The 113,081-nt window shown below is 36.1% G+C and overlaps 15 protein-coding genes, 1 long non-coding RNA gene, 1 other non-coding gene and 3 pseudogenes across 20 annotated transcripts; 10 read left to right on the forward strand and 10 right to left on the reverse strand.

Moving 5' to 3' along the window:
• Positions 1–4,016: 4,016 nt before the first annotated feature.
• Positions 4,017–7,191, reverse strand: LOC106408730 (putative F-box protein At3g19560). Its single transcript, XM_048774789.1, has 2 exons — positions 5,059–7,191; positions 4,017–5,014 (listed from the first exon to the last, which is right to left on the reverse strand). The coding sequence occupies exons 1-2, from the start codon at positions 5,490–5,492 to the stop codon at positions 4,354–4,356; spliced, it is 1,095 nt and encodes a 364-aa protein (XP_048630746.1). The 5' UTR covers positions 5,493–7,191; the 3' UTR covers positions 4,017–4,353.
• A 7,433-nt stretch (positions 7,192–14,624) lies between these two features.
• On the reverse strand, positions 14,625–14,731 carry LOC125604383. Its single transcript, XR_007336157.1, has one exon. It is a non-coding gene; the product is annotated as a small nucleolar RNA R71 (small nucleolar RNA).
• Positions 14,732–30,029: 15,298 nt separating this feature from the next.
• LOC125604372 (agamous-like MADS-box protein AGL62) lies at positions 30,030–32,249 on the forward strand. Its single transcript, XM_048774788.1, has 2 exons — positions 30,030–30,825; positions 31,300–32,249. The coding sequence occupies exons 1-2, from the start codon at positions 30,337–30,339 to the stop codon at positions 31,825–31,827; spliced, it is 1,017 nt and encodes a 338-aa protein (XP_048630745.1). The 5' UTR covers positions 30,030–30,336; the 3' UTR covers positions 31,828–32,249.
• A 619-nt stretch (positions 32,250–32,868) lies between these two features.
• LOC106428328 (probable polyamine transporter At3g19553) lies at positions 32,869–35,457 on the forward strand. Its single transcript, XM_013869074.3, has 3 exons — positions 32,869–33,152; positions 33,283–34,305; positions 34,796–35,457. The coding sequence occupies exons 2-3, from the start codon at positions 33,329–33,331 to the stop codon at positions 35,256–35,258; spliced, it is 1,440 nt and encodes a 479-aa protein (XP_013724528.2). The 5' UTR covers positions 32,869–33,152; positions 33,283–33,328; the 3' UTR covers positions 35,259–35,457.
• A 2,233-nt stretch (positions 35,458–37,690) lies between these two features.
• Positions 37,691–39,185, forward strand: LOC125574801. 2 transcript variants are annotated; one of them, XM_048774776.1, is made up of 3 exons: positions 37,691–37,777; positions 37,852–37,920; positions 38,738–39,185. In XM_048774776.1, exons 2-3 carry the CDS (start codon positions 37,877–37,879, stop codon positions 39,024–39,026), a joined length of 333 nt encoding a protein of 110 aa, XP_048630733.1. In that variant the 5' UTR covers positions 37,691–37,777; positions 37,852–37,876; the 3' UTR covers positions 39,027–39,185. The 2 variants fall into 2 exon arrangements, with proteins under 2 accessions (XP_048630733.1, XP_048630734.1); XM_048774777.1 differs by having other exon boundaries at positions 37,711–37,920.
• An 8,884-nt stretch (positions 39,186–48,069) lies between these two features.
• On the reverse strand, positions 48,070–49,782 carry LOC125604373. Its single transcript, XM_048774791.1, has one exon. It carries the CDS (start codon positions 49,780–49,782, stop codon positions 48,070–48,072), a length of 1,713 nt encoding a protein of 570 aa, XP_048630748.1.
• Positions 49,783–50,670: 888 nt separating this feature from the next.
• Positions 50,671–52,801, reverse strand: LOC106428379. Its single transcript, XM_013869126.3, has 3 exons — positions 52,215–52,801; positions 51,784–52,128; positions 50,671–51,693 (listed from the first exon to the last, which is right to left on the reverse strand). The coding sequence occupies exons 1-3, from the start codon at positions 52,677–52,679 to the stop codon at positions 51,094–51,096; spliced, it is 1,410 nt and encodes a 469-aa protein (XP_013724580.2). The 5' UTR covers positions 52,680–52,801; the 3' UTR covers positions 50,671–51,093.
• A 1,820-nt stretch (positions 52,802–54,621) lies between these two features.
• LOC125604364 lies at positions 54,622–56,390 on the forward strand. 3 transcript variants are annotated; one of them, XR_007336155.1, is made up of 5 exons: positions 54,622–55,117; positions 55,271–55,351; positions 55,442–55,570; positions 55,669–55,794; positions 55,957–56,390. It is a non-coding gene; the product is annotated as an uncharacterized LOC125604364 (long non-coding RNA). The 3 variants fall into 3 exon arrangements; XR_007336154.1 differs by having other exon boundaries at positions 54,751–55,117; positions 55,263–55,351; positions 55,960–56,390; XR_007336153.1 differs by having other exon boundaries at positions 54,752–55,117; positions 55,960–56,390.
• A 6,007-nt stretch (positions 56,391–62,397) lies between these two features.
• Positions 62,398–65,864, forward strand: LOC106428382 (homeobox protein HAT3.1). Its single transcript, XM_013869129.3, has 10 exons — positions 62,398–62,527; positions 62,624–62,785; positions 62,890–63,529; positions 63,607–63,772; positions 63,855–63,978; positions 64,066–64,178; positions 64,255–64,791; positions 64,875–65,132; positions 65,209–65,298; positions 65,394–65,864. The coding sequence occupies exons 3-10, from the start codon at positions 62,961–62,963 to the stop codon at positions 65,598–65,600; spliced, it is 2,064 nt and encodes a 687-aa protein (XP_013724583.2). The 5' UTR covers positions 62,398–62,527; positions 62,624–62,785; positions 62,890–62,960; the 3' UTR covers positions 65,601–65,864.
• LOC125604371 (LYR motif-containing protein At3g19508) lies at positions 65,394–68,214 on the forward strand. Its single transcript, XM_048774787.1, has 4 exons — positions 65,394–65,596; positions 65,969–66,173; positions 66,260–67,190; positions 67,773–68,214. The coding sequence occupies exons 2-3, from the start codon at positions 65,982–65,984 to the stop codon at positions 66,311–66,313; spliced, it is 246 nt and encodes an 81-aa protein (XP_048630744.1). The 5' UTR covers positions 65,394–65,596; positions 65,969–65,981; the 3' UTR covers positions 66,314–67,190; positions 67,773–68,214.
• Positions 68,215–69,271: 1,057 nt separating this feature from the next.
• Positions 69,272–71,257, forward strand: LOC106428369 (transcription factor bHLH113-like). The gene is made up of 5 exons (XM_013869111.3): positions 69,272–69,759; positions 69,961–70,065; positions 70,164–70,229; positions 70,686–70,787; positions 70,874–71,257. Exons 1-5 carry the CDS (start codon positions 69,403–69,405, stop codon positions 71,048–71,050), a joined length of 807 nt encoding a protein of 268 aa, XP_013724565.2. The 5' UTR covers positions 69,272–69,402; the 3' UTR covers positions 71,051–71,257.
• Positions 71,258–71,944: 687 nt separating this feature from the next.
• On the forward strand, positions 71,945–74,845 carry LOC106428372 (sodium/proton antiporter 1). The gene is made up of 9 exons (XM_048774786.1): positions 71,945–72,313; positions 72,432–72,737; positions 72,809–72,985; positions 73,070–73,176; positions 73,312–73,432; positions 73,517–73,578; positions 73,687–73,989; positions 74,066–74,360; positions 74,456–74,845. Exons 1-9 carry the CDS (start codon positions 72,068–72,070, stop codon positions 74,573–74,575), a joined length of 1,737 nt encoding a protein of 578 aa, XP_048630743.1. The 5' UTR covers positions 71,945–72,067; the 3' UTR covers positions 74,576–74,845.
• A 132-nt stretch (positions 74,846–74,977) lies between these two features.
• Positions 74,978–76,815, reverse strand: LOC125604370 (annotated as a pseudogene).
• A 3,601-nt stretch (positions 76,816–80,416) lies between these two features.
• On the reverse strand, positions 80,417–82,587 carry LOC106428381 (cinnamyl alcohol dehydrogenase 4). The gene is made up of 5 exons (XM_013869128.3): positions 82,340–82,587; positions 82,064–82,177; positions 81,450–81,677; positions 80,899–81,338; positions 80,417–80,822 (listed from the first exon to the last, which is right to left on the reverse strand). Exons 1-5 carry the CDS (start codon positions 82,429–82,431, stop codon positions 80,599–80,601), a joined length of 1,098 nt encoding a protein of 365 aa, XP_013724582.1. The 5' UTR covers positions 82,432–82,587; the 3' UTR covers positions 80,417–80,598.
• Positions 82,588–84,932: 2,345 nt separating this feature from the next.
• Positions 84,933–87,299, reverse strand: LOC106428326 (RNA pseudouridine synthase 4, mitochondrial). Its single transcript, XM_048774778.1, has 9 exons — positions 86,919–87,299; positions 86,787–86,846; positions 86,549–86,695; positions 86,415–86,462; positions 86,252–86,332; positions 86,025–86,138; positions 85,803–85,904; positions 85,533–85,644; positions 84,933–85,451 (listed from the first exon to the last, which is right to left on the reverse strand). Exons 1-9 carry the CDS (start codon positions 87,264–87,266, stop codon positions 85,039–85,041), a joined length of 1,425 nt encoding a protein of 474 aa, XP_048630735.1. The 5' UTR covers positions 87,267–87,299; the 3' UTR covers positions 84,933–85,038.
• An 891-nt stretch (positions 87,300–88,190) lies between these two features.
• Positions 88,191–90,063, forward strand: LOC125604363 (probable F-box protein At5g47300). Its single transcript, XM_048774780.1, has one exon. It carries the CDS (start codon positions 88,688–88,690, stop codon positions 89,825–89,827), a length of 1,140 nt encoding a protein of 379 aa, XP_048630737.1. The 5' UTR covers positions 88,191–88,687; the 3' UTR covers positions 89,828–90,063.
• A 6,039-nt stretch (positions 90,064–96,102) lies between these two features.
• Positions 96,103–98,167, forward strand: LOC106428366 (annotated as a pseudogene).
• A 1,076-nt stretch (positions 98,168–99,243) lies between these two features.
• Positions 99,244–104,119, reverse strand: LOC106428324 (annotated as a pseudogene).
• Positions 104,120–106,197: 2,078 nt separating this feature from the next.
• On the reverse strand, positions 106,198–110,124 carry LOC106428376 (phosphatidylinositol 3,4,5-trisphosphate 3-phosphatase and protein-tyrosine-phosphatase PTEN2A). Its single transcript, XM_013869119.3, has 13 exons — positions 109,965–110,124; positions 109,181–109,697; positions 108,998–109,099; positions 108,835–108,891; positions 108,639–108,704; positions 108,056–108,232; positions 107,894–107,980; positions 107,744–107,808; positions 107,586–107,662; positions 107,468–107,514; positions 107,234–107,364; positions 107,075–107,144; positions 106,198–106,958 (listed from the first exon to the last, which is right to left on the reverse strand). The coding sequence occupies exons 2-13, from the start codon at positions 109,598–109,600 to the stop codon at positions 106,443–106,445; spliced, it is 1,815 nt and encodes a 604-aa protein (XP_013724573.2). The 5' UTR covers positions 109,601–109,697; positions 109,965–110,124; the 3' UTR covers positions 106,198–106,442.
• Positions 110,125–110,703: 579 nt separating this feature from the next.
• Positions 110,704–112,579, reverse strand: LOC106428368 (probable cysteine protease RDL3). The gene is made up of 4 exons (XM_048774773.1): positions 111,991–112,579; positions 111,480–111,727; positions 111,255–111,392; positions 110,704–111,161 (listed from the first exon to the last, which is right to left on the reverse strand). The coding sequence occupies exons 1-4, from the start codon at positions 112,562–112,564 to the stop codon at positions 110,862–110,864; spliced, it is 1,260 nt and encodes a 419-aa protein (XP_048630730.1). The 5' UTR covers positions 112,565–112,579; the 3' UTR covers positions 110,704–110,861.
• Between the last annotated feature and the right edge of the window lie 502 nt (positions 112,580–113,081).

Genomic DNA, 113,081 nt, shown 5'->3' on the forward strand with positions numbered 1-113,081 from the left:
TGTAGGCCAAATTTACTTCTTCTTTTTCTCAAGCAAATGGTCTCGATAAAAGATGTCGTTAGTGGTTCCTGTAATTATGATCCTCCCATGACATGCGACTCTCCAGTTGACTCCCCATGATAAAAGTCCGGCAGGTGTTCCTCCCACGGTTGAGTGTAGGTTATTGCGTTTCTGGGAGGTCAAGAATCTGAAGCGAGGTGGTGAACTCAGGCGGTGTCTTATATAAACATAAAAAAACATCTTTTAAAAAATGAATTCATCTTGCTTTTTTTTATAAAAAATTTCACTCTTCTGATGTTTTCATTGAATTACAAATAAAAGATATTTATATACTATCATCAAATTCAATACACATTATATATCAAATAACTTAATTAAGTAGATGAAATTTAATTAACATATATTATAAAGTTATTTTTTTAGACGACAGAAACAACTATTATAAACAAGCAAAATATATCTTATCACATATAAATCTCTCACCTAAAATTTTCTAAAAGAAAAAAATCAGTATCTACACATTTCTTTCAAATGCAAATCTAAAAACAAATTACAAAATCATACAAAAAGTATATCACAAGTAAAGCATATCCCGCCCGTAGGGCGGGCCGATCCTAGTTATATTATAGTTTCCGGCTTGGAATGATTGTTTTTTTTTTAAAGACTGGTTTATTATGATATTACAATTATGAAAAAGATTACATAGACGATTCAACAATCGACAATATTAGATGCCTTATGAGGATCTACGTCTAACTGTATCATCTGAGCCGTTCTACCAAGACTTACGTCTGACCAAATTTACTTGCACTATGTTGAAAATCTCTTGTAAGCATTTCTTCCATAGCTGCATAATTGTTTAATAAATTGCTTTCTCCGATAATTGAAACCTGAACTTCCTATAATGCGCAATCTGCAAGAACTTGAATAGTCTGGGATTTGAACCCCAGACCTGGAAGTAGAAGTATTTAAACTTTAAAACCTGGACCTCCTATTATTATACGTCATGACTCATGAGGTATATTCCGCTTTAAAACTCTTTTTCCTTATTAAATACTCCATATGTTTCAAAATGTTATATGTTTTAGACTATTCATACATATTAACAAAAAACAATAAATTTTACTTATAGATGTATAATTTTCTGTGATTATCTTTTTTCCATAAATTTAAGCCAATAAAAATCCAATAAGCGCATTTAAATTTTGAAATTTACAATTAATTGATAAAACATGCATTGAAAATACAAAAAATAGACTTTTTTGAAACAATTTTTTCTTTAGAATATGTAACTTTGTGAAACGGAGGGAATATTGTTTATAAAATTAATTTAACCTAAAATATACATTTTAAAAATAATAAATGGAAATATCTCATGTAATCGTTTCTTATCATTCTTAAATCCGGTAAGATTCATGTTTGACTTTTTCAAGTACACATAACTTTTTAAAGAAAGTCACCAACTCGTTTTTGAACAAGAAACATGAACTTGAACTCTAATAAATTTATAAATTTTAAAATAAAAAAAAGTTGGGATGTCGGAATGAAATGAGACAGAAATTAAAAGATAAATGGTTTGTATATGTAAAAATAAGAATATGCAGTTGTAGATGTCATTTTATGTGTATTTAGAGCTTGAAATTAGTTGTTTATGGTGGTTAGTGTATTTATGATAATGACAATATTGTAAATAAAATAAGATGGTACGGATGATAGAGTAAAACTATCATTTTAAAAATTGGCATTTTCGTAAATAATTTGAACTCTTGAATGAATATAGAAAATGAAAATTCCAAAAGAGGTCATATTTGCATTGACATGAAATTTTGAGTCATTATTGAAAAAAACTTAAAAGTTTTTAACTGAATATTAATCAAACAAAAACATTTGTATAAAGATATTTTAAAGAATTTTTTTAATGTATGAGTGTTTTTAAAATTTCAACACAGTAAAAATATACATTTTGATGAATAAACTTTGTTATTTATAAATACTTTGATGTGTGATTTAATGTTTTTGAAAAAAATAAATTTATTATGCTGATTTTTAAATTAGTAATACATAAAATGATAAATATTTGTGAGAATATTATCTCCACGTATGCGGGAAAAGCATTTAGTTACATATTGTTTTAAAAACCGATAATCATATTTTCTGCATAAACAATTAAATTAAATTTATTGTCAATAACAAAAAAGTTATATTTTACGCAAAAACCATAAAATCAAAATTTTCCGTCAACTCCGCATGTTTCTGCTTGCAAAACAATGCTTAAAGGCCTGACTGGTTCAAACGCAGCGGTTGCGGTTGCAGTTGTGGGAGTTTGTGGTTGCGGGCGGTTGCAGTTTCTAACGGTTTTAAGATTTTTGTACGACTGGTACTGCGGTTAAAAATTGAGAATTGTTTGGAAACACGGATAGTAGATTAAATATTTCTTTTTATTTACACATTTAGCCATTGCATTTATTTCTTATTTATAAATCTGCCACTTCACTTAAAATCAAAAACTTAAATTAATTAATTACAATAAATTGTTATTTCTTTTTGCTGAAAAAAAAAACACAAAATGTGATATATAGTATATACTAATCTGCTACAATACAATTTTCAAGAAAACCAAATATCATAAAATTAATAATAATTCATAAAAACCTACTGTAAAAAATTAAATCATTTTTAAATAAATAGACAAAAAATCAATAGGCTAATATATGAGTATTACAATTATATCAAATTGCATCAAGTTATAAAATTATAAATATAATATTACATATAGATAAAAAAAATATTATCAAACATCTATATTATAATATAATATATTCTACACTAAATATATTTTACAAAACATAAAAATATAAATGAACATTTTATAAAATCAATGGTCTATAATTTACATTGAACGCAAGTTAAATCCAACACCCATGCAGGGGCACGGATCAAGATCAAGTTAAATCCTAAACCTTAAACTCTTGGGTAAATCCTTGGATAAATCATACTCTAAATCAAAAACACTAAAATCCTAAATCCTAAACCCTTGAGTATTTTAATGTTTAATGTTTTTTATTTAGAATTTAGGATTTATCCAAGGGTTTAGGGTTTATCCAAGGGTTTAGAGTTTAGGATTAAAGGTTTAAGGTTAGGATTTAGGGTTTAGTATTTTGCTGGTTAAAAAAATATTTTTTTTTGTAGTTACTACTTTTTATTTATTTATATCTTTTTACCTTTTTATTTAAAAACATAATATAAGTTAACAATATTTTTCTTTTATAAAAGATATCGAATATGAAATAACACAATCCTATTAGTTGAGTGAACCTAAGAATAAGTCTTGATTTGGTTTATTTTTCCCTTATAAATATTTTCAAAAAAGGAACCAGATCACGAATAATATTTGTTTCTTTTAATCCTAAAACTTTCCAATGTACAAAAACTCTAAAACTTAAAGAGTTAATACACTTTTTTGTCTTTTTCAATAGTCATTTTTCTCTACTTCTTCACTAGGCAATTGATATAGTCTGAAAGAATATGCGACATCCTATCTGATATAATTGGATTGTCTATATATATTAGAATTGACTAAAATACTCAAACTAAATTTAGTAAAATATCCAAACATGTCTAAAATTTTAGTATCTAAAAAATTAGGAACTCGATTTGAACCCAAATATTTCAGATAACCAAAAACAAAAATCTGAATTATAAATATATATATATATATATATATATATATTAATTAATTTTAGATTTAATATCCATAATATTTGAAGATAATCAGAATTGTCATGTATTTGAAAAATTGGAATTGTCCTAAATACTTTGAAGTATTCAAAAATAACAAAATTAAATATTTTAAAATATCCAAATATACTAATATATATGAAACATGAATAAACCCAAATCGAGTCTAAACGCATACCCAAATGTATAAACATGAATACACTAATACTAATATATATATATTTCTAGTTCTTGCTAGATGTGACATATATAAGAAAAGAAGGAAATTTTGACCCGTTGCCCAAAAACAAAAAGGAAATTTTGACCCAATAAAAAAAAGAAAAGAAGGGAAGTTGTTTGTCCATATCCGGCAAATTCTTGCTCTGTTTTTTTAACTTCCAATAGAGGCAACCACAATGACCCAGTAATGTTTGGTTTTGACTTCCAGTACAAGCAACCACATGAGCTAGATAACAACAACAACAACAAAAAAATGCATATGAAACTATCAATTTAGTAATGGTTGTTGCACCTTGAAGGCTCACTTGAGTCTAGATTAGGATGACAAGAATAACACCTAGCAATTCAAATCAGCAAAACAATGTTTAAGTCGTGTTAACTACACAGAGACAATGACTAATAATCCCGTACTTTCCTTTTGCCTCGTGCATGTACTGGACCTTTCGGAATCTGCACCGAACTCGGAACATAAGAGCACACAACCGGCCATTGTGTAGTTTTTCCTTGAGCAACTATTTTGAAGTAATTATCCTCTCCAATCATGTAAGCTCTTCTGAAGTGATTATCACAAATAATTGCCACTTTCTTTTTCTCGTCCACGAAGAAACTCCTACACGGAGGAGAAATCGAGAACATTCCACTGAGCATGAACGGCTGCACATCAACTTTTAAGAAAGTTCTCCACGACTCCTCATTGGCCTCAATCTTTCTTGTAATCCGTATCTCAATCGCATTTGTATCCTCGCGGTAAAATAACACTGCAAGCTGTTCTTCTCTAACAGCAGATAGAATCACAGTTTCTCCATTACGGTAGTTAGATTCCAGATCAAGGCAATGTCTAAATCTCTCACTTGTAAAATCAAAACAGATTACATATTTTCTCATTCCCAGCCCTTCCCGAGCAACAAAGTAAGTATTTCCTTTCAAAGACAAGCCTCCTTGACCCTTATATGGTATGATCCAGTCAGGAGTGAGATGAAGAACCCTCCATGAATCAGACTTAAAATTGAATATCTCGTGCTCAACAGTAGTACCATAATTGTCATGATGCAAAAACCTCAAGATTTTGTGGTTGTTCTTGTTGCGTATCCGAGACAATACCTATCGAACTTTGAGGAAAATTTGCTGGGTTTGATCCACCTGGCTTGTCCCAAATACGGGTTCCATACCACGGTATCAGACTTCACCATACCTTTTTTGTGGAGGCAAAGCAATAAGCCATCACAATGATAGACGTCAGATGCCGTGATATGGTTAAGTTGACCTATTGGCTCTGTAGATAGAGCAAATAAGCCCTTTTTTTGCTTGCGGACTCCCTGGAGATCGACGCTCACTAAACAAGCCCTAGAATTACACACCCTGATCATCATGGTATCGTTAGCTGCTTTACCACGGTGCTTCTTTGTAAAACATTCATCTTTATATAAACCGTTCCATTGTTTGCAAGTGGATCTAGCCGCTCGCTGAGAAGTTAACGGAACCCTAGAGAGTATCTCCTCTATCAAATCTTGTGAAAGATCAGAGATTCTTGTCATTGTTTCAAGCAAAAAGATTTAGGGTTTTTCTTTAACTTTGCCCAGTAATCTTTTTATAGAGACAATTAAGTTAGGTTACTACCTTCTCAACTATGGTTTCTAAAGTTAATTTATCCTAAAATTTTACACGCTCTTTAAATTATGTAAAGTTGTTGCTACTAAGCAAAATTAAATGGAAATTTCGTATGTGCTAGACTTCTGGCTCTGTCTTACTTTTACCTTTTAAATTGTTTTTCTCAAAATTCAAAATATGGAACGTTTATCTGTGTTTACCATAAATTTGTCCATTTATATACTTAATTTTAAATTACTTTTAATTAAATCTTGATAAAATTGGTTTGTTTATAATATGTGCTAAAGCGTATGAAATACAATGTTGTTAAAGATAAAAAAAAGTTTAGACTAGTTGACGTAATCAGCCTCCAACTATTTAAAATTAAAATTATTGTTTTCAAAAATTTAAAATAAAATTGATTTTCCAATTATTTTAAAATTGATTAATTGGCTGATTAACAAAAATTTAAACGTTTTAAAATGGTAAAGTGATATATAAAATGTTATAATAAATAATTGAAAAATTGCCAAATACCACATTCATATGGGGGTGTATTAAATCATGAATTTTAAAGTGATTTGGTTTTGTTTAAAAATCATCTGTTATTCAACTAAGGATTTCTAATTTTTTTCCTCAATTCATGTGTTATTGAACATGACATTTATCTAAAAACACCACAAATCACTTGTAATCCACCGTTATTCAATTAACAATTTATTAAAACTAAATCAAATCCACTGTTATTCAAATCAAACAATTCTAAAAAGAAAAAAACTAGGAAAAGGATTTGAAACAACCTTTTCATCAATTTTAGTTAGAACTATTGTGTAACAAAACTCACGCTTGTATACCTGTTATTTGGAAAACCCCAGAATTTTTATATTTGAAAAATTGGCAGCCGAGAAAAAAAAAAAGAACAAAGGCTACCGCCACTGTTGCTCCCAGACACGAGTCAATCCCCATACAGCTCTGCTTTCACCCCTTTCCGACACCGAAGGAGCTCGACCTCGCTGGCTCGCCGGCTTCGGGACCTATCTCGCTTCTGCATATCTGTTGTGTCTTTGGCCTTTCATCTGGATCTCCTCTCTGTTTTGTTCTCTGTCTCTTCTCCGATGGGGAAAAGTTTCTCCTTGATATACATTAGTCTTGTCTAACCAGAGTCATGTCTTCTGCATATCTGTTCCGGTCTCTGTTGCTCTGGAGAGCTCTGGTTAGACATGACTGAGGGCCGCCTCTGTTCACTGTGACCACCACTAGAGCGCCTCATCCTCTTCAAGTCCCAGATCTGCTAGCTTGGTCCCTCGCCGTCAAGGCCTTCACCGTAGAATGTCTCTCCTTCCTTTCCAACCCCTGCCACTCGCTTAGCCATTGACGCTCTGACGACTGGTCTTCCGACGAGATCCGCCAACATGTTAATTACACATGTGGTAATGCCACACGAGGACATGGATGTTAACTAAGATTTCTCTCTACATCGCTCAATCTCAAGGACGTCTCTTCTTTTTTCTCTCACAAGATGAAGCTTCTGCCACTCGTCGATTTCTTACCAGGATTCTCTACAATGGATTTTTTGTGAACATTGTTTTTCGTTGTTGTAGTGATTTGTAATGACTGAATCAACTGCAGTTGAAACACGTTTCTTCGCGTTTTTAAATATATGAATGATTTTTTTTTTTGGTAAAAAAAATATATATATATATATATATGAATGATGTTTTATTGGAAGAAGAAATAATTTATGAATTCTTGATTCTCGTTCTTAAATATATACATCAAAATTGATAATTGGTATCAAATGATCTAAAGTACTCTTAAACTTAAAGAAGAAATCCCACCCAAATCTTTTTTTTCTTTTTCTAAATCCCAACGATACAAAAGAGATTTCGTCCAAATACACAATTCAATACACCCGGTAGAACCACTTTTCATGCTTACACTAACCATTTTTACCATTATTTTTAATGAAAAATAAAAGACATTTATAGCTATAAGATTAACTAATCTAATATATTAAAACAGAAGTCATGACGTCTTTTCATGTGTGATTTTTTTAGTTTGGACCATTCTTAGAAAATATCATATTTTACATAAATTCATTATTATATCTTTTAATATCTTTATCTTTTTATTTGAAATACAAATGAATATATTTAAAATGTTCTAACAAAATCTTTTTAAAATTTTCTTAGAATCTTTTTAAATTTACTTTTGAAAAATAGTTAGTTTTAATTTAAGTTATCATAAAATATAATTAGAAATTAAAATTGAATATAGGTTTGGTTTATAAACGAAAATTTGAATAAAATGAAATTAATTAATTTCAAAAATACATTTACTAATAATTTTTAATGATTTTGTTAGAAATAAATATTTATTTCTATTTTAATTTTTTCAAATTTTTTTCTAATAAAATAAAAATCATGATTTTTTTGATGAGTGATATTTTTATTTGGAACATCATTTAAATTTTCTATTAAATGTATATCACTAATGCTAATATATATAATATTTTTAACTACTTTAATCATAATATCTTTTATATCTTTTAACTTTTTTAAAAAAAGATTAAAATTCTAACAAATCTCTTGAAAAAGATTATAATAAGATCTTAATTGTCATAAATTGAATATAAATATTTTCAACAAATTTTGTAATTAGTAATGAAATGTTACTAAAAGAATATAATTATATCCTATTTTATCAATTTTATAATAATATCTATCATTTTAAAATAAAAACGTTATATTGAACAAAATATGATAAAATTATTTTAAATTGATAAGTTAACATATTTATTTTCATAAATATAAAATATTTATGCTAAAAATATAATATGTCGGTAGAACGGGTTAATATTAGTAAACTATATAATACATGTATAAAAATTTATCTTATCTTAAACTTTTTTAATATACAATAATTTATTATATAAAATTAATAAACATTAAAAAATTACTAAAAAAATCTAGCGATTTGAATTACAGATCATGATTATAATAAATTAAATACAAAATTGTTTTCATATATGTTGTTTCATGCATTAAAAAATTTAGTTTAGTAATCAAACGCAAATTCAATAGGACAAATATATAATAAGCAACATATATATGTGATGATTTTAATTTACAGCATAAATACTATAAAATTATTATATTTGGCATAATTATACAAACATTTAAATATATTAGTAACATTAAAAATATATAATAATTATGTAAAACAAATATCTATATATATAAATGTGAAAATATATACCCGCACGGTTGTGCGGGTGAAAATCTAGTTTAAACTTAATGTTTAGAGTTGAAGGGTAGGGTAAGGTTTTTGGAACGTGAAATTTATGATTCTAATATATATATATAAATACTTAAAAATATAAAATAATTTTAAAAATAGTTTCAGAAATAATTTTTTGATTTTCAAAAAGAAATTTTGGAAAAACAAAATTCGAAAAAGAAAATTTCAAAAAAAAGAAAATTTATGAAAAAGTTCAAATTTGAAAAAGTATAATTCAAAAACATAAAAAATTATTTTTTTTTGTTTTTTATTTATTTAAATAATTATTTATTATATATAGAGATAACAAGGGCATAAGAGTCTTTTATCAATTAATAAAGAAGATATTTTTTGAAAATGTCTTTTTAGTGGTGGTAAACATGAATAATGGTACGAAAAAGTGGTAAACATGAAAAGTTTCCTAAATTATTTTGAGAATTTCAGAAAGTCCAAAATATTTTATAACTCTATTGGGTCAATTTAATTATATATGTAATAGTTAATAGTTTTTCAATTATTCGATATATATATTTTAATTTGTTTCATAATATGTAAAAAATTGTTATACAATTATATGTACATAAAAGTGATGTGTATATAAAATATTCATCATGTGCAAGGTGCATGTCTTAAACTAGTTTTAATATATAATGGAAACTTCTTCTTATAAGGACATTGTTTGTCTATGGAGTGAAAGTGTAATAATTGACATGGGTCTTCGTGTTGAGTTGGACCTTTTTATCTTTATATGGATTCACTTCAAATTCGTTGTATAATAACTCTCCCTAGTATTGTCTAGATTAGATAATATGATACACAAACATATCCAAATAAGATGGTCTTTCCAGTTAATTTTCGCATCCATTTCTCTAGAATTTTTTTGAGGTTGTCACAAAATCAAGCCTCATGGTTTAACTGGTTTTCTCATCACTACCTGCAAACATTATGTTTGTCGGAGGTAGCGGGTTCTTGCCATTTTACAATAATCACAGAAAACAATATAAACCGCTTTGCACAGTTCCAAACCTCTCAAAATCAAAAATTGCTTCCATGTAGCGTTCGCGGTTGCAGAAAAGTTAAAAAAAAGATAATGTTTTATAAAAAAGATGTATAAATATTTAATTAAATAAAATTTAATATAATATAAATACTAATATATATTGTATTTTAATCTTATTATAAGAATTTAGGACAAAACTATTTGCCATGATTTTTAGACATTAATATATATATATATATATATATATATATGTATACACAAAAATATATTTTTAAAAAAATTAATGCTACAATTTTATAAATATAGTTTTTATATCAATTAGAATTATATAATTTTTAGTATTTATATAATTATATAGAGAGTTAATATTGTTAATTTATTATTAAATAGTTGTTGCATTGGTAGTCAACTAGTCATAATTATCCTGCAATCACCAATTTTTAACCAATGTATCAGTCGTAGAAATCACTTAGTAACGCTTAAAATTGAAATCACCTGTATATTCAAACTCTCGCAACCTGCTACGTTTACACCAGTTAAACCCTCGTTTAAAGTCAAATGTCTTACTCATTGATTTTTTTTTTTTTTTTTTTTTTTTTTTTGTCATCTTTGAAACTTTCTTTCATTGATTTATTTATAACACTATAACATTATTCAAATATTCCTAGAGTTGGAGCATAAAAATTTGCTTAAATTAGTTACACTTGAGGCGAAGAAAAGGGATAAGAAAAGATTATATCATCATTAGTAAATTAGTTATTTTGAGGGATCAAATTAGAGAAGGGAAATACTAAAAAAAATATGAATTCGTAATTTTGGAAAGATAACTTGAGATTTAGATGATAATAAGAAAAGATAATGTTTGTTTTAAAATTGAAACTAATAGTTGTTAACTCAAAATAAACAAAAAAAATTGATTAGAATAATATATGAATGTCTGGTCAACAAAATAGAGATATAGCTTATTAATGAACCATTTTGAGCTTCAAATTCTAACAATGGATTGAGTGGTGTGGGATGAGCGGATTATATATTGCGATATGGTTTAAGTGTAGTTAGTATGAGAAAAACATGTACTGCAGGATCATCACAATCTAAAACAAGCGGTTGAAAATAATATGTGAAAGGTAATATGTATAGTAACCATTACATGATACATAAACTATATATATATATGTTTTAAAAATAAATATAAATTATTCAAACAAAATTTAAACAAGTATTTTATCTATTATTAAAATTATATATCTCGAAAATTTTACAATTCATATTTACATGTTCTTTCAATCAATATCTCATGTTTTTGTTGATGTAAAAATTGTCCAAGTCGTGCTATTATCATTTAAACAAAAGTAAATAATTTATAATATTTAATATATTTTAAAATTAAATTTATAAATTATTTAATAAATAAAATATACTTCATTATAATTAATTTAATTAACTAAATAACATAGATTTAAATTTTAATTTATTTATATTATATATAAAAAAATATTGGATGAAAGTTTTCTTTTCTAAAATTTTAGGCTCTAATGATAGCATGGGATTTAGTAGTATGGAACATGCGAACTGGATACTACAGTACGGTTTAACTACAGTTTATTTAAGAGAAAGGCAAATTGCGGAGCAACTGCAGATCATCTAAAATAAACGGTTCAAAAGAATGAATGGTGACATGTATAATGAATAGTATAACTATAGAATACATATAATATATTTATATTTTATAATTGACAAAATCAGTGAAATACATAATTATTAAATGCTAATTATTTTTTAATATTTCAGAAATTATAAAAACAAAAAAATAAACTACTTAAATAGTTAATAAAAATAATTTATACTCCATGTGGATCATTTTAAGAGGTGTTTAAGGTTTTTGCACAAATATTAAGAAAATACAAACTTTTATGTAATTGACTTTGTTTACATAAAATAACATAGAATAAAATTAATTCAACCAATAAGAAAAAGATGTAGTATTTTATAATTGGTCAAAAATTTTAAATGACATTAATTTTTACCTATAATTGTGAAAACATTACTTGTTTTGAAACAAAATCAAAATCCTTAAACATCAGTTAAACTGATACAGAGGGAGAATCAAACAAGATGTTCTTAAAAGTATAAATAATTCACTAACCACACAAAATTTGGAATTTATTCAAATGTGTAAGTAGACTATATTTTTCTTCAATTTTTTGGACCGCACATATTACTATTTAATTCAGTTTTATTTTTAACTCAAAACACACCACACTTTAATTTAGAAGCGACTAGTTACATATCGTTACATTTTTGTGTACCACACGTATACCACAGTAACATTAAGAACACTAATACTTAAAAATTACAATATTGTGATTAACCACATCATATTATTTCATTTTCAATTCTAGGTGGAGTGCAAAGAAAATTTGTTTAGCACTTCAATTATTCTTTTTAAATTATTTATTTTTAAATAAAAATACTAACACAAAAAGTTATAGAATGTTAACACAAATTATGGTCTGCCATGCATTCCACTCATTCTACATGCCACATTCAAGGCTTTTATCTACAAAAAAATGCATTAATTCAAATATTTAATGACCATTTTACATAGACTCAACACATACTTTTTTGGAAACCTTGATATCTTGCATATTTACATTGTTTTATCCATTTATTCATGTGCATTTTCATCATATAGATTAGGATTTAGCCATGTCTAGGTTGCATTTTGCATACATATGTCTCTATCAGGTATTTGAGTACTACATGGAGTTTCTGGAGACATTTGGATGCATTTGGAGCTCAAAGGAGGTGATTAGAGTGGTCTTTGGACGAGCACTGCCTGGAGCGACTTCTCGGAGCGACGGCATGAGGTCGCTGTGCACCACATCCCGGAGCGACTCATCCAGAGCGACTGCACAAAGTCGCTCGCGTTTTCACGTCCGGAGACACACATTTTGACCTCGGAGCGACCTTCCAGAGCGACGTGCTGAAGTCGCTCCCGAAGCTTGGAGCGACCTTACCAGAGCGACAGGGAGAAGTCGCTCGCCATTTTGGTTCTCGGAGACACGAAATCGCTCTCGGAGCGACCTCTCGCAGCGACCCAGCGAGGTCGCTCCCAAAGCCTGGAGCGACTTGTCGGAGCGACGAGCCGAGGTCGCTGCGCGTCTCAATTTCACTCGAACTTATGATTTCTCAAGGGCCTTTTGGTCATTTCACTATGCACGTTTTTATTTTCTAAACCTATGTTTTAATACTCTGTAAGCCACCAGGAGGCAGATCATCTTTGTTCTTAGAAAAACCACCAAAAACCTTTGGAAAGTCATCTCTTTGAATCAATTGATCAGTTTATTATTGAGAATTCTGTGTTCTTATCTATTTTTCCTGTGTTTCTCTACATGATTAATCTGAAATCCAACATGGGTTTAAGAGGAATCATGGAGATTAGTGAGTAATCCCTTTTGAATTCATGGGTTAGGGAGATTGAGGGTGATTAGGTTAGAACTAGGATGTTTTAGTGTAGATCATTCATATTTCCTTGCTAGTTGAGTGAGCATAATGCATCTTCTGAGTTGGCCACTCAGTAGTTGAATCTTAGGCATTTCCCCCCGAAAGGTGTTGAGGAAATGCCCGAGACAACTCTTCTTAGCTTTTAGCATACTTTGCCAAAGACATTTGTTGTTAGAGGTGCTAAGATAGCCATTGGACTTGCTAGTTATGATTGCTTTCATATTATTCAACCAAAGACATTTGATGTTTGAATTGTGTTAAGTAAATGAACATTCATCTAGACATAGAGTTTGTTTAGGATTGTGTCCAAGCTTAAGGTTAATAGATTGATTGATCGTTTGCCATCTTTAGTTCGAAACTTGATCACCCGAGGTCTAATCCCTATATCCATGAGTTCTCTTTTCCAATAGTTAAGAAAGTATCATTTAGTTATTTCTTTTAATTAGTCATAGTTTAAAAACCCATCTAAATCATTGATTGCACTTAGATTAAGTGATTACTTGCATTTTCGGTGCTTTGATATCTCTCAGAACTGGTTCGACAATCATTTATACTACAGCATTTGTCTTAGGAGCCTTGAAAACTCCTAACATCAAATTGGCGCCGTTGCCAAATTCTGAGTAGATTTAAACATTGAGATTTAGTCAATTGCTTGAGACTAAGTCATTTTTATTTTCTTTTGTTACTGACTCTTCTTCACCTCCCTTTAATCTACAGGTGTATGAACTTGCGGAGCAGGGGTCCATCAAACCTAGTTCCAAGAGCAGCAGACATCAGAGCTTTAGAGAGAGAGTGTGCTAGAAAGAGAAGAGAAGAAGAACATCAGGCTCAATTGCAGAGACTGAACACTGACATGGGAGACGTTCATCAAGAAGATGCAGGCGTCAATGGCGCTAACAACAATGGTCCACCTAACCAACAGCGAGCAGCTCGACCCATTGGCACTTACGACCGTCCAAACATTCATGGTCATAGATTGGGAATCCGAGCACCCGCTGTGGCAGCCAACAACTTTGAGATCAAGTCAGGACTCCTCAACGTGATCGAGAACAACAAGTATCATGGCTTGGCTCTAGAGGATCCATTTGATCACTTGGACAGGTTCGACAGCTATTGTGGGTTGTCAAAAACCAATGGTGTGTCCGAAGATGCCTTAAAGCTCAAGCTATTCCCTTTCTCTTTGGGAGATAAGGCACGTCAGTGGGAGAAGTCTCTACCCAGCGACTCCATTACCACTTGGGATGACTGCAAGAAAGCATTCTTGGAGAAGTTCTTCTCTACTTCAAGAACTGCTAAGCTGAGAAACGAGATCTCCAGCTTTCAACAGAAGGGCTTGGAAGGTTTCAGTGAAGCCTGGGAGAGATTCAAGGGCTACCAAGCTCAATGCCCACACCATGGTTTCTCTAAGGAGAGCTTGCTGAGCACATTCTACCGTGGTGCTCTCCCTAAGTACAGGGCCAGACTGGATACAGCTAGTAATGGGTTCTTCTTGGGGAGAACTGAGGAGGATGCAGAGGAGCTGGTTGACAACATGGTTAAGAGTGATGCAGTCTACAGTGGAGACCACGACAGAGGCAGTAGAACTGATGATAAGCAGACGAGGAAGGAATTGAAGGCTCTACAGGATAAGATAGACATCCTCATTGCTGATAAAGCTACCCAAGAGCAGCTGCACTTTGTTGGCAACCCAAGCCAAGAGACACCAGTTGTTGTCCATGAAGTTGAGGGTTTGGAAGGTCAGGAAGAGCTGTGTTTCATCAACAACAATGGTAGCTGGTACAAGAAAGAACCCAACTTTCAGTACAACAACTACCAACAGAAATCCTATTCCAACAACCAACAGAGTGGTTATCAGCCTCGGAACAATCAGCAAGGCAGCTATCAACCTCAGCAAAACCCTCCTCCTGGTTTCAACAACAAGGGCAACCATTCTTCCCAACAACAATCTAATCCCTCTACCTCCACTCCTCAAGTCAGCAGCACTGATGCTCTACTGAAACAAATCCTGGAGTCTCAAACAAGAAGTGAGAAGCATGTTGGCTATGAGTTGAAGAATCTTCACTCAAAGATTGATGGGAGCTACAATGAGCTCAACAACAAGTTCAGAGCTTTGGAGAACCAGTTTGCTGCCATGAACACTCAACAAAATCGCCAACAAGGTTCTCTACCTGGAAAATCTGAGCAAAACCCCAAGGAAACCATGAAAGCTATCACTCTCAGGAGTGGTAAGGAGTTACCTCAGAGAACTCTCACCAAGGATGCTGAGAAACAAAGTGAGGGGGTTGCCATCACCATAGATGATGAAGTGGTGATTGTTGATGAGAAGATCAATGACGAGATCTTGGAAAAGATAGTGGAAGCAAAAGGAAAAGGAAAGGTTGGAGAAGAGAAGAAAACAGTTAAAGATGGTGAAGTTGTCACTCCTGCAAGTGAAAACTCTTTTGTTCCTCCTGCCTATGAACCCAAGCTTCCATTCCCAGGTCGATTCAAGAGGCAGCTGCTAGAGAAGTACAAAGCTTTGTTTGACAAGCAAATGAGTGAAGTCCAAGTCACAATGCCCATTATTGACGCTTTCATGCTGATCCCTCAGTACAGCAAGTTCCTCAAAGATGCTGTAGCTGCAAAGAAGAAAGAGATGGAGGGCATGGTGATTCTCACTCATGAGTGCAGTGCTATCATTCAGAGACTGGTCATTCCAAAGAAGCTAGAAGATCCAGGATGCTTCACATTACCTTGTGCTCTTGGACCTATGGTATTTGATAGATGTCTCTGCGATTTGGGAGCTAGTGTCAGCTTGATGCCCCTATCTGTTGCTAAGAAGCTGGGTTTCACTCAGTACAAGAAGTGTAGACTTTCTCTGGTATTGGCTGATCGTTCAGTGAAGTACCCTGTGGGTATCTTAGAGGACCTCCCAGTGATGGTTGGAAATTATGAGATCCCTACAGACTTTGTGGTGCTTGAAATGGGTGAAGAAGCTCAAGATCCTTTAATCCTTGGAAGACCTTTCTTAGCCACAGCAGGAGCTATTGTTAATGTGAAAGAAGGCAAGATTGATCTCCATCTGGGTAAAGGGCACGTTCTGCATTTCGACATCAAGGAAGTAATGAGGAGGCCAACAGTTCAAGGACAAGTGTTCTACATCGAAGAGATGGATGCCCTTGCTGATGAACTCCTTGAAGAGTTGTCACTAGAGGACCCTCTACAGCATGCTTTAACTGTAGAGAAGGAGGCTGAGGTGATTGAGAACCTGGAGAGTACTGCCTATGGGATGATGCTGGATTCACACCAGGCGTTTTTCAGTAAGGACCAGTACGAGGAGCTTCCACAGATGGTTCACCAACAAGTCTCAGTCACTCAACAAGAGGACAACCAGCAGGATGACTGGAGTGAACTTAAGGCACCTAAAGTGGAGCTTAAACCTCTTCCCCATGGTGTAAGGTATGCATTCCTTGGTCCTAATGAAACTTACCCTGTCATTGTGAGTAGTGAACTTACTGAAAATGAGCTATCTGAACTTTTGAAAACACTTAAAAGATTTAGAAAGGCAATAGGTTACTCACTAGATGACATCAAGGGGATATCACCCTCTTTGTGCATGCATAGGATACATCTTGAGGATGAATCAATGACTTCTATCGAGCATCAAAGAAGGTTAAATCCTAACCTGAAGGATGTTGTAAAGAAAGAGATTCTTAAACTCCTAGATGCTGGTGTTATTTACCCTATCTCAGATTCTAAATGGGTATCACCTGTGCATGTTGTACCAAAGAAAGGTGGTATCACTGTGATTAAAAATGACAAGGATGAATTGATACCAACAAGAACCATCACAGGTCATAGAATGTGCATTGATTACCGGAAACTAAACTCTGCTTCTAGAAAGGATCATTTCCCATTACCATTTATTGATCAGATGCTTGAGAGACTTGCAAATCACCCATTCTATTGTTTCCTTGATGGGTACTCAGGATTTTTCCAAATCCCCATACATCCCAATGATCAAGAGAAAACGACATTCACATGTCCCTATGGTACCTTTGCATATCGAAGGATGCCATTTGGTCTATGTAATGCTCCAGCCACCTTTCAAAGGTGCATGATGTCAATTTTCTCTGATCTGATTGAGGATGTTGTGGAGGTATTTATGGATGATTTCTCTGTCTACGGATCTTCGTTTTCTGCTTGTTTGTCAAATTTGTGCAGGGTCCTACAGAGATGTGAAGACACCAACCTTGTGCTGAATTGGGAGAAGTGTCACTTCATGGTCAAGGAAGGGATTGTGCTAGGACACAAGATTTCAGAGAAGGGGATTGAGGTGGATAAAGCCAAAATCGATGTTATGGTTGGTCTGCCTCCACCAAAGACAGTGAAAGACATCCGGAGTTTTCTTGGTCATGCTGGATTCTACAGGAGGTTCATCAAGGATTTCTCCATGATCACTAGACCTTTGACCAGGCTGCTGTGCAAGGAAGCTACCTTCAGTTTTGATGTGGAATGTCTACAAGCTTTCAAGAAGCTGAAAGGTGAACTCGTTAGTGCCCCAATTGTCCAGCCACCTGATTGGGATCTCCCTTTTGAGATCATGTGTGACGCCAGTGACTATGCTGTGGGAGCTGTTCTGGGGCAGAAGAAAGATGGCAAAACCCATGTGATCTACTATGCCAGCCAAACCCTCAATGATGCTCAGATGAGGTATGCCACAACAGAGAAGGAGATGCTGGCAATTGTTTTTGCCTTTGAGAAGTTCAGGAGCTACTTGGTTGGGTCTAAAGTCATTGTCTACACAGATCATGCTGCCTTGAGACACCTTTTGGCCAAGAAGGATGCAAAACCCAGGCTTTTGAGGTGGATCCTTTTGCTCCAAGAGTTTGATATGGAGATCAAGGACAAACCTGGAGTTGAGAATGGAGTAGCTGATCATTTGTCCAGGTTGAGGGTAGAGTCTGGTATCCCTATTGACGAAGGACTTCCTGAGGAGCAGATCATGGCTATCGAAGCAGTGATAGCAGTTTGTGAGACTGGTAGGAAGCTGGAAGAAGTCAAAGCAACAGAGGAGAAAGAACCCTGGTATGCTGATTTGGTGAACTACCTAGCCACAGGAAGAGAACCTCTGAATCTTGTGGGCTATGCCAAGAAAAAGTTCTACAAGGATGTGAAAAGATACTACTGGGATGAGCCCTACCTCTACATTCTCTGCAAGGATCAGCTTTATAGGAGAGTGGTTGCAAATGAGGAGATTGATGGGATCCTTGCACAGTGTCATGGATCATCCTATGGAGGTCACTTTGCCACCTTCAAAACAGTTGCAAAAGTATTACAAGCTGGATTCTGGTGGCCACATATGTTCAAGGATACACAAGACTTTGTTTCGAAGTGTGATTCTTGCCAAAGAAGAGGAAACATCACCAAGAGGAATGAGATGCCTCAAAATCCAATCCTTGAAGTTGAAGTGTTTGATGTCTGGGGTATTGACTTCATGGGACCATTTCCATCATCTTTTGGCAACAAATATATCCTTGTGGCTGTTGATTATGTCTCCAAATGGGTGGAAGCCATTGCAAGCCCCACCAATGATGCTAGAGTTGTAATCAAGATGTTCAAGAGCATCATCTTCCCAAGGTTTGGAGTTCCAAGAGTTGTAATCAGTGATGGAGGTTCCCACTTCATTAACAAACTGCTTGAGGGACTTCTCAAGAAGAACGGTGTGAAGCACAAGGTGGCAACTCCTTATCATCCCCAAACAAGTGGCCAAGTTGAGATTTCTAACAGGGAGATCAAATCTATCCTGGAGAAGATTGTGGGGATTACAAGGAAGGATTGGTCCAATAAGCTTGACGATGCACTTTGGGCTTATAGGACAGCTTACAAGACACCACTGGGCACCACACCTTTCAACCTAGTGTATGGGAAAGCTTGCCATTTGCCAGTGGAGCTTGAGTACAAGGCACTATGGGCAATAAAGTTGCTGAACTTTGACATCAAGAGTGCCAAGGAGAAAAGGCTCTTTCAGCTACACGAGCTTGATGAGATAAGAATGGATGCTTTCGAGAACTCAAGAATCTACAAGGAGAAGACTAAGGCTTTCCATGACAAGAACATCCTGAAGAGAGAGTTTAAAGAAGGAGACCAAGTTCTTCTCTACAACTCTAGGCTGAAGTTGTTTCCAGGAAAGCTTAAGTCAAGGTGGTCCGGTCCTTTCAAGGTCAAGGAGGTTAGACCATATGGAGCAATAGTTTTGTGGAGCACTGATGGAAGAGACTTCACAGTCAATGGACAAAGGGTTAAGCTCTACATGGCTACTGCACCAGAGGAAGATGGGGTTTCAACTCCACTGTCTGATCCTACCCCGGCCTAATCTAAAAGGAGGCAAAGTCAAGCTCGGGACTTAAAACAAGCTCACTTGGGAGGAAGTCCCATGCGTATCCTTGTACATATTGCATTGGTATTTCCATTTTTCATCTTATTGCATAAAAAAAAAAAAAAGAGAGAGAAGTTGTGTGCAGGTGCTTGATCGGTTCAGTTTTGAGCAGGAGTCGTGCGTGGGAGCGAGGTCTCACAGCGACACCTCAAGGTCGCTCCAGCTGGGAGCGAGGTTTCGAGAGCGACACTCCAAGGTCGCTCGCGTTTTCGTCGTCGGATCAAGAAAAATCGCCTCAGAGCGAGGTCTCGGAGCGAGGCCGAAAGGTCGCTCCAGCTGGGAGCGACATTATGGGAGCGACACCTCGGAGTCGCTCGCGTTTTCGACGAAACGGAGCTCAAAAACTGACCCGGAGCGACGTCCTAGAGCGACACCTTGAAGTCGCTCCAGCCCAGAGCGAGGTTTCTAGAGCGACACTTCAAGGTCGCTCGCGGTTTTGTCGAAACACGACGCGAGGAAACGACTCGGGAGCGACCTTTCCCAGCGACACCCTCACGTCGCTCCCGAACCGGTCCAGGTAAGTTTCCTAACTCTAAACCCCGGTTTAATTCAAGTAAACCGACCCTAACCACCCTAGACCGAACCGGACGACCCTAACCTACCCCAACCCCCGCGACTCTATCTCTCTCACTCTCCCCTCCTCTCACAAACTCACAAACTCTCTCAAACTCACCCACACCAAAAATCCCAAAACCTTCTCAATTCTCACCCAAATCAACTAGTTCTTGTTTCTAAACCAAGCTTTCGCCCCTGTAGCCTATTCCTCACCACCCATTCACCATTTCCTTTCATCCAGAGCAAGGTATTGAGTTTTTAAATTCAAATTCGTAGGTCCATGAACCCTAGAATTTGAAAGTCGAAATTTGGTCACTTTCTTGCTAGATTGTGGTGAAATAGACTAGGGAAAGTTTATCTATCAAGTTGGGTTGTTGAATTAATGGTGAAATTGAGTTTAATTTGCACTTTGGCAAAATTAGGGTTCATGGAATTAGGGATTTTCGAATTTGACCTTAATTGGGTGAGTTTGTGGGTGAACTAGATGTGTTAAGGTGTTACAAGAGTGAGAATTGTTGCATTGTGTTGAACTTGAGTTTAAATTGATAATTCATTTGTTAAGTTCACTTTTGCAATTTTCTCTTGCAAAATCCTGTTTTCTTTACTTCCAACTACTTATCCTTTTTCAAGTTTTTACTTCTTCAGGTGAAAATGGTTAAGAAGACAAAGGGAAAGTTGGAAGCTGAGAAGCAAGAAGCTGAAAGAAAAGAGTTTGCACTAAGAGGAAAAGCTTTATCCTGCGAGCCAACTGGGTCAGGGACGCAGAGAACCGTTCGACAGCAGACTTTGGCTGCAAGGAAATCGCAAGAACAAGAGAAGAGGGCTGGGAAAAGTGTAGCAGTTCCCACTCATGAGGAGAGTGAAACTGAGAGTGCTGATGAGCAGGCACCTACGAAGAAAGCCAAGATGTCCAAAGGAAAAGGGGTTGCTGTTGATCGAGACAGGGCAAAAACTCCATCTGTGGAGGAGCTGTATGATCACTTGAAGAATGGGGTCACTTGGGCTCCAACCAGGTTCGCCGACCTCGATTTGCTGAAGGAGTTGGGCCTAGAATCCGATATTGAGGCGATGCTGGGACATTTGAAGATGCCAAAACTCCTCACCATGGCTTATCCTTTCTACAAGGATGTCACTTGTCAGTTCCTATCCTCTCTTGTGGTCACTTACCACGACACGGCGCATGTGAGGCAAGGATGGGGAAAAATCACGTTCAAGGTCAATGGAAGGGAATACAACATGAACTTCAAGGACATTGGGAGGGTCATGGGGTTCCAAGACCTAGAAGACCACTCACTTCCCAAGTGTGAGAACCTCCCCACAGAGCTTTGGAAGTTGATCACTGGAAACAGGCACTCTACCGGGGCTGACAAGAACTCACACATCCGACACCCGTCTGTACGCTACCTCCACAGATTGCTAGTCCATGCTTTCTACCCACGGAAGCAAGCTGGTAATGTTACTGAGGAAGACATGCGACTGCTCTGTCCGGCTATCCGTCCTTACGCTCAACCTGGAGTGTTACCCCTTCCCAGCACTGATATCTATGCTACCTTTGGGATGGTCAGTTTCTTTGTGGGCCGTCTCGAACACTACAGAGACTGGGCGTGGTACACCACTGATTCGCGCCCAAAGATGGGGATAGGCGGAATGATCACACCACTGCTCCAATTTCTGAATGTTCCCTTGGGAAAGGACGCAGCGGGGCCTAGGTTCATTGATGGCACCTACTTGAGGATTGCCACCTATTTCAGTGGGATGTATGGGAAGGACTACGTCTACCACTACTACTTGCAGGGCAAGCCAGTCGAGGTGGTTCTTCCAAACCGGAACCTGACGAGTTTAGAGATACCAGGAGCTGTCAGCTTCAACATTCCCCAGGAGTACTTTCTCGGAGAACACGGGCCTCTCGATCCAATTCAAGCAGCTTCATCAAGGAGAAGGAGTGTCCCTACGCAACCTGACCCGCCTGTTGCAGACACGTCTGAGCATATCTATGGACCTCCGCGCTACTACTTCAAGCCCCATGACGGAGTCCTTCCCCCTGGAGCTCTCCGTGATGCTCATGACCACATTGGTCGTCTCCAGAGGTGGAACAAAGCTCAGGACAGAACGATAGAAAAGCTGAAGGATAAGTGCAAGGCGCTCAGCAAGACTGTGAAGAAGCAGGCAAAGACTTCAGCCAAGTTCATGAAGAAAGTAGCTGATGTCTTAACTAGGGGAGGAATAGCTGGATGTAGCTCAGCCGATTTCGCTTTCGCGAACACCTCAAACCCCCAGCCCCCACCCCCGCCTGATGCTCTTGGCTTCCCCCTCACTGCTGCGCAGCTTCAGCGTAAGTGGAGGAACCCACCCACTCAACCTTCCACTTCCGGCAACAAATCCCCATCCCTCGCTTCTTCTGACAGTGAGCACGAGATTGACGAGGTTGAGAGCCAGCCATGGTATGGAGGCTCCGGTTCAGCATCCGGTGGTTACTACACCACCTTCCCTCCTGACGACGACGATGCTGGGGCATCTGCCCCCACCTACTATCCATAGGAGGTACTTCTTTCTCTCCCTTGTATATACCATTTCATTTTTGCATATTAGTTTTCTTCTCGGTATCTCCTTCTTTCTTTGACAACACAGAGACTGTGTAACTCAAGTTTGGGGGAGGTACCAAGCATTTGATCATGTTTGCTTTGATTGTGTTTCATTTGAGTCATGCATTGCACACCTATTTGCATAAAAAAAAAAAAAGATTTTTCATTTAGTTTGCATCATTTGCACCATTAGGAGAGTCTAGAGCATATAGGTTGCATTCACTTGCATTGGGAGCAATGATTTTAAATGCCTTGTAAAGAACACTACGTTGCACCATTGAGTAGCCATGCACCTCTCGAAAAGACTTGTATGTTTCGAGCCTTGAAAACTCTTCTTGAAACTTGTTGATTGCTGAAACTCAGTCTTTGAAGCCAACTACAACCTTATTAGAAATGAATGAACTTAATGCTTCTTGCTTAGGGTCCCTTGTGTACTGAGTCATGGCTATACACACTGGAGTTGTCACATCTTTTATGCCAATCTTTTTGACAAACTCTAGTGGTAGACCACTCCCAAAACCTTTCCTTCCTTTTAAGCTTTCATTGTTTGATGAGTGAGGCCTTCTTCGGAAAGTCTTACATGCGCATAATGTTGAGAGTATCGGGAACGACAATGCTTGATCTTCATTTTTGCTAGATTGGACACTCTTTGTCTAGCTATAGGTGGGAGGGTGAGTGTTGTGATCATGATTTGGGAGAAATGAAAAAATAAAAAGGATAGACTCTTTGTGCTTAAGTGAATTGATTTTCTGGGATAAGTAGAGAACCTCTAGCTCTAGTTTTGAAAAGTCTTGGCCCCCAACCTAAAAAAAAAAAAAAAAAAAAAAAAAAAAAAATCGAAAAAAAAAAAGAGAAAAGAAAGAAAAGGGGGCTAGCAAAGTTGTTAGGAGCTAAGAAATGTTTTGAGGTTGTAGAAAAATCCCTTGTAGATTTCAAAAAGAAAGAGTTAAAGTTCTTAGGATCTTTTGGTGAGAGATGTGAGTTGGGTTTGACATTTGGGAATGATTGTGTAATTGTATGTTTGGGAAAAGGGTAGAACAATGGAGATTGAGCATTGTATGCATGAGTTGGTCCCTTTCTTAGATATATTATGTGCAATGTCAAGGCTACTTGTTTTGAGAGTAAACCACCTTAAAGATCATATGTTTTGAACCTCTTGAATCACTTGAATAAAAGCCTTCCCTTACCCAACCAAATGACTTGGACCAACGGACCATTTGCAAGAATTCACCTGATGTTTTGTGCTTAATGAATGTGAGAGTTGGTTGATTTGAATGTGTGGATGCTTGATGATGAGTGTAGGGACAAAAGGAGTTGAGATAGGCCTAGAGAAGCTAGAGTGTAATAAGAGAGTGTGCTAATTATGTTTGCTAGTTGTGTTTCTTTTGGCTATGAGCTCCCACCTTCAAACCTCTCTCCTTATGAGTTCTAGAAAGTTCACTTGAGGACAAGTAAAAGAACAAGTTTGGGGGAGTTGATATCTTGCATATTTACATTGTTTTATCCATTTATTCATGTGCATTTTCATCATATAGATTAGGATTTAGCCATGTCTAGGTTGCATTTTGCATACATATGTCTCTATCAGGTATTTGAGTACCACATGGAGTTTCTGGAGACATTTGGGTGCATTTGGAGCTCAAAGGAGGTGATTAGAGTGGTCTTTGGACGAGCACTGCCTGGAGCGACTTCTCGGAGCGACGGCATGAGGTCGCTGTGCACCACATCCCGGAGCGACTCATCCAGAGCGACTGCACAAAGTCGCTCGCGTTTTCACGTCCGGAGACACACATTTTGACCTCGGAGCGACCTTCCAGAGCGACGTGCTGAAGTCGCTCCCGAAGCTTGGAGCGACCTTACCAGAGCGACAGGGAGAAGTCGCTCGCCATTTTGGTTCTCGGAGACACGAAATCGCTCTCGGAGCGACCTCTCGCAGCGACCCAGCGAGGTCGCTCCCGAAGCCTGGAGCGACTTGTCGGAGCGACGAGCCGAGGTCGCTGCGCGTCTCAATTTCACTCGAACTTATGATTTCTCAAGGGCCTTTTGGTCATTTCATTATGCACGTTTTTATTTTCTAAACCTATGTTTTAATACTCTGTAAGCCACCAGGAGGCAGATCATCTTTGTTCTTAGAAAAACCACCAAAAACCTTTGGAAATTCATCTCTTTGAATCAATTGATCAGTTTATTATTGAGAATTCTGTGTTCTTATCTATTTTTCCTGTGTTTCTCTACATGATTAATCTGAAATCCAACATGGGTTTAAGAGGAATCATGGAGATTAGTGAGTAATCCCTTTTGAATTCATGGGTTAGGGAGATTGAGGGTGATTAGGTTAGAACTAGGATGTTTTCGTGTAGATCATTCATATTTCCTTGCTAGTTGAGTGAGCATAATTCATCTTCTGAGTTGGCCACTCAGTATTAAATCTTAGGCATTTCCCCCCGAAAGGTGTTCGAGGAAATGCCCGAGACAACTCTTCTTAGCTTTTAGCATACTTTGCCAAAGACATTTGTTGTTAGAGGTGCTAAGATAGCCATTGGACTTGCTAGTTATGATTGCTTTCATATTATTCAACCAAAGACATTTGATGTTTGAATTGTGTTAAGTAAATGAACATTCATCTAGACATAGAGTTTGTTTAGGATTGTGTCCAAGCTTAAGGTTAATAGATTGATTGATCGTTTGCCATCTTTAGTTCGAAACTTGATCACCCGAGGTCTAATCCCTATATCCATGAGTTCTCTTTTCCAATAGTTAAGAAAGTATCATTTAGTTATTTCTTTTAATTAGTCATAGTTTAAAACCCCATCTAAATCATTGATTGCACTTAGATTAAGTGATTACTTGCATTTTCGGTGCTTTGATATCTCTCAGAACTGGTTCGACAATCATTTATACTACAGCATTTGTCTTAGGAGCCTTGAAAACTCCTAACATCAAACCTAAGGTGGGTACAAACTAGATATATGCTTATTTGCTCAAAAAAAAACTAGATATATGCTTTATGGGGTAGTTGTGATTCATCTCGTTTTTTTTAAATCACAGTTTTTAATTCCATTTGCTTTGACACTATCTAGATATTCGATGTTCGAAATATCCAGTAAATATATCTTTTAACCGGATATTTATTTTGATTCACAAAATTAAATTTAGAAAAAAATATATATATAAACTTCGTATAAAAAATAATATATCATTATAAAATAAGATAATCATCTTTTAAAACTGTAATAATTGAATAGGGCGGAATACAACCCTAACTGCATATTTATTTAAGGCTTTGATTGGTGACATGAGTTACCATTGATTAAGTTTGAGTTAGGCTTATAACTCAAAAATGTTACCAATCATGCATTAAATTTAGTTTTTTTTATTTTAAGTTTGATTTAAGATGTGTTGTACTTGAGTTACAATTTTGACTTAGACCCTCTATAAATTTGCTAACTCAAAACATAAACCTACATTAACCAAAATCCCATGTTTTAGAAGTTGAGTTACAAATTTGATTGATTTTTTTTGTTTTAAGAAAAATGAAAATCGTGAACATGACCTTTTACAAAATAATATATATTGAACAAATAAGATGAAGATTTAGATTTGGGAATATTGGTGGTGGGTGTGGGGGAGAGTGGGGGTAATATTTATTTGTTTTATTTTAAGATTATATAAATTATTAATTTTAATGAATATATCTTTCATGATAGTCTATATTATTCTAATAATTTTTTCAAATCTTCTATATAATACTTAGAAAATAATATATACTGAAAATTCTTTTTCAAACTTTTATACTTATTTAAAATAAATTTTCTTTTTCTTTTTATTTGTTTTAAAAATAGCTTAATAAAAAAATTTATTTATCAATTTATATATTCAATTTTTTATTTAGAACTCATACTGCAACTTATACATCAAAAATGTTACCAGTCATAAGTTTTAATAAATAATAACTTTTATTTTTACTGCAAAACTTACCACATAAACTTACAGTTGTTACCACATACTTTTTACTGCAAGTTACATCGAACTACAAATCATATTGTAATTCAACTCTAATACTACATGTCAGGCCTAAATTTCCTACCCCAACTTTCATATGTGACCTCGTTTCCTCCCTTGGCGAAAATCCCGTTAGTCTGTTATCTCAAGCCGAGATGTGAGCCGTAATAACTTACATAATAACCAAAACAACATAGTTTTGTCTCTCAACACAAAACGACGTAGTTTTGTATTTGAGGTTAAAATTAGGTTTTACTTCTTCTTCTCCATCGTTATTACTCTGGTTTCTCCATTCTCTTGCCAAATCATAAGTCTTGTAATCTTAAAACGAAGAAAGCATCTGTGTTTCTCAAGGTTTGTCTTCACTCTCATCTTATTTCTTCAGACTATTTTCGACATTATGAAACAATAGAAATTAAATTTCTTGGAACTTTTTTGAAATTTGATTAAGCTTTTCAATGGGTGATCGAGTAAGAGGCCTCCCCAAGAGGTGTAGATGTGGAGAGGCTGTTGTAAGGAATACATCCAGAACAATTAAAAACCCAGGGAGATTGTTTCATGCTTGTCCTTTTGGGAGAGAAGGGGTATGTTCATTGTGGTCTTCTTGAAGTTTATATTTTGAGTTTAGTTATGCTTGTTGTCGCAATGGTATTTAGTTTAAGCTAATGTATGTTGTTGTAGCTAATCTATGTTCTATTAGTTGTAGTAGACTTATGTCTGTTCTTGTAGTTGAAGTTAAGACTGATGTATGTTCTTGTTTTTATGGTAATGTGAGTTCTTGTAAGTTCATGTCTGCAAAAATGATCCTACAAAGAACATAACTTGAAATTCAACATGCATTTTTTCAACATTCTTTTGGAAACATAAGTAAATAATATTTGGAAAATAGTGTACAAACACCACAACTGACTCAAACCGACATTCATTAAGAAAAAAAACAAAGACAAAAAACTGACTGAAAAGTACCACCAAAAGCTGAAAGAAACTCCAACAAAGCTCTGCCAAATACCGACTGAGAAGCTCCATCAAAGCTCAACTAAAAACCGAAAGAAGCTCCACCAAAAACCAACCTAAGCTTCTATTAGAACCTGATATTAGTCTTGGGTCTGTTGACTTGGGCCCTCTCCGAAGTCTTCACTAATAGGGTCATGTTCCTCTACTCTTCCCATCGAAGCTTTCTTCCTTCCATACTTATGTTTGATCGGCACTCCAATGTTGGGCAGTCTTCTTTAGTCCCACAAACAGCTGATGATTTGATATCCCCCCCCCCCCATTTGTTTAGCTTGATATTCCATCCACCTTTTAGTGCATACTCCAATACTGCCTCTTTGAACTCTTCTATGGTGTCAAACACTTGTCTTAGCTCCAGCTCACCGCTTCCTGGTCTGAATCTCACAAAGGACTCGTTGTCGTCATCATCAGAATTAGGAGGAGTATTATGATGATAAAAATCCTCATCTTCATCAACAAAACTAGCCACATTATTTTCAATTCTAATCTCTTCTTCACTTGGCATCACTTGCTCCTCAACTTCACAATGCTCTGTTGTGTTCACAAGAAATATATTAATCATTCCTCTCCATTTACCCGCTTCACACATGTTCAGAAACATCGGATCACCATCGCTCATTATCTTCCTATCCTTATGTTCTTCATTAGGGAGCTTATACCACACACGCTGTACATTTAATCCTTCTCCAAACTCTTCTGCCAATGCGTTAAATAACTCCTCCGGTTTACAGTTGATGGTCCTCACCTAACCACCAATATAACCAACATCACCTCTATGATTCTTCACCCAATACCCTCCACATTTCACACTGAACTTCACAATTTCCCACATGCTGCAAAAAGAAGCAACAAAACTGTCAATAAAAGGCGTTTTTTACTCTCTGTGACATTTCATTGAACAGTTGATGTGTACTAATATTTCAAGCTCTTCTCATCATAAAACACACAGAACTAAACAATATTTGACTTCCATTATCAAGTAATAGACACAGAGAAATCGAAAGACAGTTAAAACTAACCAAATTGTCATATTTTTTTATTTAATCTTAACTATTAGAATGACAAAAATAACTCGAAATTACCTCATCTTCGCTTGCTGTGAAAATGCCCAATACTATCTACCATGAACCTTACAACATTCACACACTCGCTTGAGTTCTAGACACTTTAATCTTCAAGACTCATGATTTGGCCATAGAATAGAGAAACAAGAATAATAACGTTGGAGACGAAGAAGTCAAATATAATTTTAACCCCAAACACAAAACTACGTCGTTTTGTGTTGAAAGATAAAACTATGTCGTTTTGGTTAATATTTCAGTCACTACGGCTCACTTCTCGGCTTGAGATAACAGTATACTAACGAGATTTTCGTCAAGGGAGGAAACAAGGTTACATATGAAAGTTGGGGTAGAAAATTTAAATAAATATGTAGTTGGGGTTGTATTCCGCCCTATTCAATAGTTCAGGTAGTATTACGCACGAACGGGATTGTTTGGGTTGTAAAAGGCACTTTTCCCATGTTTTATGGGGTAGTTGTGATTCATCTCGTTTTTTTAAATCACAGTTTTATAATTCCATTTGCTTTGACACTATTTAGATATTCGATGTTCGAAATATCCAGTAAATATATCTTTTAACCGGATATTTATTTCGATTCACAAAATTAAATTTAGAAAACAAAAAATATATAAACTTCGTATAAAAAATAATATATCATTATAAAATAAGATAATCATCTTTTAAAACTGTAATAAAATATAAATATTATCAAAATGCAAAAAAATAATTATATAATACATGGCAACAAAAATTGTAAAAAAATAATTATACAATATTTTAACAATCATATAGGTAAATAATAATTATAAAGCTTAAGAAGAAAAATTGAACTATATTGTATCAACTTGTATCGGTAAGATTTGAAATTAATAGTATTACCAAGAATCAGCATTATTTTATCTTTACAATATATATATATATATATATATATATATATATATATATATATATATATATATATATATATATATATATATATATATATATAATTATGTACATAAGTATATATAAAATAATTTAAATATGTAAATAGAGATATACATTGGATCAGATCGGACATCCGTTTTAAAAATTTTAGTATTTTTATTTGATTCATTTTTAACGGGTATTGCATATTAATATTTGTTTTGGTTGTACAGGTACGAAAGTCTAATTTTTTTAATCGAATAAAAAATAATGAATCGAATCAAAATTTACAGATATTTTTCTCATCGAAACATCCCACACTCCATCGAATCCTACATCTGTCACTGTGCGATACATGTATTCCGCCGATTTTGATGCACTGTAACAGGTTAAATAACAACATTGCATTAAAATATCATAAATTTTATACCAATTTTGAAATAATATAAGGATTTTATTTTGTTACTTAGATGGTAAAAATAAATTCGGAACTAAAATTTAATAAAATAAAAATAAATTTATTCAAAACCACTACAAATCCAAACGGTTGCTATTATACATTCATCTTTAAATACAAGACAGTCTTTCGCCTGTTAACACCAAATCATTTTCAGTCTTTTCCCAGATCTGCAAAAATGGTGAAAAAAAGTAAAAGTCGTCAAAAAATAGAGATGGTCAAAATGAAAAATGAAAATAATCTACAGGTTACTTTCTCAAAAAGAAGAAATGGTCTTTTCAAAAAAGCCAGTGAGCTTTGCACGCTTTGTGGTGTTGAAATTGTTGTTATTGTATTTTCGCCTGGCAAAAAAGTTTTTTCTTTTGGTCATCCAAATGTTGATTGTGTAATTGATCGCTTCACAAACATTAATCCACCACATCCTCGTCAATACACCAATACACAACTTAGCGACGCCCGTCGAAATGCAATTGTTCAAGATCTCAACAGTCATCTCACTCAAGTAAGTGTTAAATTATCACTTATATATTTTAACTAAACGTTATTTTAAATTAAAAAAAAATTATAGGTATGGAAGACCAACTAATTTACTGGATTATACTTTGTTGTTTTGTTAGAGTATTTTACAATATCACAATACTTTCTATTTAACTAATAAACTATTTAAAAACAATTGAAAAATAAAATCTTCCTCCGTCTTTTAGAGTAACGGTCATGATTTCTCTTCTTTATAATTTATTAAGCCTATTTGGATTTTAAAACCTTTTCGAATAAATCTTTTATAAATTATCATGAGTTTAAAAGGATTAAATATGGTCGAGTGCATATAAACAATATAAACCGTGAATGACTAATATATAGATAATGTATATATTTTTCTTTATTATAAAGATTTAGTATATAGCTATTTAAATTTTTTGTTTAAAGTACATTCTAATGTTGTTATGTGGCTTTAACAAAACGATACAAAAAATAGGTAACAGAAGAATTCGAAATTGAGAAAAAGAGGGCTGAAGACTTAAAGAAAAAGAGAAAAAATAGTTATATATCTGATAATTGGTGGAAAGAACCTATAAAAGAGTTGAACTTAAGCCAGCTCACTGAATTCAAATGTGGCTTGGAAAAGTTGAGAAAAACAGTGACTACTGAAGCCTCCAAGAATTTTCAAACAATTGTTCCGCGTCATAACTTCGATGGTGGAAGTTCAAATAATGCTACTTTCGGGATTTGTGATGATTATGCAGGTAATATCGACACCAATTTAGATCTGTACAATCATCAAAGAATGGTGGCAACAAACACATTCGCTTGTAATCATCACAACATGATGGTTCCTTATCATATTACAACACCATTTGGGAATATTGGTAATGGTAATATTATTGAAGGGTTTGCTGCAGAATACAATCAAAACCCGAACCATTTATGTTTTAAGCAAGAACACATTTCTGGGTGTGACCACCATTCAGTTCATCCTCCTCGTTTCGGACATGGTTACTATTAAATTTTGTTCTTTTTGCCATAAGCCCAATGTTTTATGTATTGTTTTTGTTTTGTTGTTATTTATACATTTGGGATGGCGTTAGTTTGGAAATTATTACTGCCAATGTTTTTTTTTTCAAATTTGTTAAACACAATTTTAGTTTGTTGCTGTTTTTTATATTTCAAAAATTTTCCAAATTTATAATACTTTTTTCAACTTCTGTTATGAAATATATGTCATATGTATATTCTTACACTTCTCTGAAAAAATGTATAATTTCAATACCTTTACACATAAGATAAATAATATTTATGGATTTTAAGAGTTTTGAGCTTGGTCAGGCCGGACCGATGCCTGGGCATTTTATCTGGACTCAAGAACCCGAACTGGAATCGATCCAAAAATATCCAACTCAAAATCATATCGAAAATTTACAAGTATCTATTGGGTCCAAAATTATTGTATCTGAAAGAACCGGAACCCAAAAAACCGTCCGAATAAACATGTAGCCAAAAAACTGATCCGAATAGATACGGCTCGATAAAAACCGATTCACTCCCTAGTTCAAAACATGTATATCGAAAACTATATTTTTTGTGTTCTATTTTATATATCTTATTTTCTGATTTATTTGAAATATATTTTTGCTAACAATCTTTATTATTTTTTGTAATATTTTAAGTAATATGAAGATTTCAATGTAAAATTTAGAGTTTAAAAATGTTTTAATTTAAATTATTAATAGTTTATTTTAAGTTATTTTGTAAAATTTTAGATATATATGATAGATTTTGCTTAAATTTGATGGTGTTTGGGTATTTCATGTCTTCTTAGATCCTAAATATCGATCCGGACATGAAAATTACGGATATTTTACAAGTATTTTAATTATAGACCCAAACAGATTTGGATTCAAGAAGAACTGATCCAGACCCAAAAAAACTGATCCGCACCTAAATCAAGTACCTGATCCAAATATTTAAGATCTAAATGACTCAAACCTGAAAGGAACCAGCCAAAACTCGACCCCAAGAACTGAACGCCCAGGCTAATTAACATCCCTAGGGCCATACAATAGCAATAGTTGGTGTAGGAAAAGACAAAAGAGAGATAGAACGAATAAAAGTTTGATAGATGGCGTAGTAGTGTAATAGAAGGAGCCATGTGGCGCCTTTAATGTAATGTAATTCCCACAACAGGTCCAAAAACGATTCTACAAGATTCTTCAAATCCAACGTCACATCCAATCTTGAATCTGAGAAGCAAAGCTGAATCTTTACAATCAATTCCCGTCTTCTTTCTCTCCCTTGTTCTTCACAGAGAGATACAGAGAGAGACCCTTCAAGGTTAGACTCTCCAATTGAAACCCATCGTTTTAATTTGTTCCTCTGTTTTCTGAACAGAGTCTCTTCAAGGCTTCATTTTTGTATAATAAACACTCCAAAGTTTTTTTATCTTTTTGTATGTTTTCCACAGAATCACCGAGACTAGTCAAGACAAATCTGCCGGTGGTACTTGTCTGATGGGTGAAGAGACAACCGCAAACGATGAAAATGTAGCCAAGACAAAACCAAGTCCAAAGCTGACACTATTGCCTCTAGTGTTTCTGATATTCTATGAAGTTTCTGGTGGTCCTTTTGGTGTGGAGGACTCTGTTAAATCAGGTGGTGGTCCTCTCTTAGCCCTCCTAGGCTTCTTGATCTTCCCTCTCATCTGGAGCATACCCGAAGCTCTGATCACAGCCGAGCTCGCCACAAGCTTCCCTGAGAACGGTGGCTACGTGGTTTGGATCTCTTCAGCGTTTGGTCCCTTCTGGGGATTCCAAGAAGGGTTTTGGAAATGGTTCAGTGGCGTTATGGACAATGCTCTCTACCCTGTTCTGTTTCTTGATTATCTGAAACATTCCTTCCCTATTTTGAACCATGTAGCTGCTCGAGTACCTGCTCTGTTAATCATTACCTTCTCGCTGACGTATCTGAACTACAGAGGATTGCATATCGTCGGCTTTTCAGCTGTTCTGTTAGCGGTTTTCTCGCTCTGCCCTTTTCTTGTAATGGCTTTGCTTGCGGTTCCTAGGATGAGACCTCAGCGTTGGCTGTTTGTGGATTTCAAGAAAGTTAACTGGAGAGGGTACTTAAACACAATGTTTTGGAATCTGAACTATTGGGACAAGGCTAGTACTCTTGCAGGGGAAGTTGAGAGCCCTGGGGAGACGTTTCCTAAGGCTTTGTTTGGAGCGGTTTTGTTGGTCATGGGGTCGTATTTGATTCCTCTTATGGCTGGGACTGGAGCTTTGAGCGAGTCTTCTTCGGGTGAGTGGAGTGATGGGTATTTTGCTGAGGTTGGGATGCTTATTGGAGGTGTTTGGCTCAAGGGATGGATACAAGCTGCTGCTGCAATGTCGAATCTAGGATTGTTTGAAGCTGAGATGAGTAGTGATGCGTTCCAGCTTCTTGGTATGAGCGAGATTGGGATGCTCCCTGCTTTTTTTGCCCAGAGGTTAGTTACTTAGTACGCAAGACTGTGTTTTAGGGTATGAATCATGCCTAGCGCTGAGCATTTGGGTTTCCTGTTCGGATCGGGATATTTGGGTTGGGGTATATAGAACCCCCGTTTAGGAACCCAATACATAACCGGATTATAATATATGTTCGGATAATGTCGGGGTCGGGTTTCTATTTTATTACAAATCCCGAAACATAACCGGATTGTAAATGGTTCGGGTTTAAAACCCAAAAAAACTGGAAAACCCTCGGAAAACTGGAAAATTGGGTAATTCGGGTTTTAATAATTGTCGATTTATAAATGATATTTTTATATAGAATTATTTTAAAATTAAAAATAACAAATATATTTGTAATTTTCAGTTAGGTTCCGGTCTCGGTTTTCAGTTTAGTTCAGGTTCGGGTTTCGGATAATATGCGCAGGACTAATCATACATTTGTAGAACTCTGTTTAACGTTCTTTGTGTCATTGTGTGTGGCCACAGGTCAAAGTATGGTACACCAACGATCAGTATTCTGTGCTCAGCTACTGGAGTCATATTCTTGTCGTGGTTGAGCTTTCAAGAGATCATAGAGTTTCTGAACTTCTTGTACGCGTTAGGAATGCTTCTTGAGTTCGCAGCCTTTGTGAAGCTAAGGATCAAGAAACCGGATCTTAACAGACCTTATAGAGTTCCATTAAACACCTTTGGAACTTTATTGCTGTGTTTGCCTCCTTCTTTGCTTGTGATTCTTGTGATGGTTTTGGCCGCTCCAAAGACGTTTTTAATCAGTGGTTTTATCATCGTCGTCGGGTTCTGCTTGTACCCGTTCTTAGAATTCGTGAAGGAGAAACGATGGGCGAGATTCATCCCAGAGGATCCAAGAAGACAGGTTTTAGGAGTTCAAACAGAGTCCCAGTTGGATGAAGAACATGGAGACGAGTCTTCTGCTAGCCTTCTCCCATGATCTCAAAAGACAGATCAACCAAAACTCTTTCATTCTTTGCATGTCTTATAAAGAGACATGAAAAGTTTGTTTTGTATAGTTTGTACGAATGCAGTTTATTTTATGTCTTGTTCAGCTTTTGGCTTAGAGTACATTAAGGTTTATGTGCAAGTTGTCTAAGATTATAGTATGATTATGTATATAGTTATTTATTCAAGTACCCCACATTTTAGTCAAGTCTTTATGGGCCTCTTAGTTTGGCCTGGAGACATGTTTTATTTACAGTACAGTACTAATTTTCCAAATCTTTATGGTATGAGACTTAGACAGTATGTTCTAAGTTCACGAAAATTCTCACTTAAAAACCATAAGTGGCTACATCATTCAGTGTCTACTATGTTTGCACTTTGTAGTGAATGTGATTCGAAACATGAAGCTGCAAATAAACTGCAGTGTTCAGAAAGAATCTAACATCTTTACCTTTTTTCGCGCTTCACTTCGGCGTTCTGACTTTGGATTTTTCTGTTAAAGCGCTTTACTCCTTTAATTTGTTCCTAGACTCGATGTTTAAAATCTTTTATTTTAACACTAGTTTATTATACTATTACAAACTATGAAAAAATATTACATTCATGATTTTACAACCAATAATTGTATCTATTTTATGAAAATTTATGTATGCACTATTTCTAACTGTCCTATATACGAAAATCTACATATGACGATTTTATTTGCACCATTATGAATATTTTTTGTAAATCTTTTATCTATTAGTTTAAAAATTAAAGCTACATTTTTCACTTGAGGGGTTTTAAATTAAAATTTATAATCACATCGAATGGAAAGAAAAAAGACGAAAACGAGGATAAGAACACTTTTTGGCAGATTCCCACCTGAGGTTGAGAGGTTCTTCACAGCAATTATAAAAAGGCATCTTTTCTTTGAAGCAGCACTATCAAAAGATGGATGTGCTCACTTCATAGATACGCCTCTCAAAATGGCTCGAACCTCAAGCGCATTTGAGTCGATGGCACCTTGATTCCGAACAATTGGAGTTCTGCATTTTGTTTTGCATTTTCTTAGTTCCTTTATTAATTTTCGGAGTATGTTTAGTAATAAGAAAAGACAAAGTACTAAATCTAAACCGAAACTTATAACATAGGGAAACATATGCTAGATCGAATACACTCAATTGGGAATTTGGGATGATAAATTTCCCAAAACAAACAAAGTTAGCTCAGTGTAACGTAACAAGATATAGATGAACAGATCACGTTCCTTTAAAATATATGATCTAGATGGTCTTTTCGTATTCTATTTTTATCAGATAAATTTCCCAATCCCACAAATCGTATCTTTATTAGGAATCATAAACTATAACAACCAATTACGTCAAGTAAGAAAATCGACAACATTTTACTAAAACTTGACAAAAGAAAAGATTAGTTGAACTGTTGTCTCTCAAAAACAGTCTCATCTTTTAAAACCAAAAACAATCTCTTCCATTGGATTTAGCATTTTCCTTATGAAGCTATGCAATGTGCATAATGGAATATATGCTAAGTTTTCTGTTTAAAAAGGTTACAACCAAATGAAGTAGTTTATATCTTTTTTATAAAATACATGCATGTTGGTTTGTAAAATTTGAAAGAAGATTGCATGGTGAAGTTTTGGAAATTAAGTAAAGAAAACAAAACAACTTATAATGAAACAACATTTTAAATTAATTATAGAAAATATTTTAGCAAAAAAAAACATTTTAAGTTACAAAAGTACACACGTATTGAAACAAAACTTTAAATACCTGAATTCATTGTGTTAATTATTTAAGGGCAATTTAATCTCTTAGCGAGGTCTTTTGTATTAGTATCAAGTTTCCATTATATATAAAAGCATTACATCTAAAAAGTATCACCATCCGACATCATAATCCGATCATTAAATTCGGAACTTCTTTATAACCAACGGTACTCATTAATCGACATTAATTTATTTATTGTAATAACACAATAACACTTTTGTACTTCGATATTCTTGAAGACCTTTTGGGTTAAGTTCTCTAGCTTCTTTTATCACCTTAATATTTTATCACTAGAAAAATTGTATAGTAAATCGATTAAACTACTCACAAATACCACAGATATAGATCGACGAACATATATTAAAGACATATCGAACCCGATACGCGATTTAAACTACAAGATACTGAGATTTACATACACATACATGATACATCCATAATCTACAGCTAATTACCATGCATATTCTGGAATCTAAAATGGACCCAAATCTCCTATCTACCACACTCGATCGATGGTAGTTTATCGACACGTCAATTCTTCTGAACTAATTTTTTAAAAAAATTCTTTTGAACTAATTACAAGTTATTTATCCTTTCTTGATTCCCCACTTTCAGATTCTCTATCCGTGCAGTTTCTAGTGTGTATATATATGAACTATAGAAGAGACCAAAGATATTTCAGATCTCAAGTCATATATTGAAAGCAATAAACTTGTACTAATATACATATTTATATAGGGTAAATAGATTAATTCCATATATACATAACGAAATTTCATAAGAAAAAGCTAATTTGAGTATTTATTTGAGTAGGTTCGTGGGTTCACACACACTGTTGATGGGAAGAACTGTGATCACCAAAGCACCAGAGCTGTTCTTAAGGTCAACACCACAACTTTCTCATCATTCTTCTTTTATTTTCACATATTAAATGCTATTAGCCACGAGATACATCATAAACGCTGAAAACAACCCCTAAATAAATCATCTTATTAATTGCTTAATCAGTAAACTATAATTTTTTCTTATTTTGTGTTTTAAACTTTCTTAAAATAAATAAATTATATTCCATCGTCATCAATTTTACAAAAAACAATTAGAAACAAAACTTTTTTTTTTGAAATTAATAAAGTTATAATGGCCAACAGTAGACATGGACTAAACACTCGAAACCCGATATTAAAACCAAACCTGAATCTGTATCCGATTCCAGCTGTTCGAAACTAAACTTTTAACAAACACTTTTCAAAATCTAGCTTTTATACTTCATTTGTTTCTAAAAGTAGGATTTTTTAGAGTTATTTTTTGTTTCAAAATAATAGATTTTCTAGAATTTTAAGGTACTTTTAGTAGTTAATATTGATAAATTGTATACTTTTAAAAAACATTAATTAAAAATATTTGAATTGATTAAATACTATTGGTTGATAGTTATTGGAAAATGTATAGTGAAATAAACAATAAATTTAATTGTAAATATTTTATATTCTTAATATGCGTGAATATTCTATAAAAAAAAATTTCGAGAACGGAGGGAGTATATAGGTAGTAGCTAGGGTGGGTGTTCGAGAAAAAGCTACGTAGGTACTAGGTAGTAATTAAAATGTGTGATCAATACGTAAAATTAATATAGACAACTTTGAGGTCATTAGTGAAAAAAGGAGAGAAGTAACTAAATAGTTTTATGCTACTGATTTAGGAGTTGGAAGCAAGTTCAAGGACGAGCAGGGATAAGCAGCAAAGCTGCAAAACCACATCCTATGGTAGTCGACTACTCTGAAGACATTTCCTATCATAGAGTGGAGATCAACCGTGGCGGCGAAGAGGAGTGGATCCCACACCCACGTACCGGAATATTCTTTCCGCCAGGACATGAGTCGGTGATGGACGGTGTCCCTGACGGTGCTGCTTCCTTCGACATGACGTTTTGGCTTAGGAACATTGACGGTGTGGACAAACCTGACCCTGACCATCATTTTCCTAACTGAAAAATGCTATAACGATCGAGTAATGTAAGAAATTATAATGGGACTATACTATGTAACTATAGCAAAATAATATCATTCCTGATGATGAATGGTGTGTACGCAACGTTTGATAATGATAATTTCGTATGATGCATGGTTGGTTTATGCAGCGACCATTAAGAGAGAATGTATCTTTTGTTTTGGAGAGTCTAGCGAATTGCGAAACGTGTAAACAAGCCATATTTACCACTAAGTTTGCTTTGATCCTTGGCTTGAGATTCATGGAATTCGCCCTACTGCGTAGTTTTGGTTTGAACACTACCTGTAGTCCGTTTTCATGAGTTTTGTTACATAATAATTTTTGAATCATTCTCCAATAAAATTTTTTACCTAATATTATTTGATTAAATTGAAGATACTATATGAATATATGATGATAGTTCAAATGCTTTGAATGCATAAAACAGTTAATGAAATATGACAATTCGATAGTGAACAGTCATAGCTTGGGAACGGTTATCATCCGCCCATGGCTATTTATACTTTCGTTTGTTATTTTCAACTTTTGATATTTCCTATTTAATCAGAAAATTGAACACAGTAGAACCTCTATAAATTAATAATGTTTGAACTTTGAAATTTTATTAATCTATGTATATAATATATATTGCATAGAAATTAAATGTGTTTTTAGGTAGAATATTATTAAATCTCATCAAAAATGTATTGAGTGTTAAAAAATATAAAGATAATTCCATTGTGAATATAAAACAAACCATATAATAATAGATCATTACTTATATTAAATATGTATACATAAAAATTATTAATTTATTATTTAATGAGACCATATATTTACATAGAATTTTCTAAAAAAATATTATCTTATTATTTTATCGATTTGTGTCAAATTTTAAATTTGTCCAAATTGGGACCGGTAAAATTTATTAATTATAGAAATTATTAATTTATCGAGTATTAATTTATAGAAGGTCTACTGTAACTCGATTTTATTTCCTCTTGTATATTACTTCCTCCGTTCCCAAAAGTAAGATTTTCTAGAGTTTATTCTTGTTCCACAAAAATAGATTTTCTATATTTTTAAGGTATTTTTTGTATATTTTTGAGAAACATTAACTATGAATATTTGAATTGATTAAATTTTATTGATAGATGATTATTGGAAAGTGTATTAAAAAGTAAATTATAGATTAAATTATAAATATTTATTATATTCTTAATAAACGTGAAAGCTCTAGAAGATCTTACTTTCAGGAACAGAAGGAATAGCTTCTTGTACACCCACTCCCACAATCCCAAGGCCATTTCTCTTCCATGCGAGGTAAACGGTCAAAAACAAAAATATTAGAGCGTTCTAGAGTTGAGGTCCTAAAAGTATATATATACTCTTAGGACCCCAACATAACTCCCTGTTGGAGGTGCTATGACCTAACTTCTCTTAAGTGACGTCATGATAGATTAATAGTAAAAGATTGAAAGTATATACAGTAAATCATTTGTATGGGATTTATGAAGGAATCATATTGTTAACATACGACTAAAATGCTGCATCTTACAATAAATGCAGTGGCCATACTAGTTCGGCTTATTATGAACGATCTTTTGTTGTAGGGTAACAATGCTACTTGGTTTAAAAGTATAATCAAAATATAAGTTTGATAGGTGGTGCCGGCCAGTGGGTACTCTCCTAAGTGCAACCCAAAAACGAAGAGTTGTAAAGAAGGATTATTCAACGAACTGGGTTGCCCTTAAAGATGGGTAATATTACAAGTCTTCAGGGAAATAAATTCTGCAACATAACTGTCAACTCTTCAGAATGGCAGTATACACATCAATGAATGACTGAAACCCACCCGTTTCGTTTAAAATGTTTTTCTATGTACAATCACTTCCCAATCTTTGCCGACATTTTGTTCAGTTTAGCGTGTGGTTAAAGCTAGTACAAGTACATTTTAGTCTTAAAGTGCTTCACAAGTTTAGGGTGTCCATTTTTCATATCTCGAGTGTTAACTTCATCTCAAACGTTTTCTTCTTTGAAATTGAATACAAAAATGAAGCAGAAGCTCATGATTAGTTGTCAGTTGATCATATATATTTCTAAGTTCTAAATAAGAGCACAAGCATTAGTCGGTACCTTTAAGAGAGTATCTTTAGACATTTATTTTAAATTTTTAGTTATTTTTAAATATAAAAGAGGGTTAGACCAATTAAAAGAGCACACATACATAAAGAGTACCTCAAACTTTGCTTTACAATCTCTTCCCGCAGAGACGATTCTGAGCATTTGCCACTGTCTCTCCCTTTTTAACTTCTTTTAATTATTTTAAGCACAAGAGACTTAACGAGAGACTGTCACTGATGGTGGCCTAAGTAACCTTATGTATTGTGGAATTATTATAGTGAACTGTGAAAACGACCAATTAAATAAACATCATTACCAAAACATGAACTACTTTTATTTTATTTTTTTTAAACATGTTTTATGGTGAACACTTAATGGTGACCAAAAAATATGGTGAACACTTAATTAATGATAAAGATTTCCTATCACAGTTAAAGTGAGTTATATTCCTAAACTAAGATCGAAACCACTTCAGCTATTAATGTGATCTTCAACTTCTTGGACAAGTGATCAGTTATATTCTTAAATTACCAACACTAAAGTGATAACAGACTAATTTGCTCAGAGATATATTGTTAGTTCACATCAGTAAGTAAAACAAAATACTCATCTAGTTTTAACGAATATAATTTGTTGGTTAAACTTAAAAAGGAATAGAATCCAAAGAGTTGGTGTGCAAAGGGTAAAAAGACAAATAAGAGCTGAGAGTAAAAGCAGTCAAAAACAGAGTGGTTTAGTGACAGTGAGGCAAAGCCTCTTACACATCCATGTCTCAGATCATATGCTCTAAAACCTTCCCACGTTCTTTCACATGCATGCTCTTCCATTTTTTTGTTTCTATTTCTTTATATATTATTATTCTATATATAGTAATGTGTTTTATTTCCTCGATTTTCTGTTGTCTTTACAGAAAAGTGTTGGGTTTGCCTATAATTGGTATAGGATCCAAGACTAGAACCAATCTTCTTCGCTTTTTTCCTTCTCATGTGTATCGATTAATAAGTTTTTTCCGAAATGATAATATTATTATAAATTTAAAAACCCGATAAACGAGAATACAATCTCGATTTCAACCAAAATTTATCTAGATTCAAATATCATAAACGAGCTTCGCATCAGCCACCGCTCGTCTATTCCATAATCCTCAGATAGCCAATTCCCGTTCTCAAACATTGTCGATAGCCCCGTAAAATGTGGGCTTAACCTTGTTTCCTCGGATGTCGGTGTTCTTGACACGAGTAGAACCAATCTTTGATACACCGTTGCTACTCCGGAAAGCTAAATTGTCATTCTTTCAACCAATTTTGAACTTCACTCCGGCAATGGTATAACACTATCTCATACCGGTTGAGCTATACATTTTATTTATTATACAATCAAATAAATTATTTATATATATGAACAGCTGTTCTCATTAGTTGTGAGAATGGAGGTCGTTCATTTGATTATTCTCTTGAAACCTTTTTGATTTTATTGAAATCAAATCAAATTACATGGTACAAGTATTATAGTTTATCGTTTCTTAATCCATAAAATAGTTATGACTTTGTCCCTTGTGTATATGTCGCTAGGTTTACAGACAGCATATTAATAGTTAACTAGTATTTTGCAAGATTTAAGAACGTTATCTTTTTTTTTTTTGATCAAAATAAGAACGTTATCTTTTATATTTTGATAGTACAAGTAAAAGTTGGAATATACAGTATGTTGTCTAGCTATCATTTAATGATGCAATGACCTCTAAGTTTCGGTCTATGTGAACATTTGGATCATATATTATTAGCTTTTTAAAAGTGTTTAGTACAAAGTAAAAACTACTTTGTTAAAAGGTTCAAATTCAAAACATGAGAGTGGTAACTTTTAATAGAGGTGGTCATGGAGTAACTATTGGGGATTTTGGTGGTATCCATGATCCACCGTTTAATTCGGATTGAATCAACTTTAATGAATATTTTGCTCAATTCTAACTTTTAACACTATTGGAATATTTATGATGATGTTATAACAAATGTCCAAGATTATTTGTGATTCGAGCACATGCTATCTGTAAGTACGTATCAAAAACTAACGACAATGTGTATTATGATCCAAACTATATATTCTAAATTTTTCCAAGTCAGTGAAATACTAAATGTTCAAAAAAAGAGAGAAAAGAAGTCAGTGAAATACATCATTGTTCTTGTAAATGTGAATATATTGTATAAATGCGTATGTCCACTAACCAATTCGATGTTATATCCCTTTTTAGTAGCAAAAGGTTCACAAACCACTATTTAAATAATAATCCTACCACCCAAGATTCAAAATGTCAAATGCTAACACCCAAAGTATTTAAAATGTCAGATGAAAAAAAAAATCAACAGAAGCGCTAAAATATTAGACTTTATCCGTGACTTTTTCCTAACTTTATAAAAAAACATATGTTTCTAACTTTTTACCAAAAGATAAGAAAAGGGCATATCTTATAAGCGAAGGGATTGCGAATTTTGGAACATGATGTGCCCACTACAAAAGGATAACAATCATGAATCATATATTTCAATTCAACAATCCTACTTGTCAAATACTGAAAACACTAATAAATATACATTACATAAATTACTTATACTAATTATAAAAAAGTGAGAAATGAAAAGAAGGAAAACGTAGACAGTTGTGATCTGAAAAAACAAAAAAAAGGTCATTAATTTAACCAAAAGCAGAAAGTTAGTCCCCGAAAATTGAAAGAGGGTCAAAATGGACCCTCACCTTCATTTTCAAGAACTCATCCCCACAGCATTCAATTAAATACACCAAAATAAATATTCTAGGATTTAATGAAGGTTTAAGAAGTAAGTATCTTTCATTAAATATGACACGGTTTTCAATGGAAGCATGTGTTAAACCAATTGCACAAACTATTTGTATATGAAATTGCTTTTTTTTTTTTTTTGAACACAACCAAACTATATATTAAACTTGCAGCCCAACTAAGAATAGCTGGTGGTAGCCAAATACAATGCTGATTTAGCGAGTGAATCAGCTAAGGAGTTTAAGTTTCTAGAGACATAAGAAAACGCAATACAATCAAAGGAAAGGGATAGATGCTCGATGTCCCGGGAGATTCCGTAGAGATCCTTCGGGTGATTCTTCGAGTTGATAAGAGCAACAAGTGCTTGACAATCTGTTTTAATCCAGATTCTTGTGAAACCAGCCTCTAGGGCATTGAGAAGAGCCGACCTAATAGCTAGCGCCTCCGCTACCAAGGCTGAAGATGTATTCTCAAAAGACGACGTTCCCTGGTGCAGTTGGTCGTTCTGCTGTGATAAGAAGATCCAGCCACATCCTGCTCTAGATGAGGTAGCATGCCAAGCTGCATCAGTAAAACAGAGAATACTTGCGGGGTCTATGGGTTGGATCGGAGCATGTGTTAGTACATTCCGCTGCGGTAGGATGGATGCTTGAGCTTGGTGCCATTCTCTTGCGTTTCGAATGGCCTTAGTGAGGATCTCCACAGGCGTCGAATCTCTGTTCTCGAAGATGTAGAGGTTTCTTGTTGTCCATATGCCCCAAACGATCCATGGAAAGATGTCTCCGGCCAGTCCCCACGGTGGTAGCATGATACCTGAGACCGACGCCAAGAGAGCTGCACTAAAGGAGTCACAGTTTGCGGGGTTGAAATTTGAGGACCAAATCGTGTTACTCCATATATGTCTCGTACGGGGGCAGTGGAGGAAGATGTGTTCTGCAGTTTCTAACTCACCGCAATACCTGCATTCCACATTAGCCATGAGGCCGCGCTTTGCCAGGTTCTCTCCTAGGGCCAAGGCCCCTTGGACTACCTTCCATAAGAACAACTGTAGTTTTGGCGAGGTCTTGCGATTCCAAATTGCTTTAAAGGTCCGCTGGTTTTCAACTGTTGCATCTGCTTCCGCTGCTGTTGCTGCATAATAGCCAGACTTGGCTGAGTACACTCCTGATTTGGAAGCCAACCACATATAGGAATCAGTCGCCCCTATGACACTCGGTTTGATGCGCAATATCTCTGGTACGTGTTGGGGAAGGATGTCCAATACTTTTGGTAGATTCCATTCCAAAGTTCCTCTGCAAAGGAGGTCTGCGACGTAAAGATCTTGGTGTTGCTCCTGCATAGGGCCAACTGGTCTCACCGGTTTGTCCATACTTAGCCAAGGGTCTTTCCACACCCGTGTAGTTTCTCCATCTCCAATGGCTATGCTCAGATTGGTTACAAGCAGATCTCTCCCCACCAGGATCCCTCTCCATCCATGTGAGGCAGTCTTCGGTGCATCTACTTGTAGGAAGGGGGCTTTACTACAATATTTGCCTCGTAAAACTCTTGACAATAAGCACTCCGGCTTCGTGATGATCCTCCAGGCCTGCTTCGCTAGCAGGACCTTGTTAAAGGCTTGGATGTCTCTGATCCCTAAACCTCCCAGTGCCTTTGGGGCGGTAATTCTATCCCAAGCTACCCAACACATCTTTTTCTTCTCCGGAGACGAGTCCCACCAGAATCTCGTAAGAGCGGACTGAATTCGAGTACACAAGCTTACTGGTAGGAGAAAGCAAGTCATGGCAAAGGACGGCATTGCAGTAAGTACCGCCTTTAACATGACAAGTTTACCCGCACTCGAGAGGTGTTTAGATGCCCAACTCGCGCCTTTGATCTTGATCCGGTCCACTATACTTGTGAACAGATCTTTCTTTCGTCGACCGAAATGTTCCGGGAGTCCTAAGTATTTTCCTACTCCGCCTTCTTGTGCAATCCCGAGGTGTGATTTAACACGTTCCCGTATTACCTGCGGGGTCTTTGCTGAGAAGGAGATCGAAGATTTATCAGTGTTGATTAGCTGACCGGAGGATGTTTTATACTGTTGTAGAATCTTCATCAATGAGGCGCAGCTCTGCTCCTCCGTGTCCATGAAAAACATGGTGTCGTCAGCGAATAAAAGATGGTTCAATTGCGGAGCCGAAGTGGCCACTTTCAGACCCGAAAGATGTCCACTGCCTTGAGCTCGCCTGCACAGTCCGGACAGTACCTCTCCACATAAAATGAATATATATGGAGATAGAGGGTCTCCTTGCCGGATTCCACGTGATGGGATCACCTTTCCATGTACTGAATCGTTGACAAGGAAAGAGTACGAGACGGAACTCACACACTGCATAATCAAGTTCACAAAGGTGCTTGCGAACCCAAACCTTTCTAGGACTGTTTCAATGAAGTGCCATTCAAGTCTATCGTAGGCTTTACTCATGTCAGTCTTTACTGCCATGGAGCAATGAACTTCCGCCTCCGACGTCTTAAGTGTATGGAGGATCTCATGGGTGATGAGTATATTGTCGGATATAGCTCTCCCGGGTACGAATTCCGACTGTGTCTCTGAGATGATATCTTGGAGTATAGGCTTGAGTCTGAGAGAGAGAATCTTTGTGATGATCTTGTACGAGACGTTGCACAGGGCTATTGGGCGGTACTCGGACACCAATTTCGCCCCTGTGACTTTAGGTATCAACCGAACATGCGTAGAGTTTGAAGCAGGCGACATATATCTGGTTCTGAAGAAGCTTTGTATCTCCGAAATCAAGGCAGGTCCGATTGTGCTCCAGTTGGAGTGGAAAAAGCTGGCTGAGAAGCCATCCGGGCCTGGTGCTTTATCCGGATGAATGAGGAACAAGGCGTTTTTAATCTCAGGTCCCTCAGGTATCGATGTGATTCTATCATTTGTTGAGGCAGAGATGCATGGAGTGATGGCTGATGCAACAATTGCTCTCGACTCAGTAGATATTCTTCATAGTATGCTGTACCATCTTGATCTTCTATTACCGTCATACGGTTTCGAGCTTGTCGTCCTTTAGCTATAGCGTGGAAATAGCCCGAATTCTTGTCCCCTAATGATAGCCACATAACTCTGCTCCGCTGTCGCCAAAAATCTTCCTCTGCTTTGTAGGCCATTCTTAGCTTCACGTTGAGGGAAGCAATGAGAATCTCATCACCTTGCGGGTTAGTCAATTTTGTTTCCAGCTCTTGTTTTAGCTTGCTAATCTCCTCCTTGCTATTGAAGTATTGTTCGCGAGACCAGTCCGAGATAGCTCTTCGGCACATAGCCAGTCGGGTGTTCACCGAGGCTTCTGTATTGAAGTTCCAAATCTTGGTGATTAAGTTCCTCACATCAATGTTGTCTCGAAGTCTCCTATCATACCGGAAGAGACGCCCTTTGAGTCGTTTTGCTGAGTCGAAGACTGTGATCAACGGTCTATGATCCGAGCTCTCAAAGTTGAGATATTGACATCGTCCAGTCGGGAATCTATCAGACCAGGCCGGATTAACCAGTGATCTATCCAGTCTACAGTAAACCATATAGTTTCGTCGTTTGCCTCTCCACGACAAGCTGTTACCCGAGTGTTTGAGGTCGAACAGATCGCAGCTAGCGAGCATGTTTCGGAAGGCTCCAAAAGTACCTTCTGCCCTTTCCGGTCCCCCTGATTTCTCGCTATTGTCGACAATTTCGTTGAAATCACCGGTTAGAAGCCATGCCTCGTTTCGTTGCAGTGATAACTCAATCAGATAGTCCCATATGTTACTTCTATGTGGTACTTCCGGTTCTCCATACACAAAGGTAACAAAGACAGTAGCTCTTTTATGAGTAATAATAGTGTCTATTACATTCTTTGAAGAAGATAAAACACGAAGGTCGATATCTTGTCTCCAATAAAGGGCAAGTCCTCCACTGTTAGGTCTCTCCGGGGGAACTAAAAAGTGTTGATCCGTATCCATGAACTCAAGTTCTTTAAGCACAAATGAATTAGGATTCTTGGTCTCCATGAGGAAAATGATATCTAGGGATGCTTGGCGTCGCAGCTCCCTAATATGCTGGACTGTCGTGGGGTTCCCCAACCCACGGCAGTTCCAGCTCAACATTGCTAAGGAAGATCGGGAGTTAGCCGAGGAAAATCCGTCTTTTTCCCCGAACTTGCCGGTATCAACACTATTGGTGGTGTAGTGGCTGATGCGGCTGATACGGCTTGTTGAGTAGTACGTCTTGTTCCAGCACGTGCAGTTCCAGCTCGTGAGGTTACCCCCGGTGAACCTTGAAGTCGAGCTAAGTTTCTCTTCTTTGAGCCCATGCCGGAGTAGGTTTTTGGGCTTACCCTAACAGTAGTTCTCCTTTCACTAGGCTTAGGAGGGCGCCCACGTTTCCTTACTGGCCTGGCTGAGTTATCAGCTGCTGTGTCTACCTGAGCTACTGCAATTGAGGCATCTGCTATTAGTAATGTCTCAGATCGAGCCATTCCTGAAGATGTTGAAGCTTGAAGGATTCTTGTAGCTGCTTCTTCTACATCTCCATTCATCTCACTCTGCAGAACCCGTTGCTTTCTTGCTGCACTTTCCATAGGGTCAGGGCAGTTTATGTATTGCAGTGTAGCCTCTCTAATCTCTTCCATCACCTCTTCTCTTGTAGGTTGCTCATGACTAGGTGGGAAATCTACAGCTTCCAAGTTGCGCCCAACTGATTGTCTTGGAGGCTGAAAAGGGGCACTTGGGGGGGTAACTTCCTGTTCAAGTAATGGTGATTTAGCTTTCCACTGGAGAACAGGGGATCTGCGCTTGGTTTCTCCGCTACTTCCATCTCCATGTCTATCCTCCTGGTTGTTATGTCGACGCCTCGTGTATGGAGGGGAGGAGTAGTTATAGGGGTTGTTATCCTTCTGCCTTTGTGTAGTGCGGGGATTATTCTGGTAGAATGAACTTGGTGCTAGCTTGTTGCGCGGTCCCGGGGGGTGCAAAGTAGTAGAGGAGATTCTATTACCAAAGGCTCGCCCGTGTCGGTCCAAGCGTTGTTGGAACAGCTTGTTGTGACGCTCAACTGGTTCTCTTGTTTCTCTGGCTTTTGGCTGAGGGGGTGTGGAGGATCTTTGGTCCTTTAGTTGCTCTGAGACAAAGTCCTCTGTTCGGAGGGGAGCAGTAGTGGTTCTCTCTGGGCATTGGGATTGTAGATGGGAGAGACGGTAGCAGTGAGTACAATGGTTACCTAAGTTTTCATATTCCAATGAGATAATGCTTTCCTCTCCTGAATCGTAATCCATAGCTGCCTCCATAATCAGTGGTTTGAGGCCATCTACTATCACTCGAACCCGAGCTAAGGTTTTGGTTACTTCGTACGTCTCCAGTTCTCCTAGTTCGAGCCCTATGTTGCGCACCACCTTTTCGTGCCAGTAGTGAAGAGGAATGCCTCTAAGCGAGATCCAGAAAGGGATCTGGGAAGGAAACGTTTGCGAGATAACCGGTTCCCATCTTTGGATTATAATCATCCACCTGCCATATTGATAGGGTCTGTTGTGGAGGGTGTCTCTTAAGTCTTCCTCTCTGTTGAAACGGAACTGGAAGCAGCCGTTGCCTAGGTCTGAGCCTGAAGAAACGTCCAAGTTCCATTTTCTCGCAAGGTAAGGTAGAACAGCACTCATCCTTTGTTCCCTTGTATTTGTCAATCGTCCCACCAAGGTCAGAGAGTTCTCCTTGATTAGGTCTGTAGGATCAAAGTCGGGAGCTCGCATGCGGAGTCGTGGTGGTCCTAGAGATGGAGGGTTACTAGCAAGGGCTTTACCCTTTTCTGCTGCCGTATATCTTGTTGTCATCTTGCTGAAATACTCAAGGAGCAGAGTATTTATGTCCGTCTTGTGAAGTTTTTGTGTTAGACCGTAGAAACTGAGAGTGACTTTGAATATGCCGAGTTGTAAGTGCTGTGTATGCTGATTGTAGACGAGCGAACCGGGGAAATCTGAAACGATGACTCGTGGAGGCTTTTGGTAGAGGAGTAACTGTCGACTCTACCCTTTCTTCAAAAGGTCCTGTGGTATAGAACTATGAAATTACGTCTCAGAAACTTCTTTTCCATCTCACGAGTGTTTTGAGATACAGAGGAAAGGCCTACACGGCCTCCGCCGCCGAAGTTCGCCGGAAATGGAGCAGAGGTGGTTTTGAGATTTGAAAACTTTCTAAAAGGGGAAAAGTAACCGGGTTGGTAAGGGGGTCAGACAAAAGTCTGTTTAGTAACCATGATTAGAAAGGCAATAAACCAGAAAGGTTAAAACCGTGGGAAAGTCAAACCAGCTCTACCAATACTGCCTCGAGAAAGTCGCCTGGGAGAGAAAGTTTGGAGTTACTGTGAAATGCACGAATACGTGTAAAATATATATATGAAATTGCTAAAACCATGAAAATGAGATTTTAGAGTGTGAATTGTCATAAATGTGGCCGTGTGTGTGGACTCGACTCTAGAGGGGTCATCTTACTCTTTCATTATTTGCCAAACAAGTAGGATATGTTCACATTATTAACTTATTGAATTAATGATAAATTCAATTCCAAAAACACCAAAATGTTCATATTATCTTGATGAATGTGAAACCTTATTTGATTTATTCTCTCGACTCTTTTCTTCTTTTGTTCACATTATATTCTTCACTTTCTTCTACAAGTGGATGGGATCATGGCAGAGAAAGCAGATAAGAAAAAGCAAAAAAGAAACCAAACATATCTCCATAGATTGAAAAGAAAGATGAACAATATCAAGATTCGTCGTTAGACAATTGATTTAACACACTTAATGGTAGAAGTAAAAGCAGCAGGCAATTCTCCTTCTCTTGCCTTCACCTTACTCAAAATATTGAAGGTGAGAATTAAAGAAAAACCCAAACTGAAAACCAAATCCAAACCATTATCATGTGACTAGTGAAAAAAAAAGAAGATCCATTTGGATCCAGTTTGAACCATGTCTTCCGTTATGCTAATAAACCTGATTCCTAATCCGATGAAGCTTGCTAAAAAGGGTTAGCTTGAGTTACCGGCATATAAACACATTGCATCTAATCTTTCTCCATCTTAGAATCATCATCAGCTAGTGCTACCTTCAAGAGTAGTTTTAGTCATAAGCTTTAGACATCAACCTAGCGGTTAGCTTCAAAGCTCCCGTTCTCCAAGGCTGCAACTTTAGCCCTGTGAGCAGCAGACAACACGACAGCATTATTGCTCTTCCCTCTCTCCTCCTGTGGGTACTCGGTTCCAGAACCGGTCTTTAAATCAGCCGGCGGTATAAAGCAATCCAGAGACAAACCAGGAACATTAAACGCAACTTCCTCAATGGTCCAGCTCTCTTCCATCTTAGTCCTCGTGTGGCTCATCGCCTCTTCCCCAAACCTAAAAAGCGTCACAACCGAGTGTCCTGAGTGAGCGATCATGATCCCTTCCACCTGGCGGTAATCGTCAAGAGACGAGTTGTAAGTTGTCTCCCAGAAAACAGTATCTCCACCGTTGGATTGGATCCTGGTCAGATGCGAGTCCTCAATGTGAACCAAGAGTCCAGTTTTCTGACTAAAGTAGCCGGAAAGGACGTGTCTGATAATCTCAGCTGGTCCTTCACTCCTCGCCTTGAGCGTTTCAGGGTCAGTGCATAGCTTGAGAATGAAGCAATCTTCACCGTTCACATTCTTTTCTCCTATACACTTCGCCTCCGCAAACATGGCAGCAGTAGTCCTCGGATCAAGCCCCTGATTCATTCACAAAACACACACACTAAGGATCGTTCTCTTGAATCTCTCGACCTAACTTAAGTTCCAAGAAAAGTGTGGATCTTTTACCTGAAGCCCTCGGCGGAGAGGCCTAACGGGTCCTTTAGCAGAGTGAGAACCAAGCCAAGGAGTGTGTCTCCAGACAAGCTTCCCGTTACATCCAGCACGAACTTTATTACCACCAACAGAGAGCTCAACGTACCACATGTCCGGATCCATCTGCCAGAGAACGAACCCTCCACTCTCAGCCTTAGAAGGGTTCCGGTTCCTAACGGTTCTCGAAGCAGTCTCGAGCTCTGAAGTGATCATCTTGAGTTTCCCCATAGCATAAGCGTTCTTGACGGAGCTCTGAAGCTTCTGTCCGCCAGAAGAAGCAGTGTACTGTTGGAGAATGTACTGAGCAGACGATGTCTCCTGCAAAGTAAAAACCAAAAAAAAAAACGAAACGATGACGTCACTCTTTCACCAAAAATGAGACCCTCTGAGAGAGAGAGGCTTACGATTGGAGTGTTTTTGATGCTGAGATGAGGCAAAGGGTCGGAGGAAGAGACGTGAATGGGAGCGAGAGGAGCTCCCATCACTCCTAAAAGAAGCCTCAGATCATTTCTCCGACAAACGGCTGTCGCGGCGACGGAAGGAGCGCGTGACAGCTGTCCCTTGACCCAGTGGCCTAGACCCGACCCGAGCCGTTTCGAGTCTCCTACGTTCCCTCCTCCTCCTCCTCCTACTCCTCCTTCTTCGTCTGGATCGGGACCTTCCATCACAGGCCTCAAGCTTCCGGATCTCCCGATTGAAAGCTCCGGCTGAGACAGACAGTACCCGCCGCCGGTGGAGTTCTTCTTCCCCCAGGAGAGAGCTTTCATCGGGGAGCTAGACCGAGCGGGACTAACTGAGCGAGACCTTGCCCTTGAACGCGACGGAGAGAGACCTCTGAGAGCAGAGAAAAATCCTTGCTTTTTCTCCATTTTTCGAAACCTCTGCTTCTTAAGCTTAAGAGCACTCGGAGAAGAGAAAGTTTTGATTTTTTTTTCCAGTCCTCGCAAGTGACCCGGAGAAAGAGAGAGTCTGTTTAATTTTAAGAACAGAGAGAGAGAGAGGGGAAAGCGAGAAGACAGAGATCTCCGGTGTGTTAAATGACTATTTTGCCCTCTGTTTGTTAGCGGAATCTCCAGTTGGGAAAGGCCACGCGCTCCCTGATGATACACGCGCAGAGGATATATTCTTTCCAACCTGGCTACGCATGAGAGACACGTGGACGGAGAGAGATTGCGAGTTCTCTGGTTTGACCGTACTCGCAGTAGTGTTGGAGTTTTGTGAGGTTCGTTCGCGCCGTTAAGGGTAGTGGTGGATGATGATCTTTTGATTCTGGATTTCTGAAGTTTTTTTCTTTAACAGTCGCATTAAGAAAAAACGTTGCAGCGGTAAATTAGGGATATGTTTGTTACTTTTTCTTTTAATAAACTGCATAAATTCGCTTTCTACTCCTCGTCTTACAATGTTTATCTGACCAAAAATGAATTCGCAAATTCTTTCTTCTGTACTGTTCTTAAAACATTTCTATAAGTGTTTCTTGCCAGAAATTGTTGGTCTCTTCTGATGGTTGGTATAGTAACTGTTTACTGTCAATGCTTTATAAATTTCATTTTTATGGGTTTGAAAATTTATTGTTTAAAACGCCAAAAAGTATTCTAATTTGCATAAATTTGTTACATGTACGTCTTAAAAAGCATAGCATATACAAAAAAATCGTTTAAACCACATAGACGACCAGTTTTATGCATGTAAATTTGGCTGTGACTCACTGTACTTTTAAGGTGATCATATACTTTTAAGGTGATCATTCATCTTAAAGTTCCAAAATAGATCATTGATCTCGATTAGTATTGTAATATCATAAGATGCAGTCTCCTATATGTGGTCACTCGAGTCATTTTGTCTTGGCTTAATTCAGAATACACGAATCATGGCAAAGTATACACATCTTTATTTTTATTTCTCAGCTGTTGAACAGTACACCAGTTGCAAATGGAACAAAAATTATAATCAAGTATGACATTTTATTTTATATTTATGACATATATTCGCTACACACAAGAGGATATTTGAAGAATTTATTTATTTTGCTATTGGATATATATATTATTATGTGAGTACTGTGTTTCTTCAAGAGAAAGGAACAAAAAAGAGGTCATAGGAGAGGGTTTCTTCTTTATCCGACAGAGAGAACAACCATTTCTGTGTGTTTTCATTGGCCAATTGCGTAAAGATAGCAACTCTTCCTCTTATATATGTCTCGATTAAAATTATATAATTTATTTCACAATCTACACTTTCGTTCTGTAAATGTAGTAATGATTGTATACACTCCTCACGTCGACATGCTTAGGGTATAGTGTGAATATAAGCTAGCTTATTGTACACTTCAATACCAAAGCTTTCTCTTATTAAAGCTTCAATATCAACATTAAAGTTATGACTTATGAGTTTGATGTACAGTTAATATCTCCAAAGCTATTAATTTTGTTTGTATTGAAGTATCTTTGGGTTAGGTTTACAATATGTGCATAATGCCATAACCTCTACTTTTATAATGGGATAACAACAAACACTTAAATTTAAATGTAGAGAATATCTATAGGAAAAATGAATGAGTGCTAGTATTATTTTTGTGAATAGTCAATTAATTGTAGGGTCTCCAACATCCATCCTGATTCTTTTAAAATTTTGCAGGAATGATTCCATTCAAGTTCATTAATTCATAAGTTTCAAAAAAAAAAAAAGGTTCATTAATTCATGTGTGCTTTGGGTTACGTAATCTGTTTGATATCTCGTAGAGTTTTTACTTGTACAAGTGGAGTATCTCGTATAGTTATTAACAAGGTTTTCATTTCTTCCCGGACTAAATCCTACTATATAAAAGAGACTAAATTGGAGTTCTCTAAACACTGCCATATGGTCACAAATATTCCTAGCCAATTAAATTGCCATATCATCAAGGACTCGTCTTGAAAAAAAAATTAAGTTAGCTGCCCAGCCCATTTAAACCATTACATAGCCCAATATGTTAATATGATAAGAGACGGTTCAGGTTATATCCCTTTATCGATCCCGTGTCTCTGAAAATCACTCATCCTCCCTAACCCTAAGCGCCGTCTCAGACCCTTTGTCGATTCTCTTCCTCTCCCCCACCTTCCTAAACGCTCCCAGTTAATCTCCTTTATCAAGCGTACAAAGAATCTTCGTAACTGTCTTCAGATGCTGCTGTTGCGCAATGCCTTCGACGCTCTTCGCCTCGGTCGATCGTCGCAGTTCGTTATCGCTCGGCTTCTCCGTTTTTGGGACTCGGAAAGTATGAAGAACATGGTGAATTCATAGAATCACTCTACTTATCCTTGATGAGAAGGTATTGTAACACGAAGCATCTTATTTTATTTTTTATCTTAATTTTGTTTTCGAATAGCCCCAATGATTTAAATCGTCTAACTGTATCTGTTTGCCATGCTGCATAAAGTAAGATATGTAGCTTGAAATTTGAGGGAATGTTTTAGTATTACAGGACCTCCTATAGTCTCAAAGAGACTGATGTGGCTGTATTGGAATCTTGACCCATAAGGTGATGATTACTCTTTACGCACAGGTTTGTTTCAATTTTTGGGTTGGTTACGCATATTTGCCTTTGTGTAAGGTTGCGAATTTCTTCTAAATATTATTTTCTTATTGTTAACAGATGGTGATACCATGCATAGTTTGATCAAACTCCGTTTAGGTTTTCTTTAGGGAAACAAATGAAGGTAAAAAGCCAAGAGCAGAAACTAGCTGTGCCGGAACCAGCATTGATCAAGGACCTTGATTCAAGGTGTGTTAACACGAAACTCATAAAACTGAATTGGAATCAAGTAGCATTTATTTTGTACATATTAATTCACTTAGGTGCTGTAAATGGTTTTATTGTAGGAAGAGAGAATATCCTTTTTGAGCAATGGCTCGATTGATCAAGGAGAAACAGTGTTTTTCTAAAGCAATGGGTACTGAAAACCTCCCCTTAAGTTGCATTAAAGAAGCCATCATCATTGATGAAAGGTGTTGTGTTTTGCTTTAAAAGAGTCACATTTCTGTTCGAACAACATATCCAAGATTTAGTTGTACGCAAGTGTTGGTTATTTTTCTCTTTTAAAAAAACTCTAGGTTATAGTCTCTCTTTAAGCGCATTCTCTAAAGCATTTTTGATTTGTTGACTGTCAGCAGGAAAGAGCCTGCTATATTGATGACGATTGTGATCACAGAGAAAGACACAAAGAAATTTGAGCTTGGATTCAGCAGGTGGTGGTAGCCAACAAGATGATACAATCGTTGAGAGATGTAACCCATTGAGAGGAGAGATATAAGAAGCTCATGATTTGGTTTAAAAGATGAGATATAAGAAGCTCGTGATTTGGTTTAACAGATGACATATATAAGAGTTGAGGTTAAGTAGAAATGTTAACCTTTGTGTTACGGTCATTTGTTTGTCTTTTTCTGTCTCTGCAATACAAACAGCTTTTACTCTGTTGTTTTTCCTTTTGGTTTCAGTTTGAAGCAAAAGCTATGAATCTGTCATTTGTGTCATCTGAGATTAGACTTTTTGTTTGTAATTGATTATTGTTTCTTTGGCAGCAAACAAAGCCTTGGATTTTAAAGCTTCTCTTTGCAATTAAAAAGAAAGGTAAAAACCTGTTTAAACAAAAGTAAAGCCAAACATTGGCTAAGGTTGCTCTGTACTTGCCAAAGCCTGTTTTTAGCCATGGTCAATTATATGTGGCACTCTCAAGAGTGACCACACCAAAAGGACTAAATATTTTAGACATTACAACACCAAAAGGACTAAAGATATGGTAGCTTGGCAAACACCATCGCTAATATCGTCTACAGTGAAGTTTTCAATGGCTTGCCACAAACAACAGATATGTCACACGACCTTCACTTCTCTGTTCAACAAAACTATATACAATAAGCATTGTCTCAAACATTTAGCCCCCAGTTGACTTTCCTTATTGCAGGTTTAGAAGAATACCATGAGATTCCCGAATAATTCCTTACCTCAATTCAAAATTCCTAACCAGGCAAATCAAATTTTGCAACAGGAAGGGGCCTTCTCAGACGGTCGTCTCAAGCTCGAAGAGAACAAAGCTTTTCTATTTCAACACAAAACATGGCCCAATTTCTGAAAAAAATAATGGACTTAGATTTTATTTATTTCAACGTTAAACCTATATGGCCCAACTAAATATTGCATAAAATTGTGTTATCCTAAACCAAAAAAATATATTTTGGTGGTCCTTTTGCCAATGCATCTGATATATGATTTTTTCTACTTGACGATTTTGTAAAACAAGCAAAGCAATTTTATATGGCCCACCACTTCATATTCTGGACCACAACAACTATATTGTAAAAGAAGTTATGATCATTTATCAATTTTACCAAGCTAAGACGATCACGTTAAATACTATCCAAGCAAAACCTCTAAAATATAATAGTTGTGCTACAGAAATTCGTGCAAGTGCTCCAGCCTCTAATGCAGAAGATACTATCACCAAATACGAACTGCCCCAAAAGATAGCATCACCATTGGAATTACAAACCATCAATCCTGCATTGACGATATCCTCCACAACATTTCCTACAACATTTTAAAAGTATTATAACACATCTAATTATCAACAACCCCGCGCTTGCGCGGGGACTCCGCCCCTAGTCATTAGTAATAAACACAACCAAGAGATAATTATGTAGGAACTAATTTCGAGCTTATATATATCTCATTCTCATCCCATGTGATGCGAACTTTGTAGTCTTCTAGGTTAAACGTCCGTAATATTATTCTTGATTAATTAGTTCATTGTTTTTTTACTATCTAAATGATTGATTTTGATAGTTACCAGTTTGGTCACTATTTTTTTTTGTCAAAGATCAGTTTGTTACTGTTAAATAGGACTTCGAGTCATGCATCCACTCAACGCTAGAACTCCACCTCGGTCCTAACCACAGCTGAACCGATTGATGGTACCAGTACATTATGGTTCACTTGTGAAGGATGTATATATTCTTAACCAAAAAATACACTAATAAACTATACTAACACACTAATAAACTATTGATACAATCTCAATGTTTGTACGATTAAACATTACAGACTTGGTTGTCTAAGAATCAATACAGATCGATGTCATAGTATATATTTGTATTCGTTTCAACTTTTAAGCATATGTTTATTTTTCATAGTGCAACTTGTTCTATAGAAATATTGTATGTTTCATTAGCTGTACGAGTAAATATATATATATATATATATATATATATATATATATATATATATAAACGTATAACTAAAATTAACAAATAAATGATAATAAACGTGTAAAAATGCTTGGTTTAATAAAGATGTTTTAATATGTTTCTAGTAGTATTTTTGGGACATGGTATAGTACATACTTTCATTGGAGGTCGATTTTTAGCAGAAGATCTAAGTGAAGATCTGGTTGATGGACTGGTTTTCCGGTCAAGCTACTTCACTGTCAGGATTAGTCGGATTCGTATGTGCTACCGGTTGATACTGTTAAGGGTGGCTTTTGTAAAACAGACTGAACTCATATCCTTCACCTAGTTAAGAACAAAATTTATATTCAGTTCTCTCATCAATTTTTTTTCTCGACTCATCTTTCTCTCTCATCAATTTTTTCTCGAGCTTTAAACCGTATTGAGTTATAATTTTGACGTCTAGTAGGTATATGAGTGCGTGTACCGCGACGCTGGAGACCTCCCTTCTCTCCCTTTCGTTTTTGCTTCTTTGTATGTCCACCCGATTATTGTCTTCCGCTTCTCTCATTTTTTTATTTATTTTTTATCAACTCCGCTTCTCTCATTCTAAATCTCCTTTTCTGGCTTTCTTTTTTATGGTCCTTGGGTTTGGTGGCAGCCTTCTTCTAGTACTATTTCTAGAGTTTGTTGGTCACCTTTCTCCACCTTGACCCCGAGTTAGGTTTTGCAAGTCTCAACTTAGGACATCTCCAACCCTCCTCTATTTTCCCTTCAAAAATAGAAATTAGAGTAAAAATGCTCTAATGGTACTATATTTCTACTTTATAATAATATAAACATATTTTCTACTTTATATGTAGAGTAATTTTTTTATTTTTTGTTTATCACTCTATTTTTCATTCTAAAATAGAGTATCATTAGAACAACATTCAACTCTATTATAGAGTTACTCTATTTTAGAGAAAAAAATAAAATAAATCATTGGAGATGATCTTATGCTCTTTGATTCTTGAAGACTGTGAATGTCAAAGCTGTGGTCGATTCTTACATGTCTTCTATGATTAGTGTCATATTTCGGTGTCGAAATTTGGTCACTTGACATTTCGTTGGTAATGTTGTTAGACTATAATTGTACAGGTTGAAGAACGTCTCAAGAGGGAGTTTGGTGGTGTCATCAATCCCGCTTCTTGCATTTGCTTTTCTCGCAGAGGTTAGTAATTTGATTTTTACCTCTTGTTCGGTTGGCGCTTTAACGATGATAAAGATTACAAGTTTTGATAAAGTTTATCGGGTTCCGAAAACGACATGAAAAATCCCTGACATCCAAAGAAATAAGGTGAATCTTATCTTCTCCTGATTATCATTTACAATTGCGAACGAGATTTTAGATTTGGATTAGCGGAACGCGCTATAGCTGATTTGAGTTAAGGCCTGACTGGTTCAAACGCAGCGGTTGCGGTTGAGAGAGTTTGTGGATGCGGGCGGTTGCGGTTTCTAGCGGTTTTAAGAGATTTATACGACTGGTATTGCGGTTAAAAATTGGTGCGTTTGCGAGTGACTTATGACTGGTTAACTACCAAATGCGGTAACAGTCAAATAATAAATTAACAATATTTACATTTAATATAATTATAAAAAACATCAAAAATCATAAAATTATAATAAATATAAAATTTATATTTAGAAAGTTATAATTTTAATTTTTGAAAATTTATTGAATTGTTTTTATTATAAAATTTTATAATATTAATTAAAATATAATGCATATATTTTAATATTTTCATAATTTCAATTTAAATTTTTAATTAAATATTTTTACTTTTGTATATATATTGTTTTAAAAAAAGAAAAAAAGTTTACTCTCCCGCAACCGTAAACGCTAGCTAGAGCCAGCTTCTGAATTTATGAGATTCGGAGCGGTTTGAAGCGGTTTAAAGCGATTTGAGTGATTGTTGCAAACTGCCGATAACCGCTATCAACCGCAAAAGCTGTGTTTGCGGGTGGTAGCGGGAAAACCATTCACCCCCTTAACCGAAGCTATTTTAGAAAATATTCGATTTGGATATTTTTGTTCGAAACGGGCTGGTAAATAACTGTAAATGAACTTAAAAAAAGTTTTATAATCAACAATAAATACATACGTAATAACCTGAAGATATTTTTAATGTGAAAATTAGTAACGTTTGAAGCGTGAGAATAGAAAGACAAACTGCATGTGAATGTCTTTGAAATTCGTTTTGAATGGTCAAACGAGCGAGCGAAGAAGAGAAAAAAACGCATACGCGTTAACTTTTTCAGTGTGATAGTGGTTACAGCTAAGGTAGGGCTTATTTAAAAAGTACTTATAAAAGTTCTCTTGGTCGATGAAAACCTACTAATGACGCATTTGTGTACTATAAATTCGATGGTAGGGACACTAAGACCCACGTGTAACTCTCTAGTATTTATATTGGTCGTTCTTAATGACGAAGTGGTTGTCCTTGTATAATCAAATAAAGAACCGTTGTTTCTTCTTTTCAGTTATTTTTAGTTTTTAGTATTAGAGAATCTCCGATGATGTTACCTAAAAAAAAAGGAACATTTTCGATGAGATTTTCTTTTTTTCTCTATAATTTACATTAAACTAGAGTAATTTTTGTTCTAATAGTGTTAATAGAGTGAATATAGAAACATGTCATATTTTATTTTATATTTGAAGTGAAAAAGTAACATTCATCTATAGTTCACTCTATAATAAAGTAACACAATTACTTTATTATATAGTAACACCATTGAAAAAAAAATTACACTATAATAAAATTATTCTATTTTGGTGTAAATTATAGAGAAAAAAAATAGAGTATCATTGGAGACAGAGCCGGCCTTGGAAGGAAGCTAATGAAGCTTGTGCTTCCGACCGCAAACTATTATGATTTTAAACGGCCGCATTTAGACATGAATTTCTTTGTATCAGAGTGATTTAGCTTGGTGTTGTAAGTGTTCTAGGTTGTAGGTTCGAATGGCTCCGACCACATTTTTTATTTGACTTTTAGCCACCTAACTACTAGAACCGGCTCTGATTGGAGATGGTCTTACTAATCAAATTCTATCAATCCCAAAACTTTTTAAAATCAAAGTTACAAGAAGAGTGTGAACTCAAGGCATGTTGGTCACCCAAAGGGCCAAACATATAGTGGACTTGTAGATTCTGATAACCAACAAGTCAGCAACTAGTTCAAGTTGGCATCCAAACAAATTACAAGTAGGTATTCAATTAACTTTCTAGGAGTTAAAAGTCTAGAATCTATCTTTATATAATATTTAATACTCACACAGAATAGTTATATTTTCTGAGCACACTATTCGAACTACTTGAACTAAAATCCAACTAAACAAAAGCGTTTTTTTAAACCAGCTAGCTGAACTACTAAGCGGCTCTTCTTGAGTAATTAAAGCGTCGATATCTTTGATACTAGCAAGAAAAAAAATCCAATTAATTTTCACGTAAAACATATGCATGTCTAAAAATACAAGAAGAGATCAAGAGTTGCATGAGTGGCAAGGCAAAGCACAAAGAGAAGGACGAAGTCCATATCCAAGAAACTTAACAAGAGAATTTATTGGGCATTTTCTCTTGGGTGGTACAGTCTTACAAGAACAAACTAGTGATAGGATTCAGTTATTAGGAATCCTAAGTTACCACCGCCTTAAATTCTCAAACCGAAATGGTTATGTAATTTGTCTACACGCGACAATCAAATTGGTCGATGATTGCGATTCTTGAAATGAATGCAATCTTCATTCGTCGATATGCTCGATGATGTCTCTGTCTAATCATACTATTTCGTCCTACAGTTTCAGCAACACGACACATAGCTTCATAATTAACAAAGACATGATTAGCGTAAGCGCCATGAGTCATGTCGTCTATATACCTTTCTAAGTTTTTTTTAAACATCTATAACCAGTACTGTCTATAACCATTCATTTAAAATTGTATATACTTAAAAAGAAATAAGGAACTACCGTCTAGATGCTATATAATGGCCAGAGATCTAATATAAACTTATATATAGCTTTGGTAGCTAGTGTGAAATCAATCAAGCATTATATATTAATTATATTGTTAATGTGATTAGCACAGCGGCGTTTAATAGTACAAGAAAACAGTCTAAGATTTGTTAGTTTATGCCTACTAAACTAGTGTTCTGATCCAATGTAATCAAATCTAAATAAATAGGAAAGATCTAAAGATACAGAAATCATAGAAAACAAGAACGAAAACAAGCATATGAATACATGTCTAAATATTCGAGTCAAATATATCAGGCCCATTAATAAATATAGAGGCCCAATAAGATGAAACACGCACCGTTTGTTTTGTTCGTCCCCTTCTGGGCAAAAGGCTTCTTTTTTTTTTTTCTTTTTCAAACTCATCTCGCTTCTCTTCTTCCACCCAACCAACCAACCACCACCGAGTTTCTTCCGTTTCGCGGTTATTGAAAAAATCACATTTCGCGGGCGAGGGAACCAAAGGGTAAAGTTTTTTCGTTTATTTCCGCGGCTTTACCTCTTTTTTCAATTATTATTTTTAATTTCGTGGAAAATTAAGAGCTGAGTTTTGTTATCGCAGCAGCTTATAGGATTAAGATTCTTGGAATCGCTTATTGTATCGACCCTCTCCCCCTCCCATCGCGCATCGAGCGAAATCAAGGATCATCGATCTGTTTCTTGTTTTAAAAATCTACACTAAGCAAAATCCCAGAGAATAATTACGAACCTGCCATCTTTCTTTGTGAGTTTATTGCGTTTTTGCTTATATCAATTCAGATCTATGAGCTTTTGTTTCACCATTCTCATTTACTTTTTTTTTTTCTTTTGCATCTCTATTTTGTTCAGTAAATAAGTTGGAGACAGGTTTAGGAATCTGATCAAGTATATATATCTTCTTGGAGAGGAGCATCATAAACATGGATAGAGCTAATAGAAGGAGAACTAGGAGTAATGGATCTGGTTTGGACCAGACTAATGGAGGAGAGGTTACTCCAACTCCAGAGGCTGAAAGTCACATGAAACATCTTGAGGAATCGGCGAAAGATGTAAACGGTAATGGACAGAGGATGATAGCCAATGGGGTTTCTGGTGAAGAAGAACAAGAATCAAGAACCCTTGTGACCGTAAAGAAGAGTTCTGGTACTAAATTTACAGGCTCGCATCGTGAACTTGTTCTTGGTCTTCCTTGCCGTGGACAATTTGAGATCAAACGGAGTTCCAATAAGCTAGGAGGTGGTGGTAAAAAGAATGTGCTGGCTTCAAGTCACAAGAGAGCTCAGAGATGTAAAGAAGCTGCTTCTGTTCATGTTAATCCTACGCCTGTAAATGAATCAAAGAAAAGGAAGAATTGTATTAATAAAGTAGAAGTTAGAGAAGATGATGAGTACACAAGGATCAAGAAGAAACTTAGGTACTTTCTAAACCGGATTAGCTACGAGCAAAGCCTCATTGATGCTTATTCTTTAGAAGGCTGGAAAGGTTCAAGGTTTGTCTCTTTCTAACCGTTTTTGTTTTCTCCTTTGTCCTGTGTGAGATTGATATTGATTATGTGTTCTTTTGTAGCGCGGAAAAGCTAAGGCCAGAGAAAGAGCTTGAACGAGCTAAGAAGGAGATTCTACGACGCAAGGTTAAAATCAGAGAGCTTATTCAGCATCTGGACACACTCTGCGCCGAAGGGAACATTCCAGAGTCTTTATTTAATTCTCATGGAGAGATCTCTAGTGAGGATGTAAGACCAAATATTCATTCCCAAACTCAAGCTTTGTGTCTCTAGAAAGTACTTGCTAATAGGAGCACTTGTTTGATTTCAGATATTCTGTTCAAAATGTGGTTCGAAGGACGTACGTATTGATAACGATATCGTACTATGTGATGGGTTTTGTGATCGAGGCTTTCACCAGTACTGTGTTCAACCACCTTTGCGTAAAGAAGATAGTAATCACTTCTGCCTTACGTACTTGGTATTGTGTTTTTGAGCAGTTCTTGTTAGTTTTTTTTATTAATTGTTTGTCTGTTTTGTAGTTCCGCCGGATGATGAAAGTTGGTTATGCCCTGGATGTGCTTGCAAAGATTATAGTTTTGAGTTGCTCAATGATTCTTTAGGGACAAAGCTCTCAGTCAGCGACAGTTGGGAGGTATATTAGACAATGTTTTAAATGTTAAAAAGAAGTATAAACTTTAAAAAGACACTTGACTTGACACTTTGTGTAGAAAGTATTTCCTGAGGCAGCAGCAGCAATGGCTGGTGGTGGAGGTCAAAATCTGGACTGTGATCTTCCTTCTGATGATTCTGAGGATGAAGAGTATGATCCGGATGGTTTGAATGATAATGAAGGTGATGAAGATGGCAGTGATGACGACAGTGATGAGTCTGAGAACGAAGATGGAAGTTCTGATGAATCTGCATCTGAGGAAATGATTGGATCATTTAAAGATGCAAATGATATAATGAACCTTCCATCTGATGATTCTGAGGATGATGACTATGATCCTGATGCTCCAGCTCGTGATGAAGATAAAATGCAAGAAAGTTCAAATTCAGATGATTCAGACTCTGAGGATGGTGAGACTTCCTCCAAAGGCGATGAGTCTGATCAGCAAGATGAAGTTACGCCACGTGGGAAGCCAGGAAGAAAGAAATCTAAGCTCCCAGATGTTTCCATCTCAGAGTCAACAGATGCTGGGATTGGTGAAGATGTTCCGGGGAGGAGGAAGGTTGAAAGGCTGGACTACAAAAAGCTCTATGATGTGAGTGTTCTATCACATTTTAGATAATTGATCTTCTACTTGGTTTTTTCGAACACCTATGATGATATATCTTATATGTGCAGGAGGAATATGAGAACGTTCCTACGTCATCAAGTGATGATGAGGATTGGGATAAAATAGCTGGAAAAGAAGACTTCGAGTCAGGAGATGAAGGGAACACTGTACCTCTGGAACAGCCTTCCATAGCAGAAGATCAGAAACCTAAAAGAGAAAATAAAAAGGTTACTTTGAAAGCGCCACAAGAAGCACCCAGAGAAGATGGTTGTTCTGGCAAACAAAGCAGCTCTGCATCATCTAAACAGACAAATCCCAAAACTCAGGTAAACAAAGTATAGTTGTCTTTACGCCGAGGCATTGTGAAAGAGATTTCAGTTTAAAGTTTCCACTTTTATGCAGAGATTATTCGAATCTTTTCATGAGAACCGATATCCAGACATTAGCACAAGGGAGAACTTAGCCAAAGAGCTACAGATGACAGTTAAACAAGTAAGGAGTTACCTCCTAGTAAATGGTTTCTTTCTCTCTCTTTTTTTTTAGTTGATTTCATTTCAGCTTATAAGCTGTGTTTATGTACTGTATAGGTTAATAACTGGTTTAGGAATACGCGTTTTTCAACAAGCAAAACAGTGTCTTCAAAGGAAGATGTTGAGAAGTTAAGAACATGTAAGGAACGTGAAGGTGAGACATCTGTTGCTGGAAGTAGCAAACAAACCGAACCAGTCACAGAGAATAAGAGTGGAGCAACGGAGTCAACTAGTACTGGATCAAGAAAAAGAAGGAGAAGGTAGATTTTGATTCTTAATCATGAAGGGTTTTAATTAACTTGTGCATCTGAAGACCTCGAAGTTGTAGCATTGCAAAAATCAGTGATGCTAAAGTGAAAAAGTTGAGGCCAAAGAAATAAATATTTCTTCAAAAAATAAAAAAATTGGATAGGTTCATTTGAATTTGTATGTTATAAATTTATGATTATGAAAATTTTTGTTTAGAAATGGATAGAGAAACCGGTTTACTATTTATAGAAATGGTCTACTACAACAGGTTTGCGATCATGAATTAATAAGTTTAACCGGTCTGAAATGTCTTTAATCAAGATGGGCCCATAATGGAATGATAAAAAGCCCCTTAAAAGCCTATGTTGTGTAACGTGCTGCAGAAGGTAGTGGGAAATGAAGAAGGTGCTGAGAGTATACGGCGGCGTTTTGAGGCTAGTGCGGCTTTTGCCGGCGGACACAAGGCCCTACTACGCCAAATACGCGAGGGAGAATTTCGTTAACTACCGTGACGTCGATGTAAGCGAAACACCCCTTGATGAACTCTTCCAACGAGCTTATAATCACTCACTATGGGTACTCAAAAAGGTGCTTAGATTCCTTTTTTTTGTCCTCTGTGAATCGTAGGTTCTGGATACTCTTTGGGTTGCTGATTAGTTTCTAACCGTTTGCAGTATTCAATCGACGAATCTGCTGCCAAGAAGCTAAAAGAGATTTGTTTTGAATGATCACGCACACCACCTGTTCGACGTCATTCCCCTAAGAGATTTCGACAAGTTTTTTCCTAAGGTTTCAGTGATTTGTTAAACGGTACCATCAGTTATACTACTTTTGATCTTAGTGTAATAGCTGTATCAAGAACAGAGGTTGCTCATGTGTCTTTTTCTTTCCTTTTGTTTCTCTTGACTTTTGCTGCAGGCATTTGTTGACTGCTCAATCAGTCATGTCTTGTTTGAGTAGTTTCTTGTTTGTTTGCTTCATCCTCAATAAATTGATATAATTTTACATTTTTATAGTCAAAAACATCCCATTACTTGACAAGAAATAATATCATCCATTTTTAGTAATGAAAGAAACTCATCATAGCGAAGTGGCAGTGATGTAATAACGAAGGAGAGAGTAGGGATTGTTTGGGTACGAGTGATTCATCATGTAGCTAAGGACAATACACTGTGACGGTAGAGTATTAGAGCATCTTTATCGCAAGTTTTAATGACGCCTCTTAAAGCAAATTTATTTAAAAAATTAATAAAAAAAAAGAAAAGCATAGACTCGCCTCTTCCGTAAGGCGTAGAAGGTCCGCCTCTTAGTTGCCACGCGTCAAGCGTAGAGACGCTCTCTCTTCGGTTACAAACGCGTTCATTCTCTCTTGCTTCCTCTGGAATCTCTCGTCAGCTCTAGAGCATCAGATGAATTGTCTTCTCTCTTCCTCACTTTTGATTGATAATACTCATGATTGGAAGTACAAGCAGAGAGGCCCTTTGGGTATTGTATGTTTCAATTGAATCAATATTCTCTCTGATGTTTTCCTTGAATCAATAGAGAGGAGGAGGGAAGGATAATGGAGAAGCAGAGCACAGAGCGAAGATCCTTCTTCTTCCGAGAGTATGTACTCTCTTCTCTGTTTGATAATACTTTCTCTTTTGTTTCCCGATAAAATCTAGGGCTTTGTTGAATTGCTTCGTTTGTAAGTGAAAGATCATACTCAGTTTTTAATGGGTAGTTTTGAGTCGGTTGAAAGGTCGAAACTTTTACTTAGTGTTGAATCGTTGTGTTTGTGGATGATATGATTTTTTAGATTGAGACTGTATGTTCAAGTTTGTGTCTTTATGAATGGGCATGCGAAGAAAAAGTTAAGAGGCATAGAGGAACATAGAAAGAAGATGAGAGGAGAAGTGAGAAGAAGGAAAATAAATCTCACAAGCACCACTGATCAAGTTCATGTATAGTATTTCTTCAATTGTTTCCTAGTATCTGACCTGATATGCGATAGCAATAGCATGTGATGGCTAGAACCTTTGATTATTTGTTACAGTCCGGTTAAAATTTGATGTCTTTTTACTGCTTCATCTTGTTTGAGTATCTTGATTTGATGCAAACAGCTAAGCATTGTCAATGTCGATAAGTTAAGAATGCTTGATGGACTGATGGGATTTTCTTTGTGTTCTGGTTCTGATATGTGGACAGGGTTTTGTTTTGGTGTGTAGTGAGCTAGAGAGTCAAAAAACAATGTTGTTTTGGTGCTATGGAGCTTCTCTTAGCTGATGGTGTCCCTTTTCAGAAGTCTTACTTTAAGTGTTCTCGCTGCAAATCCACCCTTCAAGCTACACAATTGAGGTATGTTCTTAAGCAGCGTGATAGGTAATTATCTAGTGTTACATGAGAGTGGAGCTTTACTAACATAGCAATGGTGGTAGTTTGAACTCTTTGTGCAGCGGAACTAAGACAGTGCGTAGGTCTTGTTGAATTGTTCTTTGGTGAATTGCAAAACTTTGAAGTTAGGTGATATGTATAGCCTTTGTACGTTGAGTTAGAGAAAGGTTATATTATCAGAAACTTGTATAAATGATATGGATAATAAAAGTGTATTCACAAGATCAAATGTTCCTTCTCTAGTTCTTTCTTCCTTCTCAAATTCTTTCAATTTTTTTTTAAGAATTTTTACTTAAGAAACTTGCAATGGAGGAGACAAATTTTTGTATCTCTTAACTAAAGTTCTTAACACAAATTTATTATTAAACAAGTGATTAAGAGTCTTTAATGGACTCTAGGGATAAAGATGCTCTTAGTCCACACCTAAGTCTTTAGGTCCTTGTCGGAACTCGAAAATGGTTACATGAAACGAACCTAACCAAACCAAAATGTGTCTGAAGATTGTTTTTGCTTCTCAAGAGTCAGAACAGGCTAAAAAACAAGTTGGGCTGGTTAATAATTATGGAGTTGTGGTTTTCACCCCCTCACACGTGTCTGCAGTATTTGCACGTGTCAAACCTGGTACATGTCAGTATATTAAAATTTGTTCCTTTCTTTTGTTTCTTTGATATAGTATCTGTTGTATTATGTGAAATTGTGAAGCCATAGTGTCATTATGTTAATGATAAACATGATAATGGCAACTTTTTCAATAAACTACTAGTATATGGTTTTTCTAGTAATGTAATAGTATGGGTTTATTGAAAAATGGATATGAATGTGTGTGTGACATTAATTACATGTCTAACTTCCAGAAAGAGAGAAAAGAAGGCAGCAGTTACTAAGCCGAGAAACGAACATCAGCTTCGAGTAAATCAAATTCTACAGTGTCCTCGGGCCAGGTGGCTTTGACCAAAATTATCCTCAAATTTATAAATTTCCCGTTCTACCCCCCCCTCCCTGACAAGTATCGATCATGTAACCAACACTTATCTTTTCTTAACTAATACGGTAAAGAGTCGTTATATAACGATTTGATTAGGATCTGAAGTTGTAATCCAATCAATATTTTTTCTTTGCATATTCACTAATAAAAGTATCATTTTCTTTCTATCATTCAAAAACGCAATTTATGTGATTTCAGGAAAATTTTCTCTTATAAAATTTATGTATAAGCAAAAATAATAATTGGGTTTTATGTGTAAATAATATATCAACCATCAGGCAAGTCACGAGAAAAAAAAATCCATCAGGCAAGTTTAACCAGTTATAAAAGGCCTAAAAAGGTTAGAGAAACCATTTTACCAACGATTTTCTTCTAGTTCATGGTTCTCTCTTCTCTCATTTTCTTACTCAGCTTCTTCCACAAAAGTTCTAATAAATAAATAATCAAGAAAAAATCACAATGGGAGATACCGCAGAAGACCAAGATGACCAAACTATGGTGGAAGCTGTCGGAGTCCCGAGCTTCTCGGAGCTTCTTATGTTGTCGGACGGGTTTCTCAGCTCCTCTGAAGACCACCACCGCGAAGTTAACGGTGGCGATGGTGGAGAAGACAGCTTCGGTTTTGTATTCTCCGGTACAAATGGGTCAAAAATGCTCTGTTTCAGCGGAGACTGTCAAAACGGCGACGAATCGCTCTTCCAAGAACCTTCTCTTCCTTCCGGAGTATCCGTTTCTGATCCTTCTTCATGCACTATTAACACTTGCAAGAACTCGAATGACACTTGTACTAACGAGAAATCAACTAAATCTTCAAACGTAAGGCTCTGATTTTTTATTCCTTTGCGTATTTTGGTAGAAAATAAGAAATAAAAATTGGTCTTGTGCATATCTGCATGCACAAAAATCACAATGTTTTATTTTTTCGATATTTTGTGCCTTTTTTTTTGACGACATGATATTTTGTGCCTTATCAAACGTTAAAAGATGATTCTTGTGTGCCTTTTCTCTGTTGTGAAGAAGAAGAGAACCGGGTCGGGTAATGGGCAAAACATGGATCATAACCAAAAACCAAGCAAGAAATGCAAGAAAAATCAGGATAAATCATCAGTTGGAATTGCAAAGGTGTGTCATTAGTAATTACATTTTTATGTTTTATAATGTTATACAAGTTTATCTTATAATTTGTTACAGTTCATATCTAATCAATACTTTAAAAATAGGTAAGGAAAGAAAGGTTAGGGGAAAGAATTGCAGCGTTGCAGCAACTGGTTTCTCCATACGGAAAGGTAATTTTTATTTCTACTCTATACTTCAATAATTAACATTTTCATACGTATTTCTTAAACGTAATGTTTGTTTAATTATATAAGCAAAGCACTTTCACCAAATAAGTGAAAACATTTTATAATATATATTAGTATTATTTAGTTTTCCAAAAGTTAAGAAGTCGCGATTTGGGGTATAGTGTAAACTGGCATCCTATGTGAAAATAAAAAAAGACATCAAAGACTATGAAACTTGGTCATAAACTAAAGTCGAGTTGTTTTTCTTTACTCTTTATTTTGGAGCAATGAACGATCATCATTACAGTTTACATTAGTTAATGATATTGTGTTCTTTTTTTAGAGGAATGAAAGAGAATGAGAATATAACAACACTCTACCCAAATAGTTGAACTTGACTTTTCCATTACTGATGTGAATCGAATGGGAAATAAATATCCATTTTTGTCACTCTGACAGACAGATGCAGCTTCTGTCTTGCATGAAGCGATGGGTTACATCAAATTCTTACAAGACCAGATCCAAGTCCTTTGCTCTCCTTACCTGATCAACTATTCTCTTGTAATTAGTCTCTATGATTTTCTATTTTATGTAAATTAAAAATTTGATTAATTTAATGATTTTCCGTCTGACTTGCCGGTGTTCAGGACGGTGGAGCTGTTACCGGAGATGTAATGCCAGGGAAGAAAGTGAGAGACTTGAGAAGCAGAGGATTATGCCTAGTACCTGTCTCGTCCACTGTACACGTTGAAAACTCTAATGGTGCTGATTTATGGTCACCTGCTACTGCTAGTATGGGTCACACTATGTCACCCTCTCAATGAATCAATGGATATTGGATTTACTTTCCTAGGCAGATATTATCATATAGTGTTTCTTTTTGATTTTTGTTCAATAACTACTATTTACAAAATTTCACCCATTTCTTTTTGTAATCTGAGGATCATCTGGGTGATCTATAAGAAAGAATCTGGTTGAACTTTCTTTAATGATTATAACACTAAATATTCAAATTCCAAGTTTTTTCTCAATGTTTCTCCAATCGCGCCTAGGAGTGGAACTGAGAGGCTAAGATTTACTCACGTTGTCACACATAACGCTGCTACCAAACTAGAACACTACTTCTGCGACGTGCAAAACGTTTTATTTTATTCCTTTTTTTTCTGAAGACAACGAATTGCTGAGCCAAGTCCACAATCCTGTGAAAGGTTTAGAGGCTTCTACGTTCAGTCTGGGTTCGAACTCCAGACTATTTAATTTTTTGCAGATGACAAAAAATCCAGGTTTAAAGTTCCGGAGAGATTGTTTTATTAATACAAACTACAAAAATAAAGCTTCATAAGGCAGAAGTAGTATTATCGGTTGTCGAATCGTCTATGTAATATTTCTCATAAATGTAATATCATAATAAATCAGCGTTAAAAAATAGTCCATAAACCATCTAAACCAAAACTACATAATGTAAGCTTTCTAGGATATTTTTCCAGATGAACTAATAACACTTGGTTTTATTCCTACTTTCACAAAGCAATAACAAAGAAAAAGAAAAAGTTTTATGAAACAATCTTAATCCTGATGTTTGTCTAAACTTTAAAGATTTAAATCATGTTACCTGAGGCTTAAAATATTCAAAATGGGATTACACTTTAATTTACTTTTTTAATAAGGATTAAATTGTAAAAAGACAAGATTTTGAGGATAAATTGAAAATCAAAACTCACTTCAGTCGCCAGCGACAGATAATAATCTCACACTCCTTCGCCGTACGACCGTAGATTCTTCTTCGCCTTCTCTCCACTTCTTAACTCTTTCCCCCCTCTCTCTCTCTCCGGTCTTCGCCGATGGCGGTGTTACCAGTCGGCTCCCACTTCGCGCCGCCGCACAAACTGACGAAGAGACACACCGTCGCGACTCCATCCCCTATCTCTCTCTCAACCCGATTGCCTCAAAACGTCTCCCTTTCCAAACTCTCCGGAATAACAAACTCGAGGCTGTCCAGACACAGTGTTCTCGTGAGGGCAGAGGATAAGATCAGAGTCTCTTCTCTCGAGGAACCATCTCAACCACTCGATGACTCAGAGCTTGAGGTTTGAGTATATTCCTCATTATCATCTAACAAAAGTTCAATTTTTGACAAGTACCCATTTCCTCTTATCGATCAAACTAATCGAAAGTTTATTCCTTTACGTATGATTCCACAATCAGGACTTGCTTGACGCATCAGGATCATGTGACCCTATTTGCTCAGTTGATGAGCCTAGCTCGAGCTACTTCGAAGCGAATTATCAACCGAAGACGGATATAGTCAAAGCTCTTGCTATTCTCGCGGCTGCTCTCACAGGAACAGCTGCCATTAATCATTCTTGGGTCGCTGCTAACCAGGATGTTGCTATGGCGTTGTTGTTTGGAATAGGATACGCTGGAATCATCTTTGAAGAGTCTTTAGCTTTTAATAAAAGTGGAGTGGGGCTTTTGATGGCTGTTAGTCTGTGGGTTGTGAGGGGCATAGGGGTAAGTAAGAATCTACATGAGTTTGAATGTTCATTATTTGTTGGATATTTGAATTATATTCCTTGTGACAGGCTCCTTCAACTGAGATAGCTGTTGCAGAGCTTCAACATGCAACAGCTGAAGTAAGTGAGATTGTGTTTTTCATACTGGGGGCAATGACCATTGTGGAGATTGTTGATGCTCACCAAGGGTTTAAGCTGGTTACTGACAATATAACCACTCGGAAGCCAAAGACGCTTTTATGGGTGGTAGGATGATTTTTATCTCTCTAGCTTTGAATGTTATCTCTGTCTTCAAAGGGTTTACTCTTTAGTTGACTTGTGGTGTTGCAGGTCGGCTTTGTGACTTTTTTCCTCAGTTCGATTCTAGACAACCTGACCTCTACCATTGTCATGGTTTCTTTACTCAGGAAACTGGTTCCTCAATCTGAATACCGCAAGTATGAAAAACTTTCTTCCTTTATGCTTCTTTTAGTTAGTTTCTTGGTTAAGTTGTTCACAGTGAGGAACGTATTAGGTCTGTAGATATAGACCTCTTAAGATTCTGAAGGAAACATGTTTTAACCAATGGGCAGACTTCTAGGAGCTGTTGTGGTAATAGCAGCGAATGCAGGAGGAGCATGGACTCCAATTGGTGATGTTACTACAACTATGCTATGGATTCATGGTCAGATATCCACCTTGCCGACCATACAGGTTCTTCTTCTCTTCTGAGATTGTGACATAATGTGACCAGAGTACCTTTCTTCCTCAAGCACAACTGATTAGTCTAGGTTACAGGGCCTTTTCATACCTTCGGCCATATCTCTTGCTGTTCCGCTAGCCCTCATGTCCTTGAGCAGGTTATAAACTCTTTCTCCCATTCTCGAACAGAAACAGAAACTAGGCTTCAGTTGTCTCGTAAATGCAGAGTGATTGATTTGAGTTTGTTTTTTTTTTGTCTTCCTCAGTGAGGTAAACGAAAAGGGACAGGATTCATCAGATGTATTAGCTTCTGAAAAGATGGCTCCAAGAGGGAAGTTAGTGTTTGGAGTTGGCCTTGGAGCATTGGTTTTTGTTCCAGTCTTCAAAGCATTAACTGGACTGCCTCCTTACATGGGTATCTTGCTGGGTCTTGGAGTTCTTTGGGTCTTGACTGATGCCATCCACTACGGTGAATCAGAAAGACAAAAGCTCAAAGTACCTCAAGCCTTGTCTAGAATCGACACACAAGGCGCTTTGTTTTTCCTTGGCATCCTTTTATCCGTTAGCAGGTATAACTTAAATTAAACTAATCTTATGAACTAGAAAACCTTTTGTGATGTTGTTCTTTTTCTATTTTTCTTTCAGCCTTGAAGCAGCTGGGATCCTCAGGGAGATTGCAAACTACCTTGATGCTAATATACCAAACGTTGAGCTAATAGCTAGTGCAATAGGTGTTGTGTCTGCAATCATAGACAATGTTCCATTGGTTGCAGCGACCATGGGGATGTACGACCTCACATCCTTCCCTCAAGACTCCGAGTTTTGGCAGCTAGTTGCGTTCTGTGCCGGTACTGGTGGTTCAATGCTTATCATTGGTTCTGCTGCTGGTGTAGCTTTCATGGGGATGGAGAAAATTGATTTCTTTTGGTACTTCCGAAAGGTAAAACATACATTCTCTTTTTTTTTGCTTGTGTAAGACTGAATACTCTTAAGAGGCTCTGAGCAAGAAACTCTGTTTTTGTTTTCTCTATGCAGGTAAGTGGTTTTGCTTTTGCTGGTTATGCTGCTGGTATCGCGGCTTACTTGGCGATTCAAAGTGTTCATTTTTCGATCCCAACAACGGTGGCTCAGATCCCATTTCTCACTGGTTCGTAAGCTTGCATTGTTCCGTGTTTCTTCTCTATGAAAAGAAAAGAACAGTACAGAAGTGAAATCTCTTGCTGGCTGCAATAGTAAAAAAAACACATCACTTCGTCGACAACCAACTATGTTATTTGTTTCATATATACTCGGTTCTATCATTGCTTGACTAGTACATAATGAATCTCATCCAGTAAAATTTATGATTTTCTGAGGTTTTTATGTTTTATCTTTGGAAAGTGTAAGACTATAGTTTGAGGGAAACAAACTCTTCAATTTCAGAAATGTCTCCCATCTTTTTCAAAGTTTATTTGCTAGGTTGTTTCATTTACACTTCAACCACGTAGAAGTCCTCTTGAAGAAGCATACGTCACTTTCACGGCATATGTGATACTTCTTAATCAGTCAACTATAATCTTCAAGAAAAAGCAATTGTTATTGGACAATAACCACTCAAACTGTATTAGTGTTTTTATCTTTCTTGATTCTACTGCAACAACAATCCCACAAAGCATTCGTGTAAACTAAAAGACGAATAGTTCTCAGCCAAACGGAAAAACCCCCAGAAACTCTATGAACATAGAACAGAGGCTAAGAAGAACTTAATAAAAAAAAAAAAACCTAGAAAGCCAAATCAGAAAGAAATGAACAAAAAACTGTACTGCGATTCACTTTGATCCGCTGCTTGATCATCCTCTTAGAGCAAGCAATCCAGTAATGGGGCTCTTTCTTGTGTGTTACTTAGTCTTGTGAACAAATCAGCAGTTGTTTTCACCTTTAGCTACTGAAAAGAACAATGCAGCCGTTCAGTAAAACAGCAGTGAGAATAACTAAACCATCTTGGCCAAGTCATATGACCAGAAACGTTGTCAGATGATAAGGCTTTACTTACACTAACTACTGGTACTTCTTTTCTTTGCTTACGGGCATCATCGGAATCTTCATTGAGATACTGCGAATGACTTTAGAAGTCGAGTTCAGTTTATCGTCGATGTGGTCTTGGTACTTCTCGTACACAATAGGAACAGAAAGACTTAGAAGAATCCCTGTTATAGATAAACCAGTAACTCATATAAACTGAAAGATTATAACACTATACTCAAGGAAAAAAAAAGGTTAGACACTCACCAATGTAGACAAGAGTGAGGGAGTTGATTAACGTCCCCACATAGGATATCGCCCACAAGACCAGTGACATCTATTTAACAGCAAAAGCCAGCGAGAATGATTTAAAGACTATATACAAGAAAAAAAAAAGATTTAAAAAAAATAATTCTGCTAAAGTATTAACCTGAAGGAGACGAATGGGATTTCTAGCAATGGTGATATCACTTGCAATTGACAACACACGATTGATCAAAACACGAAAAATCATCAGCAGCCTTAACTGCAAACTCCTCAGGGATCTCCATATTGGGAACTGGTGGTAAAGGTCTGAAACAAAATCATACATTAGTCAGTTTCTCATAGCATCGTTCCAATTATTTTTCAAACAGTGAAACAGAAAGTCCATATTGTTACCGGTTGAGTAGGGAAGCAGACTTGGCCCATAGGAAGAGGATGGCAACAAGAAGAAGCAGAACGTTGGAGACGAAAGACAAGAGATTGTAACCAGCTCTCTCAAACAGAAACCAGAACACAGTAGAGGAGACTAGGACAATGACTGCACCAGTCCTGTTTCTCCACAGCAGTAAATCAGCAACTGCACACCAAAAAGGGAAAACTCAAAACTTCAAATTCAAGCTGTTGTGTTCTAAGGAGGCAACACACTATCTAAACGATTACTAATGTCTCTAAATTCGTCAAATTGTCAAAACGTATTCATAACTAATGATCCTCAGATGCGCAAAACAACCCAACTAAACCCTAGAGATAACCGATCAATCCAGAGTAATAAGCAAGAACGTTCTAATCGCAAAATCTCAAAGATTAACAATTGAATCGAGAGGCAAACTCGAAGAATCTCGATTAGACTCTGATGATAATCAGAAAGACGATTGGAATGGTAAAGGGAAAAAGACTCGCCTGAACCACCGCCCAGAGAGTTGTGAACAAAAACGCGTGATGAGGAAGAAGAAGAAGAAGCGGAATCGCCCATGGCGATTTATCAGTTAGGGTTGAGTTTTAAAGGCAAAAAGATCGAAGCTTTTGGATGAATTGTGCCTCTCTCTCTTTCTCTTTCTCTTTCTCTTTCTCTTTCTAAACCAGAGAGAGATCAAAGCTTCTTCCTTTACGCTTCCGCCACAAAGTTTAATTAAAAGGGGTTTTTTTATATTTAGTTTTCTCTTTTGGTTACCTTTCTAATTAAAAAAAAACAAAAGAAGCCTAAAGATTTCTTTTTTTTTTTAATTTTATTATTTACAACTAAAATCACTTTGACCAATGTAGTTCTTAGAAGAGTAATTTACATAATGGGGCAGTTTATGACTTTTTATTACATCCTAGGACAGTTTATGCTACATGGGCAGTTTCTTGTGTGAAATGACATAATTTGCCCTCACAAAAGTGTAACCGTTCATGTTGTCTAGTTTCTTTTGCTTTTTCTGGTTTCTTTTGAATTTTGAAATTTGAAAGTGGTGGCCCACCACTTATAGATCCGACTACACAATTTTTATCTCACTTTATCTTCTTATTTGTTTTTACTTTAATTCTTAAATATCTCTAATTTTTTTTACAACATTACCTATAAATAATCATGGAGACGATACCAATATCCACACCGGAGAACTTGAGAGCGAGATGTCGACTCGTAAGAATTGGCATGTGAAGAACATAGTGGAAGGTAACTGTTTTCTTTGTTAACGAGGGTTTTGTTGTTTGAGTGGCAGGATGATGATTTTGTGTTTCAATTGTACAGAACCGGTGAAGGATAAAACGAGAAGCAACTGCCGGTGAGATTTTTATTGGCTTGTCTCTTTGTATGTTTTGCAGAGCCAACAGTTGTGGAAGAGGTTAATGAGCAATTTCCGGAAAGGCGGCGAACCGCTACCCAAGCAAAGTATAGTTTAATCTACTTATATTAATTTGGATTTTTTCGGATATGATTAGAGAATTGCTTATTTTAATATGATTACAAGCAGTAGAAGCTTTGTTGGTTATAAAGAAAAAAACTTGGTTATAGATGGTTATCTTGTTATCTTGTTGATAACATAGATGTTGATATTGTATTTCTTACATTGGCTATGTTTCATTCGTGTACATGTGTACACAATTTGTTTTGTATACAATATATCTCTAGTGTACACATGTACACATTATATATTGTTCGTGTACATGCAAACATTGTTTTAATGTTATTATTAAGGAAGTACAAACCCATAGGGCCAAAGACTTCCCCACCCCAGATCTTTCTTCCCAATCAAGCGCACCTAAAAAGAAAAGAAAACTGAAATTGAATAACTTTGATACATTTTTATTGCAAAAACTTCAACTATAATGAAAAACAACAAATTGAGGAAGACAACTATAAGCAATTTAGTTTACATTATACGAGTCATGAAGTTGCAGATGACAAAAAAAATACTTGCAGCGTTGATAAGATATCTATCATACCAGATTGTTTTTCTTATCATCACCATCATCAACAACATCACTATTGTCATCCTAGTCTTCTTCTTTAACACCTGCTTGAGGTTTAGATCCAAAGAGCCAAGATCAAAATCAATTTTCAATTAGCTATAATGTGTCTTTGGATATTCCATGTGGATACATGGTGGTGTACGTAGGCAGTGGTTTTTGGAGATTTGTCGTGCGTGTGTACGATAAAGTGTAATAGCATAGATGTGTACAATAAATAAAGAGATGTACACATGTACACTAAATAAGGATATTTACAAAGAGTGAGTGTTTCCTTGATATGTAGGAGACCAGTTGAGTTGAAGTAAAAAACTTAGGTGTGTATGGTTATTTTGTTGTAATGTAATGTGCATAACACTGATTTTTTTGATGTTTTGGTATGTTATTTATAGTTGTTTGTGTATCACATATTTGTGTACACCGTGGGATATGTACATGTGTACATCAAAAGTGAATCAATAGAATATGTGTACTTCTTCGTCGCTGTTAACAAGGGTGTGGTCGCAGGTGGTTGGGAGACAAAGGAGGGTTTAATGTAGTTGTACAAGGATTAAGTGTACACATGTATGAACATGCTTGTCAACAAGGGAAGTGTACACAGAATATAACACATGTTATTCCATGTTCATATACACAAATTATATCTCTTTAGAATATGTTTTATGTACTTACATAAGGATGCATCAAAATTTTGATGAAATCAATCAAATAAAAACTTAATGAATAACAACAATTTAACTGAATGAATAACGTCAATCATTAAGAAACTATTGTTGCAATCATTAGGTAGAATCCTGAAAATTTAGTTCATGTTGGTTGTGGAAGCTCGAGAAGATTTACTATGTCATAATTGAAAACATGTTAGACATTTATAATGACCTTGTCTAATAGGTTGAGTTAGATGGGATACATCCAGGGGATAATTGTGAATTACCAACGCCAAAAAGACAATAGACTTCGAAGATCCAATCTATAAACACACATATTCAATTTTGCTATCTCGTGCCGCAACTCATCTTTTGCTATGTTCTCAAGATCGTTTTTGTCCTCTGGAGCAGATGGAACATACCTATTTTTGGATGGTACAGAGCCACTAGAGAGATCTCCCGTCACTCGTTGAACAAGAAATAAAGAATGCATCGCAGCAGAGAAGTAGAGATGCGAAGTGTTTGGGTTTTCTCGTCATCTATCTCGTCATCTACATCGCTGTTCATCTACTTCTCCGTCGTCTTCAACGCACTGTCTTTATCGCCATCGTCGTCGCCGACGTCTACGTCACTATCGTCCACAACTTCTTCATCGTTTAGGTTTTTTCAAGTAAAAAAAGATACAAGCCAATAATTTTGTAAGAGATAAATATTGATCGTAGTGATATATTGTAGATCACTAGATACCAGTTTTTGGATTCTTCTGAGATAAAAATGAAAACAACGATGAAAGAGATAGATCTGGAAATTGTCTTAGTTATTTAGGAATAATATTGACCATTCGTGTTAAAAGTACAAATATAGATCTAATGGTTAAAAAATTAGACATATAAGAGTCTTGTCAAAATGTGGCAAAGTGAATCTTGGCCATCGATAGAAAGGAGAGATGTGTGGCTGAGATTGAATCCCGCCAATTGTCTAGTTTGGTTAGACATCAATTTATCTAAGAATAAACTAGATCAGTTAAGAATCAGCTAAAGGTTAGAGAAAAGTGTCTGTGTAGTAAAAAGTGACTTATTATGATATTAGAAAGATGAAAACTGACCCTGGATGTAATATTCTCTTCTTAGAATCAATTGTTCAAGATCCAAGTTCAGATTCTGAGTTTTGAGTTTGTTTTTTTTTTAATTTATGGATGATTTAACAACTCTTGAGTCATGAAGTTTGTAGTTATTTATTTTCTCTGTTTTATGTACTGTAACAAAACAATTATAATAAAGGTATAAAGGGTACCAGAAAATGATTAGCCACAATTATAATAAGAAGCCGAAACATTTCATCTTTTTTTCTCTTAAAAATCACTTTAAACATATGTAGTTCTTAGAATCAATTGTTCAAGATCCTATTCAGATTCTGAGTTTAGAGTTTTTTTTTCGAATTCATGGATTTAACAACTGTAGTTATTTATTTTCTGTTTTTTTTTCTCTCTCTGTGTTATGTACTGCAAGTCTGCAACAAAACAATTAGAATAATTCAGGGTACAAAAAATGATTAGCCACAATGGTTCCAACTAACACACAAAAAAAAACAGAAACTTCTTTTTGTTTTGACAGAAAAAAAAAGAAACTTCAAATACATAAATATGCTCATATTAATATTTATTCTCTCTCTTTAAGTGAAAAAGACATGACATAAAGTTCACATTTGAAGCAAAAGTAAACATTAAATGATACACCAAAGCATTCGTTCAGAACCATTGAAAAACAAGACACCACAAACATATTAGGGCCCATATCACATTATTTAGTTACTCTTTCATTTTGTAGTTGTTGCAGCCTCCTCGACCAGATTGCTTCCAGCAACATCAACCACAAATCTGTAACGCACATCGTTCTTGTGAAGCCTCTCAAACGCAGTGTTGAGCTCATCAATCTTCACCACTTCAATTGTCGACGTAAGCCCTTTCTCCTTGCAGAAAGCTAACACTTCCTCTGTCTCTTTGATGCTCCCAATAAAGCTTCCTGATATCACTTTCCTCCCTATCATCAAAAACAAAAGAATCAAGACTTTGCTAGACAGACATCATTAATTTAAAACAAAACAAGAAATGCTAACCAAGAATGACGAGAGGGGTGATGAACTGAAGAGGAGTGTTAATAACACCCATGAGGATCAACTTCCCGTCGAGTTTAAGACAAGCCAAGTAAGGCTCCAGAGGGTGAAACACCGGTACGGTATCGATGATGTAGTCAAGAGAATCTGCGATCCTTTGCATCTCTGCTTGATCAGAGCTCACTACGTAGTCGTCAGCTCCTAGATGATCCATTGCTTCTTCTCTTTTCCTCTCTGACGAGCTTATCACCGTCACGTGATGTCCCATTGCTTTAGCTATCTTCACACCCATGTGCCCAACTCCTCCTAACCCTAGAATCCCTCCTCTGAGCCCGCTTGACATTAGACCGAAGTGGCTCAACGGACTGTACACAGTTACTCCCGCGCAGAGCAGCGGGGCAGCCTGTTCCACCGGCATACCTTCCGGGATCTTCACGACAAACCTTTATGAAACAAAGTTTGGGAAAAAATGAGATTACGTGTGGAGCAAGAAACACATGCTCTGTGTTTTCTTGTGAAACAAGAAACGTTTATTTGTTTGTGTGTGTGCTTACTTCTGATTGACGATCATAGTGTCAGCGAAGCCACCTTGAGTTGGTTTTCCGTCGGTGTAGACATCATTGTAACTCCAGATTCTCTTGTTACAGTACTGTTCAAGATCTGAGCTGCAGGGTTTGCAGCTACCGCAGCATCCTACGATAACGCCGACTCCGACCACATCTCCTACGGTGAACTTGCTCACATCTGATCCCACTTCAACCACTTCACCTACCACCTCGTGTCTGTATATCAAAATTCATTTTTAGTTGATTGGTTTTAGACAGTGAAGTGTGTGACAGGTTGTACTGTTAGGACTTTGGAGTTATCTCTAGCACGCATAGAAAATAACAAAGCTAGTCACAAGTGTATTATTTCAGTTACATGCAAACAAATTTTCACATAACTCCATAGAAAAAAGGACTTGGTTCCTTTCAAGATCTAAAACATATTGGTTATGATTGGGATCTAAACTTAAGTCAACAGATAACTATGGGATCCATTTTAACAGATGAAAAGAAAACTACAATTCATGGAAAAGATATTAACAGCATAAGCAAAAAGAAATGAGCATAGAATAGAAAAAGAGCAGAAAAATAAAAGAGAAAAAGAGGGTCAAAGAAGAAATTACCCAGGAACCATAGGATAATTGGACATTCCAAGATCATTTTTAATCTGGTGGATATCAGTATGGCAGATTCCACAGCATATAACCTTTATATACACATCATCTGGCCCTGTGCTCCTATTAACAAATCCAAGATTGTTTTCAACGAATAAACAAAATAAAAAAGTTCAATAACTCTTGAAGAGATAAGAACTATATTACTTCACTAAAAAAACCTCATAAAAGAAAAAGAGAACCCTTCATATAAAGAGAAAACAAGGAGTAGATAAAATAAAGAACCTCAAAGTGTAGGAGTAAGGAGAGAGAACACCAGAAGGATCTCTTGCAGCCCATCCTAAAGCCTTCTTTTCTCCACCTTCTACACTTCCCATTTTTCTATTTCTTTCTTGGTTTCTCTGACTTTTTTGTGTGGTTGTTGTTTATATTAGTCTTGCAGAGAAAACTGTTTTGAGAGATGTCTCTACGGACTAGGCACTTATTGGAATATGTATATATAGTGCAAAGTAAATGGGGAAGATAAAAAAGTTGTTCAATAATACCAAAGAAAAAAAGAAGAGTAAAATAGGAATATTATTTGATTTTTGGTGGGCATGCCCTTTTAATCAGTAATCTCGACCAACCAAACCTCTTATCTTTTTCTTTTCGGACCGGTGGTACAACCAAACTTCTTATATACAATACAAATTTACAACTCAAGAGTAATGAGTATGAATGGAGATAATCGAATCAAATGGAAGAAGTCTGGTTTAGTTTTTAAACGTTTTTTTTATAAAACCAAACGAAAATAAAAGGAGTAAATTAGTTTAATTTCAAACCAAGAAAGAAATCAAAATACACTCTTTTAAATATACTGATCTTCCATTACTAATAACACTTTGAAGATAGATGTAAATAAAATCTGGACCACAATAGTTGTTGAAACAGAGATATAAGCATCATAACACTGTGACAAAAAAAAAAAAAGCATCATAACTAAATTTGGACATATATATATTACAGAAACAAATATAAACTAAATGAGAAAGTTACATTAACTAATAAAACTAAATGAGAAAGAGATATGACACCAAAAGTTTAGGTGGATATTCTCTTTTCCTTATGCAATACACAACTAAATTAGCTTTTACTTTTAGTGGCGTTGCTGGACACATGTTTGCTAATATCTAATCTTATTCAAAGATAGATCTTTATATTCTTCATCAAACAGACCATATAACGTATTTACCTACGTTGCACGGAAGCTTCATCGGACGTCCGCTTCCCGCTTCGGAACCGGAATCGGAATCGGAACCTCGTGGAAGCTTGCGGAATCTCGCTTCCAAAACGTTTCTAAAATATTCTCTTTAAAAACATGTTGGAAGCTTATGATTCCGTTTTAGAATCACGCTTCCGTTTAAAAAAAAAATACAATGTATATCAATAAATATAAAACCATAGTTTTCATCTATATAAAAAAAAATTAATAGTAATGAATATTGAGTTATAAATATACAAATATCAAAAATAATACTATAAATTATCTTTATGCATTGAGATTTTTTATTAAAGATATAGCACACATTGAAACATATTGTGTCAATTATTTATGAAGTATTAAAAATAATTAATATAATATTTTTTGTAAACGTAATTTATGTGTATTTTTACAGTTTTAATATAAAATTATTTCAAAATTATTATAAATGAATAAATGTTTTATTTCAAATTTAAATCATATAAGTTTTAGTCCTAATTTTTTTTAAAATTTTGCATATATATATATATATATATGGATATACGCTTCCAACACGTACCCGCTTCCTAATATTTAAAAAAATCTCGCTTCTGCGCTTCCTTACGCTTCCGCTTCCACGTACCCGCTTCCGTTTCCATGTAACATAGGTATTTACAGAGTTTTAATTGCTGCATTATTTTACAGATTTCCTATAAATAAAAATATTGTAATAGTTTAAATTTATTATATAACCATTGATCGAAAAGTATTTACTTTTGTGGAATTAAGACATATTTTGTCTGTTTCATTGTAATTGTTGTTTTATATTTATGCAAACAGATTAAAAAAATATTTAATTTTACATATTTTCAAAATAAAAACATCATTACTAATACAATTAACCACATTTCAACCAATAAAATAATATATTAGAATATAAAATCAGTAAATTTTGTATTGAAATTATAAAACGATATTTATTTTAAAACAAAAAGTTTATTCTACAACAACAATTAAAACTGAAACGGAGGGATTATTTTTCAATTTATCTATAATTTTAATTGACAAAATAAAATAAAAGAAATAATGGAGCAAACATTGATTGTATTCATTGGAAAAAGGCGTTTCGTCAGGTATGTAGTAGGTACTACAAATAGTGTGGTTGGTAAAAGATTCGACGCCACGTCATCGAGCAGTTTTTCTAATAGGATAATTCACAATTATTCTTTACTTTTTTCCAATCAAAATTAATATAAAATATTTTAAAACTAACAAGTCTTTGTTTGGTTAGGTATTGATCTACTCAGTACTGTATTTATATTCATAGCGTCACCCCCTTTCGTTTTCCAGAGTTTAAACAGATTATTTTTTTGGTGAACAACCACAATTATCTAAATAAAATGATATCATTCTCAGTTTAATTATATCAATTAAATTAATAATAAATTAACCTAACTAAAGTATCTATACACCTTTTTTTTTAGCAACAAGTATCTATACCACAAGACTATAAAAGTCTGCTGCTTGTCTCGAGTCAAAACAACTCTTTTTTCTTTGGAGTCAAACAAATATAGTGACAACTAATAAGTGGAATACAAAGGGAATCGAATCTAGTTCTGCTGATAATACAAAACATGATTATGCAAGTGTATCTGCATATATGTGAAAACAATGATTCATATTTGTATGATACTGATTCAGGTCCAATAGCGACATAAAGCACGTACTTGGGGGAGACCTTAAAAAACACAAAAGAATATATAGTCTAACAATTGTCACTAGTTTCGACTCTAGATTTCAACAAGTTGAAGCTTAGCTGCATATGAGTAGGCAACGGAGCATCGAATTTAAGGCCATCGAGATCCGAGATATCAGAGTCCGAAGAAACCTCCAATTTCTCCAAGAGCTGACAGATGTTTGGCAGATCGATTTGCTTAGAATGGAGATGAAGGTGTGGTTGTTTTGAAGATACATCTCCACCTTCCATATCCAGGCCAAAAGGAGATGATGATGGCTTGGTCTGGGTGTTTTCTGGAGACACAAAAGGTTCCCTGGTTTTATGAGCTTGCCAACCGTATTTATAGTCCCCGAGTATCGGTGTTCCTAGCACTTCTGCGCAGTGTACACGGAGCTGATGTTTTCTGCCGGTTAAAGGACGAAGCTCCAGCCATGTGTATCCTATAAAGCAACAGTTTGCTATAAAAGGCCAAACCATTTGATTCTAAGTTAAGTGAAACGATAGCAACAGTGTACACTAACCATGTGGTGAAGATTCGACCACTCGGTATTCGGTGATAGCATGCTGAGTGGAAACGAGTTCTCCGTTGTCATTAACTGTGATACGATCAGATTTTCCATCATCCACAACAACCTACTCACACATTCCACATATGTTTTTAGCTTAGAATTTGACTCCACTAAAACAGCAAAAGCAATGTGCACAGACAAATTATCTCTTAGATCGAACCAAAGTGGACAAAACTTAGACGGGTGAAACATTCTGATAGCTAAAACAGTGTGTAAACTCACCTTTCTGAGTGGCGCTGAGATCTGTCCCCTTTGACGTCTTGGGCACCCGATCACGAGTGCCAGATATTTTCTTTTCAAGGATTTTATGTTCTTCTTGACACCCTAAATCAATAAAAAGAAAGGTCACCGAAAGAGAAATTTATGAGGATTTCTCAGGAATTATATGACAAGAAAACTTATTTCAAAGTAAGAAAAACTTCTAAGAGAAAGCATATGACTTACATATGCAGATGCACCAGATGTTTTTTCGCGGAATATAGAATGAAGAAGTGTTGCAGCTGTTTGTGTTCTTCCCAACACTAAAAGCCCACTACAGTCTCTGTCAAGTCTGTGCACCTAATACACACACCACCATACCGGCATAAGTCAAGAGATTCATAAACTTCTTCCATATACGCTAGGACTTGACAGAGAGCCTTGGTGCACTACTATGTGATTTCGCTACTAACCAGCCGGGGAGACTCTGACTTATCAAAAGTCAAACAAGTGGCAGCGAGTTCATCGATGCTAGTTTTCACCCCAGTCCCTCCCTGTTTAAGAGAAAAAGTCTATCAGCTTACACAAGCTCCACGAACACGATGCATCAGAAAGCATGGAGTATATATGACTTACTTGAACAGCCATACCATGAGGTTTATTCAAGACAATAATGGCTGGATCCTGTCAAATTAACTCCCAGTTTAGATTTATCAATCTATATAAACATTTCTTGAAAAAAAAACAAGTGCATAGAGTTTCAAAAGAACCTTGTACAAGACCAAACTGCAAACGAATTTGCGCTCTTCTTCACTGCAACGAAAGCGTTCTTTCTTAGCAGGAGGCGGCGCATCATTGCCTACAGACAAAGGAAGGTAAATTCTATCTCCTACATTCAAGGACTCCTTAGCTGCCACCTTTAATCAGTACCATCAGACAACATCAGCTTCTTAAAAAAAAAAGAAACAGTTCTTGTCCTAACCAAGAGACTACAGAAGAAACGATTACCCTTTTAAGTTGGCTTCTTTGTAGTTCACAACTCATAGGCACTACTACTTGTCTTCTAACCTGAATCACATTTACAAATCTCTTATCCCCTGTAACTTCAAAATCATCAAAAAATACAATCTTTACACGGACCTGTCTTAAACGAAAGAGTTTCTGTACGAGGTTTCTAGGTAGGTCGGGACGGCAACGAAGAATCCACCTCAGCGCCGTCGTTGAGCCATCCGTTGAGCCTTTGACGATGGAGTCTCCGTCGCCGAAAGAAAGCTCCTTTCCTACCGCGGCGGCGTCGATGGTGGGAGAGAAAGGAGGTAGAGTGAGCCATTTCCCTCTCGGATCATCATCATCGTCAGCGAGAGCTGTCGTGTAGCTACGACGCTGATTAGCCGCGGATAAGGCTCCGGTGGACTCCCTGATAGTAGGCGGTGGGGAACGGAGATGACGACGGAGGGCCGCGGTCGCAACTCTCCAATTGGCCGCCATTTAGGGTTTTTTAATCCCAAATTTAATTTAGGGTTTAAAAAGGTTTTCTTTTAGAGAATCTTTTTTGTGTGTGTGTGGTTTGGTTTCTGTAAACCGGCAGCTTTTCTCTAATTTCCTTAACCAAACAGTTGAACCGGCTTGATGATATTTGAATGGAGGAGCCTAGTAACGACATGATTAATTTACAAATTGATTTCAATTTCTTGTTTGGAGAGGAAGTTGGAACCCGGTCAACAATTATCTTGTAGAGTTCTGTTTTAAACTGGCCGGTTCAAATTGTTTCTGAATCAACCGGTTTTGGTGAGGTCCCCATTTTTCGTAGGTTCTAGTGCAATATGAGCTTTTTTTTTCTCTTATGAAAACCAGAACGGTATTATTTTGGTATTATTTTTGAAGTGATTTTTCCCATTCAAATTCTCACACTAAAAGTATTGACTAATGCCCTTATTATATTTAATAAATAATTAATTTATTTATTAAATTATTGATTATAAACTAACATAAAATTAGTTAAAAATATAGAATTTTTTTGAAATTTTAAATTAGATAGTTCATTTAATTGACATAATAAAAATTATCCAAAAACTACAAATTATTTTAAAATAAAAATAATATTTCTTGTGTTGTTATCCGAAAAGAATATCTTTTAATAAATTTTAAAAATAATATATTGTGTTGTTAACCAAAAAAATATTTTAATCAAAAAATTAAAAAATTAAGAAGCATAAGATTTATAATTAAATACTAATTAAGTAATGAATATATTATCTTAAAAAAATTCAATTTTTTGTTAGTTTGTGTATTATCTTATTTAAGAAACATAAGAATTCAAAATTTATTTATTAATAATGAATATATTATCTTTAAGAAAATCAAAATATTTATGATACGTACGCACTAATAAAAATATATATTGTTGATGAATAATTGTCATGTATAAATAATTTAACATTTAATTTAAAAAATTTGAAGACATAAATGATAATTTATTTGATAATCTTTGAATTAATGATACATAAAAATAGCATTCATGGAGAAAATGACAAAAAAAGTTTTATTAAATGACATATATACATTTGTACTCTATGGTTAACTAATCTATACTTAGATCTAGAGTTTAGGGGTGATGTTTTGAAGACAAAGTTTCAAATTTAAAAAAAATAAATATTAAAATTTTCAAAATAAAATTTTGGTCATTTTCCTCTTTGATGACTATTTTTGTGACAAAAACTTAAAATAAACTATTAATAAATAGATGTAATTATCCGGGGACAAAACACTGGTAAAAAAAAAAAAGAAAAACAAAGATTTTGACTCCAAAAGATAAACTAAAGATTCCGGTACATTAAAAAGTGATATACTAAACGTCAAAACCCTAAATAATAAGAATTCAAAGCCACTTTCGTCTTTGGACGATCACAATGACTATGATGTCAGACCTTCCAGGAGATTTGCTAGAGGAGATACTCTGTCGCGTCCCTGCCGTATCTCTGAAACGTCTACGATCTTCATGCAAACGTTGGAACCGTTTATTCAACGATAAGCAATTCTCAACAAAGCACTTGGATAAAGCAGCAAAACAGTCTCTGGTTTTCAAGGTGACACAATATTCTAGGGCTTGTTTGATGAGTGTCAATCTCCATGGAACTCCATCTGTAGAGTTTAAAGGTGAGCTTCGCCTACTCGGTTCGCATTTGAACGCAAATCAGATCAAAATATCTAGAGTCTTTCACTGCGACGGGTTATTGTTATGTACTATCAGTAACGACACTAGAATCGTGCTTTGGAACCCGTTTACTGGTAAGACCAGGTGGATCCAACCAAGAAGTACAAAAAACTCATATGCTCTTGGATCCTACAAAGAACCTAGATGTGGAACTAGTAGCTACAAAATATTGAGCTATAGAACTTATAATGACCATGAGTTTGAAATATACGAGATTAACTCTAATACATGGAGAACTCTTGATGTCACTTCGATCTTCAAGCTATTGTATATTGGTACCAGCGTGTCTTTCAAGGGGAAGACGTATTGGTTTGCTTCCGATAGAGAAGATGAACAACTCGGCATGTTCTTGGTCAGTTTTGACTACACAACAGAGAGATTTGGACGCTTGAGTCTTCCTTGTAAGTATCCTGTAGGTTTTTTCCATGATGTGGCTCTATCCGTTGTTGGAGAAGAGAAGCTTTCAGTGTTATTACAACCAAGAAACACACGGGGGAAAGAGATATGGGTAACGAACAAGATCGATGGGACTAAAGAGGTGTCGTGGAGAAAGTTCTTAACAGTGGATTACCCCGAACGTGATTATTGGATTACTTTTACTTGTTTTTGGGTCGACGAGGAGAAGAAAGTCGCCCTATGTTGCGAGAAATGTATGTTCGACCGCAATACCAAGATCAAAGACTTGGTATACATTGCTGGGGAGGATAATGAAGTCAAACTACTTGATTTTGGAGCAGTTACATTTGGATCATGTTGGCCAGTTCTTGATTATTTTCCAAGCTTGGCCTATATCCAACCAGGTGGAGGCTTAAAGAAAAGAAAGAGAGAGAGGTGACTGCTACATCCAACATTTTTGTGTGTGCTTTCTTAATCTATCTTGGTCATGTCCTTTGAGCTGACAGTTCATTAACAAGTGGTCTTGTCCTTGGAATAGTTAATTAATGAATATTTATATATTTCATTAAAAACATATTAAACTCTTTAATTCATGTAAAATCATATTAAAAATTATTAAAAATACAATTACTTCAAAACTCTAAAGTAAATACACCATTCGCAATACGTCAAACAAAAAAGGAATACACCTTTAGAAAATTTCGATTTAATTAAATAATAATTTTGTATGAATGTTAGTTTGAACTGGAAACCTAAAATTATAATCTTTCAAGGTAAAATACACAACTACATGCATTGTCTATTTACAATTTGATTTCATTTTCTTGTTTGTAAAGGAAGATGGAACCCAATCAACAATATCTCTAAATTTTAGTTTTAAAAGCCACTTCTCGTTGCTTTTGACTTGTTCTAGAGACTAGAGTAGGCACGCAGTTCGATTTTTCGGTTAGTTAGGGTCAGTTTGTTTGGATCGGTCAAAATTTCACCGTAGTGATCCAAAAAAAATTGGATCAATTTGGTTTTTGATTACATTGGTTTCAAAATAACCGATTTTTTTAAGACACAACTTGCATTGAACTCAATGTTGAAGACTACAATGACAAGAGGAAATTAAACATCCTTTTGAAAACAAACCATAAACTACAACAACAAAAGTAATTAAATATAATAAGTCTTCATATGAAGTTATATTTGGAGAAGATGGGATCACTGGGGTTTTTTATCAACAGTACTGGCATATTGTTGGTAATCATATCGTTGAGGAAATCCAGAGTTTCTTTCGAACGTCTTCACTCCCGACTGGGTGGAACCATACGCAACTATGTCTACTGCCTAAAGTGTCTAAGCCAGATACTATGAAAGATTTGAGGCCAATCAGCTTGTGCTCGGTTCAGTACAAGATTATATCCAAGCTGCTGTCGGAGCGCATGAAACCAGTTATGCCGGTTCTAATCTCTGACACGCAAGGAGCTTTTGTCGCTGATAGATTGATCTCTGACAACATCATTGTGGCGCATGAGATGGTTCATGGCCTACGCACTAACAACTCGGTGAACGCGAAGTTTATGGCTATTAAAACCGATATGTCAAAAGCTTATGATCGCGTTGAGTGGAGCTTCTTGGAGACGTTGATGGAGAAGATGGGTTTTACTAGAAAGTGGGTGTGTTGGGTCATGGCTTGTGTGAGCACTGTGTCATATACAATCCTCCTGAATGGTCGGGAACACGGTTTTATCAGACCTGAACGTGGGATTCGTCAAGGTGACCCAATGTCCCCATTTTTGTTCATCATGTGTGCCGAAGCACTTGTGAGTGTGTTGAACAACGCTGAGCATAAAGGCCGTCTACATGGAATCCAGCTTGCAGCGGGAGGACCCTCGGTTCATCACTTATTATTTGCTGATGACAGTTTGTTACTATGCCAAGCTAACCTGATGGAGAGTGTTGAAGTTATCCGTTGTCTTAAGCTATATGGTCAGGCGTCTGGGCAGCAAATTAACCTTTCGAAATCATCAATCATCTTTGGTGATAGAGTTGAAGAGGGCATCAAAGCTGACATCAAACGAGTTCTTTCTATTGATAAAGAAGGGGGTGAGGGTACCTACCTTGGCCTCCCTGAGGTTTTCAAAGGATCAAAGAAACATATTTTGAACTTTATCAGAGAAAAACTCCAGAACAGAATCCAAGGGTGGTTTGCTAAATCTCTTTCGCCAGGGGGCAAGGAAATCCTCATCAAATCTGTCGGCCTAGCTCTTCCTATATATGCGATGTCAGTCTTTAAGCTTCCTAAAGACCTGTGTGCGAAGCTTACGTCTGCGTTAAGGGATTTCTGGTGGGGTGATGGAAGTGCTAGACGTAAACTACCATGGGTAGCATGGGAGAAGCTTTGCCAAAGTGATATTTATGGAGGCATGGGATTAAATATAAACCTGGACGTTTTATATTATGGAGGCATGGGATAAGTGCGGCTGCCAGGGGATACTTGCGTCTCAAGAAATCACTAATGTGGTTGAGCTTTTCCCTGTTTTTTCATCTTGCTGTTTTAGTACCTATTGGTACCTAGTTGTTCCTTGTTTTCTTGCTTATGTACTCCTATACGTTGCCATTCGTTGGCTCTGTTATTGAATTTCTTCAGTGTTAAAAAAAAAAAATTTTGAATTAACTTAGAACAACGAACACGTATGCTCTCGGATCCTACAAAGAACCTCGATGTGGAACTAGTAGCTACAAAATATTGAGCTATAGGGCTTATTACTTATGAACATGAGTTTGAAATCTACGACATTAACTCTAATACATGGAGAATTCTTGATGCCACTTCGGACTTCAAGTTATTGTTTATTGGTACCAGCGTTTTTTTCGAGGGAAAGACATATTGGTTTGCTTCAGATAGAGAAGATGGACAACTCGGCATGTTCTTGGTTAGTTTTGATTATACAACAGAGAGATTTGGACGCTTGTAAGTGTCCGTCAGATTTTATTCAAGATGCGGCTCTATCCGTTGTTGGAGAAGAGAAGCTTTCAGTGTTATTACGACGTAAAAATTCACGGGAGAAAGAGATTTGAGTAACAAATTAATAAGATCGATGGGAGTAAAGAGGTGTCCTGGAGAAAGTTTTTAACGGTAGACCCCCCACCCCAAAGTGATATTTGGTTTAATTTAACTCGTTTTTGGTGGACGAGGAGAAGAAAGTTGCCCTAGCTATCTTATGAGAAATGTATGTTTGAACTTTGAACGCAAAGATTTGGTATACATTGCTGGGGAGGATAATGAAATCAAAGGAATTGATTTTGGAGCAGTTACATGCGGTTGGCCAGTTCTTGATTATTTTTCAAGTTTGACTTATATCTAGCCAGGTGGAGGCTAAAGAAAAAGAGGTGGCTCCTACATTCAACCTTTGTGTGTATTTTCTTGATCTAATCTTCGCTATGTCCTTTAAATTTTCAGTAATCCTTTGAGCAGATTTTTTAATTTTCAAGTGATTTTGTGCTTGGAATTAATTAATCAATGAATCTTTATATTTCATTAAGATGTGGCATTTATCAGAGATAGGAAGCTGATAACTGATGATGTTGTCTCCTTCGGAATTGTAACATAGGAGAGACATGTCACTCTCATACCTTTTGCCTAACTCAAACAACATAGACATAAAGTTTTGGAATCATCTTTAAAGGAGTGAGCGTGTGGATAATTTGTTCATCATAAAGCATTTTTACCCTTAAAGCTAAGAAAAGAGATGCAAATAGTAAGTTTAGTAATAGTCTAATATTAATATATGTCTTGGGAAGGAAAACTCAAGCTCTTGTGTACCTTTCTCCGCAAAGGCGCTAAGATCATTAATATCGGTGCCTCTTAAGGCTGACCCTTCAAAATAATAAACGAACCAATCGCGAGTCGCCACGTGTTGTGGGGTCCGCAAAACAGTGTTGAACCTGTTTCTTCCAAAAGCTCTCACGAGACACGGGTTCACAAAAACCAGATTATTATAATAATTTGATTTTCTTGGGAATTGTGTGAGTTTGTGTTATAAACCCCTAATGGGGATGCTCTAATGTTGCTCTAAGTTACCTCCATGAAGTGTCTAGGAGGAAAAATATCCACATCAGAAAACCTTAGTTAGAAAACGAAACAATTTACTGAGAATCAAACTGGAGCATTCTTCATGCACTATCTTTCCTTCTTCAACCACAAAGTTCATGAATCAAAACCGAAACCAAGCAACACACTGGTTGTAGAACCGGATTGCAAGTTGCCCAAAAAACTAGGACTGTTATTTGGGCTGGATTGAAGAGCAAACCGGGGTCTCGTTTGGGCCGATTATTTTATCAAAATTAGATAATAGTATTTACCTAAAGTAGTCCTAAAGTAAAAAAGTCTTTCTTTTTCTCACCCAGGTCATTCCCTTTGGATTCCAGATTCTTCTTATTTTCTACACATGCAATACTAACATTAGAAAGTGATCAATTTTCGTCTACATCATTTAGTTGTAGAGAATGGAGTTAGTCATGTCAGGTTGGGAATAAATGTTAAGATGATCTCGGGGAAGATATTATCAACGCAGGGAAAATTATCTAAATTTTTTTATGTGTTTTCAACTTTGAACTAAGAAGATATTAAAAAGATGTAAATTGTTTTTTTTTTTGCCTAAAAGAGATGTAAAAGGATGTAAGTTGTTGACCCAAAGAAAAACTGAAAACATTCACAACTTCAAAGTCCATAACTATGAGTAAAACGTATTAATTATAAGCATGTTAACTATTCGATTTCAAATCCAATAGCATGCATATATTTAGCTAAGACCGCGTTGTATATAGCATAGCACATATCTAAACTATTAAATAACAGACTTAGACGGTCATACCTATAGTCCCTTGAATCACGGATACATGCATGCAAGTGAATTACATATAAAGCTTGTTAGTTAAAGAGGAAAATATTCGATAGTATTAATTTCGACGGAATGTTAACTCTAACAGAGGAAAAAAAACATTAGATGCGAGTTTTCTATTTTTCTTCAAATAGAAGACAAATTATAAAAATGAAACATAGCTGTAAAGGTGTTTTCATGGCTTAACTTATCATTTTTGTTTTCATCATGTGATCCCCCACCCCCAAAGTCAAAGGTTCTGCTCTCGATTGTCATTCGTCTCTTTACGAATAAACTAAATGACGTTTAGTACACGATGTACATCTTAATAAATCTATTAGCATAATGTAAATTACAGTATTACCAGGGATAAAACCAGCATAGTGTAAATTATATGTATAAACTCGCTGTTAACGTTTAACTCAAATTTTACAGGATTTACTCAAGTATAGGGAATTGTCAGCTAGGTTTACCCAAAGTAGAATTGAACTGGATCATAACAAAAACTTGAACTTTTTTTTTTTGTTAAAGAACTTTAACATGAGTTATATATATATGGTTTACTTTTTATTGTAGAGTAAATCCCAATTAAAATGAGCTAAACTGAACTAGACTAATTTTCTCAAAGTGCAAACTTTGTTAGAAAAATAGAACATGATATTAAAATAAACGAAACAAAATTGTGGTTTCACTTTGGTGCATTTAAGAAATAACCAAATTACGCATTTAGTTTTTTTCCATTAGCAAAAAACTTTTTCATTTAATCATTAAATTTAAATAATATCTTAACTTCAGCAAAAGGCGCTACAACAAAAAGTAGCATGCGGTTCACTTTGTAGCAAAGTGATTCCCCCTAAACTTGCATGTAAAAATACATATAAGTTAGCATTAATTTAAACTTGTGAAGTTGTTATACCCATTAATTTATATTACTTGGAACTGCATAAAGTGGAATCTAAACTCTTCTTAACAATTTTGTTAGATATATCGTCATACATGAAAGTGTATCGATTGGCTAGTTTAATATGAGGTTGACTTGACGGTAAGATTGATTACCTATCACAACTAAGGATCATGCTTGTTTCTCTCTTTTGTTTTCATTCAAAATTCAATTGATATTTACAATATTCCAACAAATAATATCTTTTCGGGATCATTTAAATTCAGTGTAATAAGATCATCGATATACTGTTGTATGTTTTCCACTGTGTCTATATAAAATATTGGCCTTATTATACAATTTTGATGATAATTAGTGATTAGGCAAATAAAAACTGCTATATCATACACATATATATATAATTAACAATTTTTAACAAACCCAATTTCTAATTTTAAACCGAAAACTCAAACCAAATTGATGATCGTATTCGTATATACCATCAGATTTTAACTCAAACCTAAATTTTAACCAGATCATCTTATGATGGCACCCCTCACGACTGTGAAGACATACTCACTGGTCAAGGCTTTTGATGTATACTAGTTAATTATTGTGAAATTTTAATAATTATAGTTGAGATTCTAATTGTAATCTCAACTATATTGTGAAATTTTTAGCCTACTAGTTAACATAATACTATTTTAGAGACCTATTTGCGATCAACAAAAGAGCTTGAAGCATGTATAGAAAATAATGTTGTTTTGTTATGTATATAAATTAAAGCCAATGTGTTAATATTTGTTTAATTGACCATCCTTAGAAATAGGAACAGTTATTTTTTTATATCAGGAACAGCTTACTTAGAAGATTACAAAACCCCAACTTGATAATAAAGAAATCTACATATTTATCTATATAAACCCTATCAGAGTACTTGAACCACATCAGAAAACTATCAAATCCTAAAGCACACAACAATTGAAAAAAAAAAATTCTATCTTTTTAGGTTTGGCAATGGCTCTAGCCAAACACACAAGAGTTCAGATATTGGGATGCATACTCCTTGCATCACTCGCACTAACAATGGCTGATACACCACCGGGCATAGCCAAAAACCCGAGCCATGCAACATGTAAGATCAAGAAGTACAAACATTGCTACAACTTAGAACATGTTTGCCCCAAGTTCTGCCCTGACTCTTGTCATGTTGAATGTGCTTCTTGCAAACCCATATGTGGCCCTCCTTCCCCCGGCAGTGATGATGATGGTGGCGAAGATGACGGTGGATACACTCCTCCGGCTCCAGTTCCACCTGTTTCACCACCACTTCCTACACCTTCTGTGCCAAGCCCTACCCCCCAGTTTCACCACCACCTCCAACTCCTACACCAGCCGTTCCAAGTCCCACTCCACCGGTTTCACCACCACCTCCAACTCCTACACCGGCTGTGCCAAGTCCCACGCCACCGGTTTCACCACCACCACCTTCTCCTACACCAGCTGTGCCAAGTCCAACTCCACCATCTTCACCACCACCTCCTACTCCTACACCAGCCGTCCCAACTCCTACACCTCCTACACCGTCTGTGCCAAGTCCTCCAGGTACTCCCACTGCACCGGTCCCTCCATATTCCCCACCTGCGACTCCTACTCCCTCCATTCCAAGTCCTACTCCTACATCTCCCGGCTCTACTCCTCCTTATGTCCCTCCGTCCTCTCCTACTCCAACCCCGCCATCCGATGGAGAGGCAGGAGCAGGAGTAAGAAGAGCCAGGTGTAAGAAGAAGGGCTCTCCTTGTTACGGAGTTGAGTATAGTTGCCCGGCCGATTGTCCCCGTTCTTGTGAAGTTGACTGCGTTACTTGCAAACCTCTTTGCAGTATGTCCTCATTTACATCCAACTCCGCTTTAATTCCTTCTTATACGATCAATAAATACATGCTAACTAATGATATTACGTTGCGATGCAGATTGCGACAAACCGGGATCGGTTTGCCAAGACCCACGTTTTATTGGAGGAGATGGTCTCACCTTTTACTTCCACGGCAAGAAAGACTCCAACTTCTGCCTCATCTCCGATTCTAACCTTCACATCAACGCACATTTCATCGGTAAACGAAGGTCTGGTATGGCACGTGACTTCACATGGGTCCAATCCATTGCTATCCTCTTCGGCACTCACCGTCTCTACGTCGGAGCCCTTAAGACCTCCACGTGGGACGATTCTGTTGACCGGATCTCCGCCTCTTTTGATGGACATGTTATCTCACTTCCTCAACTAGATGGTGCCACGTGGACTTCTTCCCCTGGAGTATACCCTCAGGTCTCGGTCAAACGAGTCAACGCTGACACTAACAACCTAGAGGTATAAACTTTTTGTTATATTTGTAATATTTTTAGATAATAGTCTGAACTGAGATTCTTGATAATCAGTTAATAACTTGGCGTAACGCATTTATTCAGGTTGAAGTAGAGGGCATGCTTAAGATCAGAGCAAGAGTGGTGCCAATAACAGTGGAAGATTCAAGAATTCATGGTTACAATGTAACGGAAGACGACTGTCTCGCTCATCTCGACTTAGGCTTTAAGTTCCAAGACCTTAGCGACAACGTCGATGGTGTTTTGGGACAAACGTATAGGTCTAACTACGTAAGCCGAGTCAAGATCGGAGTCCACATGCCTGTGATGGGTGGTGATAGGGAATTCCAGACCAGCGGACTTTTTTCACCTGACTGCTCAGCCGCAAGGTTCACTGGGAACAGAGGTAGCAACGGTGGCCGGAGTAAAATGGAGCTCCCTGAGATGAGTTGTGCCAGTGGCGTAGGTGGCAAGGGAGTGGTCTGCAAGAGATAGACTTTATTACTACTATTACTACCACTATACAATTTCGTAAGTGGTCAACTATATTATTATAACTAATTAATAAATTTGTAACACTGTAACTTTTTTCTGTAACAATAATATCATGGAGAAAGGAAAATGTAATTTTACTATTCTTGAACTGAATGAATTTGAATTTATGTTAATCTCTTCCTTGTGTGTTTCAATAATTAAATGATTTGAGAAAATTGTAAAATATGATCATGTTAAGTTATGGAACAAAATTAGATACATGTAAGTAAAAACATCACCTTTTAGATCATCTGAGTTGTAATTTGTATTCTACTAGCAAAATATTGTTTTGCTAGAATATTAATTTCTTAGTAACTTTGGTTACACTCCAACAAAATGTGCTACCACTTAACCAAAAAAAAATGTGCTAACACGTAAAGCCGTAAAGGTAGCATGCCGACCACTTAGTCGCTTCATAATGAAGTGATTCTCCCATAAAGATGGAAAACATGCATGATTCACATTTTTATCCCTACTAAAACGTAATACATCTCTTGCTTCCAATTCCAATTGAATAACTTGATTTTTTTTCTTAACTCTAAAAGTCTAAAAGACTAAAATCAAGAAAAGATACAACCTTGGTTTCTATGTCTGTGTTAAGAATTTTAACATATATAAATGTGGATTTTGGGTTATCTTTTACACAATGCGAATCATATTGGCCACTTGTATTTCCATTATATATCATTAATGTCGCCTCCAGATTGCTCTTCCAATACACAACCGGAAACATCTACTACTTTATCAAAGACAAAGACTGTGAAACTATTGATAAACCAGCGATTGTTTTATGATTCCAAATAATAAAAAGTCGGAAATACAAATTAAAGACGTAAGCAACCAACGTATAATTTTGTGCAGTAATATTCAAGGAAGAAACAAAAAATACTGTAAAATCCAACATCAACAACAAGAAGCCACACCACAATGAATGGATTTCATTATCTCATTGATTTAAATCAGCTTGTATTATGAAGCTGCAGCTATACCTTCATATCACAAGCTGATATAACACTACCAATAAAACTGATTGATCAATGAAGCCACCAAAACAGTCATCTTGTACATGGGGCTGTCTGTCAAATTCAATACGTTACTAGGACACCATATTGTTACCTACTAGGCTAGTATCCCTTTTAAATATTTTCTTGATCGTCTAGATTTAAAAAAAACCCTAATATCGATCATTAAGGGAAAGAAAGGCATAAATACATAATAAGAGCTTTAAGGATTAGCATTTATAAAGTGGTGACACAGCATTCATTATATTGTCTGCATATAACGTAGAATTCTGAAGGAATAATCATGTTTTTGAGTAAAAACCACAAATTATAACAGACAATATTATGCAAGTCTCAGATTCCTTTTTTAAGTGGGTTGCAAAGTCAACACATCAAAGTCTGCCTATAAAGAACCTCTCTCTAATTAAGATTAACTCCTTTCTGGCTTCACTGGTTGCCAAACGGTTCTTCGGAGATTCTTCACAACACCTAAGTCCCACCTTAAAAACCATTATCAAGCACTCATCAAGAGGGAAACCAGCTCTGAGACCGCTATTAAGAATAGAATTGTCTGCAATGTCCAACACCCTCTCTGGCAACGCCAACTTGATGTAGCTGTTTAGGGTAACGTTTCCCCCAAATAAATCATTTGTTGGTCGTTTTCCAGTGAACATTTCCAAAAGAAGAACACCGAAGCTATACACATCACCATATATTGATGGTTGTCCTCCCATTCCATATTCTTCCCCATAATTCACAGAAACAAGAGTATAATTAAAAAAAAAAGAGAGAGAGTACAATCATTTTCTTCACTCAAACAGTACTGATGTGTGATAGAGTTTTACCTGGTGGGGCATAGCCGATGGTTCCTCTGACGCCGGCCGAGCTTAGATGGTTGAAAAAAGACTCCTGATCAAGTTTCATGAGCAGCCGAGCAATGCCAAAGTCGCTAACATGGCCAGTCAGGTCTTTGTCTAGGAGGACGTTGCTCGGCTTGAGATCGCAATGAGCTATAGGTTCATGGCAATAAACATGAAGATATTCCAAAACAGAAATAACATCTACGGCAATGTTGAGCCTTTCAAAGAGGGTCAAGGTTCTTGAGGGTCTACGAATCTCTTCCACTTCCTCTGGATGCAGCCACATATCTAGGCTTCCGTTCGGCATTAACTCATAGATAAGCCGTCAATAGTTTCACGAGATTACGATGCCTTATGTCCTTGAGAGCTTCACATTCTGTCATAAAGCTCTTCATAGCTCCACGTCTCTGAAGGTTTAGAACTTTCACTGCAACGACCTTGTTCTCTGTTGGAAGAAATGCCTTAAACACCGTACCAAAACTACCTGATCCAATCAAATTGCTGGAAGAGAAGCCATCTGTCGCATTTCTTAGATATGCATAACTTATCTTTTCGTGGACAACCTCTCGTGTGGAAGAAGATGTTGAATTACTGCTAAGCTGGTTATTCTTTATTTTTCTGAACCAACATAAAGAAATATACGCCATGATGAGCACCATCAAAAGCAAAGCTATGCCTATGCTTAACTCAATGGTAACTTTCTTCGAACTAGATGAATGGTTTGGTTTTGCTTGCACCATACATGGATTTAGTTTCAGTTCCTTGATACCTCCACAGAGATATTTGTTTCCAAATACTAAAACAACAGTAGCATTCCTAAATTTTCCTTCTGTTGGCACCTCTCCCTCGAAATTGTTAATGGATAGATTTAGATACTCCAACAAGGAAAAGTTTCCAAAATATTCAGGTATACTTCCAGAGAAATCATTCTTCGAGAAATCAAGTCTTTTAGCACCCATCAACCCTTTTATATTTGGAATATCACCATAAAAAAAATTTCCTTGTAGATACAGATTCTCCAATGAGAGACAGTTTCCCAAAACTTGAGGGAGTTGCCCATATAATTTATTATGCGCGACAGACAGTGTGCAAAGACGTTCTAGTGGTTTAATATACTCGGGAAGAGAGCCTGTCAAGGAATTATTTGACAAGTCGAGCTCAACAAGGGACTGAATTTGCATAATCTCCTGAGGTATAGTCCCGTTCAACTTATTAGACCCAATACGCAAATATAATATGTATTTGCACTGACCAAGACTGGGAGGAATAGTTCCTTCAAAACTATTGTTAGACAAATTGAGTTTTTCTAACCAGGTGATGTTGCCTATTGAAGAAGGTATCTCTCCTGAAATTCTATTTGACGTGAGGTTTAAGAACACCAATCTAGAAAGCTTTCCAATGGAACTTGGCAGTGGTCCGGTTAACAAGTTTTCGCGTAACACAAGTTTTTGTAGGCTTACGAGATTTCCAATGTCATAAGGAATGGTTCCAGAGATTAAATTTGTTCCAAGGTCTAATTTCCAGAGGTTGGTGGACAGGTTCGTTATAGAGGTAGGCAAGACACCTCCAAGCCTATTTCTATTAACAAGTAATGTCTGAAGTTGGGTACAATTACTCAAAGCCTTAAGAAATTCAAGATCTCCAGAGGAGTAACTTCCCAAAGAATTATTGTGAAGTCTTAGTGTTTTCAAATTCTTTAGTTTTCCAAAGCTCGAAGAAATACTTCCTATCATTTTGTTTTGCTCTATTGAAAACTCTTGAAGATTTGAAATATTTGAAATTGTTGTTGGGATAGGCCCTGTGAAACTATTAGTTCCCATCTCTAAAAGTTGAAGTTTTGGTAGTAGATTACCAAAATCAGGCTTTAGGCTACCCGAAAAAACATTACCAAACATGTTCAAGTACTCAAGCGAGGAAAAGTTGTAGATGGAAGGAGGAAAACCGCCTGAGAATTTGTTCTCTCCTAATCCAAGATGCACCAATTGAGTCAATCTAGCTAGATCATCAGTAATTCTTCCTTCTAAATTGTTCTCTGAAAAACTAACTCGCGCGAGTGATGTCAAGTTTCCTAGAGATGCAGGTAACTTCCCTCTGAGGTTGTTTGCACCAAAATCTAAAGTTTCAAGCTTCTCCAATGATTCTAGTTCTGAAGGAACACCTCCTCCAAGATGATTATGACATAAATCAAGGTCCAACAATCTAGAGCAGTTAAATAGATTATCTGGAATTTCTCCTTCGAGAAAATTAAAGCTTATATTCAAATACTTAAGTCTAAACAAGTTTCCCACCTCGTAAGGGATGGTTCCACCAATAGAGTTATCAGAGAGATTAAGTGATATGAGAAAGGAAAGATTACCAATAGATGGTGATATCGTTCCCCTTAAGTGACATCCTCCAAGGTCCAAACGGGTAACTCTCTTGTGTTTGAGGCCGCATGTAACCCCTTTCCAGTTACAGAGAGGGGATGAGTTATTCCACGAGGACAATACATCTTGATTCTCTTCAGAAACATGAGATTTGAAGTCGAGCAATGCTTTCCTATCAGGTTCATCGGTAAAACCATATGCTTCAAGTAACATGAGAGCACTGAAAGAAAATAAAAGAAACAATCTCATTCTTCTCTCTCTCTCTTTTTTGTTAAAAGCTCTTCGTGCAGGATAGTGAATAATATATGACACGAAGCAAATGCATAATGTATTTATCTTATTGTTGTTGCTATGCAACGCTGAAGATATTCATTGGCTCACAACCACATATAGAAAACTGCAAGACTTTTTAAAATTCTCGCGTACTTGTCGTCAACCTCCTTGTCCTCGGAGTCAAGTATCCCACTAGTCTCGTGTCTTATTATTTTCCAAAAACAAGTTTCTTGGTGTATTTTCCCCAAACGGTTTATTTACAAGAAGATAGTGCAAGTTACTCTATGACTACAAGACAAGTCTTTTGTCTTCAGAGACTTGTACTCGAGCAATCTTTGCTTATCAGTTACATCAGTAATTTGAAGCAAAGGTAGCATACGAGCAACCAAAAGAAACATTTCCATGCTTGTCACTTAAAAAAACAACACAAATAATTCGTTTTTGGTCAAAATGTTTTTGGTCTTCCTCATATTTTGCAGTAAAGTAATAGATATATCATACATAACTGGAAAATAAGAACATTGATTGCATTATGACTGGTGAGAAGTCCAAATAAAAGTGGGAACTAAACGGGGAAACATAAATAGTAACACAACATTCATCAGGGTGCAGAGAAGCAACGAACAGAAGTAACAACATAACTGCTGCTATCACTGTACTGATACAAATATTAATCACATGTATTAGGAGTAGCCATGACATATCTGTGATTTCAACATACACCAACTAGCTTCTACACAGTCTTCAGCAAATCCAATTATAATAACCGCATAAATTACAGTCAAATTCAAATATCTGAGATGGCAAAAGAAATCACTTTTTCGATCTTGAACAAAGGGGTAGGCTTTTTGGGCTACATATAAAAATTTGTATTCAGCTTGAAGTAGAGGGCATGCTTGAGTTGAGTGGTGCAAATAACGATGGAAGATTCGAGAATTCATGGTTACAACGTAACGGAAGACGACTGTCTCGCTCATCTCGACTTAGGCTTCAAGTTCCAAGACCTTAGCGACAACGTTGATGGTGTTTTGGGACAAACGTATAGATCTAATACGTAAGCCGAGTCAAGATCGGATCATCGGAATACACATGCCTGTGATGGGTGGTGACAGGGAATTCCAAACCACCGGACTTTTGCACCTGACTGCCCAGCCGCAAGGTTCACCGGTAACAGAGGTAGCAACGGTGGCCGTAGCAAACTGGAGCTCCCTGAGTTGTGCAAGTGGTCTGCAAGAGATGGACGTTTCTTTGCTCTAAACTTTACTACTACTACTACTACTATACAATATGGTAAGTGATAACGATAATATTATAATTATAACTAGTTAATAAAGTTGTAACACGGTTTTTTTCTGTAACAATAATATCATGGAGAAAGGAAAAATGTAATTTTTACTATTCTTGAACTGAATGAATTGTGAATTTATAGTATTCTCTTCTTTTTGCGTTTTAATAACTAAACGATTTGAGAAAATTGAAAAATATGATCATGATGAAAACAAAATGTAAAATAAAATTAGATAATTGCCAAGTAAAAAAAATACATCATCTTTTGGATCATCTGAGTTTTAAAATATTTTTATATTAATATTGTTTTGCATTCAACAAAATGTGCTACCACGTAAAGGTAGCATGCCGACCACTGACTCGCTTCATAATAAGTTAACTAGGTAATAACCCGCGCCTTGCGCGGGATGTGATTATTAATTTTGTTATTTTTAATAAAAAGACATTAAATCTGTTTAATCTGGATATTGGTTCGGTTTTAAGTTTTTTTTTTATGTTTAATGTTCTAAAATATAATTATTATTTTAAATTAATATTTATTTTAGTTTATTCGGTTAAAATGTTTGATTTTTTGGTTTTTCTGGTAAAACCAAAAATTAATATTATTTGTTTATTTTCATCTTATAAATTTTAAACAGTTGTCATGTCGAACCAATAGTTTTATATTATAGTTTCTAAACAGATAAATAGTTTAAAAGAATTATTAAGACAAATCATTTCACTACAATTTAGTCGGTAGTGAAAGAAGCTTTAAAAAAAATTCAACTTTCAAAAAAATTAGATACTTCAGTTGCGGTGAATACTTAGTTACAATGTGATCACATCAAGGTGCACATGTATGTGTATGTAAAAAGTATATAAAAATAGTTGACAAATATATATAAAGATATAGTTAATTAATAATAAATAACATTTTTGTCAAAAATAATACTCCCTCCGTAGTTTTTTAATATAAGTCGTTTTAGAAAAACTTTTTTGTTTCAAATTATATGTCGTTTTTGGTTTTCTATGTAACATTTATTAATAATAAATGTTGTCTGACCAATGATAATATATCTTCTATTTTTCTATTGGTTAAATTGTGGTTAGGTAAAAAATTAATGATATTTTTGTTTCGAAAATATAAGAAATTAATGATTTTCTTAATCTATGTGCATAGGCATAAAACGGCTTATATTAAAAAACGGAGGCAGTACATGAAAGATAAAATTAAAATTAATTAAAAATAAAAAAGGCCTTGACATTAGTCAACTTTTTCATATAAATAAAATAAAATTGTATCTTTAAGTAGGGGTGGACACAGATCGAATATCTGGGTATTTAGAAGCATTCATATCGATTCGATCTTTAGCCACCGAGATATTCGGTGACTCGGATATCCGAAATGTTGTAGAATTTTAAAGAATATCCGATTTGATCCGTAAATAAAATAAAATTTTAAAAATAATTGAAAATTTAATAATAACAATTTATTACAAAAATAAAACATTATTTAAAATTTTAAATTCTAGTACTTAATATAATAAATTTAATTCATAAAAAATATTGTAAAACTGATATAAAGTATAATATATATATAATGTATATATATATATATAATTCTTTACATAGATGTATATATATGCATATAACAGATCGAGTTAAATATATGTTCCTAAAAATATTGGTATTTGTGATTTGCTTCTTTTTTGGATATTGTATTTTAGTATTTGATTTGTTTCGTAGAATTGTGGATATCCAGATTTTTTGGTTCAAATCAAAACGGATAACGAATCAAATCAAAATTTATGAATATTTTGCTCAACTTTATCCGTAAACAATAAAAATAATATATATATAGTTTGGCTTTTGATTCGTTATCTATTTTTATTTGAACCGAAAAATCTAGAGTTTTATTGGAACTATTATGTGAGTTTTATATTAAAAAACGCAAAATATGTAGTGTGAACACATTTATGAATATGGTGTGAACACGTTAGTATATTTATTATCAAATCATTGTGAAGCTGCTACGTGTCTATTATAGTGTGAATGCATTTATTACAATGTTTCTCTTTTAATATATAAGGGATAACCTGATACTCCCATAAAGATGGAAAACATGCATAATCAAATTATTTTCACTCATAAAACGGAAGACTTCTCTTGTTTCCAATTACAATTGAATAACTTGTTTTTTTTTTTCAACCTTGGTTTCTTTGTCTGTGTTAGGTATTTTAACATATACAAAAATGAGTTTTGTACTCTCTTTTATAGAATGAATCATATTGGCCACTTGTATTCCCATTTTATATTTCATCAATGTCGCCTCCAGATCTATCTTGCAATACACAGCAAGAAACATCTACTTTATCGAAGCCAAAGACTGTGAAACTATAGATAGACCATGAATTGTTTTATGATTCCAAATAATAAAAAGTCGGAATACAAATTAAAGACGTAAGCAACCAACGTATAATTTGGTGTAGTAACATTCAAGAAAAGAAGGAAAAAAAAACACAACAGTAAAACCCAACATCAACAACAAGAAACCACACCACAATGAATGGATTCATCTCATTGATTTAAACACTCCCTTGTTTTTTTCTTTATGTACACATCTTCCTTCTTTTAAATCATCATTCTTCAATCGCTATCAAACTCGTCTTCATCTCCAAAAGAGAACACAGATGCATCAGCTGCCATAACCTTGAACTCACTACTCTCTGAGCTTGACACGTTGACCCCTGACCCTGTGGGTTTCTCTGTCGCTTCAGCCTTGCTAACCGTTCCTTGCACCGGCTGTGATGATGATGACCCCTTGTTTCCAGAAATAGACACTTTCTCAGTCGCACGAGCCAGACCAGAGGTTTCATCTGAGCTCTGTTTGGCTTCTGGGGTTTGAGAAGAAACAGATGATGTGGTTTTGTTTGGACCAGTTGAGTCTGCTTCGTTGTCAGAGAAGACATCGTCCTTATCAGGGTTCTCTGTTTCTTTCTTAGGTGCTGGAACCGGTGTAACACCCTCTACAGGGGAAGAATTAGCTGCTGAAGTTTCTTCGGGTGCCTTGGAAGCTGGTTCAGAGCTAGGTTTAGCAGGGATTGTTTGGTCAATATCAGCAAGAACAACTTCGACCATAAACCCAGGCGAAGGTAGCTTCCTCTGTATTGGAACAAAGATCAAACACAAATGAATATATATCATTTCAAATCCAAGAACTGATGGAGCAGTAGCTCAACCTAGAGTTAAAACACAAAGTAAAACATTCAGTAAATGACCTTGTCAAACCCGTCAAGCTCACTGGTTTTTAGGATCACTCTGTTTTCCATCATTGTCGTGTTTAACCAGCTGAGAAGAAGAAAAAAAAGAAAAGATTCGTGAGTGACATTGAAAGGAATATTATTTGGACTTGGATAACAAGGTGCGAGCTTCCTAACCAGTAAAAGTCTCCTTGGCGGTCGTGGAAATGGATTTTGAAGTCCCCAGCCAATTCTGTTAGACCAGGCTCTCCGGGTAAGGCAAAGACCATAACCCCTTTCTTTGGCGCACTGAACCAAAAGTCTTCTGGCTGCAAAAGCGTGAAAATTCCTAAATGATTATACAGTGCAAATTCACAAAGGCTTCTTCAACAAAAAAACGGATCTCGCAATGAAGTAATAACAGTGGCTTACCGATAAATCCTTGGTTCGAAGATGCTTTTTCGTGGTAAAGAGAACACCTGCATATAAGTTAGAAGCAGACATTAGCTCAGCATGATACTTTTCAATGAACAATGATCGACCAACACACCATTGTGATCTGAAATGGTGATGGATGGCCTGATCCAATAGGGACACCTGTGGAGCCGGAATCCCCTAAGCATACACCTAAATAAAAGGAATTGTACGATGTCAATACACAATTGTATCATTGTATGCATCATTGAGGTATATGAATAAGCAGCTTACTTGCGGCCTGGTTGATTTTCCCCGTTAAAGTAGGTTAATATTCGTTCAAAGTATTTCACATATCTCTACACAATAATAATACAGTAGACTCACTAGTCAGCAGAAGAGCAAAGAAAGTTTTAATTATATAAATTGCATATTTTAACTTACAATTTGGCTAGGTAGCACAAGCCCTTTTCCATCCACACATCGTTTCTGATTGTAGAAGTCCATGCACTCTTCCGCAGTCGGGAAAAACTATACAAGCAAGGAAACATGATTAGTTCCCTGTGTTTGACTATGTTTTTCACAATGTTTTGATAAATGTTTAACCTTCAGATACAGAAGAAGACTACATATCATAAGCCCTGTCCTGGCCATTCCCGCCTTACAGTGAACAACCACAACATTCTCTATGTCCTCCTTCAACCACGAATATGCACTTTGGCAAAATGAGGTAATCAAATGGATTGGTGGACAATTGTGATCATCAAATGGGAAACTGGCCACCTGGAGGCAAAATTATTAGTGTACAAAGATGTTTAGGGACATTAAACTAGCAAAAGAAGCGGGCCAACTAGGTTACTATTGTGCCTGCATAATCTGAATATAGATAGCAATAAATCATTCATTCGGAACAGAAAATTGAGCCACTTCATTGCAGCAGGTTTTTTTACATGATAATGTATGACAGTCCAGGTAAGAAATAAGCAAATTGTCACAATCTTGTACAGAACCATTTTAATCTAACTGCTCCATAAGTACCTCGGAGTTAAAGTAACTTGAAATAGTGCAGTGGGTGATCTATGTAGCTATTTTCCTAAGTTTGAACTAAGACTCTATTTACTCAAGGAAATTATATGCTGGTCAAAAGCAAGGAAAAGAGGAAGGACAAAATAGGATATAAGTAACATACCTTCCCTTCAAATAGTGATACATCATATAACCTCTCTGAACAAAGATTATAAACCTTGTACTTTCCCTACAAGAAGAAAGAAATTATAACAAAGCACCGTAACTAACACACTTACAAATTCTTAGAGATACATTAGCTATCTTTGACACATCGAGTATCGAAATGCTAAATTTTGAAAGCAAAATAGTGATACTACCTTGTGTTGAGTTTCAAGAAAGTTAATAACTTCTTCCATCTGGTTGCGGTAGAAACCCTGCAATGATGTTTTGAACAAACATAGGCCAGATTAACTTCATCTCGAATAAAATAGAGCAAATCCAGGGGAAATGATTACAAGCATACAAATTGACTCCTCTTACCTCGACATATCCAAAAAAGCCAGAACTCATATCACCAGCAGGAAACCCCATTGCAATAATGTTCTCTGTTATGTAAGTCAGATCCAAATCAAACCCTCCTTCCTACACCACAAGAAACATTTAATTTCAGATAAGGAAGACAGCTAACATGTAGTAGCTTAAATAGCATAAGCTTAACTGCACCTGGTATCTTCTTTTGTTCTGGGACACAGCATGACGAGCCTTGACCTGAACTGCCTTGACAGCGTTCTTTGACGTATCAACCAAACCTTTAGTAATCGCCCCAAACAAACCGGGCTGTGCAGAAGATGAAGCTCCGTCCGTGGTCTCATCTGGTTGAGGAGATTTCGGAGACAAACGAAGCCCCAACCCGCTTGTAAATTTCGCAAAGGCGGACTTTTCAGAGTTATCAACATCAGAGGTGGAAGCAAAGGGCTGGGGAACCTTCAAGCTTTTGGCCCATGTTGAGATCCCAGAGGCAGATAGCTTTGACGCTACTCCTTTAGGTGAATCATCGTTTCCAGCTTCTACAGCGGGAGGAGGAGGAGGAGGGTGAGCATCTGGTGTGACCGTAGCAGGGAGATTCTGTGATTCAGATGACATTGTTTTCAATCTTCTCCAAAGAAGGTCTCAAAAGGAACACACTAAAGCTTGATCCTAGAATCCAAAATGTAAATTAACGCTATTGCAAATCCTCTTTCTGCATACATCACATACAAAAATTACATATGAGTGAGATAATTTCATAAATCTAATCAACAAAGGCAGAAAAATTGAGACTTTTAACATCAGATGTAGAGAATTGAATCTGATTTTTCACGTAACTAATTATAATCATTTGCCCAATATGCACCCATTTGAGCTTTGGCAACAAAAATTAAATCAGATCACCAAAAGAGAATCATATCTCAAAAAAAAATGACGGAATTATTCAAAACATCCAAAAGCAATAGGAGGTAGGAAGAACCTCATAGATCGAGAACCGAATCCAAAAAGAAAAAGCTCCGTGGATGAAGTTGACAAATTTTGACGCGCGCGAGGTGACGGAGGAGGAGGCTAGGGCTCGATGGGAGAGATGATGGATTGGGGAAAAAAACAAACAAATCAGTTTTGCATTGGAGATCCAATGTCACGTGGGAGTTCCGGTCAACAATTAATCACAACCGTTAGATCTGGAGACCTTTTGGATCTTACGTATATTTCTCGACTTTATATATTTAATTGTTAAGTTCTATTGATGCATCGATGGATCATTTTTTTTTGTGATGAAAACTATAGATTTCCCATTGAACCTCCTAAAATTGCTACTAGCTTAGCTGGAGTGACAAGCTTGGTACTATCATTAGTGGACCGTTGTTTGGGTTTCTGATGTCACTTGGCACAGCATAACGAGTGGATAGGTTTTGAGCATGATTAATGCGAGTTTGTTAGGGTAGAGTAAAAGACATTTTTTAATTTTTCTTAGTTAAAATTAAGAAACGTTTTTTCTATTATGCTAAATATTCTAATTTAAAAAGCCTGTATTAATCATGCTTTTAGCTTAATCAACCTCTTCAGCTTTATACGGTTATGTAAAGCATAAAAATATAAGTCGGTGCTTCACGAGCTTTACTTAACTCAATGCCAGTCCTTGCTATATGTTTTATGTGTTTCATGCGCTTTATATATTTTCTTATTTTGATGAACTTATAATCAAATAAAACAAGGAAGGAAAACGTCTCTCTCTCTTTTTAATCAGTTCTGAACAATGGAGGAACACGAAAGCCTTAAATAAATCTCAAAATCCCTTGATGAGAAGATTGAACTAAATTAAGATAACAAACACAAACACCCGGCTTTTGGATAGAGCTTGGCAAAGTCTATCTCACAACAAGGCCCAACCAATTAAAACAAATAAAACCCCCAATTTAAAGATACTTGGAGACAACAAACCAAATGCTGAGTTGGTGGACCTGAGTGGGTACACAGGCCGTATTGCGACTCCACAGTTCCCTGTTGAATTATGGAAGTTACGTTGGAGCTTAAGGTATCCACTTTCTCCCCAGTTAGCTCCCCATGAGTTACGAATAATCCAGTAGTCTTCACCTCTTTCTGTCGTTCCATACCCCACGACTACCACATTGTGGTTTCCATACCAATGATCACATGGTCCTGTAAACACACCCTAGATGAAGATGAAGAAAAACACAACTTATTAGTATTCGGGTTTTAAGATATATCAAGCTTTTTGGTGAAAAGTGTGAACTGGAAGAGTTACAGATTTGTAGAGTTTCATGTTTTCGGCTTCAATCATAACACTAATAGGTTGATGAGCAACAGCTTTCTTCAAAGACATTTCATCCTTATGAGGAGCATCCTCGTGACTATCAATTGTAACATACCGAGTTGTAACCATCTGCATGATGAAAACAAGATATGAGTTACAAAACTGAAACCATAACCAGCACTTCAACAAACAGAAATGGTCGTTAATTATACAAACCTCAATGGCCTTGCATGCGGCAGTATCATTTTCAGTATAAGGGTAAACTTTATCCGTTACAATACCACCGTTTTCGATGATGAATTCGAAAGCGTTGGCTGCGCTACCTCCTAAACATCCAAAGTTTCCGGAATCCCCCTCTCTGTCGCAATCCATGAGTTCTTGTTCCGACAAAGATACTAATTCTCCTGTCTTGATCTTGTTTAAACCCTCCACCGCTCCAGTCGCCGAGAACGCCCAACAACCTCCTATTTTATCAACCACAACGCAATCACAACCGAACAAAATCAAATATAATGCTAAAACAATTTACAAAAATCGCTAGACGGTAATTATGTGTTCTATAGGGGATTAGTGCATAGGCGGGCCGACTAGACCGGTTTTAAACCAATGTATTTTTAAAAAGGCATTATAGAAAATTTGTTCGTTTGCGACTGATCTGCCGTTTAGGTGAACCCCTAATCGCTTAAAACAGAGAACACTGCTAAGATATATTGAACATCACTCATACCACAGTCGCCTTGATCTTTGACTGGAGCAACTGCACCTTCATCTCTCCAATCTACTTTGTCAGGCAAAACATCTCCTTCTTTGTACAAATACCTGTCTCCTATCACTGGATCACTTGTCACTTCCATCTTTCCCCTCAAGTGAATAGCTCGAAACTCATCATCCGTCAGATCCGCAAACCGGGTCAAACCGAGTTCGTAAGTCCGGTCCGGGACAGAGTTGTGTGCTTCTATCAACTTTAAGTTGTCTTTGAAGATATTGAACCGTCTCTCTTTCTCTCCAAGAGCGTTATAGTTCTTCCGATTCTCCATAAGCCACTGCTCGTACATACGCTGCACTTCCTCCTGGCCCTGCTTCGTCTCCGTCGCTGTAGCGCTGCCGAGAGACGAGGAGAGTAGTAACACGGAGAGGATCACGAGAGATATAGTTTTAACCATTGTTTTCTCTTTTTGCTTCTTGAGATCTCTGCAACTATTGCGCGAAGGGTTTATAGCGTGGGAAGTTTTTGTCGTCGACGATAGATAGTGGAGAGCGAGAGGGATCATAGATATGCTTTTCATAGTAGGTGCCATCATTTTTAATTATATTTGTTTGTATATTCTATTATGGAGAAACAGAAAGAAAGGTCACATCACATGTGAATAATATTGATACTCCCGAGAAATTCAGTTTTATATTGTTTTGTTTCACAGTGTTTCAAAAAAAGCCTACTTAACCAATGGTGTTCTTCTTATTAGTAAAAGAAGAGAATGAACAAAGCATGAATTAGTGATTACTTCTTGTCGGATGCAGTATGATAAAATACTGAAATATATTATTAAATTACTTAAGAGTAATAACTTATTTTTAAAATATATAAGTATTAATTAAAAATATAATAAATGCCGTAATTTTATAAATCTTTAAAAGCATAGATATTCAAGATACTACTCTATTTTTACAAGTTTTATGATTTTTTTTAAAAAATATTTATTATATATGTATATATGTGTATATGAAAGTATATACCTTTGATTTAGATACCCTGATTTTGAAATATAATTATTTAGATCCCAATACATAAATTTTGAATATCTTATTGGAACGGATTTT

This window comes from Brassica napus, unplaced genomic scaffold, assembly GCF_020379485.1.
Source record: "Brassica napus cultivar Da-Ae unplaced genomic scaffold, Da-Ae ScsIHWf_528;HRSCAF=793, whole genome shotgun sequence".
NCBI classification, from domain to species: domain Eukaryota; kingdom Viridiplantae; phylum Streptophyta; class Magnoliopsida; order Brassicales; family Brassicaceae; genus Brassica; species Brassica napus.

Excerpts from the sequence above, each read along its gene's own strand:
- LOC106408730 (XM_048774789.1), bottom strand. The coding sequence starts at position 5,492 with ATGACAAGAATCTCTGATCTTTCACAAGATTTGATAGAGGAGATACTC. Across the intron at positions 5,015-5,058 it reads TTTTCCTCAAAGTTCGATAG|GTTTTTGCATCATGACAATT; the intron begins GTATTGTCTCGG and ends CAAAATCTTGAG.
- LOC125604372 (XM_048774788.1), top strand. The coding sequence starts at position 30,337 with ATGGTAAAAATAAATTCGGAACTAAAATTTAATAAAATAAAAATAAAT. Across the intron at positions 30,826-31,299 it reads TCAACAGTCATCTCACTCAA|GTAACAGAAGAATTCGAAAT; the intron begins GTAAGTGTTAAA and ends TACAAAAAATAG.
- LOC106428328 (XM_013869074.3), top strand. The coding sequence starts at position 33,329 with ATGGGTGAAGAGACAACCGCAAACGATGAAAATGTAGCCAAGACAAAA. Across the intron at positions 34,306-34,795 it reads CCTGCTTTTTTTGCCCAGAG|GTCAAAGTATGGTACACCAA; the intron begins GTTAGTTACTTA and ends GTGTGGCCACAG.
- LOC125574801 (XM_048774776.1), top strand. The coding sequence starts at position 37,877 with ATGGGAAGAACTGTGATCACCAAAGCACCAGAGCTGTTCTTAAG. Across the intron at positions 37,921-38,737 it reads GCACCAGAGCTGTTCTTAAG|GAGTTGGAAGCAAGTTCAAG; the intron begins GTCAACACCACA and ends CTACTGATTTAG.
- LOC125604373 (XM_048774791.1), bottom strand. The coding sequence starts at position 49,782 with ATGACAACAAGATATACGGCAGCAGAAAAGGGTAAAGCCCTTGCTAGT.
- LOC106428379 (XM_013869126.3), bottom strand. The coding sequence starts at position 52,679 with ATGGAGAAAAAGCAAGGATTTTTCTCTGCTCTCAGAGGTCTCTCTCCG. Across the intron at positions 52,129-52,214 it reads GCATCAAAAACACTCCAATC|GAGACATCGTCTGCTCAGTA; the intron begins GTAAGCCTCTCT and ends TTTACTTTGCAG. Across the intron at positions 51,694-51,783 it reads CTCTCCGCCGAGGGCTTCAG|GGGCTTGATCCGAGGACTAC; the intron begins GTAAAAGATCCA and ends TGAATGAATCAG.
- LOC106428382 (XM_013869129.3), top strand. The coding sequence starts at position 62,961 with ATGGATAGAGCTAATAGAAGGAGAACTAGGAGTAATGGATCTGGTTTG. Across the intron at positions 63,530-63,606 it reads GAAGGCTGGAAAGGTTCAAG|CGCGGAAAAGCTAAGGCCAG; the intron begins GTTTGTCTCTTT and ends GTTCTTTTGTAG. Across the intron at positions 65,299-65,393 it reads TACAGATGACAGTTAAACAA|GTTAATAACTGGTTTAGGAA; the intron begins GTAAGGAGTTAC and ends TGTACTGTATAG.
- LOC125604371 (XM_048774787.1), top strand. The coding sequence starts at position 65,982 with ATGAAGAAGGTGCTGAGAGTATACGGCGGCGTTTTGAGGCTAGTGCGG. Across the intron at positions 66,174-66,259 it reads CACTATGGGTACTCAAAAAG|TATTCAATCGACGAATCTGC; the intron begins GTGCTTAGATTC and ends AACCGTTTGCAG.
- LOC106428369 (XM_013869111.3), top strand. The coding sequence starts at position 69,403 with ATGGGAGATACCGCAGAAGACCAAGATGACCAAACTATGGTGGAAGCT. Across the intron at positions 70,066-70,163 it reads CATCAGTTGGAATTGCAAAG|GTAAGGAAAGAAAGGTTAGG; the intron begins GTGTGTCATTAG and ends CTTTAAAAATAG. Across the intron at positions 70,788-70,873 it reads ACCTGATCAACTATTCTCTT|GACGGTGGAGCTGTTACCGG; the intron begins GTAATTAGTCTC and ends GCCGGTGTTCAG.
- LOC106428372 (XM_048774786.1), top strand. The coding sequence starts at position 72,068 with ATGGCGGTGTTACCAGTCGGCTCCCACTTCGCGCCGCCGCACAAACTG. Across the intron at positions 73,177-73,311 it reads CCTCAATCTGAATACCGCAA|ACTTCTAGGAGCTGTTGTGG; the intron begins GTATGAAAAACT and ends ACCAATGGGCAG. Across the intron at positions 74,361-74,455 it reads TCTTTTGGTACTTCCGAAAG|GTAAGTGGTTTTGCTTTTGC; the intron begins GTAAAACATACA and ends TTCTCTATGCAG.
- LOC106428381 (XM_013869128.3), bottom strand. The coding sequence starts at position 82,431 with ATGGGAAGTGTAGAAGGTGGAGAAAAGAAGGCTTTAGGATGGGCTGCA. Across the intron at positions 81,678-82,063 it reads AATTATCCTATGGTTCCTGG|ACACGAGGTGGTAGGTGAAG; the intron begins GTAATTTCTTCT and ends TTTGATATACAG. Across the intron at positions 80,823-80,898 it reads CACCCCTCTCGTCATTCTTG|GGAGGAAAGTGATATCAGGA; the intron begins GTTAGCATTTCT and ends TTTTGATGATAG.
- LOC106428326 (XM_048774778.1), bottom strand. The coding sequence starts at position 87,266 with ATGGCGGCCAATTGGAGAGTTGCGACCGCGGCCCTCCGTCGTCATCTC. Across the intron at positions 86,333-86,414 it reads CTCATGGTATGGCTGTTCAA|GGAGGGACTGGGGTGAAAAC; the intron begins GTAAGTCATATA and ends TCTCTTAAACAG. Across the intron at positions 85,645-85,802 it reads TCTCAGCGCCACTCAGAAAG|GTTGTTGTGGATGATGGAAA; the intron begins GTGAGTTTACAC and ends ATGTGTGAGTAG.
- LOC125604363 (XM_048774780.1), top strand. The coding sequence starts at position 88,688 with ATGACTATGATGTCAGACCTTCCAGGAGATTTGCTAGAGGAGATACTC.
- LOC106428376 (XM_013869119.3), bottom strand. The coding sequence starts at position 109,600 with ATGTCATCTGAATCACAGAATCTCCCTGCTACGGTCACACCAGATGCT. Across the intron at positions 108,705-108,834 it reads TTCTTGAAACTCAACACAAG|GGAAAGTACAAGGTTTATAA; the intron begins GTAGTATCACTA and ends TTCTTCTTGTAG. Across the intron at positions 107,663-107,743 it reads GAAAATCAACCAGGCCGCAA|GTGTATGCTTAGGGGATTCC; the intron begins GTAAGCTGCTTA and ends CCTTTTATTTAG.
- LOC106428368 (XM_048774773.1), bottom strand. The coding sequence starts at position 112,564 with ATGATGGCACCTACTATGAAAAGCATATCTATGATCCCTCTCGCTCTC. Across the intron at positions 111,728-111,990 it reads CAAAGATCAAGGCGACTGTG|GAGGTTGTTGGGCGTTCTCG; the intron begins GTATGAGTGATG and ends TTGATAAAATAG. Across the intron at positions 111,393-111,479 it reads CCGCATGCAAGGCCATTGAG|ATGGTTACAACTCGGTATGT; the intron begins GTTTGTATAATT and ends TTCATCATGCAG.